Source organism: Nyctibius grandis, chromosome 10 (assembly GCF_013368605.1).
Source record: "Nyctibius grandis isolate bNycGra1 chromosome 10, bNycGra1.pri, whole genome shotgun sequence".
NCBI lineage: Eukaryota > Metazoa > Chordata > Aves > Nyctibiiformes > Nyctibiidae > Nyctibius > Nyctibius grandis.
This window is the reverse complement of record NC_090667.1, coordinates 13170120-13299454: the sequence shown is the minus strand read 5'-3', so window position 1 is coordinate 13299454 and position 129335 is coordinate 13170120. Positions and strand designations below refer to the sequence as shown.

The 129335-nt window shown below is 54.4% G+C and overlaps 1 protein-coding gene and 1 pseudogene across 1 annotated transcript; both read left to right on the top strand.

Annotated features, from left to right (window-relative positions):
• The first annotated feature begins 9422 nt into the window (after positions 1–9422).
• On the top strand, positions 9423–52605 carry LOC137668055 (rootletin-like). Its single transcript, XM_068409351.1, has 33 exons — positions 9423–9489; positions 20289–20485; positions 20627–20814; positions 20887–20980; positions 21664–21814; positions 21930–21944; positions 22381–22570; positions 22648–22804; positions 22979–23101; positions 23203–23315; positions 23486–23555; positions 30191–30206; positions 30408–30654; positions 30745–30933; positions 31005–31161; positions 31865–32023; positions 32593–32783; positions 32863–33019; positions 33191–33313; positions 33414–33521; positions 42399–42445; positions 42731–42919; positions 42991–43147; positions 43830–43968; positions 44535–44724; positions 44805–44961; positions 45132–45254; positions 45354–45466; positions 45637–45706; positions 51676–51691; positions 51892–52016; positions 52229–52419; positions 52491–52605. The coding sequence occupies exons 1-33, from the start codon at positions 9423–9425 to the stop codon at positions 52603–52605; spliced, it is 4344 nt and encodes a 1447-aa protein (XP_068265452.1).
• A 392-nt stretch (positions 52606–52997) lies between these two features.
• Positions 52998–84300, top strand: LOC137668053 (DNA-binding protein RFX7-like; annotated as a pseudogene).
• The last annotated feature ends 45035 nt before the right edge of the window (positions 84301–129335 follow it).

The window sequence follows — 129335 nt, the reverse complement described above, 5'->3', positions numbered from 1 at the left end:
AAATCCGTCCTCCCGTAGCAGCTCAAGGGCCTCGGGTGGGACCCCCCCACCCGGCCAATCAGCAGCAGTGTTATTGCTGTTGTGGGGGGCCTGGAGAGTGAGTGAACCACCCCCCATTAATTTTGGGGATCCCCCCCTTCAGCACCCCTCTGTTTTGTGGTCCCCCCCACATTTTTGGGGTCCCCCCAGGGTGATCATCCCCCCCCACTCCCTCAGGCTCTCCCCACAGCCCCCTCCCTCCCCCCCTTACTTTGGGGTTACACCCTCCCCCCTCTCACCCCTTATCTGGGCAATCTGGGGGGTCAGGAGGGCGGTTTGGAGAGTTTGGGGCGATTTGGGGGTCAATGAGGAGATTTGGGGGAATTTGGAGGCTCTCGGGGCATTTGGGGACTCAAAGGGGGGAGATTTGGGGGTTGATTAGTAAAACCAGCAAACCCAGAGACCCGGACTCTGCCAATTTTCTTTAACACCAGTAGCCACCAGCATGGTCCCAGTCACTCCCAGTATGTCCCAGTTGCACCCAGCATGGCCCCAGTCACTCTCAGTATGACCTCAGTTACTCCAAGTGTGGTCCCATTCGCTGCAACTATGATTCCAGTTGCCCCAAGTGTCATCCCAGTAACTCCCAGTATGATCCCAGTTGACCATAGCACAGTCCCAGTCACTCCCAGTATATCCCAGTTGCCCCCAGCTTGGCCCTAGTCACTCTCTTTATGATTCCTGTTACACCCAGCATGGTCCCAGTCCCTCTCAGTATGATCCCAGTAGGCCCAAGCATGGTACCAGTCACTCCCAGTATGATCCCAGTAGGCCCAAGCATGTTCCCAGTCACACCCAGAATATCCCAGTTGCACCCAGCATGGTCCCAGTCACTCCCAGTATACACCACTTACCACCATCATGGTCCCAGTCACTCCCAGTATGTTACCACTTGCTACAAGTGGGGTCCCAGCCACTGCAGTATATCCCAGTTACCTCAAGTGTGGTTCCAGTCACTGCCAGTATGATCCCATTTGACCCATGTGTGGTCCCAGTCCCTCCCAGTATATCCCAGTTGCACCCAGTGTGGTGCCAATCACTCCCAGTATATCCCAGTTTCCCCAAGTGTGGTCCCAGTCACTCCCAGTATGATCCCATTTGCATCATGTGTGGCACCAGTCACTCCCAGTATGATCCCAGTTAAACCCAGCATGGTCCCAGTCACTCCCAGAATGTTCCCACTCGCCACAAGTGTGGTCCCAGTGACTCCCAGTATTATCCCAGTTGCCCCCATCATGGTCCCAGTCACTCCCAGTATGATCCCTGTTGCCCCAAGTGTGGTCCCAGTCGCTCCCAGTATATCCCAGTTGCCTCCAGCTTGGTTCCAGTTGCTTCCAGTATGATCTCTGTTACCCCAAGTGTGGTCCCACTCACTCCCAATATGACACCAGTTAAACCAAGTGTGATCCCAGTCACTCTCACTATGATCCCAGTTGGCCCGAGTGTGGTTCCTGTCACTCCCAGTATGACACCAGTTACCCCCACTGTGGTCCCAGTCACTCCCAGTATTATCCCTGTTACCCCAAGTGTGGTCCCAATATGGACCCAGTCACTCCCAGTATATCCCAGTTGTCCCCAACATGGTCCCAGTCACTCCCAGTATATCCCAGTTGCCCCAAGTGTGGTCCCAGTCACTCCCAGTATACACCACTTACCACCAGCATGGTCCCAGTCACTCCCAGTATGACACCAGTTACCCCAAGTGTGATCCCAGTCACTCTCACTATGATCCCAGTTACCCCAACTGTGGTCCCAGTCACTCCCACCATGACACCAGTTGCACCAAGTGTGCTCCCAGTCACTCCGAGCATGATCCCAATTACCCCAAGTGTCTTTCCAGTCACTCCCAGTCACTCCTAGTATGATCCCACATGCTCCATGTGTGGTTCCAGTCACTCCCAGTATAATCCCAGTTGCCCCAATTGTGGTCCGAGTCCCTCCCAGTCATTCCCAGTATGATCCCAGATGCCCAAAGAGAGGTCCCAGTCACTCCCAGTATGACCCCAGTAGGCCCAAGCATGGTCCCATTCACTCCCAGTATATCCCAGTTGCAACCAGCGTGGTCCCAGTCACTCCCAGTATACACCACTTACCACCAGCATGGTCCCAGTCACTCCCGGTATGATCCCTGTTACCCCAAGTGTGGTTCCAGTCACTCCCAGTATGATCCCAGTTACCCCAAGTGTGGTCCCAGTCACTCCCAGTATACACTAGTTACCCCAAGTGTGTTCCCAGTCACTCCCAGTATATCCCTTTTACCACAAGCTTAGTCCCAGTCACTCCCAGTATGATCCCAGTTGCCCCAAGCGTGGTCCCCGTCACTCCCAGTATCTTCCCACTTGCCGCAAGTGTGGTTCCAGTCACTCCCAGTCACTCCCAGTACATCCCAGTTGCCCCGAGTGTGGTTTCAGTCACTACCAGTATTATCCCAGTTGACCCAATGTGGTTCTAGTCCCTCCCAGTATGATCCCAGTTGCCCCCAGCATGGTCCCAGTCACTCCCAGTATGTTCCCACTTACCGCAAGTGTCATCCCAGTCTCTCCCTTTATGATCCCAGTTGCCCCAAGTGTGGTCCCAGTCGCTTCCAGTATATCCCAGTTACCCCAAGTGTGGTCCCAGTCACTCCCAGTGCGATCCCAGTTGCCCCAGGTGTCGTCCCAGTCCCTCCCAGTATGATCCCAGTTGCCCCAAGTGTGTTCCCAGTCGCTTCCAGTATATCCCAGTTACCACATATGTGGTCCCAATCACTCCGAGTATGATCCCAGTTACCCCAAGAGTGGTCCCAATCTCTCCCATTATGATCTCTTTTGCCCCAAGTGTGGTTCCAATCACTCCCAGTATATCCCAGTCGCCCCCAGCATGGTTCCTGTTGCTCCCAGTATGATCACAGTTGCTAGAAGTTTGGTTCCAGTGACTCCCAGTATATCCCAGTTGTCCCCAGCATGGTCCCAGTCACTCCCAGTATGATCCCAATTGCACCCAGATGGTCTCAGTCCTTTCCAGTATGATCCCAGTAGTCCCAAGCATGGTCCCAGTCACTCCCAGTATATCCCAGTTACCACCAGCATGGTCCCAGTCACTCCCAGTATGTTCCCACTTACCCCAAGTGTCATCCCAGTCACTCCCAATATATCCCACAAGGGCACACTGCTGGCTCAGGGCCATCCTGCTGTCCACTAGGACCCCCAGGTCCCTTTCCCCTACGCTGCTCTCCAACAGCTCTGTCCCCAACTTATACTGGTACATGGGGTTGTTCTTGCCCAGATGCAGGACTCTACACTTGCCCTTCTTATAGTTCATTAAGTTTCTCCCCGCCCAACTCTCCAGCCTGCCCAGGTCTCTCTGAATGGCTGCGCAGCCTTCCGCTGTGTCAGCCACTCCTCCCAGTTTGGTGTCATCAGCCAACTTGCTGACAGTGCACTCTATTCCCTCATCCAAGTCATTCATGAATATATTGAACAGTGCTGGTCCCAGTACCGACCCTTGAGGGACTCCGCTAGACACAGACCTCCAACTGGACTCTGTCCCATTGACCACCACTCTCTGCCTTCTTTCCTTCAGCCACTTCACAATCCACCTCACTACCCCATCATCCAGATCACACTTCCTCAGTTTAGCTGCGAGGATGCTGTGGGAGACCGTGTCAAACGCTTTACTGAAATCGAGATAGACCACATCCACAGCTTTACCATCATCTATCCACGGGGTTACGTCCTCATAAAAGGCTATCAAGTTGGTTGAGCATGACTTCCCCTTGGTGAAGCCATGCTGAGTGCCCCTAATGATCCCCCTATCCTTGATGTGCCTAGAGACAGCAACAAGGACAAGTTACTCCATCACCTTTCCGGGGATGGAGGTGAGGCTGACCGGTCTATAGTTCCCCGGGTCTTCCTTCTTGCCCTTTTTGAAGACTGGAGTGACATTCGCTTTCCTCCAGTCCTCAGGCACCTCTCCCGTTGCCCACGACTTAGCAAAGATGATGGAGAGTGGCCTAGCAATGACTTCCGCCAGTTCCCTCAGCACCCGCGGGTGCATCCCATCAGGGCCCATGGATTTATGGACGTCCAGATTGCTTAACTGGTCCCTGACCCAGCCCTCATCTACCAAGACAGATTCCTCCTCTATCCTGACTTCTTCTGGGGTCCGGGGCTCCTCAGGACAGCCTCCAGCAGTATAGAGAGAGGCAAAGAAGGCATTCAGTAACTCCGCCTTCTTTTTATCCTCTGTCTCCAGGGCCCCCACCTCATTCATCAGTGGGCCTACATTGCCTCTAGTGTTGGCTTTACCTGCAATGTATTTGAAGAAGCCCTTTCTGTTGTCCTTGACCTCTCTTGCAAGGTTTAATTCCAAGGAGGCCTTAGCTTTCCTAGTTGCCTCCCTACATCCTCTGACAACAGACTTATATTCCTCCCAAGTGGCCAGCCCCTCCTTCCACGATCTGTACACCCTCTTCTTCCACTTGAGTTTGCCCAGCAGTTCCCTGTTTAACCATGCAGGTCTCCTGGTACCCTTCCTTGACTTCCTAGCTGCTGGGATGCTCTGATCTTGAGCTCGGAAGAAGCAGTCCCTGAATGCTAACCAACTCTCTTGGGCCCCCTTACCTTCTAGTACCCTGTCCCATGGGATTTCCCCGAGCAATTGCTTGAAAAGGCCAAAGTTGGCCCTCCTGAAGCCCAGGGTTGTGATTCTGCTAGCTATTCTGTTCCTGCCACATGAGATCCTGAACTCTACCATCTCATGGTCACTACAACCAAGGCTGCCCTCAACCTTCACCTCTTCAGCCAGACCCTCCTTGTTAGCGAGGATAAGATCCAGCAGCGCTCCTCTCCTAGTTGGCTCATCCACCATTTGCATCAGAAAGTTGTCATCAATGCACTGGAGGAAGCTCCTGGACTGAGGATGGCTGTCTGAGTAGGCCTCCCAGCAAATATCAGGGGAGTTGAAATCCCCCACGACAACCAGGCCCTGTAACTGCGAGACTGCTCTCAGCTGCCTGTAGAAGGCCTCATCACCCTCCTCGTCCTGATCCGGTGGCCTGTAATAGACACCCACAACAGTATCACCCCTGCCAGCCTGCCCCTTCATTCGCACCCACAAACTCTCAACTCGCTCCTGATCCGCCCCTGGACAGAACTCAATACATTCGAGCTGCTCACTCACATAAAGAGCAACTCCACCACCTCTCCTTGGCGGCCTGTCTTTCCTGAACAGGACATAGCCATCCATGACCACATTCCAGTCATGCGAGGCGTCCCACCAGGTCTCTGTAATTGCCACTAGATCATAGCCCCCCGACCGAACACGGATTTCTAACTCCTCCCGTTTATTCCCCATGTTGCATGCATTGGTGTAGAGGCATTTCAGGGAGCGAGCCGAGCACACCGATTTCACCCCAGGGGGACGGGAGGCCTCCTGGTCTACCTCAACACTAGAGCGTTGCCCCAGTGGTGCAAGCCCAGCTACTACCCCATCCCCCTTCGGATCTAGTTTAAAGCTCTCCGAATGAGCCCTGCTAATTCCGGTCCCAGAACCCTTTTACCCCGACGACATAAACCTTTCCCATGTATTACGGTCACGCCTGGTGTGTCATAAAACCAGCCATTATCAAAGAACCCAAGTTACCCCAAGTGTGGTCCCAGTAACTCCCAGTATGATCCCCGTTACCCCAAGTGTGCTCCCAGTAACTCCCAGTATGATCCAACTTACCCCAAGTGTGGTCCCAGTCCCTCCCAGTATGATCCCAGTAGTTCCAAGCATGGTCCCAGTCGCTTCCAGTATGATCCCAGTTGCACCCAGCATGGTCTCAGTCACTCTCAGTATGTTCCCACTTGCCACAAGTGTGGTCCCAGTGACTCCCAGTATATCCCAGTTGCCCCCAGCATGGTCCCAGTCACTCCCAGTATATTCCAGTTGCACCCAGCATGGTCCCAGTCACTCCCAGTATGATCCCAGTAGGCCCAAGCATGGTTCCATTCACTCCCAGTATATCGCAGTTGCACCCAGCGTGGTCCCAGTCACTCCCAGTATACACCACTTACCACCACCATGGTCCCAGTCACTCCCAGTATATTCCCACTTGCCATAAGTGTGTTCCCAGTCACTCCCAGTATGACACCAGTTACCCCAAGTGTGGTTCCAGTCACTCCCAGTATGTTCCCAGTTGCCCCAAATATGGTCCCAGTCACTCCCAGTATGATCCCATTTGCCCCAAGTGTGGTCCGAGTCACTCCCTGTATGATCCCAGTTGCACCAAGTGTGGTCCCAGTCCCTCCCAGTATGATCCCAGTTGCCTCCAGCATGGACCCAGTCACTCCCAGTATATCCCAGTTGCACCCAGCATGGTCCCAGTCACTCCCAGTATGATCCCAGTAGGCCCAAGCATGGTCCCAGTCACTCCCAGTATATCCCAGTTGCACCCAGCGTGGTCCCAGTCACTCCCAGTGTGTTCCCACTTGCCACAAGTGTGGTCCCAGTCCCTCCCAGTCGTTCCCAGTATGATCCCAGATGCCCCAAGAGTGGTCCCAATCACTCCCAGTATGATCCCTGTTGCCCCAAGTGTGGTCCCAGTCGCTCCCAGTATATCCCAGTTGCCTCCAGTAAGGTTCCAGCTGCTTCCAGTATGATCACAGTTACCCCAAATATGGTCCCAGTCACTCTCACTATGATCCCAGTTGCCCCGATTGTGGTCCATGTCACTCCCAGTATGACACCAGTTACCTCAACTGTGGTCCCATTCACTCCCAGTATTATCCCAGTTACCGCAAGTGTGGTCCCAACATGGTCTCAGTCACTCCCAGTATGTTCCCACTTGCCACAAGTGTCATCCCAGTCACTCCCAGTATGTTCCCACTTGCCACATGTGTGGTCCCAGTCACTCCCAGTATGATCCCATTTGCCCCAAGTGTGGTCCCAGTCGCTCATATTATAATCCCAGTTGCCCCAGTTGAGGTCCCAACATGGTCAAGTCACTCCCAGTATATCCCAGTTGTCCCCAACATGGTCCCAGTCGCTCCCAGTATGATCCCAGTTGCCCGAAGTGTGGTCACAGTAAGACCCAGTATGATCCCACTTATCCCAAATGTCATCCCAGTCACTCCCAGTATGACTCCATTTGCCCCAGGTGTGGTCCCAGTCACTCCCAGTATGATCCCAGTTGCACCCAGCATGGTCCCAGTCACTCCCAGTATATCCCAGTTATCCCCAACATGATCCAAGTCACTCCCAGTATGATCCCAGTTACCCCAGCGTGGTCCCGGTCACTCTCTGTATGTTCGCACTTGCCAGAAGTGTGGTCCCAGTAACTCCCAGTCACTCCCAGTATATCCCAGTTGCAACCATGTGGTCCTAGTCCCTCCCAGTATGATCCCAGTAGGCCCAAGCATGGTCCAAATCACTCCCAGTATACCCCAGTTGACCCAGCGTTGTCCCAGTCACTCCCAGTATGTTACCACTTGCCACAAGTGTGGTCCCAGTCACTCCCAGTATGATCCCAGTTACCCCAAGTGTGGTCCCAGTCACTCCCAGTATGATCCTGGATACCCCAAGTGTGGTCCCAGTCACTCCCAGTATGATGCCTGTTGCAACCAGCGTGGTCCCAGTCACTCCCAGTATGATCCCAGTTGCCCCAAGTGTGGTCCCAGTAACTCTTAATATGATCCCTGTTGCACCCAGGATGTTCCCAGTCCCTCCCAGTATGATCCCAGTAGGCCCAAGCATGGTCCCAGTCACTCCCAGTATATCCCAGTTGGGCCAGCTCCCAGTTCAGGCCCCGTACTGGTTTCGGGCCAGCTCCCAGTTCACGCCCCTCTTGTAGACCTAAGGTTGACGCCCCTCCAGATAAACCCTTGAACTTGCCGGGAATTCCTGTGTTCCCTCGGCACCCCGGGACACTTTGGGAGGCTGTAAAATCATCGGCAGCTCAGGAGGGGGAGCGGGAGGTGGTGGAGAAACTGGGAGGCGTGGGAGGGGATGCGGGTGGGTCTGCACCTGGTCCTTCTGTTTACCCTGTGAGTTTTAACGATCCTCACACGCACGCTCCTTTCTCGTGGAAAGTTGTACAGGATTTGCAAAATATGGTATAAATTCTCCTCCAAGTGTGCAAACGTGAAGGTTGTTGACAACGGAGACTTTGACTCCTTGGGATTTTAAGCAGCTGGGAAGGATAATTTTCCAGCCTGTGCAGTTTACGGTGTTTATGTCAAATTGGAGAAGCGCTTGTGAAGCTCAGGCGGTGGTAAATTTGCGATACAGTCAAGATGCTCCTCGGTGTGGTCATGGAGCAGATGTCTTAATGGGAGAGGGTCAGTTTGCTAATCCTAATCATCAGGCGCAATGGTCTCCTCTTGTTTTAGAGCAGATTAAGACGTTGGGTGTGCAGGTGATTGTAAACACTGCACCACTGGCACCTCCAGGGCGCAGATACACCACCGTGAGACAGGGACCCAAAGAGCCGTTTTTAACCTTTGTCGAGAGGTTACAAGAGGTGGTTGAGAAACAAGTTTTTGACGTGGATTTGCCAGAGACTTTGATAATGCAGCTCGTTAGGGATGATGCTAATGCTGATTGTCAAAAGATCATTGAAGCGTTACCAGGAGAACCAGATTTGAATGCTATGATAAAGGCTTGTGCAAAAGTGGGTGCTGGGGAACATAAGGCTCAGGTTCTGCCTGCGATGAGAACTCAGGTGCTACGGTGACATGTGCCACTTTAAAATGACCATGAGAGAGTGGTATGAGTTCTCAGAAATTAATTATGAGTTTTCAGAAATCAATGAAAGATGAGCAAACATACCGTGCTTGCTTTCCTCACCACCCAGCAGCTCTGCCTTTCTCCAGCAGGTGGTAGTGCAAACCCAGGTTCAATTTTAGTTTTACTGGTTTTCTTGTATGATTGTTTCTAACGTTTTTATGTGCTGTGAAGGTTTATTGCATTCAGGGCACCTCTTATCATCAAAGGACAGATGCGATGGCGGGAGCTTGTGGCCACAGATCCTGCATCACTGACCGTTCCTATTGCAGCTCAGTACTTTGAGTGGTGTATGGCCAATGGAGTCATGAAAGGCAGGTCCTGCTTGACCAACCTGGTCTCCTTCTCTGACAAAGTGACCCGCTCAGTAGATGAGGGCAGGGCTGTGGCTGGATCTATCTAGACTTCAGTGAGGGATTCGACACTGTCTCCCACAGCATCCTCCTAGACAAACTGGCTGCCCAGGGCTTGGATGGGGGCACTCTTCAATGGGTTAAAAACTGGCAGGATGGCGAGCCCAGAGAGTGGTGGTGAATGGGGCAAAGTCCAGCTGGTGGCGGGTCACTAGCGGTGTTCCCCAGGGCTCAGTGCTGGGGCCGGTGCTGTTCAATATCTTTATAGATGATCTAGACGTAGGGATGGAGTGCACCCTCAGTGAATGTGCAGATGACCCCAACCTGGGTGGGAGTGTGGATCTGCTGGAGGGTAGGAAGGGTCTGCAGAGGGATCTGGACAGGTTGGATCGATGGGCCGAGACCAACGGCGTGAGCTTCAACAAGAACAAGGGCCGGGTCTGACACTTCGGCCACAACAACCCCCTGCAGCGTTACAGGCTGGGGGAAGAGTGGCTAGAAAGCGTCCCGGCAGAAAGAGACCTGGGGGTGCTGATGGACAGCTGGCTAAACATGAGCCAGCAGTGTGCCCAGGTGGCCAAGGTGGCCAATGGCATCCTGGCCTCTCTCAGGACTAGTGTGGCCAGGGAAGGGATCGTCCCTCTGTGCTCGGCACTGGTGAGGCCGCACCCCAAATCCTGTGTCCAGTTGTGGGCCCCGCACTTCAAGGAAGGTGTTGAGGTGTTGGAGCGAGTGCAGAGGAGGGCGACCAAGGTGGGGAAGGGTCTGGAGGGTCTGACCTGCGAGGAACGGCTGAGGGAGCTGGGGGGGTTCAGCCTGGAGAAGAGGAGGCTCAGAGGTGACCTTAGTGCAGTCTACAACTACCTGAAGGGAGGGTGTAGTGAAGTGGGAGTCGGCCTCTTCTCCCAGGCAACCAGCGACAGGACAAGAGAACACAGCCTCAAGCTTCGCCAGGGGAGGTTCAGGTTGGCCATCAGGAAGCATTTCTTCTCAGCAAGGGTCATTAGCCATTGGAAGGGTCTGCCCAGGGAGGCGGTGGAGTCACCATCTCTGGAGGGGTTTAAGACAAGACTGGACATGGCACTTAGTGCCCTGGTCTAGTTGACAGGGCGGTGTCAGGGCAACGGTTGGACGCGATGATCCCTGAGGTCTCTTCCAACCTGGTTGATTCTGTGATTCTGTGAAAACAAAAATTGAACCTGGGTTTGCACTACCACCTGCTGGAGAAAGGCAGAGCTGCTGGATGGTGAGAAAAGAAAGCACGGTGTGTTTGCTCATCTTTCATTGATTTCTGAAAACTCATAATTAATTTCTGAGAACTCATACCACTCTCTCATGGTCATTTTAAAGTGGCACATGTCACCGTAGCACCTGAGTTCTCATCGCAGGCAGAACCTGAGCCTTATGTTCCCCAGCACCCACTTTTGCACAAGCCTTTATCATAGCATTCAAATCTGGTTCTCCTGGTAACGCTTCAATGATCTTTTGACAATCAGCATTAGCATCATCCCTAACGAGCTGCGTTATCAAAGTCTCTGGCAAATCCGCGTCAACTTGTTTCTCAACCACCTCTTGTAACCTCTCGACAAAGGTTAAAAACGGCTCTTTGGGTCCCTGTCTCACGGTGGTGTATCTGCGCCCTGGAGGTGCCAGTGGTGCAGTGTTTACAATCACCTGCACACCCAACGTCTTAATCTGCTCTAAAACAAGAGGAGACCATTGCGCCTGATGATTAGGATTAGCAAACTGACCCTCTCCCATTAAGACATCTGCTCCATCACCACACCGAGGAGCATCTTGACTGTATCGCAAATTTACCACCGCCTGAGCTTCACAAGCGCTTCTCCAATTTGAAATTGCACAGGCTGGAAAATTATCCTTCCCAGCTGCTTGAAATCCCAAGGAGTGAAATCTCCGTTGTCAACAACCTTCATGTTTGCACACTTGGAGGAGAATTTATACCATATTTTGCAAATCCTGTACAACTTTCCACGAGAAAGGAGCGTGCGTGTGAGGATCGTTAAAACTCACAGGGTAAACAGAAGGACCAGGCGCAGACCCACCCGCATCCCCTCCCACGCCTCCCAGTTTCTCCACCACCTCCCACTCCCCCTCCTGAGCTGCCGATGATTTTACAGCCTCCCAAAGTGTCCCGGGGTGCCGAGGGAACACAGGAATTCCCGGCAAGTTCAAGGGTTTATCTGGAGGGGCGTCAACCTTAGGTCTACAAGAGGGGCGTGAACTGGGAGCTGGCCCGAAACCAGTACGGGGCCTGAACTGGGAGCTGGCCCAACTGGGATATACTGGGAGTGACTGGGACCATGCTTGGGCCTACTGGGATCATACTGGGAGGGACTGGGAACATCCTGGGTGCAACAGGGATCATATTGAGAGTGACTGGGACCGTGCTATGGCCAACTGGGATCATACTGGGAGTGACTGGGACCACACTTGGGGCAACTGGGATCATACTGGGAGTGACTGGAACCATGCTGGGTGCAACTGGAATATACTGGGAGTGACTGGGACCACGCTGGGTGCAACTGGGATATACTGGGAGTGACTGGGACCATGCTTGGGCCTACTGGGATCATACTGGGAGTGACTGGGACCATGCTGGGGTAACTGGGATCCTACTGGGAGTGACAGGGACCACGCTGGGTGCAACTGGGTTCATACTGGGAGTGACTGAGACCACGCTGGTTGCAACAGGCATCATGCTGGGAGTGACTGGGACCATGTTGGGGACAAATGGGATGTACTGCGAGTCACTGGGACCACACATGTGGCAAGTGGGAACATACTGGGAGGGACTGGGAACATGTTGGGAACAACTGGGATATACTGGGAGTGACTGGGACCATGTTGGGACCTCAACTTGCGCAACTGGGATTATAATATGAGTGACTGGGACCACACTTGGGGCAACTGGGATCATACTGGGAGTGACTGGGACCATGCTGGAGGCAACTGGGATCATACTGGGTCTTACTGGGACCACACTTGGGGCAACTGGGATCATACTGGGAGTGACTGGGACCACACTTGGGGTAACTGGGATATAGTGGGAGTGACTGGGACCACACTTGTGGCAAGTGGGAACATACTGGGAGGGACTGGGACCATGCTGGGTGCAACTGGGATCATACTGGGAGTGACTGGGACCACACTTGGGGCAACTGGGATATACTGGAAGCAACTGGGACCACACTTGTGGCAAGTGGGAACACACTGTGAGTGACTCGGACCACGATGGGTGCAACTGCGATATACTGGGAGTGACTGGGACCGTGCTTGGGCCTACTGGGATCATACTGGGAGTGACTGGGACCACACGTGGGGCAACTGGGATCATACTGGGAGTGACTGGGACCACACTTGAGGTAACTGGGATCATACTGGGAGTGACTGGGACCATATTTGGGGTAACTGGGATCATACTGGGAGTGACTGGGACCATATTTGGGGCAACTGGGAACATACTGGGAGTGACTGGAACCATACTTGGGGTAACTTGGATATAGTGGGAGTGACTGGGACCACACTTGTGGCAAGTGGGAACATACTGGGAGTGACTGGGACCATGCTGGTTGTAAGTGGTGTATACTGGGAGTGACGGGGACCACGCTGGGAGCAACTGGGATCATACTGGGAGTCACTGGGACCACACTTGTGGCAAATGTGATCATACTGGGAGTGACTGGGACCACACTTGGGGCAACTGGGATCATACTGGGAGTGAGTGGAACTACACTTGAGGCAACAGGGAACATACTGGGAGTGAGCAGAACCACACTGGAGGTAAGTGGGATATACTGGGAGTGACTGGGACCATGCTTGTGGCAAGTGGGAACATACTGGGAGAGACTGGGACCACCCTGGAGGTAACTGGGATATACTGGGAGTGACAGGGACTATGCTTGGGCCTACTGGGATCATACTGGGAGTGACTGGGACAACACTTGAGGTAACTGGGATCATACTGGGAGTGACTGGGACCATGATGGGTGCAATTAGGATCATAGTGGGAGTGACTGGTACCACACTTGGGGTACTGGGATATACTGGGAGTGACGGGGACCACGTTGGGAGCAAGTGGGGTCATACTGGGAGTCACTGGGACCACACTTGTGGCAACTGTGATCATACTGGGAGCAACTGGAACTATGTGTGGAGCGACGGGGAGGTACTCGCAGTGACTAGGACCACACGAGGCAACTGGGATATACTGTGAGTGACTGGGACCACGCTGCGTGCAGCTGGGATATACTGGGAGTGACTGGGACCACAGATGTGGCAAGTGGGAAGATACAGAGAGTGACAGGGACCACCCTTGCGGCAACTGGAATCATACTGGGAGTGACTGGGACCACACTTGGGGTAACTGGGATCATACTGGGAGTGACTGGGACCACACTTGAGGTAACTGGGATCACACTGGGAGTGAGTGGAACCACACTTGAGGCAACAGGGAACATACTGTGATTGACTGGAACCACACTGGAGGTAACTGGGATATACTGGGAGAGACTGGGACCACGCTGGGTGTAACTGGGATATACTGGGAGTTACAGGGACTATGCTTGGGCCTACTGGGATCATACTGGGAGTGACTGGGACCACACTTGAGGTAACTGGGATCATACTGGGAGTGTCTGGGACCATACTTGGGGCAACTTGTGTCATACTGGGAGTGATTAGGACCACACTATGGGCAACTGGGATCATACTGGGAGTGACTGGGACCATATTTGGGGTAACTGGGATTATACTGGGAGTGACTGGGTCCACACTTGGGGTAACTGGTGTCATACTGGGAGTGACTGGGACCACACTTAGGGTAACAGGGATCATAATGGGAGTGACTAGGACCATGCTTTGACCTAGTGGGATCATACTCGGAGTGACTTGGAACATGCAGGGTGCAACTGGGATATAATGGGAGTGACTGGGACCACACTTGGGTCTACTGGGATCATACTGGGAGTGACTGAGACCACACTTGGGGTAACTGGGATCATAGTGGGAGTGACTGGGAACACACTTGGGGTAACTGGGATCATAGGGGGAGTGAATGGGACCACACTTGGGCCTACTGGTATCATACTGGGAGTGACTGAGACCACACTTGGGGTAACTGGGATCGTACTGGGAGTGAATGGGACCATGCTTGGGGCAACTGGGATCATGCTAGAAGTGACTGGGACCACCCTTGGGGCAATGGGGTCATACTGGGAGTGACTGGGACCACACTTGGAGCAACTGGGATCACACTGGGAGTGACTGAGACCACACTTGGGGTAACTGGTGTCATACTGGGATTGACTGGTACCACACTTGAGGTAACTGGGATCATACTGGGAATGACTGGGACCACACTTGTGGCAACTGGGATCATACTGGAAGTGACTGGGACCACACTTGGGGCAATGGGGTCATACTGGGAGTGACTGGGACCACACTTGGGGTAACTGGTGTCATACTGGGCGTGACTGGGACCACGCTTGGGCCTACTGGGATCATACTGGGAGTTACTGGGAGGACACTTGGGGAAAGTGGGAACATACTGGGTGTGACTGGGTCCATGCTGATGGTAAGTGGTGTATACTGGGAGTGACTTTGACCACGCTGGCAGCAACTGTAATCATACTGGGAGTGACTGGGACCACAATTGGGGCATTTGGAATCATACTGGGAGTGACTGGAACCACACATTGGGCAACGGAGATCATACTGGGAGTGACTGGGATCACACTTGAGGTATCTGGGATCATACTGGGAGTGATTGGGACCACACTTGGGGCAAGTGGGAACATACTGGGAGTGACTGGAAACACATTGATGTAACTGGGATACACTGGGAGTGACTGGGAACATGCTGGGTGCAACAGGGTTATAATGGGAGTGACTGGAACCATGCTTGGGGAAACTGGGATCATACTGGGAGTGACTGGGACCACACTTGGGGTAACTTGGAACCTACTGGGAGTGACTGGGACCATGCTGGGTGCAATTAGGATCATACTAGGAGTGACTGGGTCCACACTTGTGGCAACTGTGATCATACTGGGAGCAACTGGAACCATGCTGGGAGCGACGGGGAGGTACTCGCAGCGACTAGGACCACACGAGGCAACTGGGATACATTGGGAGTGACTGGGACAACACTTCGGGTAAATGGGATATACTGGGAGTGACTGGGACCACACATGTGGCAAGTGGGAACATACTGGGAGTGGCAGGGACCACACTTGCGGCAACTGGAATCATACTGGGAGTGACTGGGACCACACTTGGGGTAACTGTAATCATACTGGGAGTGACTGGGACCACACTTGGGGTAACTGGGATCATACTGGGAGTGAGTGGAACCACACTTGGGGCAACAGGGAACATACAGGGAGAGACTGGGTCCACACTGGAGGTAAGTGGGATATACTGGGAATGACTGGGACCATGCTTGTGGCAAGTGGGAACATACTGGGAGAGACTGGGACCACGCTGGGTGTAACTGGGATATACTGGGAGTGACTGGGACCCCACTTGCGGTAACTGGGGTCATACTGGGAGTGTCTGGGACCATACTTGGGGCAACTGGGATCATACTGGTAGTGACTGGGACCACACTCGGGGCAACTGTGATCATACTGGGAGTGACTGGGACCATACTTGGGGTACCTAGGATCATACTGGGAGTGACTTGGTCCACACTTGGGGTAACTGGGATCATAATGGGAGTGCTTGAAACCACACTCGGCGCAACTGGGTTATACTGGGAGTGAGTGTGACCACGCTGGGTGCAACTAGGATCACAGTGGTAGTGTCTGGGACCATGCTTGGTGCAACTGGGATCATACTGGGAGTGACTGGGACCACACTGGGTGCAACTGGGATCATAGTGGGAGTGACTGGGACCACGCATGGGGCAAATGGGATCATACTGGGAGTCACTGGGACCATGCTTGTGGCAAGTGGGAATATACTTGGAGAGACTGGGACCACGCTGTGTGAAACTGGGATATACTGGGAGTGACAGGGACTATGCTTGGGCCTACTGGGATCATACTGGGAGTGACTGGGACCACAATTAGTGCATCTGGGATCATACTGGGAGTGACTGGAACCACACTTTGGGCAACTGGGATCATACTGGGAGTGACTGGGACCACACTTGGTGTAACTGGGGTCATACTGGGAGTGACTGGGACCACACTTGGGGTAACGGGGTTCATACTGTGACTGAGTGGAACCACACTGGAGGTAACTGGGATCATACTGAAATTGACTGGGACCACACTTGGGGCAATGGGGTCATACTGGGAGTGACTGGGACCACACTTGGGGCAACTGGAATCATACTGGGAGTGACTGGGACCACACTTGGGGTAACGGGGATCATACTTCGAGTGAGTGGAACCACACTGGAGGTAACTGGGATATACTGGGAGTGACTGGGACCATGCTTGGGCCTACTGGGATCATACTGGAAGTCACTGGGACCACACTTGGGGTAACAGGTGTAATACAAGGAGTGACTGGGAGCACACTTGGCGTAACAGGGGTCATACTTGGAGTGACTGGAACCACGCTGGGTGCAACTGGGATCATACTGGGAGTGACTGGGACCATGGTTGGGGTAACAGGTGTCATACTTGGAGTGACTGGGAGAACACTTGGGGCAACTGGGAACATTATTGGAGTGACTGGGACCAAGCTGGGTGCAACTGGGATCATACTGGGAGTGACTGGAACCACATTGGGGCAACCTGGATCATACTGGGAGTGCTTGAAACTACATTCGGCGCAACTGGGTTATACTGGGAGTGACTGTGACCACGCAGGGTGCAAAAAGGATCATACTGATAGTGACTGGGACCATGCTGGGTGCAACTGGGATCATACTGGGAGTGACTGGGACCATGCATGGGGCAAATGGGATCATACTGGGAGCGAATGGGACCATGCTGATGGTAATTGGTGTATATTGGGAGTGACTGGGACCACACTTGGGGCAACTGGGATCATACTGGGAGTGACTGGGATCACAATTGGGGCATTTGGAATCATACTGGGAGTGACTGGAACCACACTTTGGGCAACTGAGATCATACTGGGAGTGACTGGAACCACATTGGGGAACTGGGATCATACTGGGAGTGACTTGAACCACACTCGGGGCAACTGGGATATATTGAGAGTGACTGGGACCACGCTGGGTGTAACAGGGATATACTGGGTGTGACTGGGAGCGACTGGGACAACACTTGTGGCAAGCGGGATAATACTGGGAGTGACTGGGAGCACACTAGGCGCAACTGGGTTATATAGGGAGTGAATGGGACCACGTATGGATCAAATGGGATCATACTGGGTGTTACTGGGACCACACTTGGGGCATCTGGGAACATACTGGGAGTGACTGGGACCACAATTGGGGTAACTGGGAACATATTGGTAGTGACTGGGAACATGCTGAGTGCAACTGGGATCATACTGAGAGTGTCTGGGACCACACTTGCGGCAACTGGGATATACTGGAAGTGACTGGGAGCACACTTGGGGCAACTGGGATTGTACTGGGAGTGACTGGGACCACACTTGGGGCAACTGGGATCATACTGGGAGTGACTGGGACCACACTTGGGATAAGTGGGATCATAGTGGGATTGACTGGGACCACACGTGGGTAACTGGTGTCATACTAGGAGTGACTGGGACCACGCTGGCTGTAACTGGTATATACTGGGAGTGACTGGGCGTGACTGGGACCACAGTTGTGGCAAGTGGCAACATACTTGGAGTGACTTGGACCATGCTGGGTGTAACTGAGAACATACTGGGAGTGATTGGGACCACGCTTGGGGCAACTGGGATATACTGGGAGTGACTGGAACCACATGTGAGGTAACTGGGATATACAGGGAGTGACTGGGACCACACTTCAGGCAAGTGGGAACATACTGGGAGTGACTTGGACCATGATGGTGGTAAGTGGTGCATAGTGGGAGTCATTGGGACCATGCAGGGTGCAACTGGGATATACTGGGAGTGACTGAGACCATGCTTGGAACTACTGGGATCATACTGGGAGGGACTGGGACCATCGGGGTAAACTGGGATCATACTGGGAGTGACTGGGACCACACTGGTGAAAACTGGTCTATACTGGGATTGACTGGGACCACACTCGAGGCAACTGGGATATACTGGGAGTGACTAGGACCACACATGGGGCAAATGGATCATACTGGGAGTGACTGCAACCACACTTGAAGTAACTGGGATATACTGTGAGTGACTGGGCGTGACTTGGACCAAAGTTGTGGCAACTGGGAACATACTGGGAGTGACAGGCACCACTCTGGGTGCAACTGGGATATACTGGGAGTGACTGGGACTATGCTGGGGGCAACTGGGAACACACTGGGCGTGACTGGGACCACACTTGGGTTAACTGGAATATACTGGGAGCGACTGGGACCACACTTGGGTTAACTGGGATATACTGGGAGTGACTGGGACCACGCAGGTAGTAACTGGGATCATACTGGTAGTGACTGGGACCACACTCGGGGCAACTGGGATATACTGGGAGTAACTGGGATGACACTTGGTGTAAGTGGGAACATACTGTGAGTGACTGGGACGACACATGAGGCAAATGGGATATACTGGGAGTGACTGGAACCACATTGGGGCAACTGGGATCATACTGGGAGTGCCTGCAACCACACTCGAGGCAACTGGGATATACTGGGAGTGACTGGGAGCACGCTGGGTGCAACTGGGATATAGTGGGAGTGACTGGGAGTGACTGGGACCACACTTGTGGCAAGTGGGAACATACTGGGAGTCACTGGGACCATACTGACTGCAACTGGGATCATACTGGGAGTTACTGGGACCACAATCGGGGCAACTGGGATATACTGGGAGTGACTGGGACCACACATGATGCAAATGGGATCATAGTGGCAGTGACTGGAACCACAATTGAGGTAACTGGGATATAGTGGGAGTGAATGGGACCACACTTGTGGCAAGTGGTAACATACTGGCAGTGACTGGGACCATGTCGGTTGTAAGTGGTGTATACTGGGAGTGATTGGGACCACGCTGGCTGCAACTGGGATATTCTGGGTGTGACTGGGACCATGCTTGGGCCTACTGGGATCATACTGGGAGTGACTGGGACCACACTTGGGGTAACTGGTGTCATACTTGGAGTGACTGGAATGACACTTGCGGTAACTGGGGTCATACTGGGAGTGTCTGGGACCATACTTGGGGCAACTGGGATCATACTGGGCGTGACTGGGACCATGCTGGGTGTAACAGTAATCTTACTGAGAGTGACTGGGGCCAAGCTGGGGGCAACTGGGATATATTGGGAGTGACTGGGACCGTGCTCTGGCCAACTGGGATCATACTGGGAGTTACTGGGACGACACTTGGGGCAACTGGAATCATAGTTGCAGTGACTGCGACCACACTTGGAGTAACTGGGATCATACTGGGATTGACTGGGACCATGCTGGGGGCAACTGGGATCATACTGGAAGCTACTGGGACCAAACTTGGGGCAACTGGTATCATACTGGGAGTGACTGGGACCATACTTGGGGTAACTGGTGTGTTACTGGGAGTGACTGAGTCCACACTTGGGGCAACTGGGATCATACTGGGAGTTACTGGGACCACACTTGAGGCAACTGGGATCATACTGGGAGTGACTGGGACCATGCTGGTGGCAACTGGTGTTAAAGAATATTGGCAGAGTCCGGGTCTCTGGGTTTGCTGGTTTTATTAATCAACCCCCAAATCTCCCACCTTTGAGTCCCCAAATGCCCCGAGAGCCTCCAAATCCCCCCAAATCTCCTCATTGACCCCCAAATCGCCCAGAAGTCTCCAAACCGCCCTCCTGACCCCCCAGATTGCCCAGATAAGGGGTGAGAGGGGGGAGGGTGTAACCCCAAACTAAGGGGGGGAGGGAGGGGGCTGTGGGGAGAGCCTGAGGGAATGGGGGGGGATGATCACCCTGGGGGGAACCCCAAAAATGTGGGGGGACCACAAAACAGAGGGGTGCTGAAGGGGGGGATCCCCAAAATTAATGGGGGGTGGTTCACTCACTCTCCAGGCCCCCCACAACAGCAATAACACTGCTGCTGATTGGCTGGGTGGCCCAGGCCCACCTGCAGGCGGAGGCCGTGGCGCAGGAGCGGGCGCAGGCGCAGGGGGAGCAGCGGCGCCTGCACAACCTGCTGCAGGAGATCAAGGTCTCCCCAGCCACCCCCCGAGTCCCCAACCACCCCCCCACGTCCCCCGGACTCTCCTTTCACGTCCCCTTTGTGAGAGCCCCCCCTTTCTGTGGGGGGGGGAAATAAATGGCCGTGCAAAAGGCGAGTGCCCTCATGTCCCCAACACCCCCCATGTTCCCCTGGGCCCCCCTCTCATGTCCCCAACACCCCTCTCCATGTCCCCCCCCACAGGTGCCCCCCCGCCTCCAAACACCCCTTGGGGACCTCAGGGGCCAAGCGGCCGACCCGCAGGTGCAGCTCGGGGGGCGCCAGGAGCGGGTGCGCATGCTTGAGGCTGAAAACCGCGACCTCCAGCACCAGGTGGAGACCCTGCGGGGGGAGCACGAAGCCCGCGAGAGCCACCTCGCCCTGCGCCTGCAGTGAGTGTGTGCCCCCCCCCCCAAATATCGGAGTGGCCCCGCAAAAGTGGGGTTTAACCCCCCCAAGCCCAGGAGCCTGGAGGCAGAGGCGGCGTGGCGGAAGCGGGCGCTGGGGGAGGCTGAGGGGCACGTGCGGGGGCTGGCTGCCCACCTGCAGGACACAGAGGTACGTTATGGGGGGGGCATTTGGGGGGGACTCCTCCACTTCCCCCCTGGTGACAAGAGGAGCCTCGTGCTGTCCCGGCCCGGGATTGGGGGGGGACCCCACTTAATATAGGGGGTTTTGTGGCGATTCCCCTTGATTTAGGGCATTTGGGGGGCAAAGTTGTTTTTTTGAAGGGCAAAGTTGGCTTCTTGAGGGCCAAAGTTGAGTTTTTGAGGGCCAAAGTTGGGTGTTTGGGGGCCAAAGTTGGGTTTTTGAGGGGCTAAGTTGGGTTTTCGAAGGGCAAAGTTGTTTTTTTGGGGGTCAAAGTTGCATTTTTGGGGGCCAAAGTGGGGTTTTTTGGCTCCTGCCCCCATGGGGGTGAGGTCGCGGCTGGGGCTCCCCCAACCTCCTGAGCCCCCCCCAAAGCTGGACACCCCCCACACACACTGCGATGGGGTGGGGAGGGCAGGATTTGGGAGGGGGGGTTGGGGGGGGCCTCCTCAAGGAATGCGGCTGGGGGGGCTGCCAGTTTTGGGGGGGCTCATGCAAGGAGGGGGGTGTCCCAGTTTGGGGGGTGCTGGACCGGGGGGTTCATGCAGGGTACGGGGGTGGGCAAGATGTGGGGGCAAAAGCGAGGGCTGCGATTGGTTGAGGCTCGGCCAATTCGCGTGCGGCGCTCGGCGGTTTAAAGGTGCCCGGGGCAGAGCGCGGTGGCGGCGCTTTGTCCGGTTGCTGCGGGCGCGGCTACGGGCGGCGACACGGAGACGGCCGGTGGCTCCAACCGGGACCCCGACTGGGACCCCGACTCCAGCCCCGCCGCCCCGGCCCGACCCGGCGTCTCAGCGGCCACAGCAGGTACGTTATAACCAGGGGCGTTATACCGGGGGGTGGGGGGACTGTTACCGGGTTGCGGGGTGGGGTTACCGGGGCGCCCGTTCCCCGGTAAATCACACTCCCCCTGTCCCCCCAGCAGCTCCCCGGGGGGGTGAGTGACAGGGGACACCCCCGCTGCGTCCCCTAGTGCCCCTCAACGAACCCCCCGTGTCCCCAGCCCCCCCCCATGTCGCCAGGGTCCCCCCTGCCATGTCTCCCGTGTCCCCGTGGTGTCCCCAGCTCCCCCCTCGGTGTCCCCCAGGCCCTCCCTTGCCGTGTCCCCATGTCCCAACTGCCCCCGTGGTGTCCCCAACAACCCCTCGTGTCCCCTGAGCCCCCCTCCTGTGTCCCAAACCAGCCCCCCATGTCCCCTGGGTTCCCGTCCCATGTCCCCAACACCCCCTGCAGTGTCCCCAACCACCCGCCCATGTCCCCAGCTGCCCCTGTCATTCCCCCAATACCCCCATAGTGTCCCAAACACCCTCCCCATGTCCCCCTGGGCCCCCCTCCCCATGTTCCCAACCCCCCTCTCCATGTCCCCCTCACAGGTGCCCCGCCTGCCTCCAAACGCCCCCCTGGGGACCTCAGGGGCCAAGTGGCCGACCCGCAGGTGCAGCTCGGGGGGCGCCAGGAGCTGGTGAGCATGCTTGAGGCTGAAAACCGTGACCTCCAGCACCAGTTGGAGACCCTGCGGGTGGAGCAAGAGGCCATCGAGAGCCACCTCGCCCGGCGCCTGCAGTGAGTGCGTGCCCCCACCCCCCCCCAAATATCGGGGTGCCCCCAAAAAGTGGGGTTTAAACCCCCCCCAACCCCAGGAACGTGGAAGAGGAGCGGGACCGCTGGCGGCGTGAGGCCGAGGTGCTGGAGACCGAGAACCAGCAGCTGAGGGCGGAGGCGGTGCAGGAGGAGCAGGCGCTGGTGGAGGCTGAGAGGCACGTGCGGGAGCTGACTGCCCGCCTGCAGAACATAGAGGTACGTTATGGGGGGGGGGGCATTTTGGGGGGACTCCCCCCTTCCCCCTGCAAAGAAAAGGGGGGGTTGGGCACCAATTTGGCAGCTTTTGCACCCAAAAAGTGAGGGGGGGTCTCAGGAGCCCACGGTGGGGGCTGGTTTCTGCCCCCCCTCCCCCACTCCTGCCCCCCCCAGGCACAGCTGGCGCAGGCCCTGGAGTGGGAGGCCACGGCCCAGGAGCGGACGCTGGCGCAGCGGGAGCAGCAGCTGCAAGCGCTGGGGATTGAACCGCTCCACCTGTTCAACGAGGAGCTCCAGGTGTGTGCAACGCCCCCCCCGGGGTGTCCCCAACAACCCCCATGTCCCCTGGGTCCCCCCTCCATGTCCCCATCCCCCCCCCCTTGCCGCCCCCTCCCCAGGGCACCATCTGGGTGTTCCGCCACACGCAGCCGGTGCTGCCGCAGGAGCGGGGCCGGCAGCGGTGTCCGGGGCCCCTCCACATCCCCCCCGGCGACGAGAGGAGCCTTGTGCTGTGCCTGCCCGGGATTGGGGGGGACCCCACTTAATATAGGGGGTTTTGGGGCAAATCCCCTTGATTTAGGGGATTTGGAGGGGCAAAGTTGAGTTTTTAGGCCCCCCCCAACCCTCCTGCCCGTCCCCCGTGGGCCGCGAGCGCCGTGGTGACGTCTGCTCTGATTTCAGCTTCAACCGCCTGTTCCCCCCGGACGCCTCCCAGCAGGACGTGCTCAAGGACATCGCGCTGCTCCTGCAGGTGGGGGGCCCCCAAATGCCCCCTGAACCCCCAAATCCCCCTTTGAACACCCTTCTGCACGTACAGAAGCAAAAATGTTATAAAAAGGGGCTTGTTTGCTAATAAACGGCTTCTGCTGGATTCACATGGGATCGTGTGCTGAGTCCTTTTCTCCGCAACCCTTCATCTCCTCCCAGCATCCCTCCTCTACTGCTCCCCGTATGCCCCCTGAACTGCTCCTGTTACCGGAAAATAGTACCCAAGGAAACTCTCTAACCCCAATGACAGTTTAGAAGCCGACACTGGTTTATTGCAGCGCTGGGTGCACGAGGGATCTCTCCTCCTCGCATGCACACCCAGGGACAAAAGCTTGCTCCTTATATACAGAATTCTAAGAAGAGCCCACCCCTTCCAAAAAAAACCACTTCTGCATAACACGGTCTGTGCTGCATTAGGTAATGTCTTTACACACGCGTACTAAATTGGGGAAGGGGTCTGGGGTGGGCTCTGTGGGTCACAATCCCCCTTTAATCGTGCTTGTGCACAAGCGTGGTCGAGGCCTTCTTGTTTTGGACTTTCTCTCTCCTCTGACACAAGAGTTTATGAATCAAGTTAATTTAGACATCACAAAGTTCTCTACACTTTTGTCTTTTGACCCTTTTATAATTAGCAGAGACCTTTGTTTTTCTAAGACTAAGTGTAAACAGCATGAATCATTGTCTACTAGAACCTTGTTATCAATCCTTTAAACAAACACTATCTACAAAACATGCAGTTTGCTTCAGAACCTATTGTTATTCTCTCTTATTCTAGCTAAAAGGAAAATTATTGAGGGGAAAGTTTGTTCTGTGTAAAGGTAACACGGAGCAGGCCTCAGAGGAGGCTCTAAAAGGCCTCCGAGGCCTGCTCCGAGGCCTGCTCTTGCTAACCCGTTGCTAAACCTGAGGCCTACTCGTGCTAAACCATTGCTGAACTGAACCGTCTGGTATCAATTCCCCCCTTTGGAAGCAGTTAGATTTATTATCTCACTACTTCCATATACTTTTCTCAATGATTCTCTTAACACAACCCACGCAGATCCCTAGAATAACTATCATCACAACTACATAAACTATTCCCTCTAACAACGCGGCTAACCATCCTTTTAGAGACAATCCACCTAATTCTTGCAGGATTTTGTGGAGCCAACTATTTTCTGCTGCATCCCTGATTGCCCTGCTGTCTTCTGCTGCTCTCTTCATTTTATCCAATTGCTCTTGCAGGTTATCAGTGATGTTTGGGATGTGGATGCAGCAGGGCTCTTTGTCTAACTTAAGGTATCCACACGCTCCTTGTTCTTTGACTAATAGCAAGTCTAAGGCCAGTCTATTTTGCAGAGTCATTTTAGTATTGGCTTGGATCTGTTTGTTAACAATTTGGAATCCCTTTTGAGGGGCTCTTGATAAGGATTCTACTTGCCACGTTAGATTTTCTATTAGCATCCGATTTTCTAAAGCCATCAGTCCTGGTAAAAGGAACCTTTGAAATCCCCATTCAACTTGTGACCCCAGGGGACAGGCTGAGTGGCTGAAGGAGGAACTGGGCTGTTACACCAGTAAGATTGTTCATTCTACCAAACCCTTGTATCAGAGTTAGAATTAAGTTCTCATCTATGTCTGCATTGGCCTCTCCACCTGTATCAATTTCTGCATTTCCGAACATGACTGCAAGGGAGAGAACCCGGAACCTTTTGATCCCCGGGTTAGTCTTAAACGTAAAAGTCCCTCTTGTTTTACAGTCCGTTCTGGTGATGAGGCTGGTTTGATCCTGCTGTGATGTACCCACGGAGTGACTCCCTTGAGCTTGACAGCTGTGTAGGTGGTGAGCAACATGTGGAAAGGTCCTTTCCACTTCTCTTTTAGCGGTTCATCTGCCCACGTCCTCAGGTACACCCAGTCTCCAGGTTGGTATTGATGCACAGGCACGTCCAGGGATAGTGGTGCGCTCACAGTGATGTACCTGTGGAGAGAGGGCAAAACCTTTCCTAGAGAGACAACATATTCTTTCGGATGTTTCCCCATGATCTCAGGATCAACTCCTGTTTCTGTCACCTGATAGGGTTTACCATAAATGATTTCAAAAGGACTAACCTTTCCTTTACTTTTAGGATTCGTAGCAAAGCTGAGGGTAAAGCACCCGACCATTTTATCTGGGCCTCTTGGCAAATTTTTCCTCATCTGTTTATTTAAGCTTTGTTTCTTTTTTTTTTTTTAACTTTTGCACTTGATTGAGGTTTCCGTGGGGTATGGAGGTCCCATTTTACCCCTAACACTTCAGCTAAATTTTGAACAGCCTCTGCTATAAAGTGTGGGCCCCTGTCTGAAGATAGTGCTAGAGGTGTCCCAAATCTCAGTATTATTTGCTTAGGTAATATTTTTGTTACTTCTCTTGCCTTGTTGGTGCGACAAGGGAAAGCTTCATGGCAGCCTGTGAAAGTGTCTGTCGTTACTAAAAGATACTGATACCCATTTTGCCGCAGTAATTCGGAAAAGTCTATTTGCCAAGAGTCTTCTGGATTGTTTCTTCTCTGTGTTGCTCCTGATAAAGGTCTCTGCTCGGAGGCGTGTTGGCCATCCCTTACTGACACTGTCTTGTTGCTTTGAAAAGTATCCCACAGGCCTTTTCCATGATCCCAGTCTCTGGGCCAACACTCCCAGAGCAATACGCAGTCTTGCATGTACAAATCAAATGGTTTTTCTAAGTTCGGGAGGCCCAGAGCTGGAGCACTCATTAAAGTCTGGTTTAGTTTTGCAAATGCACCTCTGGGTGCAAACAAGGAGGTTTTTTTGCAGAAAGAGCCCCGGGGGTGCTGATTGCCAGCGGCTGAACGTGAGCCAGCAGCGTGCCCAGGTGGCCAAGGTGGCCAATGGCATCCTGGCCTCTCTCAGGACTAGTGTGGCCAGGGAAGGGATCGTCCCTCTGTGCTCGGCACTGGTGAGGCCGCACCCCAAATCCTGTGTCCAGTTGTGGGCCCCGCACTTCAAGGAAGGTGTTGAGGTGTTGGAGCGAGTGCAGAGGAGGGCGACCAAGGTGGGGAAGGGTCTGGAGGGTCTGACCTGCGAGGAACGGCTGAGGGAGCTGGGGGGGTTCAGCCTGGAGAAGAGGAGGCTCAGAGGTGACCTTAGTGCAGTCTACAACTACCTGAAGGGAGGGTGTAGTGAAGTGGGAGTCGGCCTCTTCTCCCAGGCAACCAGCGACAGGACAAGAGGACACAGCCTCAGGCTTCGCCAGGGGAGGGTCAGGTTGGCCATCAGGAAGCATTTCTTCTCAGCAAGGGTCATTAGCCATTGGAAGGGGCTGCCCAGGGAGGCGGTGGAGTCACCATCTCTGGAGGGGTTTAAGACAAGACCGGACATGGCACTTAGTGCCCTGGTCTAGTTGACAGGGTGGTGTCAGGGCAACGGTTTTACTCGATGATCCCTGAGGTCTCTTCTAACCTGGTTGATTCTGTGATTCTGTGAAAACAAAAATTGAACCTGGGTTTGCACTACCACCTGCTGGAGAAAGGCAGAGCTGCTGGATGGTGAGAAAAGAAAGCACGGTGTGTTTGCTCATCTTTCATTAATTTCTGAAAACTCATAATTCATTTCTGAGAACTCATACCACGCTCTCATGGTCATTTTAAAGTGGCACATGTCACCGTAGCACCTGAGTTCTCATCGCAGGCAGAACCTGAGCCTTATGTTCCCCAGCACCCACTTTTGCACAAGCCTTTATCATAGCATTCAAATCTGGTTCTCCTGGTAACGCTTCGATGATCTTTTGACAATCAGCATTAGCATCATCCCTAACGAGCTGCGTTATCAAAGTCTCTGGCAAATCTGCGTCAAAAACTTGTTTCTCAACCACCTCTTGTAACCTCTTGACAAAGGGTAAAAACAGCTCTTTGGGTCCCTGTCTCACGGTGGTAGACACACTTCTCAGTGAGGAAGTGTGGTCTGGATGATGGGGTAGTGAGGTGGATTGTGAAGTGGCTGAAGGAAAGAAGGCAGAGAGTGGTGGGCAATGGGACAGAGTCCAGTTGGAGGTCTGTGTCTAGCGGAGTCCCTCAAGGGTCGGTACTGGGACCAGCACTGTTCAATCTATTCATGAATGACTTGGATGAGGGAATAGAGTGCACTGTCAGCAAGTTGGCTGATGACACCAAACTGGGAGGAGTGGCTGACACAGCGGAAGGCTGCGCAGCCATTCAGAGAGACCTGGGCAGGCTGGAGAGTTGGGCGGGGAGAAACTTAATGAACTATAAGAAGGGCAAGTGTAGAGTCCTGCATCTGGGCAAGAACAACCCCATGTACCAGTACAAGTTGGGGACAGAGCTGTTGGAGAGCAGCGTAGGGGAAAGGGACCTGGGGGTCCTAGTGGACAGCAGGATGGCCATGAACCAGCAGTGTGCCCTTGTGGCCAAGAAGGCCAATGGCATCCTGGGGTGGATTAGAAGGGGTGTGGTTAGCAGGTCGAGAGAGGTTCTCCTCCCCCTCTGCTCTGCCCTGCTGAGGCCGCATCTGGAATATTGTGTCCAGTTCTGGGCCCCTCAGTTCAAGGAGGACAGGGAACTGCTAGAGAGAGTCCAGCGTAGAGCCACGAAGATGATGAAGGGGGTGGAACATCTCCCTTCTGAGGAGAGGCTGAGGGAGCTGGGTCTCTTGAGCTTGGAGAAGAGGAGACTGAGGGGGGACCTCATTGATGTTTATAAATATGTAAAGGGCAAGTGTCATGAGGATGGAGCCAGGCTCTTCTCAGTGACACCCCTTGACAGGACAAGGGGCAACGGGTGCAAGCTGGAACACGGGAGGTTCCGCATAAATAGGAGGAAAAACTTCTTTCCGGTGAGGGTGCCCGAACCCTGGCACAGGCTGCCCAGAGAGGGGGTGGAGTCTCCTTCTCTGGAGACATTCAAAACGCGCCTGGACGCGTCCCTGTGTGACATGGTCTGGGTGACCCTGCTCCGGCAGGGGTTGGACTGGATGATCCTTCGAGGTCCCTTCCAATCCCTGACATTGTGTGATTCGGTGATTCTGTAACTGGGATCATAGTGGGAGTGACTGGGACCACACTCGGGGCAAATGGGATCATACTGGGAGTGACTGGGACCACACTCGGGGCAACTGGGATATACTGGGAGTAACTGGGATGACACTTGGGGTAAGTGGGAGCATACTGTGAGTGACTGGGACGACACATGGGGCAAATGGCATATACTGGGAGTGACTGGGACCCCACTTGTGGCAAATGGGAACATACTGGGAGTGACTGGGACCATGATGGTGGTAAGTGGTGTATACTGGGAGAGACTGGGACCACGCTGGGTGCAACTGGGATATACTGGGAGTGACTGGGTCCATGCTTGGGCCTACTGGGATCATACTGGGAGGGACTGAGACCATGCTGGGTCAACTGGGATCATACTGGGAGTGACTGGGACCACACTTGCGGCAACTGCAATCATACTGGGAGTGACTGGGACCACACATGGGGCAACAGGGATCATACTGGGAGTGACTGGGATGACACTTGGGGTAAGTGGGAACATACTGGGAGTGACTGGGACCACATTTGGGGCAACTGGGATCATACTGGGAGTGACTGGAACCACATTGGGGCAACTGGGATCATACTGGGAGTGCCTGCAACCACACTCGAGGCAACTGGGATATACTCGGAGTGACTGGGACCACGCTGGGTGCAACTGGAATATAGTGGGAGTGACTGGGACCACACTTGTGGCAAGTGGGAACATACTGGGAGTGACTGGGACCATGCTGGGTGCAAATGGGATCATACTGGGAGTGACTGGGACCACACTCGTGGCAACTGGGATATACTGGGAGTGACTGTGACCACACATGATGCAAATGGGATCATACTGGGAGTGACTGGGACCACATTTGGGGCAACTGGGATCATACTGGGAGTGACTGCGACCATGCTTGAGCCTATTGGGATCATACTGGGAGGGACTGGGACCATGCTGGGTGTAACAGGAATCATACTGAGAGTGACTGGGGCCAAGATGGGGGCAACTGGGATATACTGGGAGTGACTGGGATGACACTTGGGGCAACTGGAATCATAGTTGCAGTGACTGGGACCACACTTGGAATAACTGGGATCATACTGAGAGTGACTGGGACCACACTTGTGGCAAGTGGTAACATACTCGGAGTGACTGGGACCATGCCTGTTGCAAGTGGGATATACTGAGAGTGTCTTGGACCATGCTTGGGCCAACTGGGATCATACTGGGAGGGACTGGGACCATGCTGGGTGCAACAGGGATCATACAGAGAGTGACTGGGGCCATGCTGAGGGCAACTGGGATCATACTGGGAGTGACTGGGACCACACTTGTTGTAACTGGGATCATACTGGGAGTGACTGGGATGACACCTGGGGCAACTGGGATCACAGTGGGAGTGACTGGGACCATGCTGGTGGCAATTGGTGTTAAAGAAGATTGGCAGAGTCCGGGTCTCTGGGTTTGCTGGTTTTATTAATCAACCCCCGAATCTCCCCGCTTTGAGTCCCCAAATGCCCCGAGAGCCTCCAAATCCCCCCAAATCTCCTCATTGACCCCCAAATCGCCCCAAACTCTCCAAAGCGCCCTCCTGACCCCCCAGATTGCCCAGATAAGGGGTGAGAGGGGGGAGGGTGTAACCCCAAAATAAGGGGGGGAGGGAGGGAGCTGTGGGGAGAGCCTGAGGGATTGGGGGGGGATGATCACCCTGGGGGGACCCCAAAAATGTGGGGGGGACCACAAAACAGAGGGGTGCTGAAGGGGGTGATCCCCAAAATTAATGGGGGGGGTTCACTCACTCTCCAGGCCCCCCACAACAGCAATAACACTGCTGCTGATTGGCTGGGTGGCCCAGGCCCACCTGCAGGCGGAGGCCGCGGCGCAGGAGCGGGCGCAGGCGCAGGGGGAGCAGCGGCGCCTGCACAACCTGCTGCAGGAGATCAAGGTCTCCCCAGCCACCCCCCGAGTCCCCAACCACCCCCCCACGTCCCCCGGACTCCCCTTTCACGTCCCCTTTGTGAGAGCCCCCCCTTTCTGTGGGGGGGGAAATAAATGGCCGTGCAAAAGGCGAGTGCCCTCATCTCCCCAACACCCCCCATGTTCCCCTGGGCCCCCCTCTCATGTCCCCAACCCCCCTCTCCATGTCCCCCCCCACAGGTGTCCCCCCCGCCTCCAAACGCCCCCTTGGGTCCTCAGGGGCCAAGCGGCCGACCCGCAGGTGCAGCTCGGGGGGCGCCAGGAACGGGTGCGCGTGCTTGAGGCTGAAAACCGCGACCTCCAGCACCAGGTGGAGACCCTGCAGGGGGAGCACGAGGCCCGCGAGAGCCACCTCGCCCTGCGCCTGCAGTGAGTGTGTGCCCCCACACCAAATATCGGGGTGCCCCCCCAAAAGTGGGGTTTAACCCCCCCAAGCCCAGGAGCCTGGAGGCGGAGCGGGACTTCTTGCAGCGCGAGGCCGAGGGGCTGAAGAGCGAGATCCGGCAGCTGGAGGCAGAGGCGGCGTGGCGGAAGCGGGCGCTGGGGGAGGCTGAGGGGCGCGTGTGGGGGCTGGCTGCCCACCTGCAGGACACAGAGGTACGTTATGGGGGGGGCATTTGGGGGGCACTCCTCCACTTCCCCCCTGGTGACAAGAGGAGCCTCGTGCTGTCCCGGCCCGGGATTGGGGGGGACCCCACTTAATATAGGGGGTTTTGTGGCGATTCCCCTTGATTTAGGGCATTTGGGGGGCAAAGTTGTTTTTTTGAGGGGCAAAGTTGGCTTCTTGAGGGCCAAAGTTGAGTTTTTGAGGGCCAAAGTTGGGTGTTTGGGGGCCAAAGTTGGGTTTTTGAGGGGCTAATTTGGGTTTTCGAGGGGCAAAGTTGTTTTTTTGGGGGTCAAAGTTGCATTTTTGGGGGCCAAAGTGGGGTTTTTTGGCTCCCGCCCCCATGGGGGTGAGGTCGCGGCTGGGGCTCCCCCAACCTCCTGAGCCCCCCCCAAAGCTGGACACCCCCCCCACACACACTGCGATGGGGTGGGCAGGGCAGGATTTGGGAGGGGGGGTTGGGGGGGGCCGCCTCAAGGAATGGGGCTGTGGGGGGCTCCCAGTTTGGGGGGGGCTCATGCAAGGAGGGGGGTGTCCCAGTTTGGGGGGAGGGTCCCAGTTTGGGGGGTGCTGGACCGAGGGGTTCATGCAGGGTACGGGGGGGGCAAGATGTGGGGGCAAAAGAGAGGGCTGCGATTGGTTGAGGCTCGGCTAATCCGCGCGCGGCGCTCGGCGGTTTAAAGGTGCCCGGGGCAGAGCGCGGTGGCGGCGGTTTGTCCGGTTGCTGCGGGCGCGGCTACAGGCGGCGACACGGAGACGGCCGGTGGCTCCGACCGGGACCCCGACCGGGACCCCGACCCCGACCCCGACTCCGGCCCCGCCGCCCCGGCCCGACCCGGCGTCTCAGCGGCCACAGCAGGTACGTTATAACCAGGGGCGTTATACCGGGGGGTGGGGGGACTGTTACCGGGGTGCGGGGTGGGGTTACCGGGGCGCCCGTTCCCCAGTAAATCACACTCCCCCTGTCCCCCCAGCAGTGCCCCGGGGGGGTGAGTGACAGGGGACACCCCCCGCTGCGTCCCCTACTGCCCCTCAACGAACCCCCCGTGTCCCCAATGCCCCCATGTCGCCAGGGTCCCCCCTGCCATGTCTCCCGTGTCCCCGTGGTGTCCCCAGCTCCCCCCTCGGTGTTCCCCAGGCCCTCCCTTGCCGTGTCCCCATGTCCCAACTGCCCCCGTGGTGTCCCCAACAACACCTCGTGTCCCCTGAGCCCCCCTCCTGTGTCCCAAACCAGGCCCCCATGTCCCCTGGGTTCCCGTCCCATGTCCCCAACACCCCCTGCAGTGTCCCCAACCACCCGCCCATGTCCCCAGCTGCCCCTGTCATTCCCCCAATACCCCCATAGTGTCCCAAACACCCTCCCCATGTCCCCCTGGGCCCCCCTCCCCATGTCCCCAACCCCCCTCTCCATGTCCCCCTCACAGGTGCCACCCCCTGCCTCCAAACGCCCCCCTGGGGACCTCAGGGGCCAAGTGGCCGACCCGCAGGTGCAGCTCGGGGGGCGCCAGGAGCTGGTGAGCATGCTTGAGGCTGACAACCGCGACCTCCAGCACCAGTTGGAGACCCTGCGGGTGGAGCAAGAGGCCATCGAGAGCCTCCTCGCCCGGCGCCTGCAGTGAGTGCGTGCCCCCCCCCCCCCCCCCAAAAATCGGGGTGCCCCCAAAAAGTGGGGTTTAAACCCCCCCCAACCCCAGGAACGTGGAGGAGGAGCGGGACCGCTGGCGGTGCGAGGCCGAGGTGCTAGAGACCGAGAACCGGCAGCTGAGGGCGGAGGCGGTGCAGGAGGAGCAGGCGCTGGAGGAGGCTGAGAGGCACGTGCGGGAGCTGACTGCCCGCCTGCAGAACATAGAGGTATGTTATGGGGGGGGGGCATTTTGGGGGGACTCCCCCCTTCCCCCTGCAAAGAAAAGGGGGGGTTGGGCACCAATTTGGCCGCTTTTGCACCCAAAAAGTGAGGGGGGGTCTCAGGAGCCCACGGTGGGGGCTGGTTTCTGCCCCCCCCCCCCCTACTGCCCCCCCCAGGCACAGCTGGCGCAGGCCCTGGAGTGGGAGGCCACGGCCCAGGAGCGGACGCTGGCGCAGCGGGAGCAGCAGCTGCAAGCGCTGGGGATTGAACCGCTCCACCTGTTCAACGAGGAGCTCCAGGTGTGTGCAACGCCCCGCCCGGGGTGTCCCCAACAACCCCCATGTCCCCTGGGTCCCCCCTCTATGTCCCCATCCCCCCCCCTTGCCGCCCCCTCCCCAGGGCACCATCCGGGTGTTCTGCCACACGCAGCCGGTGCTGCCGCAGGAGCGGGGCCGGCAGCGGGGGCCGGGGCCCCTCCACATCCCCCCCGGCGATGAGAGGAGCCTCGTGCTGTGCCTGCCCGGGATTGGGGGGGACCGCACTTAATATAGGGGGTTTTGGGGCGAATCCCCTTGATTTAGGGGATTTGGAGGGGCAAAGTTGAGCTTTTAGGCCCCCCCAACCCTCCTGCCCGTCCCCCGTTGGCCGCGAGCGCCGTGGTGACGTCTGCTCTGATTTCAGCTTCAACCACCTGTTCCCCCCAGACGCCTCCCAGCAGGACGTGCTCGAGTAGATCGCGCTGCTCCTGCAGGTGGGGGGCCCCCAAATGCCCCCTGAACCCCCAAATCCCCCTTTGAACACCCTTCTGCACGTACAGAAGCAAAAATGTTATAAAAAGGGGCTTGTTTGCTAATAAACGGCTTCTGCTGGTTTCACATGGGATCGTGTGCTGAGTCCTTTTCTCCGCAACCCTTCATCTCCTCCCAGCATCCCTCCTCTACTGCTCCCCGTATGCCCCCTGAACTGCTCCTGTTACCGGAAAATAGTACCCAAGGAAACTCTCTAACCCCAATGAGAGTTGAGAAGCCGACACTGGTTTATTGCAGCGCTGGGTGCACGGGGAATCTCTCCTCCTCGCATGCACACCCAGGGACAAAAGCTTGCTCCTTATATACATAATTCTAAGAAGAGCCCACCCCTTCCAAAAAAACCCACTTCTGCATAACACGGTCTGTGCTGCATTAGGTAATGTCTTTACACAGGCGTACTAAATTGGGGAAGGGGTCTGGGGTGGGCTCTGGGGGTCACAATCCCCCTTTAATCGTGCTTGTGCACAAGCGTGGTCGAGGCCTTCTTGTTTTGGACTTTCTCTCTCCTCTGACACAAGAGTTTATGAATCAAGTTAATTTAGACATCACAAAGTTCTCTACACTTTTGTCTTTTGACCCTTTTATAATTAGCAGAGACCTTTGTTTTTCTAAGACTAAGTGTAAACAGCATGAATCATTGTCTACTAGAACCTTGTTATCAATCCCATAAACAAACACTATCTACAAAACATGCAGTTTGCTTCAGAACCTATTGTTATTCTCTCTTATTCTAGCTAACAGGAAAATTATTGAGGGGAAAGTTTGTTCTGTGTAAAGGTAACACAGAGCAGGCCTTTTAGAGCCTCCTCCGAGGCCTGCTCCGAGGCCTGCTCTTGCTAACCCGTTGCTAAACCTGAGGCCTACTCGTGCTAAACCATTGCTGAACTGAACCGTCTGGTATCAATTCCCCCCTTTGGAAGCAGTTAGATTTATTATCTCACTACTTCCATATACTTTTCTCAATGATTCTCTTAACACAACCCACGCAGATCCCTAGAATAACTATCATCACAACTACATAAACTATTCCCTCTAACAACGTGGCTAACCATCCTTTTAGAGACAATCCACCTAATTCTTGCAGGATTTTGTGGAGCCAACTATTTTCTGCTGCATCCCTGATTGCCCTGCTCTCTTCTGCTGCTCTCTTCATTTTATCCAATTGCTCTTGCAGGTTATCAGTGATGTTTGGGATGTGGATGCAGCAGGGCTCTTTGTCTAACTTAAGGTATCCACACGCTCCTTGTTCTTTGACTAATAGCAAGTCTAAGGCCAGTCTATTTTGCAGAGTCATTTTAGTATTGGCTTGGATCTGTTTGTTAACAATTTGGAATCCCTTTTGAGGGGCTCTTGATAAAGATTCTACTTGCCACGTTAGATTTTCTATTAGCATCCGACTTTCTAAAGCCGTCAGTCCTGGTAGAAGGAACCTTTGAAATCCCCATTCAAGTTGTGACCCCAGGGGACAGGCTGAGTGGCTGAAGGAGGAACTGGGCTGTTACACCAGTAAGATTGTTCATTCTACCAAACCCTTGTATCAGAGTTAGAATTAAGTTCTCATCTATGTCTGCATTGGCCTCTCCACCTGTATCAATTTCTGCATTTCCGAACATGACTGCAAGGGAGAGAACCCGGAACCTTGTGATCCGCGGGTTAGTCTTAAACATAAAGGTCCCTCTTGTTTTACAGTCCGTTCTGGTGATGAGGCTGGTTTGATCCTGCTGTGATGTACCCACGGAGTGACTCCCTTGAGCTTGACAGCTGTGTAGGTGGTGAGCAACATGTGGAAAGGTCCTTTCCACTTCTCTTTTAGCGGTTCATCTGCCCACGTCCTCAGGTACACCCAGTCTCCAGGTTGGTATTGATGCACAGGCACGTCCAGGGATAGTGGTGTGCTCACAGTGATGTACCTGTGGAGAGAGGACAAAACCTTTCCTAGAGAGACAACATATTCTTTCGGATGTTTCCCCATGATCTCAGGATCAACTCCTGTTTCTGTCACCTGATAGGGTTTACCATAAATGATTTCAAAAGGACTAACCTTTCCTTTACTTTTAGGATTCGTAGCAAAGCTGAGGGTAAAGCACCCGACCATTTTATCTGGGCCTCTTGGCAAATTTTTCCTCATCTGTTTATTTAAGCTTTGTTTCTTTTTTTTTTTTTAACTTTTGCACTTGATTGAGGTCTCCGTGGGATATGGAGGTCCCATTTTACCCCTAACACTTCAGCTAAATTTTGAACAGCCTCTGCTATAAAGTGTGGGCCCCTGTCTGAAGATAGTCCTAGAGGTGTCCCAAATCTCAGTATTATTTGCTTAGGTAATATTTTTGTTACTTCTCTTGCCTTGTTGGTGCGACAAGGGAAAGCTTCATGCCAGCCTGTGAAAGTGTCTGTCGTTACTAAAAGATACCGATACCCATTTTGCTGCAGTAATTCGGAAAAGTCTATTTGCCAAGAGTCTTCTGGATTGTTTCTTCTCTATGTTGCTCCTGATAAAGGTCTCTGCTCGGAGGCGTGTTGGCCATCCCTTACTGACACTGTCTTGTTGTTTTGAAAAGTATCCCACAGGCCTTTTCCATGATCCCAGTCTCTGGGCCAACACTCCCAGAGCAATACGCAGTCTTGCATGTACAAATCAAATGGTTTTTCTAAGTTCGGGAGGCCCAGAGCTGGAGCACTCATTAAAGTCTGGTTTAGTTTTGCAAATGCACCTCTGGGTGCAAACAAGGAGGTTTTTTTGCAGAAAGAGCCCCGGGGGTGCTGATCGCCAGCGGCTGAACGTGAGCCAGCAGCGTGCCCAGGTGGCCAAGGTGGCCAATGGCATCCTGGCCTCTCTCAGGACTAGTGTGGCCAGGGAAGGGATCGTCCCTCTGTGCTCGGCACTGGTGAGGCCGCACCCCAAATCCTGTGTCCAGTTGTGGGCCCCGCACTTCAAGGAAGGTGTTGAGGTGTTGGAGCGAGTGCAGAGGAGGGCGACCAAGGTGGGGAAGGGTCTGGAGGGTCTGACCTGCGAGGAACGGCTGAGGGAGCTGGGGGGGTTCAGCCTGGAGAAGAGGAGGCTCAGAGGTGACCTTAGTGCAGTCTACAACTACCTGAAGGGAGGGTGTAGTGAAGTGGGAGTAGGCCTCTTCTCCCAGGCAACCAGCGACAGGACAAGAGGACACAGCCTCAGGCTTCGCCAGGGGAGGGTCAGGTTGGCCATCAGGAAGCATTTCTTCTCAGCAAGGGTCATTAACCATTGGAAGGGGCTGCCCAGGGAGGCGGTGGAGTCACCATCTCTGGAGGGGTTTAAGACAAGACCGGACATAGCACTTAGTGTCCTGGTCTAGTTGACAGGGTGGTGTCAGGGCAACGGTTGGACGCGATGATCCCTGAGGTCTCTTCTAACCTGGTTGATTCTGTGATTCTGTGAAAACAAAAATTGAACCTGGGTTTGCACTACCACCTGCTGGAGAAAGGCAGAGCTGCTGGATGGTGAGAAAAGAAAGCATGGTGTGTTTACTCATCTTTCATTAATTTCTGAAAACTCATAATTAATTTCTGAGAACTCATACCACGCTCTCATGGTCATTTTAAAGTGGCACATGTCACCGTAGCACCTGAGTTCTCATCGCAGGCAGAACCTGAGCCTTATGTTCCCCAGCACCCACTTTTGCACAAGCCTTTATCATAGCATTCAAATCTGGTTCTTCTGGTAACGCTTCGATGATCTTTTGACAATCAGCATTAGCATCATCCCTAACGAGCTGCGTTATCAAAGTCTCTGGCAAATCTGCGTCAAAAGCTTGTTTCTCAACCACCTCTTGTAACCTCTTGACAAAGGGTAAAAACGGCTCTTTGGGTCCCTGTCTCACGGTGGTAGACACACTTCTCAGTGAGGAAGTGTGGTCTGGATGATGGGGTAGTGAGGTGGATTGTGAAGTGGCTGAAGGAAAGAAGGCAGAGAGTGGTGGGCAATGGGACAGAGTCCAGTTGGAGGTCTGTGTCTAGCGGAGTCCCTCAAGGGTCGGTACTGGGACCAGAACTGTTCAATATATTCATGAATGACTTGGATGAGGGAATAGAGTGCACTGTCAGCAAGTTGGCTGATGACACCAAACTGGGAGGAGTGGCTGACACAGCGGAAGGCTGCGCAGCCATTCAGAGAGACCTGGGCAGGCTGGAGAGTTGGGCGCGGAGAAACTTAATGAACTATAAGAAGGGCAAGTGTAGAGTCCTGCCTCTGGGCAAGAACAACCCCATGTACCAGTACAAGTTGGGGACAGAGCTGTTGGAGAGCAGCGTAGGGGAAAGGGATCTGGGGGTCCTAGTGGACAGCAGGATGGCCCTGAGCCAGCAGTGTGCCCTTGTGGCCAAGAAGGCCAATGGCATCCTGGGGAGTGACTGGGACCACACTCGGGGCAACTGGGATATACTGGGAGTGACTAGGATGACACTTGGGGTAAGAGGGAACATACTGGGAGTGACTGGGACCATGCTGGTGGTAACTGGGATATACTGGGAGTGACTGGGACCATGCTTGGGACTACTGGGATCATACTGGAAGGGACTGGGACCATCTGGGTGCAATTGGGATCATACTGGGAGTGACTGGGACAATGCTGGAGACAACTGGGATATACTGGGAGTCACTGGAACCAAACTTCTAGCAACTGTGATCATACTGGGAGCAACAGGAACCATGCTGGGGGCGACTGGGATATACTGGGAGTAACTGGAACCACACTTGGGGCAAAAGGGATCATAATGGGAGAGACTGGGATCACTCTTGGGGTAACTGGGATCATACTGGGAGTGACTGGGACCACACATGGGGTAACTGGGATATACTGGAAGCGACTGGGACCACACTTGGGGCAACTGGGATCATACTGGGAGGGACTGGGACGACACCTGGGGCAACTGTGATCGTACTGGGAGTGACTGGGACCACACTTGGGGTAACTGGGATATACTGGAAGCGACTGGGACCACACATGGGGCAACTGGGATCATAATGGGAGTGACTGGGATGACACTTGCGGTAAGTGGGAACATACAGGGAGTGACTGGGACCATGCTGGTGGTAAGTGGTGTATACTGGGACTGACTGGGACCATGCTGGGTGCAACTGGGATATACTGGGAGTGACTGGGACCACACTTGGGGCAACTGGGATCATACTGGGAGGGACTGGGACCATGTTGGGGACAACTGGGATATACTGGGAGTGACTGGGTCCATGTTGGGACCACACTTGGGGTAACAGGGATAATACTGGGAGTGACTGGGACCACACTTGGGGTAACTGGTGTCATACTGGGAGTGACAGGAACCACAATCGGGGCAACTGGGATCATAGTGAGAGTGACTGGGATCACACTTGGGGTAACTGGTGTCATACTGGGAGTGACTGGGACCATGCTGGTGGTAAGTGGTGTATACTGGGAGTGACTGGGACCACGCTGGGTGCAACTGGGATATACTGGGAGTGACTGGGACCATGCTTGGGCCTACTGGGATCATACTGGGAGGGACTGGGACCATGTTGGGGACAACTGGATATACTGGGAGTGACTGGGTCCATGTTGGGACCACACTTGGGGTAACAGGGATAATACTGGGAGTGAATGGGACCACAGTTGGGGTAACTGGTGTCATACTGGGAGTGACAGGAACCACACTCGGGGCAACTGGGATCATACTGGAAGCAACTAGAACCATGCTGGAGGCAACTGGGTTATACTGGGAGCAATTGGAACCACACTTGGGGCAACAGGGATCATACTGGGAGTGACTGGGACCTCTCTTGGGGCATCTGGGATCATACTGGGAATGACTGAGAGGGACTGGGACCACAATTGGGGTAAGTGGGATTATACTGGCAGTGACTGGAACCACACATAGAGCATGTGGGATCATACTGGGAGTGACTGGGAGTGAGTGGGACCACACCAGGGCAACTGGGATATACTGGGAGTGACTTGGACCACACTTGAGGTAACTGGCATCATACTGTGAGTGACTGGGACTACACTTGGGGTAACTGGGATCATACTGGGAGTGACAGGGACCATGCTGGGTGCAACTGGGATATACTGGGAGCGACTGGGACCATTCTGGGGGCAACTGGGATCATACTGGGAGTTACTGGGACCACACTTGGGGCAACTGGCATCATACTGGGAGTGAATGGGACCACACTTGGGATAACTGGGTTGATACTGGTTGTGAGTGGGACCACACTAGGGGTAAATGTTGTCATAATGGGAGTGACTTGGACCACACTTGGGGTAACTGGCATCATAGTGTGAGTGACTGGGCTGACACTTGGGGTATGTGGGATCATACTGGGAGTGACTGGGACCACACGTGGGGTAACTGGGATCATACTGGGAGTGACTGGGACCACAGTTGTGGTAACTGGTGTTATACTGGGAGTGACTGCGACCACACTTATGGTAACTGGGAACATACTGGGAGTGACTGGGACCATGCTGGGGGCAACTGGAATTATACTGGGAGTGACTGGGACCACACTTGGGGCAACTGGGAACATACTGGGAGTGAATGGGACCACACTTATGGTAACTGGTGTCTTACTGGGTGTGACTGGGACCATGCTGGGACCACACTTGGGGAAACTGGGATCATACTGGGAGTGACTGGGACCACAGTTGGGGTAACAGGTGTCCTACTGGAAGTGACAGGGACTACACTTGAGGTAAGTGGGATCATACTGGGAGTGACAGGTACCAAGATGGGGACAATGTGATCATACTGGGAGTGACTGGAACCACACTCGGGGCAACTGGGATATACTGGTAGCTACTGGGAGTGACTGGGACCATGCTGGTGGTAATTGGGATATACTGGGAGAGACTGGGACCGTCTGGGTAAACTGGGATCATACTGGGTTTGACTGGGACCACGTTTGTTGCAACAGGTATCATAATGGGATTGACTGGCACCATACTGGTGACAACTGGGATATACTGGGATTGACTGGGACCACACTCGGTGCAACTGGGATATACTGGGAGTGACTGGGACCACACATGGGACATATGGGATCATAATGGTCGTGACTGGAACCACAGTTGTGGCAAATGGGAACATCTTGGGAGTGACAGGCACCACGCTGGGTGCAACAGGGATATAATGGGAGTGACTGGGACCATGCTTGGGCCTACTGGGATCATACTGGGAGGGAATGGGACCATGCTGGGTGCTACTGGGGTCATACTGGGAATTACTGGGACCACACTTAGGGCAACTGGGATCATAATGGGAGTGACTGGGACCACACTTGGGGCAACTGTGTTCATACTTGGAGTGACTGGGACCACACTTGGCGTAACTGGTATATACTAGGAGAGATTGGACCACACTTGTGGCAAGTGGGAACATACTGGGAGTGACTGGGACCACGCTGGGTGTAACTGGGATATACTGGGAGTGAATGGGACCATGCTTGGGCCTACTGGGAGTGACTGGGACCATGCTGGGTGCAACTGGGATATACTGGGAGTGATTGGGACCACACATGGGGCAACTGGGATCATACTGGCAGTGACTGCGACCATGCTTGGGCCTACTGGGATCATACTGGGAGGGACTGGGACCATGCTGGGTGTAACAGGAATCATACTGAGAGTGACTGGGGCCAAGCTGGGGGCAACTGGGATATACTGGGAGTGACAAGGACCGTGCTATGTTCAACTGGGATCATACTGGGAGTTACTGGGATGACACTTGGGGCAACTGGAATCATAGTTGCAGCGAATGAGACCACACTTGGATTAACTGAGATCATACTGAGAGTGACTGGGGCCATGCTGGGTGCAACTGGGACATACTGGGAGTGACTGGGACCATGCTGGGGGCAACTGGGATCATACTCGGAGCTACTGGGACCAAACTTGGGGCAACTGGGATCATAGTGGGAGTGACTGAGACCACACTTGGGGCAACTGGGATCATACTGGGAGTGACTGCGACCATGCTGGTGGCAACTGGTGTTAAAGAAAATTGGCAGAGTCCTGGTCTCTGGGTTTGCTGGTTTTATTAATCAATCCCCAAATCTCCCCCCTTTGAGTCCCCAAATGCCCCGAGAGCCTCCAAATTCCCCCAAAATCTCCTCATTGACCCCCAAATCGCCCCAAACTCTCCAAAGCGCCCTCCTGACCCCCCAGATTGCCCAGATAAGGGGTGAGAGGGGGGAGGGTGTAACCCCAATCTAAGGGGGGGAGGGAGGGGACTGTGGGGAGAGCCTGAGGGAGTGGGGGGAGATGATCACCCTGGGGGGACCCCAAAAATTTGGGGGGGACCATAAAATAGAGGGATGCTGAATGGGGGGATCCCCAAAATTAATGGGGGGGGGGTTCACTCACTGTCCAGGCCCCCCACAACAGCAATAACACTGCTGCTGATTGGCCGGGTGGGGGGGTCCCACTCGAGGCCCTTGAGCTGCTACGGGAGGACAGATTTCACGCAGAGCATCGCTCTGGCGTGGGGGCCCTTCTTGAGAGCCCCCCCTTTGTGGGGGGTGTAATGGGGGTCCCTGTCCCCCCCCCAAATCACTCTCCCCCTGCAGGTGCAGCAGGTGCAGCCCCAGGCCCACCTGCAGGCGGAGGCCGCAGCGTAGGAGCGGGCGCGGGCGCAGGCGCAGGGGGAGCAGCGGCGCCTGCACAACCTGCTGCAGGAGATCAAGGTCTCCCCAGCCACCCCCCGAGTCCCCAACCACCCCCCCACGTCGCCCGGACTCCCCTTTCACATCCCCTTTGTAAGAGCCCCCCCTTTCTGTGGGGGGGGGAAATAAATGGCCGTGCAAAAGGCGAGTGCCCTCGTGTCCCCAACACCCTCCCCATGTCCCCCTGGGCCCCCCCTCTCATGTCCCCAACCCCCCTCTCCATGTCCCCCCCACAGGTGCCCCCCCCGCCTCCAAACGCCCCCTTGGGACCTCAGGGGCCAAGCGGCCAACACGCAGGCGGAGCTCGGGGGGCGCCAGGAGCGGGTGCGCATGCTTGAGGCTGAAAACCGCGACCTCCAGCACCAGGTGGAGACCCTGCGGGGGGAGCACGAGGCCTGCGAGAGCCACCTCGCCCTGCGCCTGCAGTGAGTGTGTGCCCCCACACCAAATATCGGGGTGCCCCCCCAAAAGTGGGGTTTAACCCCCCCAAGCCCAGGAGCCTGGAGGCGGAGCGGGACTTCTTGCAGCGTGAGGCCGAGGGGCTGAAGAGCGAGATCCGGCAGCTGGAGGCAGAGGCGGCGTGGCGGAAGCGGGCGCTGGGGGAGGCTGAGGGGCGCGTGCGGGGGCTGGCTGCCCACCTGCAGGACACAGAGGTACGTTATGGGGGGGGCATTTGGGGGGCACTCCTCCACTTCCCCCCCGGTGACAAGAGGAGCTTCGTGCTGTCCCGGCCCGGGATTGGGGGGGACCCCACTTAATATAGGGGGTTTTGTGGCGATTCCCCTTGATTTAGGGCATTTGGGGGGCAAAGTTGTTTTTTTGAGGGGCAAAGTTGGCTTCTTGAGGGCCAAAGTTGGGTGTTTGGGGGCCAAAGTTGGGTTTTTGAGGGGCTAATTTGGGTTTTCGAGGGGCAAAGTTGTTTTTTTGGGGGTCAAAGTTGCATTTTTGGGGGCCAAAGTGGGGTTTTTTGGCTCCCGCCCCCATGGGGGTGAGGTCGCGGCTGGGGCTCCCCCAACCTCCTGAGCCCCCCCCAAAGCTGGACACCCCCCCCACACACACTGCGATGGGGTGGGCAGGGCAGGATTTGGGAGGGGGGGTTGGGGGGGGCCGCCTCAAGGAATGGGGCTGTGGGGGGCTCCCAGTTTGGGGGGGGCTCATGCAAGGAGGGGGGTGTCCCAGTTTGGGGGGAGGGTCCCAGTTTGGGGGGTGCTGGACCGAGGGGTTCATGCAGGGTACGGGGTGGGCAAGATGTGGGGGCAAAAGAGAGGGCTGCGATTGGTTGAGGCTCGGCCAATCTGTGCGCGGCGCTCGGCGGTTTAAAGGTGCCCGGGGCAGAGCGCGGTGGCGGCGCTTTGTCCGGTTGCTGCGGGCGCGGCTACGGGCGGCGACACGGAGACGGCCGGTGGCTCCGACCGGGACCCCGACTCCAGCCCCGCCGCCCCGGCCCGACCCGGCGTCTCAGCGGCCACAGCAGGTACGTTATAACCAGGGGCGTTATACCGGGGGGTGGGGGGACTGTTACCGGCGTGCGGGGTGGGGTTACTGGGGCGCCTGGTACCTGGTAAATCACACCCCCCCTGTCCCCCCAGCAGCTCCCCGGGGGGGTGAGTGACAGGGGACACCCCCCGCTGCGTCCCCTACTGCCCCTCAACGAACCCCCCGTGTCCCCAACCCCCCCCATGTCGCCAGGGTCCCCCCTGCCATGTCTCCCGTGTCCCCGTGGTGTCCCCAGCTCCCCCCTCGGTGTCCCCCAGGCCCTCCCTTGCCGTGTCCCCATGTCCCAACTGCCCCCGTGGTGTCCCCAACAACCCCTCGTGTCCCCTGAGCCCCCCTCCTGTGTCCCAAACCAGCCCCCCATGTCCCCTGGGTTCCCGTCCCATGTCCCCAACACCCCCTGCAGTGTCCCCAACCACCCGCCCATGTCCCCAGCTGCCCCTGTCATTCCCCCAATACCCCCATAGTGTCCCAAACACCCTCCCCATGTCCCCCTGGGCCCCCCTCCCCATGTCCCCAACCCCCCTCTCCATGTCCCCCTCACAGGTGCCCCCCCTGCCTCCAAACGCCCCCCTGGGGACCTCAGGGGCCAAGTGGCCGACCCGCAGGTGCAGCTCGGGGGGCGCCAGGAGTTGGTGAGCATGCTTGAGGCTGACAACCGTGACCTCCAGCACCAGTTGGAGACCCTGCGGGTGGAGCAAGAGGCCATCGAGAGCCTCCTCGCCCGGCGCCTGCAGTGAGTGCGTGCCCCCCCCCCCCCCCCCCAAATATCGGGGTGCCCCCAAAAAGTGGGGTTTAAACCGCCCCCAACCCCAGGAACGTGGAGGAGGAGCGGGACCGCTGGCGGCGCGAGGCCGAGGTGCTGGAGACCGAGAACTGGCGGCTGAGGGTGGAGGCGGTGCAGGAGGAGCAGGCGCTGGAGGAGGCTGAGAGGCACGTGCGGGAGCTGACTGCCCGCCTGCAGAACATAGAGGTACGTTATGGGGGGGAGGCATTTTGGGGGGACTCCCCCCTTCCCCCTGCAAAGAAAAGGGGGGGTTGGGCACCAATTTGGCAGCTTTTGCACCCAAAAAGTGAGAGGGGTCTCAGGAGCCCACGGTGGGGGCTGGTTTCTGCCCTGCCCCCCATTACTGACCCCCCCAGGCACAGCTGGCGCAGGCCCTGGAGTGGGAGGCCACGGCCCAGGAGCGGACGCTGGCACAGCGGGAGCAGCAGCTGCAAGTGCTGGGGATTGAACCGCTCCACCTGCTCAACGAGGAGCTCCAGGTGTGTGCAACGCCCCCCCGGGGCGTCCCCAACAACCCCCATGTCGCCTGGGTCCCCCCTCCGTGTCCCCATCCCCCCGCCTTGCCGCACCCTCCCCAGGACACCATCCGGGTGTTCTGCCACACGCAGCCGGTGCTGCCGCAGGAGCGGGGCCGGCAGCGGGGGCCGGGCCCCCTCCACATCCCCCCCGGCGATGAGAGGAGCCTCGTGCTGTGCCTGCCCGGGATTGGGGGGGACCCCACTTAATAGAGGGGGTTTTGGGGTGAATCCCCTTGATTTAGGGGATTTGGAGGGGCAAAGTTGAGTTTTTAGGCCCCCCCCAACCCTCCTGCCCGTCCCCCGTTGGCCACGAGCGCCGTGGTGACGTCTGCTCTGATTTCAGCTTCAACCGCCTGTTCCCCCCGGACGCCTCCCAGCAGGACGTGCTCAAGGACATCGCGCTGCTCCTGCAGGTGGGGGGCCCCCAAATCCCCCCTGAACCCCCAAATCCCCCTTTGAACCCCCTTCTGCACGTACAGAAGCAAAAATGTTATAAAAAGGGGCTTGTTTGCTAATAAACAGCTTCTGCTGGTTTCACATGGTATCATGTGCTGAGTCCTTTTCTCCGCAACCCTTCATCTCCTCCCAGCATCCCTCCTCTACTGCTCCCCGTATGCCCCCTGAACTGCTCCTGTTACCGGCAAATAGTACCCAATGAAACTCTCTAACCCCAATGACAGTTTAGAAGCCGACACTGGTTTATTGCAGCGCTGGGTGCACGGGGGATCTCTCCTCCTCGCATGCACACCCAGGGACAAAAGCTTGCTCCTTATATACAGAATTCCAAGAAGAGCCCACCCCTTCCAAAAAAAACCACTTCTGCATAACACGGTCTGTGCTGCATTAGGTAATGTCTTTACACACGCGTACTAAATTGGGGAAGGGGTCTGGGGTGGGCTCTGGGGGTCACAATCCCCCTTTAATCGTGCTTGTGCACAAGCGTGGTCGAGGCCTTCTTGTTTTGGACTTTCTCTCTCCTCTGACACAAGAGTTTATGAATCAAGTTAATTTAGACATCACAAAGTTCTCTACACTTTTGTCTTTTGACCCTTTTATAATTAGCAGAGACCTTTGTTTTTCTAAGACTAAGCGTAAACAGCATGAATCATTGTCTACTAGAACCTTGTTATCAATCCCATAAACAAACACTATCTACAAAACATGCAGTTTGCTTCAGAACCTATTGTTATTCTCTCTTATTCTAGCTAACAGGAAAATTATTGAGGGGAAAGTTTGTTCTGTGTAAAGGTAACACAGAGCAGGCCTTTTAGAGCCTCCTCCGAGGCCTGCTCCGAGGCCTGCTCCGAGGCCTGCTCTTGCTAACCCGTTGCTAAACCTGAGGCCTACTCGTGCTAAACCATTGCTGAACTGAACCGTCTGGTATCAATTCCCCCCTTTGGAAGCAGTTAGATTTATTATCTCACTACTTCCATATACTTTTCTCAATGATTCTCTTAACACAACCCACGCAGATCCCTAGAATAACTATCATCACAACTACATAAACTATTCCCTCTAACAACGCGGCTAACCATCCTTTTAGAGACAATCCACCTAATTCTTGCAGGATTTTGTGGAGCCAACTATTTTCTGCTGCATCCCTGATTGCCCTGCTGTCTTCTGCTGCTCTCTTCATTTTATCCAATTGCTCTTGCAGGTTATCAGTGATGTTTGGGATGTGGATGCAGCAGGGCTCTTTGTCTAACTTAAGGTATCCACACGCTCCTTGTTCTTTGACTAATAGCAAGTCTAAGGCCAGTCTATTTTGCAGAGTCATTTTAGTATTGGCTTGGATCTGTTTGTTAACAATTTGGAATCCCTTTTGAGGGGCTCTTGATAAAGATTCTACTTGCCACGTTAGATTTTCTATTAGCATCCGACTTTCTAAAGCCGTCAGTCCTGGTAGAAGGAACCTTTGAAATCCCCATTCAACTTGTGATCCCAGGGGACAGGCTGAGTGGCTGAAGGAGGAACTGGGCTGTTACACCAGTAAGATTGTTCATTCTACCAAACCCTTGTATCAGAGTTAGAATTAAGTTCTCATCTATGTCTGCATTGGCTTCTCCACCTGTATCAATTTCTGCATTTCCGAACATGACTGCAAGGGAGAGAACCCAGAACCTTGTGATCCCCGGGTTAGTCTTAAACGTAAAGGTCCCTCTTGTTTTACAGTCCGTTCTGGTGATGCGGCTGGTTTGATCCTGCTGTGATGTACCCATGGAGTGACTCCCTCGAGCTTGACAGCTGTGTAGGTGGTGAGCAACATGTGGAAAGGTCCTTTCCACTTCTCTTTTAGCGGTTCATCTGCCCACGTCCTCAGGTACACCCAGTCTCCAGGTTGGTATTGATGCACAGGCACATCCAGGGATAGTGGTGCGCTCACAGTGATGTACCTGTGGAGAGAGGACAAAACCTTTCCTAGAGAGACAACATATTCTTTCGGATGTTTCCCCATGATCTCAGGAGTAACTCCTGTTTCTGTCACCTGATAGGGTTTACCATAAATGATTTCAAAAGGACTAACCTTTCCTTTACTTTTAGGATTCGTAGCAAAGCTGAGGGTAAAGCACCCGACCATTTTATCTGGGCCTCTTGGCAAATTTTTACTCATCTGTTTATTTAAGCTTTGTTTCTTTTTTTTTTTTTTTAACTTTTGCACTTGATTGAGGTCTCCGTGTGGTATGGAGGTCCCATTTTACCCCTAACACTTCAGCTAAATTTTGAACAGCCTCTGCTATAAAGTGTGGGCCCCTGTCTGAAGATAGTCCTAGAGGTGTCCCAAATCTCAGTATTATTTGCTTAGGTAATATTTTTGTTACTTCTCTTGCCTTGTTGGTGCGACAAGGGAAAGCTTCATGCCAGCCTGTGAAAGTATCTGTCGTTACTAAAAGATACCGATACCCATTTTGCCGCAGTAATTCGGAAAAGTCTATTTGCCAAGAGTCTTCTGGATTGTTTCTTCTCTGTGTTGCTCCTGATAAAGGTCTCTGCTCGGAGGCGTGTTGGTCATCCCTTACTGACACTGTCTTGTTGCTTTGAAAAGTATCCCACAGGCCTTTTCCATGATCCCAGTCTCTGGGCCAACACTCCCAGAGCAATACGCAGTCTTGCATGTACAAATCAAATGGTTTTTCTAAGTTCGGGAGGCCCAGAGCTGGAGCACTCATTAAAGTCTGGTTTAGTTTTGCAAATGCACCTCTGGGTGCAAACAAGGAGGTTTTTTTGCAGAAAGAGCCCCGGGGGTGCTGATCGCCAGCGGCTGAACGTGAGCCAGCAGCGTGCCCAGGTGGCCAAGGTGGCCAATGGCATCCTGGCCTCTCTCAGGACTAGTGTGGCCAGGGAAGGGATCGTCCCTCTGTGCTCGGCACTGGTGAGGCCGCACCCCAAATCCTGTGTCCAGTTGTGGGCCCCGCACTTCAAGGAAGGTGTTGAGGTGTTGGAGCGAGTGCAGAGGAGGGCGACCAAGGTGGGGAAGGGTCTGGAGGGTCTGACCTGCGAGGAACGGCTGAGGGAGCTGGGGGGGTTCAGCCTGGAGAAGAGGAGGCTCAGAGGTGACCTTAGTGCAGTCTACAACTACCTGAAGGGAGGGTGTAGTGCAGTGGGAGTCGGCCTCTTCTCCCAGGCAACCAGCGCTAGGACAAGAGGACACAGCCTCAAGCTTCGCCAGGGGAGGTTCAGGTTGGCCATCAGGAAGCATTTCTTCTCAGCAAGGGTCATTAGCCATTGGAAGGGGCTGCCCAGGGAGGCGGTGGAGTCACCATCTCTGGAGGGGTTTAAGACAAGACCGGACATGGCACTTAGTGCCCTGGTCTAGTTGACAGGGTGGTGTCAGGGCAACGGCTGGACTCGATGATCCCTGAGGTCTCTTCTAACCTGGTTGATTCTGTGATTCTGTGAAAACAAAAACTGAACCTGGGTTTGCACTACCACCTGCTGGAGAAAGGCAGAGCTGCTGGATGGTGAGAAAAGAAAGCACGGTGTGTTTGCTCATCTTTCATTAATTTCTGAAAACTCATAATTCATTTCTGAGAACTCATACCACTCTCTCATGGTCATTTTAAAGTGGCACATGTCACCGTAGCACCTGAGTTCTCATCGCAGCCAGAACCTGAGCCTTATGTTCCCCAGCACCCACTTTTGCACAAGCCTTTATCATAGCATTCAAATCTGGTTCTCCTGGTCACGCTTCGATGATCTTTTGACAATCAGCATTAGCATCATCCCTAACGAGCTGCGTTATCAAAGTCTCTGGCAAATCCGCGTGAAAAACTTGTTTCTCAACCACCTCTTGTAACCTCTCGACAAAGGGTAAAAACGGCTCTTTGGGTCCCTGTCTCACGGTGGTAGACACACTTCTCAGTGAGGAAGTGTGGTCTGAATGATGGGGTAGTGAGGTGGATTGTGAAGTGGCTGAAGGAAAGAAGGCAGAGAGTGGTGGGCAATGGGACAGAGTCCAGTTGGAGGCCTGTGTCTAGCGGAGTCCCTCAAGGGTCGGTACTGGGACCAGCACTGTTCAATATATTCATGAATGACTTGGATGAGGGAATAGAGTGCACTGTCAGCAAGTTGGCTGATGACACCAAACTGGGAGGAGTGGCTGACACAGCGGAAGGCTGCGCAGCCATTCAGAGAGACCTGGGCAGGCTGGAGAGTTGGGTGCGGAGAAACTTAATGAACTATAAGAAGGGCAAGTGTAGAGTCCTGCATCTGGGCAAGAACAACCCCATGTACCAGTACGAGTTGGGGACAGAGCTGTTGGAGAGCAGCGTAGGGGAAAGGGACCTGGGGGTCCTAGTGGACAGCAGGATGGCCATGAACCAGCAGTGTGCCCTTGTGGCCAAGAAGGCCAATGGCATCCTGGGGTGGATTAGAAGGGGTGCGGTTAGCAGGTCGAGAGAGGTTCTCCTCCCCTCTGCTCTGCCCTGGTGAGGCCGCATCTGGAATATTGTGTCCAGTTCTGGGCCCCTCAGTTCAAGGAGGACAGGGAAGTGCTAGAGAGAGTCCAGCGCAGAGCCACGAAGATGATGAAGGGGGTGGAACATCTCCCTTCTGAGGAGAGGCTGAGGGAGCTGGGTCTCTTGAGCTTGGAGAAGAGGAGACTGAGGGGGGACCTCATTGATGTTTATAAATATGTAAAGGGCAAGTGTCATGAGGATGGAGCCAGGCTCTTCTCAGTGACATCCCTGACAGGACAAGGGGCAACGGGTGCAAGCTGGAACACGGGAGGTTCCGCATAAATAGGAGGAAAAACTTCTTTCCGGTGAGGGTGCCCGAACCCTGGCACAGGCTGCCCAGAGAGGGGGTGGAGTCTCCTTCTCTGGAGACATTCAAAACGCGCCTGGACGCGTCCCTGTGTGACATGGTCTGGGTGATCGTGCTCCGGCAGGGGTTGGACTGGATGATCCTTCGAGGTCCCTTCCAATCCCTGACATTGTGTGATTCGGTGATTCTGTAACTGGGATCCTACTGGGAGTGACTGGGACCACACTCGGGGCAACAGGTATATAGTGGGAGTGACTGGGATGACACTTGGGGTAAGTGGGAACATACTGGGAGTGACTGGGACCATGCTGGTGGTAAATGGGAAATACTGGGAGTGACTGGGACCATGCTTGGGACTACTGGGATCATACTGGAAGGGACTGGGACCATCTGGGTGCAACTGGGATCATACTGGGAGTGACTGGGACCATGCTGGGGACAACTGGGATATACTGGGAGTGACTGGAACCACACTTGGGGTAACTGGTGTCATACTTGGAGTGACTGGGATGACACTTGGGGTAAGTGGGAACATACTGGGAGTGACTGTGACCATGCTATGGCCTACTGGGATCATACTGGGAGTTACTGGGACCATGCTGGTTGTAAGTGGTGTATACTGGGAGTGATTGGGACCACACTGGGTGCAACTGGGATATTCTGGGTGTGACTGGGACCATGCTTGGGCCTACTGGGATCATACTGGGAGTGATTGGGAACACACTTGGGGCAACTGGAATCATAGTTGCAGTGACTGGGACCACACTTGGAGTAACTGGGATCATACTGGGATTGACTGGGACCTTGCTGGGGGCAACTGGGATCATACAGAGAGTGACTGGGGCCATGCTGGGGGCAACTGGGATCATACTGGGAGTGACTGGGATGACACTTGGGGCAACTGGTATCATAGTGGGAGTGACTGGGACCATGCTGGTGGCAATTGGTGTTAAAGAAGATTGGCAGAGTCTGGGTCTCTGGGTTTGCTGGTTTTATTAATCAACCCCCAAATCTCCCCCCTTGGAGTCCCCAAATGCCCCGAGAGCCTCCAAATTCCCCCAAATCTCCTCATTGACCCCCAAATCGCCCCAAACTCTCCAAAGCGCCCTCCTGACCCCAGATTGCCCAGATAAGGGGTGAGAGGGGGGAGGGTGTAACCCCAAAATAAGGGGGGAGGGAGGGAGCTGTGGGGAGAGCCTGAGGGAGTGGGGGGGGATGATCACCCTGGGGGGACCCCAAAAATGTGGGGGGGACCACAAAACAGAGGGGTGCTGAAGGGGGGGATCCCCAAAATTAATGGGGGGGGTTCACTCACTCTCCAGGCCCCCCACAACAGCAATAACACTGCTGCTGATTGGCTGGGTGGCCCAGGCCCACCTGCAGGCGGAGGCCGCGGCGCAGGAGCGGGCGCAGGCGCAGGGGGAGCAGCGGCGCCTGCACAACCTGCTGCAGGAGATCAAGGTCTCCCCAGCCACCCCCCGAGTCCCCAACCACCCCCCCACGTCCCCCGGACTCCCCTTTCACGTCCCCTTTGTGAGAGCCCCCCCTTTCTGTGGGGGGGGAAATAAATGGCCGTGCAAAAGGCGAGTGCCCTCATGTCCCCAACACCCCCCATGTTCCCCTGGGCCCCCCTCTCATGTCCCCAACACCCCTCTCCATGTCCCCCCCCACAGGTGCCCCCCCCCGTCTCCAAACGCCCCCCTGGGGACCTCAGGGGCCAAGCGGCCGACCCGCAGGCGCAGCTCGGGGGGCGCCAGGAGCGGGTGCGCGTGCTTGAGGCTGAAAACCGCGACCTCCAGCACCAGGTGGAGACCCTGCAGGGGGAGCACGAGGCCCACGAGAGCCACCTCGCCCTGCGCCTGCAGTGAGTGTGTGCCCCCACACCAAATATCGGGGTGCCCCCCCAAAAGTGGGGTTTAACCCCCCCAAGCCCAGGAGCCTGGAGGCGGAGCGGGACTTCTTGCAGCGCGAGGCCGAGGGTCTGAAGAGCGAGATCCGGCAGCTGGAGGCAGAGGCGGCGTGGCGGAAGCGGGCGCTGGGAGAGGCTTAGGGGTGCGTGCGGGGGCTGGCTGCCCACCTGCAGGACACAGAGGTACGTTATGGGGGGGGCATTTGGGGGGCACTCCTCCACTTCCCCCCCGGTGACAAGAGGAGCCTCGTGCTGTCCCGGCACAGGATTGGGGGGGACCCCACTTAATATAGGGGGTTTTGTGGCGATTCCCCTTGATTTAGGGCATTTGGGGGGCAAAGTTCTTTTTTTGAGGGGCAAAGTTGGCTTCTTGAGGGCCAAAGTTGAGTTTTTGAGGGCCAAAGTTGGGTGTTTGGGGGCCAAAGTTGGGTTTTTGAGGGGCTAATTTGGGTTTTCGAGGGGCAAAGTTGTTTTTTTGGGGGTCAAAGTTGCATTTTTGGGGGCCAAAGTGGGGTTTTTTGGCTCCCGCCCCCATGGGGGTGAGGTCGCGGCTGGGGCTCCCCCAACCTCCTGAGCCCCCCCCAAAGCTGGACACCCCCCCCACACACACTGCGATGGGGTGGGCAGGGCAGGATTTGGGAGGGGGGGTTGGGGGGGGCCTCCTCAAGGAATGGGGCTGTGGGGGGCTCCCAGTTTGGGGGGGGCTCATGCAAGGAGGGGGGTGTCCCAGTTTGGGGGGAGGGTCCCAGTTTGGGGGGTGCTGGACCGAGGGGTTCATGCAGGGTACGGGGTGGGCAAGATGTGGGGGCAAAAGCGAGGGCTGCGATTGGTTGAGGCTCGGCCAATCAGCGCGCGGCGCTCGGCGGTTTAAAGGTGCCCGGGGCAGAGCGCGGTGGCAGCGGTTTGTCCGGTTGCTGTGGGCGCGGCTACGGGCGGCGACACGGAGACGGCCGGTGGCTCCGACCGGGACCCCGACCGGGACCCCGACTCCGGCCCCGCCGCCCCGGCCCGACCCGGCGTCTCAGCGGCCACAGCAGGTACGTTATAACCAGGGGCGTTATACCGGGGGGTGGGGGGACTGTTACCGGGGTGCGGGGTGGAGTTACCGGGGCCCCGTTCCCCAGTAAATCACACCCCCCCGTCCCCCCAGCAGCTCCCCGGGGGGGTGAGTGACAGGGGACACCCCCCACTGCGTCCCCTAGTGCCCCTCAACGAACCCCCCGTGTCCCCAACCCCCCCCATGTCGCCAGGGTCCCCCCTGCCATGTCTCCCGTGTCCCCGTGGTGTCCCCAGCTCCCCCCTCGGTGTCCCCCAGGCCCTCCCTTGCCGTGTCCCCATGTCCCAACTGCCCCCGTGGTGTCCCCAACAACCCCTCGTGTCCCCTGAGCCCCCCTCCTGTGTCCCAAACCAGCCCCCCATGTCCCCTGGGTTCCCGTCCCATGTCCCCAACACCCCCTGCAGTGTCCCCAACCACCCGCCCATGTCCCCAGCTGCCCCTGTCATTCCCCCAATACCCCCATAGTGTCCCAAACACCCTCCCCATGTCCCCCTGGGCCCCCCTCCCCATGTCCCCAACCCCCCTCTCCATGTCCCCCTCACAGGTGCCCCCCCTGCCTCCAAACGCCCCCTTGGGGACCTCAGGGGCCAAGTGGCCGACCCGCAGGTGCAGCTCGGAGGGTGCCAGAAGCTGGTGAGCATGCTTGAGGCTGAAAACCGTGACCTCCAGCACCAGTTGGAGACCCTGCGGGTGGAGCAAGAGGCCATCGAGAGCCTCCTCGCCCGGCGCCTGCAGTGAGTGCGTGCCCCCCCCCCACCCCCAAATATCGGGGTGCCCCCAAAAAGTGGGGTTTAAACCCCCCCCAACCCCAGGAACGTGGAGGAGGAGCGGGACCGCTGGCGGCGCGAGGCCGAGGTGCTGGAGACCGAGAACCGGCGGCTGAGGGTGGAGGCGGTGCAGGAGGAGCAGGCGCTGGAGGAGGCTGAGAGGCACGTGTGGGAGCTGACTGCCCGCCTGCAGAACATAGAGGTACGTTATGGGGGGGAGGCATTTTGGGGGGACTCCCCCCTTCCCCCTGCAAAGGAAAGAGGGGGTTGGGCACCAATTTGGCAGCTTTTGCACCCAAAAAGTGAGGGGGGGTCTCAGGAGCCCACGGTGGGGGCTGGTTTCTGCCCCGCCCCCACTACTGCCCCCCACAGGCACAGCTGGCGCAGGCCCTGGAGTGGGAGGCCACGGCCCAGGAGCGGACGCTGGCACAGCGGGAGCAGCAGCTGCAAGCGCTGGGGATTGAACCGCTCCACCTGCTCAACGAGGAGCTCCAGGTGTGTGCAACGCCCCCCCCGGGGTGTCCCCAACAACCCCCATGTCCCCTGGGTCCCCCCTCCATGTCCCCATCCCCCCCCCTTGCCACCCCCTCCTCAGGGCACCATCCGGGTGTTCTGCCACACGCAGCCGGTGCTGCCGCAGGAGCGGGGCCGGCAGTGGGGGCCGGGCCCCCTCCACATCCCCCCCGGCGACGAGAGGAGCCTCGTGCTGTGCCTGCCCGGGATTGGGGGGGACCCCACTTAATAGAGGGGGTTTTGGGGCGAATCCCCTTGATTTAGGGGATTTGGAGGGGCAAAGTTGAGTTTTTAGGCCCCCCCCAACCCTCCTGCCCGTCCCCCGTGAGCCGCGAGCGCCGTGGTGACGTCTGCTCTGATTTCAGCTTCAACCGCCTGTTCCCCCCGGACGCCTCCCAGCAGGACGTGCTCAAGGACATCGCGCTGCTCCTGCAGGTGGGGGGCCCCCAAATGCCCCCTGAACCCCCAAATCCCCCTTTGAACCCCCTTCTGCACGTACAGAAGCAAAAATGTTATAAAAAGGGGCTTGTTTGCTGATAAACGGCTTCTGCTGGATTCACATGGGATCGTGTGCTGAGTCCTTTTCTCCGCAACCCTTCATCTCCTCCCAGCATCCCTCCTCTACTGCTCCCCGTATGCCCCCTGAACTGCTCCTGTTACCGGCAAATAGTACCCAAGGAAACTCTCTAACCCCAATGACAGTTTAGAAGCCGACACTGGTTTATTGCAGCGCTGGGTGCACGGGGGATCTCTCCTCCTCGCATGCACACCCAGGGACAAAATCTTGCTCCTTATATACAGAATTCCAAGAAGAGCCCACCCCTTCCAAAAAAAACCACTTCTGCATAACACGGTCTGTGCTGCATTAGGTAATGTCTTTACACACGCGTACTAAATTGGGGAAGGGTCTGGGGTGGGCTCTGTGGGTCACAATCCCCCTTTAATCATGCTTGTGCACAAGCGTGGTCGAGGCCTTCTTGTTTTGGACTTTCTCTCTCCTCTGACACAAGAGTTTATGAATCAAGTTAATTTAGACATCACAAAGTTCTCTACACTTTTGTCTTTTGACCCTTTTATAATTAGCAGAGACCTTTGTTTTTCTAAGACTAAGTGTAAACAGCATGAATCATTGTCTACTAGAACCTTGTTATCAATCCCATAAACAAACACTATCTACAAAACATGCAGTTTGCTTCAGAACCTATTGTTATTCTCTCTTATTCTAGCTAAAAGGAAAATTATTGAGGGGAAAGTTTGTTCTGTGTAAAGGTAACACAGAGCAGGCCTTTTAGAGCCTCCTCTGAGGCCTGCTCCGAGGCCTGCTCTTGCTAACCCGTTGCTAAACCCGAGGCCTACTCGTGCTAAACCATTGCTGAACTGAACCGTCTGGTATCAATTCCCCCCTTTGGAAGCAGTTAGATTTATTATCTCACTACTTCCATATACTTTTCTCAATGATTCTCTTAACACAACCCACACAGATCCCTAGAATAACTATCATCACAACTACATAAACTATTCCCTCTAACAACGCGGCTAACCATCCTTTTAGAGACAATCCACCTAATTCTTGCAGGATTTTGCTGAGCCAACTATTTTCTGCTGCATCCCTGATTGCCCTGCTGTCTTCTGCTGCTCTCTTCATTTTATCCAATTGCTCTTGCAGGTTATCAGTGATGTTTGGGATGTGGATGCAGCAGGGCTCTTTGTCTAACTTAAGGTATTCACACGCTCCTTGTTCTTTGACTAATAGCAAGTCTAAGGCCAGTCTATTTTGCAGAGTCATTTTAGTATTGGCTTGGATCTGTTTGTTAACAATTTGGAATCCCTTTTGAGGGGCTCTTGATAAAGATTCTACTTGCCACGTTAGATTTTCTATTAGCATCCGATTTTCTAAAGCCGTCAGTCCTGGTAGAAGGAACCTTTGAAATCCCCATTCAACTTGTGATCCCAGGGGACAGGCTGAGTGGCTGAAGGAGGAACTGGGCTGTTACACCAGTAAGATTGTTCATTCTACCAAACCCTTGTATCAGAGTTAGAATTAAGTTCTCATCTATGTCTGCATTGGCCTCTCCACCTGTATCAATTTCTGCATTTCCGAACATGACTGCAAGGGAGAGAACCCGGAACCTTGTGATCCCCGGGTTAGTCTTAAACGTAAAGGTCCCTCTTGTTTTACAGTCCGTTCTGGTGATGCGGCTGGTTTGATCCTGCTGTGATGTATCCACGGAGTGACTCCCTCGAGCTTGACAGCTGTGTAGGTGGTGAGCAACATCTGGAAAGGTCCTTTCCACTTCTCTTTTAGCGGTTCATCTGCCCACGTCCTCAGGTACACCCAGTCTCCAGGTTGGTATTGATGCACAGGCACGTCCAGGGATAGTGGTGCGCTCACAGTGATGTACCTGTGGAGAGAGGACAAAACCTTTCCTAGAGAGACAACATATTCTTTCGGATGTTTCCCCATGATCTCAGGATCAACTCCTGTTTCTGTCACCTGATAGGGTTTACCATAAATGATTTCAAAAGGACGAAACTTTCCTTTACTTTTAGGATTCGTAGCAAAGCTGAGGGTAAAGCACCCGACCATTTTATCTGGGCCTCTTGGCAAATTTTTCCTCATCTGTTTATTTAAGCTTTGTTTCTTTTTTTTTTTTTAACTTTTGCACTTGATTGAGGTCTCCGTGGGATATGGAGGTCCCATTTTACCCCTAACACTTCAGCTAAATTTTGAACAGCCTCTGCTATAAAGTGTGGGCCCCTGTCTGAAGATAGTCCTAGAGGTGTCCCAAATCTCAGTATTATTTGCTTAGGTAATATTTTTGTTACTTCTCTTGCCTTGTTGGTGCGACAAGGGAAAGCTTCATGCCAGCCTGCGAAAGTGTCTGTCGTTACTAAAAGATACCGATACCCATTTTGCCGCAGTAATTCGGAAAAGTCTATTTGCCAAGAGTCTTCTGGATTGTTTCTTCTCTGTGTTGCTCCTGATAAAGGTCTCTGCTCGGAGGCGTGTTGGCCATCCCTTACTGACACTGTCTTTGTTGCTTTGAAAAGTATCCCACAGGCCTTTTCCATGATCCCAGTCTCTGGGCCAACACTCCCAGAGCAATACGCAGTCTTGCATGTACAAATCAAATGGTTTTCCTAAGTTCGGGAGGCCCAGAGCTGGAGCACTCATTAAAGTCTGGTTTAGTTTTGCAAATGCACCTCTGGGTGCAAACAAGGAGGTTTTTTTGCAGAAAGAGCCCCGGGGGTGCTGATCGCCAGCGGCTGAACGTGAGCCAGCAGCGTGCCCAGGTGGCCAAGGTGGCCAATGGCATCCTGGCCTCTCTCAGGACTAGTGTGGCCAGGGAAGGGATCGTCCCTCTGTGCTCGGCACTGGTGAGGCCGCACCCCAAATCCTGTGTCCAGTTGTGGGCCCCGAACTTCAAGGAAGGTGTTGAGGTGTTGGAGCGAGTGCAGAGGAGGGCGACCAAGGTGGGGAAGGGTCTGGAGGGTCTGACCTGCGAGGAACGGCTGAGGGAGCTGGGGGGGTTCAGCCTGGAGAAGAGGAGGCTCAGAGGTGACCTTAGTGTAGTCTACAACTACCTGAAGGGAGGGTGTAGTGAAGTGGGAGTCGGCCTCTTCTCCCAGGCAACCAGCGACAGGACAAGAGGACACAGCCTCAAGCTTTGCCAGGGGAGGTTCAGGTTGGCCATCACGAAGCATTTCTTCTCAGCAAGGGTCATTAGCCATTGGAAGAGGCTGCCCAGGGAGGCGGTGGAGTCACCATCTCTGGAGGGGTTTAAGACAAGACCGGACATGGCACTTAGTGCCCTGGTCTAGTTGACAGGGTGGTGTCAGGGCAACGGTTGGACTCGATGATCCCTGAGGTCTCTTCTAACCTGGTTGATTCTGTGATTCTGTGAAAACAAAAATTGAACCTGGGTTTGCACTACCACCTGCTGGAGAAAGGCAGAGCTGCTGGATGGTGAGAAAAGAAAGCACGGTGTGTTTGCTCATCTTTCATTAAGTTCTGAAAACTCATAATTAATTTCTGAGAACTCATACCACGCTCTCATGGTCATTTTAAAGTGGCACATGTCACCGTAGCACCTGAGTTCTCATCGCAGGCAGAACCTGAGCCTTATGTTCCCCAGCACCCACTTTTGCCTTTATCATAGCATTCAAATCTGGTTCTCCTGGTAACGCTTCGATGATCTTTTGACAATCAGCATTAGCATCATCCCTAACGAGCTGCGTTATCAATGTCTCTGACAAATCCGCGTGAAAAACTTGTTTCTCAACCACCTCTTGTAACCTCTCGACAAAGGGTAAAAACGGCTCTTTGGGTCCCTGTCTCACGGTGGTAGACACACTTCTCAGTGAGGAAGTGTGGTCTGGATGATGGGGTAGTGAGGTGGATTGTGAAGTGGCTGAAGGAAAGAAGGCAGAGAGTGGTGGGCAATGGGACAGAGTCCAGTTGGAGGCCTGTGTCTAGCGGAGTCCCTCAAGGGTCGGTACTGGGACCAGCACTGTTCAATATATTCATGAATGACTTGGATGAGGGAATAGAGTGCACTGTCAGCAAGTTGGCTGATGACACCAAACTGGGAGGAGTGGCTGACACAGCGGAAGGCTGCGCAGCCATTCAGAGTGACCTGGGCAGGCTGGAGAGTTGGGCGGGGAGAAACTTAATGAACTATAAGAAGGGCAAGTGTAGAGTCCTGCATCTGGGCAGCAGGATGGCCCTGAGCCAGCAGTGTGCCCTTGTGGCCAAGAAGGCCAATGGCATCCTGGGGTGGATTAGAAGGGGTGTGGTTAGCAGGTCGAGAGAGGTTCTCCTCCCCCTCTGCTCTGCCCTGCTGAGGCCGCATCTGGAATATTGTGTCCAGTTCTGGGCCCCTCAGTTCAAGGAGGACAGGGAACTGCTAGAGAGAGTCCAGCGCAGAGCCACGAAGATGATGAAGGGGGTGGAACATCTCCCTTCTGAGGAGAGGCTGAGGGAGCTGGGTCTCTTGAGCTTGGAGAAGAGGAGACTGAGGGGGGACCTCATTGATGTTTATAAATATGTAAAGGGCAAGTGTCATGAGGATGGAGCCAGGCTCTTCTCAGTGACATCCCTGACAGGACAAGGGGCAATGGGTGCAAGCTGGAACACGGGAGGTTCCGCATAAATAGGAGGAAAGACTTCTTTCCGGTGAGGGTGCCCGAACCCTGGCAAAGGCTGCCCAGAGAGGGGGTGGAGTCTCCTTCTCTGGAGACATTCAAAACCCGCTTGGACCCATCCCCGTGTGACATGGTCTGGGTGACCCTGCTCCGGCAGGGGTTGGACTGGATGATCCTTCGAGGTCCCTTCCAATCCCTGACATTGTGTGATTCGGTGATTCTGTAACTGGGATCATAGTGGGAGTGACTGGGACCACACTCGGGGCAACTGGGATATACTGGGAGTGACTGGGACCACACTCGGGGCAACTGGGATCATACTGGGAGTGACTGGGACCACACATGGGGCAAATGGGATCATACTGGGAGTGACTGGGACCACACTTAAGGCAACTGGGATCATATTAGGAGTGACTGGGACCACGCTGATTGCATCTACGTTCATATTGGGAGTTACTGGAACCAAACATGGGGAAACTGGGATCATACTGGGAGTAACTGGGACCACAATTGGGGCAACTGGGATCATACTGGGAGTGACTGGAACCACATTGGGGAACTGGGATCATACTGGGAGTGACTTGAACCACACTCGGGGCAACTGGGATATACCGAGAGTGACTGGGACCACGCTGGGTGTAACAGGGATATGCTGGGTGTGACTGGGAGCGACTGGGACAACACTTGTGGCAAGCGGGAACATACTGGGAGTGACTGGGAACATGCTGGGTGCAATTGGGTTATACTGGGAGTGACTGGGACCACGCATGGATCAAATGGGATCATACTGGGTGTTACTTGGACCACACTTGTGGCAAGTGGGAACATACTGGGAGTCACTGGGACCACTCTGTTTGCAACAGGCATCATACTGGGAGTGACTGGGACCATTTTGGGGACAACTGGGATATACTGGGAGTCACTGGGACCACACTTGTTGCAAGTGGAAACATACTGGGAGTGACTGGGAACATGCTGGATGCAACTGGGATCATACTGGAAGTGACTGGGACCACACTTGGGGCAACTGGGATATACTGGAAGCGACTGGGAGCACACTTGGGGCAACTGGGATCGTACTGGGAGTGACTGGGACCACACTTGGGGCAACTGGGATCATACTGGGAGTGACTGGGACCACACTTGGGATAAGTGGGATCATAGTGGATTGACTGGGACCACACATGGGTAACTGGTGTCATACTTGGAGTGACTGGGACCACGCTGGCTGTAACTGGGATATACTGGGAGTGACTGGGCGTGACTGGAACCACAGTTGTGGCAACTGGGAATATACTGGGAGTGACTGGCACCACGCTGGGTGCAACTGGGATATACTGGGAGTAACTGGGACCATGCTGGGGGCAACTGGGAACACACTGGGAGTGGCTGGGACCACACTTGGGGCAACTGGGATCATACTGGGTGTGACTGGGACCACACCTGGGGTAACTGGGATATACTGGGAGCGACTGGGACCACACTTGGGGCAACTGGGATATACTGGGAGTGACTGGGACCACACGTGGGGTAACTGGGATATACTGGGAGTGACTGGAACCACACGTGAGTTAACTGGGATATACTGGGAGTGACTGGAACCACACTTCTGGCAAGTGGGAACATACTGGGAGTGACTGGGACCATGCTGGTGGTAAGTGGTGCATAGTGGGAGTCATTGGGACCACGCAGGGTGCAACTGGGATATACTGGGAGTGACTGAGACCATGTTTGGAACTACTGGGATCATACCTGGAGGGACTGGGACCATCTGGGTAAACTGGGATCATACTGGGAGTAACCGGGACCACACTGGTGACAACTGGTCTATACTGGGATTGACTGGGACCACACTCGAGGCAACTGGGATATACTGGCAGTGACTGGGACCACACGTGGGGTAACTGGGATATACTGGGAGTGACTGCAACCACACTTGAAGTAACTGGGATATACTGGGAGTGACTGGGCGTGACTGGGACCACAGTTGTGGCAACTGGGAACATACTGGGAGTGACTGGCACCACGCTGGGTGCAACTGGGATATACTGGGAGTAACTGGGACCATGCTGGGGGCAACTGGGAACACACTGGGAGTGACTGGGACCACACTTGGGGCAACTGGGATCATACTGGCAGTGACTGGGACCACACCTGGGGTAACTGGGATCATATTGGGAGTGACTGGGACCACACGTGGGGTAACTGGGATATACTGGGAGTGACTGCGATGACATTTGGGGTAAGTGGGATAATACTGGGAGTGACTGGAACCACACTTGGGGTAACTGGGAACATACTGGGAGTGACTGGAACCACATTGGGGAAACTGGGGTCATACTGGGAGTGACTGGGACCACACTTAAGGCAACTGGGATCATATTGGGAGTGACTGGTACCACGCTGATTGCATCTAGGATCATACTGGGAGTTACTGGAACCAAACATGGGGAAACTGGGATCATACTGGGAGTAACTGGGACCACAATTGGGGCAACTGGGATCATAGTTGGAGTGACTGGGACCACACTTGGGGCAACTGGGAACATACTGGTAGTGACTGGGACCATGCTGGGTGCAGTTGGGATCATACTGGGAGTGACTGGGACCACACTTGGGGCAAATGGGATCTAACTGGGTGTGACTGGAACCACACTTGCGGTAACTGGGATATACTGGGAGTGACTGGGACCGCGCTGGGTGCAACTGGGATATACTGGGAGGGACTGAGACCATGCTTGGGCCTACTGGGATTATACTGGCAGTCACTGGGACCATGCTGTTTGCAACAGGCATCATACTGGGAGTGACTGGGACCATGTTGGGTACAACTAGGATGTACTGCGAGTCACTGGGACCACTCTTGTGGCAAGTGGGAACATACTGGGAGGGACTGGGACCATGCTGGGTGCAACTGTGATCATACTGGGAGTGACTGGGACCACACTTGGGGCAACTGGGATATACTGGAAGTGACTGGGACCACACTTGGGGCAACTGGGATCATACTGGGAGTGACTGGGACCACACTCGTGGAAACTGGGATCATACTGGGAGTGACTGGAACCACATTGGGGAAACTGGTGTCATACTGGGGGTGACTGGGACCACGCTGCCTGTAACGGGGATATACTGGGAGTGACTGGGCGTGACTGGGACCACAGTTGTGGCAAGTGGGAATATACTGGGAGTAACTGGGACCATGCTGGTGGTAAGTGGTGCATTGTGGGAGTCACTGGGACCACGCAGGGTGCAACTGGGATATACTGGGAGTGACTGGGACCATGCTCGGAACTACTGGGATCATACTGGGAGGGACTGGGACCATCTGGGTGCAACTGGGATCATACTGGGAGTGAGTGGGACCATGCTGGGGCAACCTGTTCCAGTGTCTCACCACCCTCACAGCAAAGATTTTCTTCATAATATCTCATCTAAATCTACCCTCTTTCAGTTTAAAACCATTACCCTTCATCCTGTCACTAGGACGAGGGGGACCGGTTTTAAACTGAAAGAGGGGAGATTTAGAGTTTAGAGATGAGCTATGTGTGCATTTCTTCACAGGACAGAAGTTTTGAGTCTGTTCCCAGAATGAAAAAGAGCACAGGAATTCCAAGGAGTTTCCCGATGGAGGTGAAAAATCCCAGTACAAAGGGGGCTGTGCTGACAAAGTGTCACGATCTAAAGCTGGGCCGGCTATTAAACCTGTGGCAGATGCTCTCTGTTAGCCCTTCCCACTCCCCCCCCCCCCACCAAAGGGAAAGGGAAAAGGGAGAGAAACTTATGGGTTAGAAAGTTAAAACAGTTTTAATGAACTATAATAAGTATAATGATAGTACTGGAATAATCCAATATATATATAAATATATACAAATATATACACAAAACCAAGATTGAGCTCCCCCGATGTCGGCCACGTCCCCACCGGCACTGCAGGGCAGGCTCCGGGAAGGCCCAGGCTGGGCCCAGCGACGGTCGAGAGCTGGATTCAGGGATGCTCGGATCGGGATCGGGGGCAGCAGGAAAACAGACAGAGTCCTCCTTGGACACCAGCCATAGCAGAAAGAGAGCGAGACCCTCGTGATCCCCCCGCTCTATACTGAGAATGACGTGTATGGGGTGGAATACCCTCGTTGGTCAATTTTGAGTCACCTGCCCTGTCCGCTCCTCCCTGCAGGTGCGACCCCCCTGCGGGTCTTCACTCGTAAGCAGGGAGGAATTCAGCAGTGACCTTGGTTTCTCTAAGACTAAGTACAGCCAGAGCCTTTCTGCATAACATCCCTAACGGTGCCTCAGTGATAACTACAAACTTCGAGCGTTATCAGCCCTGGAAGCAGACGCTGTCTGCAGAACGTGCAGTTAGTGTCAGAAAGTGCAGTTACTTTGGGGAGACCGAGCTGAAAGGAAAAATCACTGAAAGGAGAATTGGCCTGGTTTAGACCAAAGCAGGACACTTCTGTACCTGGGTTTGTTCTGTTTTGCTTTGTAAAGCCTTTCACACTGAACTAACAAACACTGACCATGACTGTTGTGGATATTGGGTTGCATATGTTGAAAAGTGGTTTGGTGGTTGTTTGTTTGGTTTGTTGGTTTTTTTTGTTCGTTTCTTTTTGTGTTTTTTTGTTGTTGTTGTGGTTTTTTTTTAAAGTAAAATTCTGTTGACAAACAGGTAACTATGGTAGTGGTCTGTCATCTCGTTGAATCTTTTCCTTAATTTGCAATCAAATGGAGGTGTTAAATACAATCTGTAGCAACACCCAGTGTTTCTTGAAGGACAAGGCTTCCTTATTTCTGAATACAAAATGCTCCTATGGTACAATAAACATTGAAGTTCTTCGAAAGAGTTAGTAAGAGCAGACTGTAACTGGCAGGTGGAATTTAATGACTTTCATTAAGTTTACAAGATTAATTAATGTAGTTCTCTAATAGGAGTCTTTCTGAATTTAAAACTTGCTTTTCTTGCTTTGAGAGAATTTCTTGAAAGAAAAATGGTTGTGCTGTGTTGGTCGCCATAGAGGGGGAGGAGAGTGCTCTCTGGGTTGTGAAGGAATGGTCAAGATGGCAAAGGCTCCTCCCCACTTCCCACCTTCTGGTGAAATGAACTGGTGAGATGATGCTAACAAAACTTCTTATCATTTAGAGGTCATCTAACACATATGTCTGCCTCCCTTGCAAGGTCTGAATACTCCAGGAGCTGCTTTCCTTCAGCTAAGGCTCGCCGTTCTGTGGGAGATGCTTTCTTTTAGATGAGGTGGTTGGTTTTAACAATACCTCCATTGGGCCTGTTTCTCATGCTGTCAGCTTTGTATCTGTCTCCTGCTGGGATTGCTCAAGCTGAGCATAGCATATATGAGTGCTCTTAGCTAGCCTGGTCTTCTAATTATGTGTTGGAGTTTTTTGCTTAAGAGCTAAAGAATTGTATTTAGAATTCTTAGTACCTCTTTCTCTATATGAGGAAGGTCTGTTCTTAAATGTTGTTTTTAAGGTTAGAGAGGTGAAGAATGTCAATATCTTCTGGACTGCTTAATGGAAAACATTCTGTGCTAACCTCGGTGTAGGTAACAGAAGAGCCAAATCCTTAATTATTCACATTCTGAAAGGTTTATCTGAGATGAAGAGACTGCTTATCGCTCCAGTAAATGCCACGAAGGAATTGGTTTTTGCTGTGAAACACTCAAACATAATTTTTATGGTCATTAATAATCTCAAGGTAAAAACCAAAACAACCCGCAAACTTTTAATGCAACTTGAAATCGGTGAAGTGCTCTTGGATGGGACATACAGGCTAGGAAACTTGCTAAGATAACGAGTTTTATAATTATAGAAACAGCAGTTTCAACTACTGCAATCGGCAGATGCGAGAATCAACTGAAATACGTAGTCGCTTTAGCTGTAAGTACCTTTCGGCGTTGTTTCCGAGCTGTTCCTGGGCTGCAGGGTCTGCTGTGTGACGGCGTCGGTCTTTAGTCGATAATTTGTGCTTGACATACAAGCTACTAGTAGGGGGAAGCTGGGTACCTTGAGTAAGATGTCTCACGGATGGGAGTAGCACGCTATAAAAGAAACTACATCCGTGGTGTGTCTCTCTTCTGCTCGTGCTTACTCTTTAAAAGGGGCTTGGCTTTAATGCGCTTGTACCCATGCAAGTATCCTAAACTTCTCTTGCTGTTTGTAGCTGTTGCTGAAGGAGGTCAGTCTGTTTAGATGTGCACTGCACAACACCCCATAATAGTTGATAATACTTTTTTTTTTTTTTTCCTTCCCCTCTACTGACCTTCTGGACCTCAGTCCATGGGATGGAAGGGATTGCTCTGCATGGGACACAGAACGCGATCAACCCGTTTAACATCCCTTCCCCTTCATGTACTTTCGCTGGGCCAGGCTATTTACTGGTTTCAGTTTTGAACTTCCAAACTACTGGTATGTTTATTCCAGCTTGCCTTATCTGCACATACCCGGAGCTGAATTGTCGGTTCTCTTTTTATCGGTGTACTATGTGCGGTGACGGTATGAAACTTAAGCAAGCCTTAGTGTATAATTCCTGATATCACCAGAGTCTCAGAAGGTGATGCTGCTGTGGCTGTACTGTTTTATCGTTGCAATATCCTTTGATGCTCTTTTCTTAGCTTGATTTAGTGGTAGTTGATTCTTCACCTGTCTAGCTGGAACAAAAGAATAACAGGATGTTATTGCCTAGAGCAATTGTTTATGTCAAAGCGTGCTCTCTGTTAGACCGCTCAAGCATTTTCACATTGGCATCCTCAAAAAAAAGCTGTCTAGTCGCCCAGCAGATACTGCCATTTTATGTTTTACATTAAATTAGCCATGCTGGTTTGGGTGTTTCCTTACATCCTGTGTGAATCTTTTCTGTCGAAGTATAGTGGAAGAGCAAAACCAAAAGTTGAACCAAAGATTAAAATAGGAAAGCCAATAAAATTAATGTTTCAATACTAATCAAATATGTACTCCGAAGAACCCTACTCCTAATTAAAAACCTTTCTCTTTTATTGCTAAACAATTATTTGAATTGATCTGAATTTTATGTTGTTAGATTATCTGAGTGTGACTCCAATCAGTCACCTGCTGGAGGTTTGGGATGTGTCAGGAATCCTTTTTCAACCTGAGAAAGGAATTGCAGCTTGCTGAAAACTCCTGTAAAATTGTTTGGACTTGAAGAATTCACATTAACCTCAGAGAGAGCCTTTATAGCCACCGAATTAGATAATCGCATGTTCTGTGTTGTTGTTCTTCCTGCTTCAATGAGGAGCAGTTGATAGTTGAATTACTGGATGTTGCAGACATTAATGACTGGCAAAGGTAAATGCCCCTTGCTGGGGTAACATTACAGTGTTTCGATGCACAAAATGAAAAATGTTGATCTCTTTTCTCCCCCTCCCCTGACTCAGGTATAGGCAGCAGCTAAAACTGGTGAGGTGACAAGTTACAACTCTTTGTTATAATCTTGTTGTGAATCTTCCCGCATTTAGTTTGTGTAGGAAATATCTTTATCCTTTGCAGTCCGTGGAACTGGCAGCGCACTCTGCACGCACACAGACGCGTATGTAGACACGCGTGTGCGCACTCGGGCTGCGGTCTGCCTGCAGGGGCTCGGGCTCGGGCCACACTTACCGTTCTCTGGTCTGGTCCGTGTTTTGTGCTATAGTCATCGCCATGTCACCGTTTCTTAGTTTATGCCTTCTTTCTCGCCCTTTCCTTCTGCATGTGCCTTTTCTTCTGTCTTCTGCTCTTAGACTTCCATCAGTGAAGTAGGAGTCTCTCTCCCAGTTGTTACTGGCATCATTTTCCTACCGTGTGAATTTGGGAAGGGTGGGGGCGAGAATGGACAGTGTTAATACCTGTTCTTTATAGTCCTTGATTGTAAACAGCTGTAACCCAGCCAAGACCATTGTATTCTGATAAAGTTGTGAGCAAGTTTTAAACTCCTTAAAAGCTTGAAATTTCTTTCCAAATGCTGTTTTCTTGCCCAAAATGGGCATTTCAAGAACTTCTCACCTTAATACATGTTCATTGAATCTAGGTAGATTCGTAGTGACTTTTGTGGAAATAAAACACCAGCTTCTGGAAGTGCCGCTTTATTAGTTTGACTCTTGCTTTGCTGCGTAGAGAGCACATTTTAAAGCTATTTTAATAGGCATACATAAAAAGGATTTCTGTGTTACGATCAGTTCAAAGTGTCACAGGCTGGCAGGCATTGCCTTTAGAGCTTGAGGTTATTAATTGTCTCCATATCAGCTCAGAAGCCTTCTGTTTCATCATCTTGTTTCATACTCTCTGTTAGTAAATGGATTCATGGTTAGAGCTTGTGAAAATGGCACATGTTAGTAGACTCAGCTGTTTTGACCAGTTAATCTTGAACATGTACTTTAGAGTATACTAATATGATTAACAATAGAATAATGAGAAGACCTGGGAGTTCATAATAAGGTAACGAACTGGCTGATTGAGCTCTGTAAAGGATGCTTTGTCTGACTTAATCAGACCAAGTTCAGTCTCTGTAATATGTGGTAGCCTTATCCTTCCCACATACACCATCCCTCAGCTTTAAAAATATTGTATAACCCCTAAAAATAATTTATCCTTGAATTTGTCAGGAGCAGACTAACAGATATAAAGACTGGGTGTCATTTGCACTTCATTTGTACGGAATCAACTCCCTGGCAGATTCAGTGCTTTAACAAATGCTGCTCCTTTTCGCACACTGTTTTTACCTGATTCATGTTGGGGTACTTGTATTCTCCGAGGGCACACCTTAACAGTTCGCAGTTCTGGTGGTGAGATAAATGATGTGCTTCTGGTTTGTACAGGATGCTGTGTTGTGGGCCATTATTGTGTTCCCTTCCCTTCTCTTCCCTGCCACCCCCCGCCCCGCCTCCAGCCTCCAAAGCGGCTGGCAGTCAGACGTTGTCAAAAGAAGCTGGACATCCTTGCTCCATCTGTATAAACAACCCCTGTACGACTCTGTGCCCAGAGCTGCTGCCTTTGGTGGGCTGTCGTATTGCGTGTCCCTTGGAAGTGCACGTCTGGGTTAAAGAGCAGCTGGGTGCTAGGGCATTAAACCTGTAAGGCTCCTGGTGTGTTCAAAGCAGCAGTGAATGCTCTTGTCTCTTCAGCTGTACAGATGGAATAAATCAGAGTGACCCCTTCAAGTGACCGTCAGGACTGCAAAAGCATGAGTAGACATTTATGGCCAGGAAGAGACCCTTGGGAAGATAAATTGGTGTGAGAGAGCAGCTCCATAGACAAGCTGCAGCGCTGCTGTACCTAGCTGGCGTGTTTCTGGCTATTGACTAGGTGCCTGTCCCTTCCTACGCAACCAAAACCTATGCCACTGGAAGAACCACGGTGGTGGAAAAGTAGCAACGTGAGCTTGAGGGTGTCTCCAGTCCCTGTAGAAAGTGTAGAAGAGGTACAAGCTGCAGCCTGTGTGTGTCTCGGACCACGAAAACACTCTCAGGCTGAAGCTGCCCGTGGATCTCCAGGAGCAGTTACTGGTCCACCATTTCTTGTAGGAGTGGCTACAAAGGGGGCAAATAAGGATCTCCTGAGCAAGGTGAATGAAGAAGAAAAGGTTCAAAATTGCCTTTGAAACCACAAAATTTTGGTTTTGAACCTATTCCCTGTAGATACCATAATCAAACACGTGATGCTTTGTCTCTGTGCAGAGCTTGCATCGCCTGATCTTTGGCTGCGTGAAATTAGCTTCAGCCAGTCCTGGAACTCTTTGGTTGTTGATGGCTTTGAGATCAGTGTGTTTGGGGCAGCTTTTGTGAGCTGTAGCAGCAGTTCCTTAGTGATTCCGCCCGTCATCAGTGTAGGGAGAAGGGGTCGTATGGTCCCAGTGCAGACTGGTGTCCTGTCAGCAGGCCCGTCTGCCTGTTCAGGATGTGCGCGGTCACAGCATAACGGGTCCTTCCAGTGTGAGGCCCTTGTGACTCTATTTGGATCTCGCTGTCTGAATTTCTCCTGATCCGCCTCACGCACTACCGTGACCAGAGAATGGGAACCTCCTGTCTTGTGTTGCCCTTGCATGTTAGTGTGGTTTTTTTTCCTGAAGTTTCTAGTCATTATAGCTTGGAAAAGGAAGACGTGGACCCTTCAGTATCATCTGTCAGTTTTAAAAATACACAAAAATGTGTGTGGTGCGTTTTTGGGGGGTGAGAGTGGTCAGTGGAAAAAGTGAAAGTGGAAAAGGAGATGTGTGGGGAAGATTGTTGTGAACAATGCAGAATTTTTGTGGAACTGTTTTTATTGATGTAGAAGGATATTCCTACCTGGCAGTTCATAAGCAGATGTCAGCTTGCTTAGTTGTTCTGCTGGACTAGCTAAAGTCCTGTAGCTGTCCTAGTTCGGCCCCGACCCCACACAAATAATACTCTCTCTTTCAGCCAGGCGTATTTGAATCAGCCTTCAGCATGCCAGCCTCAGGCTTGCGGCCTCTCGTTTCCTGAGGTCATGTACAAAGCACCTGGTCTTTTTGTAAAACAGCATTCAGATAAATGGAGATGTGTATTATGATACAAGTAAACTAGGTGATTAAGGCAACTTTAAAATCTGAGGAGTGTGGATCCTACTTCTGGGATCTTCCCCGTGTAGACTACGTTGATGCCGTGTTAAGCCTGACTCTGATGCCTACGCCCAAGAGGAGCTAATGGTCTTTATTTTTCTCCTGCTTGAATAACTGAGAAAAGCTGGTGGTCTAAGCAACGAAATGCAGCTGCAAGAGAAGGCATTTATCTTGTAGGGCAGTGTATCCTACACCAAAGTCTACTCTTGGTCTTTTTCTGAGGAGGAGACAGTGAGACTGTTTCTTGAGCTAGATTCTGCCAGTTGGGTCCCATGGGCCAACTGAGGACCCTCCTCTTGTTGGGAGAGGGTAGTGGTGCGCTGAGTGAAGGGCAGTAGTGCTCAGTGAGAGTGAAAATGCACACGTGGTGCTCTTGAGCTTGAGTAGTCTCTGAAACTCGCTGATGTTGAAGGTCACTGAAGCCAAGTAATGGATGGAAGGTAAATTTGACACTGTTTTGGCATGTTAAGACAAGGGTACCTATTTTAGGATATTTGTGATATATAAAAATACTAACAAATGGCTCTTCTGAATTTGATGCTGACACAGTTTTATACTTATTTTTTTCTTAAATCTGGTCAGTTCTGTTGCTGTCATAAAACATCCTGGTAACATTATGTGCCTTAAAGCCTGATCATGGCTAAGAATTTGGAAAGCTTAGGACACGTCCTAGTGGTCAGTGCTGGATGAGGTTGGTTGTTAGGTCTTTCTTTTCTGAACTGTTAGATTTCCTAGTAGGACATAATTTTTCTTGAGGTGAAGGTGGAAGATGGACTCGTGATTTGGCTGGAATGGTCTTGGCCATTGCTGTCCGTAAGCGGGTATTGTCGATGTCCATCTCAGTCCCCTGGCAATCACCTCTGACTACAGAGGGTGGGAGAAACTTGCTTACCATTTTTTTTTTTTTTTTTAAATTTTATTTTTATGTAGTGGTTTGTTTTCGGCTTTACCTTGTTAGTCAGTAGTCTCTGCCTCAGGATTAGCAAGCAATTCTATCCGTTAGCTTTACGAACCCCTCCAGTTGGTATTAGTTAGGGAGTCCAGCCCTGTGGTTATATAGGAGAGCAATGATAAAGCAAACTTTCTGAGTACTTCTTGCGGGTCTCCTTTTCAAAGCCCTTTCAATGACATGTGGAATTCAGGAAGGCCCCAGGGAGGACATCTGCTGCTTCCCCCATTGCTCTTGGTATCTGTTTAACTCCTTAAGAACCGAGACTGGGTCAGCTTTCCTCACTAGTGTCTCTGGCTAGCCATTGCCTACAGACAGTCCTTCATCTGCAAAGCTTTCTGCTTTCCAGAGAAACAGTGCTCCTCTGTCTCCTTCCTCTGACATGGTCACAGCTGTTGGGATTTTTTTCCCCTCTTGAATTCAGTAGCTCATCAGATAAGCCATGTAAGACTCTGCACAGCTATATGAATTAACAGGAGGAGTGCAATCACTTATGTCACTCCTGTGAAGCTGTAATTTGAATCAAGTGTAACTGAAATAGTTTTCTGGTTTTTAAAAATTTCATACCCTGCTGCCCTGTCATTTCAGAAATCCCAGTATTTTGAGCGTGGCCTCTGTGTACTGAAAAATAAAAATAGATGCAGGGATTCTTTATTGTTGCCTTTTTCCAGAGTTCTCTACTGCTTTATTAATCTGTTGTGATAAATTTGACACACTTTTCATTCCCCTCAGGAAACAAATTTATGGTCGGAGTCTATTTCCCACTCTCTGATGAATGCCGAGATACCGTTAGGTGAAAACTTGCTTGGTCCGTACGCATTTGTCCGGGTGTTTAACGCAGGTCCCTCGAAGGGCTAGTGAGATGTAAATGGCAACCCATTTTGTGTCCTAACAGATCATGCCCCCGGGCACCAAAAATTGTCGTGCTGTTCGGAGCATGTTGTCACAAAGGTTCTTCCCTACTCTGGAGAAAACATGGCTAAGAATTGCCTGCTGAGAACCACGGGAGCTGCTTGGGGAAACTGCTCCCAGATGCTCTCCTTCCTGGGAGCAGCAGCAGTCACTGGGCTGTATGAACTGTGGCAGCAGCAGCTTGCTCTTACCGTTGCCCCGTGCAATGCGTGCTGCATCCAGTGTGATACAGGCGTATTGCAGGGCTCGCTGGGGAGAATGGTGCCTGCCACTGCCAGAGCAGCGTGGCACTTGGGAAAGAAGGCTGGCAGGAACAGCAGTGTGCTGGGTTAGCAACCCTGTCCTGTGGGGTTAAGCACCCTGACTCAAATAAAAATACCACTCCTTTGCAATGCCGAGAAACAAAATAAAATGAATTCTAAAAAAAGCCAAACCCTGTTGTGTTGACTTATCCAGTTTCTTGGATTCTGTGTCTGCCATCATATGTAGATACACGGGTGATAAGACTTCAAAAGGGGTAAAAGTAGAATAAGTTTGCTGCTGAAACTTAGAGCTGTTTCTATCAAACAAAATAACTTTGTTGCTTAGTCTATAGTTTTCAGTGTAAATTCAGAATTATGCCAATAATTGCTTTAGCTTTATAAATTAAAAATAGATCTGAAAAATAAATCTGAATGCATGTTGAATATGTTCGTTTGTATTTTAGGAGAACCCGCAAATTGTCAGGGTGAAGGTTACAGCTGTCATTGGCCTGGCCAAGGATAGCTTAGGAGCCAGGTAAGAATATATGTTGTCATCTTCGTTTAGCCCGTGCCCAGGGCTCAACAATAACAGTTTTTCTCTCACCCACTGTCCCTTTCCCAGCTGAGGAAGGAAATTGGGAAAAAGAGGGAGACTCGTGGGTTAACACAAAGCACACACAAGTGTACTTAGCTACAGGTTGCAGCAGGTTGTCCAGGAATAGTAATTGTCAGCAATGAGGGGAAAAAAGAGAGGCCAGAAGAGAGGAGAGCAAAAGCAGCCCCACCTCTCCCCCCAGCCCTCCCTTTTGTAGTGACCTTGCTTGTCAATGCTGTAGAACACAGCTGTGGGCCAGCCTGGGTCAGCTGCCCTGCGTTTAACTGCTGATGGCCCTGATCACCGTGGCTGGCCACACACTGAGACAAAATCCCAGTGAAACCAGGACAGAACTGGAGACAGAGAACAGTGCCCTTTTTACTAGAATAAGTAAACTTAGCAAAATAATTACCTTTTGTTGCTTTATTCCCTGTTATCGTTAGGTTGTACGCTCAGTTGCACGAAGATGTAGGTTTGCAGAGGCAGATGAAGTCTCTGTTAATTTAGGGCTGTTAATGACTATAAGGATGTCTATAATTAAGCAGCTCTCATAGTTCAGTAGGGATACAGTGGTAAGAGGACTAGGTCCTCAGTACGTGTTTATGTTAGACCTGTAAAGGTGAATCTGGTTCCTGGGGAAGGTATGTTTTATTAAATTGGGTCCTCTTAAGCTCTCTTCCATTGAGGTTGTGTAGGCAGAATCTTTCTCTGGACACTGACAGGTCTCTTACCTGCTGCTTTTCAAATATTCCTGAGGACTTCAGGCCTTACCACACTCAAGCTGTACTTCTCTGCTTTTATGATGTCCTAAAATAAGTGAACCGAAACAGATACTTCAGACTGAGTTGTGGAGTAAATCTTAACTGTGCTCTCTATAATGCCACTCTTTGTTATGTCTCCACATGACTTTGCCTTGCTCTCTACCGAGCTCAAAGCCAAGACTATGGTATTCATAGCTCTGTTTGTACACGTTTAACGCATTCAGTTCGTTGCGGATCGCTTCATTCATGTTAAATGTGATTCTAAATATGGATGGGTCTAAGTGTTTTCTTTTGAAAACCCTTGATGGAGTCTAGCATGCAGGCTGGCCTCTTGTATTGACTTTGATTCCGCTCACACTTCCTTTCTCTTTGTTGCAGGAGCTCTTGTGACAATCTTGGCTCCCAGCCATTAAGTGCTGCTGACTTTGGAAGGATCATGAAAAGTGTCTTTCCAAATATGAAGGCCCGTCGTCCAGGCACAAGAGGCAAATCAAAATATCCTTTGGTGGAATGCTTCTCAGTAGCTACTTCTGCACTTGCCTGAAGAACATCTGTCGCTATGGCTTAACTACCAGCTAAACGTAGAAGTGTTGTTAAATAAAAAATGCGGGCACTTTCCCAACATTCTTTAAACATTATTAATTGTGGTAGTGTTAGGTTGCAAGATACAACTTCAGAAAGAACTTTAAATTTAGGTTCTGTCGCTTAGTTGTCAGAGGAGCGAGGAATCAAAGCAGCTTTATCATGTAGTGCAAAGGTAGATGTTGGAATAAAGGAACTTGCCTTATATATATGCAGTAACTAATATTTCATTGGTAGTACAGCTCAGAATTATCAGAACATTTCTTGCTCTTAGATTATACTTGTGCACACCAGTAATTTGGAAGTTAGTTGTAAAGCCAAAGATCCTTCTTAAGCTGTGCTACAGATATTGCATAAAACTGCCTCTCCTCAACTGTTAGTATTGCTTGAAAGAGAAGAGGGAACTGGGAAGTCATCCCAAAAGCTGACTTGAGACTTGGAAGGCACGGTGCGAGGCTTGCCCTGCTGTAGGGGGGAGATGGCTTCCTTCACAGCGTTGTGCAGACTTCCTGAGAGAAGAAGGACATTTCGGAGCAAGAGCTTCTAGGATGGGGAGCACTGTCTCTCTCCCTTGACTGCAGAGTCTTGTTCTCTGTGTCCAAAGTTGGAATCTGCTTCCTTCCCTCCTTCCCTTTGTAGAGAAATAGTCCATGCCAGAGGTTGTGCAAAACCACGACCCCGTTTAATTGTAACTTAATACAAACCTTAAAGTACTTAAAAAACGTGATGTTGTCATAATGCAATTAGGCATAATTGTTACAGGCAGAACTATACGCAGTGAGGTCTTGGGACAGATGAGGTTATCAATTAAGAGGCAACCACTGTGAAGAATTTGGGGCAAGTGCTGTGCAAAAGAGTCTGCTTATACCATGGGTGGTTCTGCAGCTTCAGTGTAGGGGCAAGAAGCTCTGCTAGGAAAGAAATGCAACAACCAAGTCTAAAGGCTACAAGGATGTGAATTTTTCTCAAGCTTTTCTGAGACTGAGCTGCAGTTTGTCTAGTCTTTAGCACGCTGAGGTGTTCATTTAAAAAACAAAAACTGTTAGTGATTTCCAAAGAAAGTAGTTTTTTCATCAGCAAGAATTTTGTCTTTTCCAAGTTGAGAATTACACCTTCCCGTGAGAATCCCTCGAAGCCATCGTGCAGTACCGTAATACCTGCTGCCTGCTGCCTCCGCCAGGGTCGGCTCTGGCTGCGTTCTGACGTGCTGGGTGGGCTCAGCCACTGCAGTGAGCAAGGGAGGGAGAGCAGTAAAAGGCCAGAAGGCATCAAGGTGCTTGTAGGCTCTAATTAAAAACCACTCAAGAGAAGTACCAGTAATGATCTGGACTCAGTGTATGCTGGCCTTGCCAAGGTCTCACTTGAAGCGTGCGCTTACAGAGAGAGTTAAACGCTAGCAAGCAGCCCAGAATTACTTGTCTTCCATAGAGGAAAAAAACCCTTCCACGTAGTAGTAAATGGAAAAGTTGTGTTTCAGTTGAATTGTTTCATGAAATACAATGTTGGGTTGTCTAGCAATGGAGTCCAAGACTTAGTAGTGATGTTTTGGATAAAGCTGTAGAAGTTTTAAGGAAGAAATGCTATGTAATTGTAGCTTGACCCAGGGGATCTCTTTTCAGTTCTGTTTCCTAAGTTTCTAATCCAGGATGTTAAAATGTGACCTTATCGCACTCTTACCTTAATAGTTAGCCTCCTTACATTTATTTTACTGTAATTATGCTGCAGTGCAAGCAGCTGCAAACTCTGTGGTCTAGGAGAAAGAAATACAGACATATTTACAGAACGCGAAAAGTCGGTGATCCTGAAAAGGGTTTGTGTGTCGCAGAGAAGAGACACTGTATGTGAACTGCCAGAGTGATGCTGTGGAGAGGAAAAAGGCTGATTTGATTTTTATAGCTATAAAGAAGTGAGTAAGAGTAATGGAGAGAGCATTGTTTTGTGTGCTGATTTGATGAGATCAATGGAAGAACAAATCTGGGTATTTGTGTCCGTATTTTTACAGAAGAAGAATTATCATGGGTGGGGAGAGAGCCCCAAAAATTGTGTGGAATCTTAGGAAGAAGTGTCCTCATCAGTCACTTTGTCTTGTCATGGGGAACTTCCTCAGCTTGTGGGAGTCCCTTAGGAGAAGGAAATGTCAGGAAATAGAGCAAAAAGAAGGGGATGGGGGGAGAACCCGTGATAAAGTAAAACCTGAATTTGGGAACACATTTTTTAATTGTGATTAACTTCTGGAAATGTGTTCTCCATGCCATTTTAGGGCTGGTTTGGGAAGGAAGTTTATTCCAAATTTATGTTAATGATTTAAATATTGAGTAGCAAATTGAAACTACTTGGCGTGGTTTAGTGGTCCTTCTAAGACCCTGTGAAATGAAGTTCATCGTGCCCAGCATCGCTTGCTCTGCTGCGTAGGTGGGTAAGCCCAACAACCTGCCCAAGAACACGGCCCTTTATAGGCTCTTGATTCTGGCTGGCTGTGAGACTATGTTAATGACAGTAATTCTTTGATGTGTTGTTGAGTTTGCTTGTAGAGCTTATGAGGGGTATCAGAGGAATTGCTGCCCTTCCCTCCTATCCCCAACTAACGAGCAGAGAAGATTTAGGCCGTAATTCTTGTTCACATGTTGCTCCAGTGGACTGAGGAAGAAGGCGGCTTTTGTGCGTATGCCAACACTGCCCAACCTTGACTTTCATAAAACTGGAGATGGGGTGTGATATAGGCTTGCTTATTTCTATGTATTTGTGCAAATTAACATTTATTATGTTGTTTTTCTGTCAGAAGTTTTCAAAACAAATTTAAGAGCTGTGTACTTTTTAAGATTTTTCTTTGCAATACTTATATTCTGAGTCAGTTTGATGTTTTTCTGTAAAGTTCAGAATGAATTGCAGTGGTGTTTTAAAAAAAACCCAACTAATTTAGGAGGTGAAGCAGACTTTCACAGTGTTGCGACACACAAGCTGTATCTTTAACTCTGAATCTGTTTTGGTTTTACTGTGTGTATATATATATATATATTTTTTTTTTTTTTTTTTAAAAAAAAAAGTCAGTGCTAGGGAGGAGGAACCCCGGTGAAAGAAGCAGTTCCTGGGTAACAGTGGCTGCTGAGTTGACAAGACTGTGGATGCAGGGAGCATCAATTGTTGGTGGTCCAGATACTAGGATTCTCTCTGCGATTTTCTTCCAGAAATGTCCGTTCCATGTGATGCCTTTGGAAACAACCAGTAGATGAACGTTAAGGCATTTCGTTTTGAATGGTGCTGATGTTGTGATCTCATTCTCACAGTTCCATGAAAAACCCTGAACATACTTCTTCAACTTTTTGTATGTTTCTGATCATCATTTGCTCTCTAGTCTTGTTTTCATGCCTTAGTGACACTTAATAGTTAAAGTAACCTTGCCTTGTTTGTTTGTTTGTTTTAGCTGGATGGGGCAGAGCCATCTGGGCAGCTGCCAAGTGCTGATGAGGAAGTTGTCTCTGGGGCCTGCTGGCTTGTTTGTGACTGGGCCCAGAGCGTGCTGAGCCAGCCTTTTGATCTGGTCTTGGACTGGGCTCGTTTCCTTGTAAAAAGTCACTGTATTGGTACCAAGTCAATGGCAGCTTTAACAGTAATGGCAGGGGCACCAGCAGGTAATGAGAAAACTTAATGTTGAATCAATGGAAAGGGGGATCTTTTTCTAAAGAGTAATAACATCTTGGTTTGAGGGAGCGCTTCTCTGCAGGGCAAATTCTAAACACTGACTCTGAGCGTTGAGCGTGCGTTTATGTGATTTTAGTCCACATTGCTGCAAATTACTTTTCTTGCAGGTACCTGTCTAAAGAGATGTGAATATAAGCAGTGGTCTGGGGTTTAGTTTGTGATTCTCCCATTCCTCCGATGAGGACCCTGGTCTTTTAAAGCACTTTAGGGCATGGTTAACTTTAAGCATGTGAGTAATTGTGCTGGATTGATGTGCTTTGCTAGATCAGGAGTTTGGTGCCAGTCCAGCGGTGGTTTGCAGACAGACGGCTGCTGTAGCTGTGTTTCTGTCTGATAACTTGTCCTGATTTGGAAACAATTGTCTGTCTTCATTTTCTCTCAAGAACAGATTTTCTTCCAGGTATTTCTGATATGTCAGATGCAAATTTTCCTGAGATGTTTGATGAGTGTCAGGTCGTACAATCACGTCAGCTGCTGTTGTGATTGATGCCATTAGAAATAAGGGCTGGAGGGGGGCATTGAGAGGGACAGGAGACCCTTCTCCGGGGGCAGTTGTGTGACTGAGATTCCAACACTCGATTTCAAATCTTCGTTAAGGATCAAGGTAAAAAGAAGAATTATTTTGTATTTTGCTACATCAGATGAATTCCAATTCTGTTGAGTCTCTGGGAAAGCTTACACGCAATGTGATTGTTTGTACATCTACTTTTGTGTTCTTTGCTTCCCTGTTCGTTCTCAAAATGAGTCACTTAATCATTTAAAGTGTGTTTTTTTTGTAGCAGTGGGTGAAGTAAATTACGAAAATGAAGGATGAGGAGGGAAGTGCAGGTGCACAACATGCCCCCTAGACTTCCCTCTGGGAAGTTTTGCCCACAGCTGTCAAGGAAAATTTGTTTGGACTAAGGCAACTCTCTTGACTTAAGACAGGTGATTTCAAATGGAAACGGGTGGTCAGGGCTGTGAAGTGGGGTGATCCCCTTCTGGATCATGTTCTTTCTGCTCCCAGCTCTCTTTTCTTTATTGCAGCTTGGAACTGATGGGTGGCAAGGGCAGGGTTTGCTGCCTGTGTACGCTCCTTTTTTTACCTGTTGTTGCTTGGCTTCGTTGGTTCTGCTTGCCGTGAGCTAGAAGGAATGCTGGGTGTATGTACAGCTCTTCCACTCCTGTAGCTTCTCCCCGTAATTCCTTCAAGAGAACATGGTTTCCTTCAAGGAAAAGGGCAGTTATTTCCAATGCATGCCTTAGGGGCTTGGACAGTCATTTCAGGAGATGTTCTTTGTAGAATGGCAAATAAACTATTTGCATTGGCCTTCATCGCAAGGAGCTACAGTGTCTGTGCATTAACTGAGGAAAAAGCAAACTTTTACCCTCAAAGAAAAATGTGTTGAATTTTTTTCTCACAAACGTTACTTGCCTTTGGTGTTTGGCCCACATAGCTGACTTGTTTTCCAGGAATTGCAATATATTTGGGCATTTCACTGCTCTGTGAAGATGGAATTGTGAAAGGGGAAACATTGCAGTGTTGAAGCTCTCATGGTGCATGCAGACTGTTGCTGAGAGGGTGGGCTCCCAGAGCACAGTTGCCAAGCATGTACTGGGTATCTAAAACCAAATACTTGCCCTAAAATGGTGTTGATTTAATTTATAAGAGTTTATTTTAAAATAAACTGTAAAATCTACAAAATGCGAATGATGTTAAAGCATTTTTAGGGGGGCAGTTCAACAGGGTTGGTTGGTCACTGCGAGAGCACGCGAATCCTCTTGATTGTTAATAAACAAAAGATGATGAATGTGATGTGATTTTGTAAGTGAAATCAGCACCAGCTGCACTGATGAGACTGACTCCCTGTTCTTCTCCCTGGAAGCACCACTTGCTTGCTTGTGATCAGCAAAGGCATTGTCTCCAGGAAAAATGTTCTCTCATTCTAATTCCCATAGTTTTTTCACCTTTTCCTTCTTTTTTTTTAATTTTTTTTTTTTTCCCTGGACATTTCTCTTCTTGCCCTTCTTTCACCACATCCCTCGTCACACCCAGGTTGTGATCCATTCTGATATCATATGTGTTGTGTTTAATGCCTTGGCCATTAGATAATACCATCTTCTCAGAGCTGCTCCTCTGTGACACAGACCCACAGCTTTCTGGAAAGATTTTTCATTTTCAAAGCTGCCTTAGACATGGATAACAAAACAGAACCCCAGCAGATGATTTAAGTTTAAAGGTTTGTCTGAAACTTACCCGCTGCCCTCTCCTGTCAGTTCCATGAAATGCATTGTTTTTGGATTTTGCCGACACAAAAGCTGCAATTTGGGATTCTAGAAACAAGGTACCAGTCCATGGTGTTTTAGCAGCTAATGCCCAACCTGTCTATCAGATAGAGGTTTTGCCACAAACGTGGAAATAAACTGAAACACTGAATAATTTGAGCATGAAGTGGATGGGAGCACCTTGTGGAGGAGGTGTTCCCAGAATGGTTGCGGAGGTGCCTGCCACGTGTTCTGGGTGGTTAGATACAGAAGTGGCACTACAGCAGACAGGCTGTGCATGGTTATAATTCATTCTTCTTCTTTTGTATTCAGGAATAAAAGGGATCCCCCAGCCCTCAGCTTCTATAGCTACTGCTGAAAGCAATTCCTTTCAACGGCAAGTGAAAAGTCTGCCATCTCCTGTTGATGCCCAGCAGCAGCTGCAGCGTAAGATCCAGAAGCAGCAGCAAGAACAGAAACTGCCGTCTCCTTTGCCAGGAGAGTCTCCAGCAAAGAAACCAGAAGGCACCGCAACCAAGGGTGTGACCAGTATGTCTAACGGAAGTCCTGCAGTTCTGTCTCCTCCTGCTGTTGGCATTGTTGTGGCAGCTGTCCCCAGCCCAATACCCGTAATGTTCTCCAGCCGTTCTCTAGAGAAACCGCCTTATGCGAGGGTGGTAAATTGCCAGTGACTGAGCAGTGGTGTCAGTGGGACGGAAAAACCGTTTATGTTCCAAGGCTTGGGTCCCTTGACACTTTTCTGTCCCAATGACTCTGTTATGCCATGAGTTACGGGATCGATACAGAGGCAGCAGAATTCTGACCCCATAACATAGGCCGAGTTAGTCTTTGAAGTCGTTGACAGTGGAATGTCAGCTAGGGATAATTAAGGTTATATGTGGGAATAATTGCCCTTGAGATGAAGTTTAACCAGGTGACAGAGCTGACACCAGTTGTGTGGGTCGCTGAGTCCCTAATAGGGAATGTGAATTGGCTTTCATTGGTCCAGCACATTTAGTGACAGCAGTGATTTTATTTTTGCATGAGTGTCTGTAGCATGGAACATCTTTGTCTTTCAGCCTTGCAAAACTGGGCGAGGGGGGAAGGTTATTTGTTTTTAAGATGTTAGCTGAGTTGTGGATTTCAATAGGTAAGCCATTTTTTCTGCCTGATAGGGGGTTTGTCTGGCTTTTGAAACCTTAACAATGAGCAGTGCTTTGAACGCATCCTCTCCTCTTTAACCTTTGCGTGTCTGCCTTTGTTCCATGTGCTGAAGGGTTGTATGGGAATGACCCTTTCATTAGCAGGAAAGCAGAGTAGTGTGTAGACCAGTGCCTCATGCCTTAAAAATTGAGGCCACATATTGAGGTCTACCAATCGTTAGGCAAGACAAATAGAAATTGTCTTGTATGTAGTTAAATAGCTTGTTTTGTTCCAAACTGACCTTCAGTAGCTTTGGTGTCTTGAGCTGTGTTGTCCTTCACCTTTTAGACGCTTGGGGATGAGGTGATCTGTGGGCTTTGAGAACTTCCTTGCTTTTTGTCACCACCCCTTTTCTTTCTCTCTTTCTCCAGGTGCCAAGGACCAGGCAGTTGGTGACGTCTCCAAGTCCTGTGGGATGGTCCGATAGCAAGGTCCTGACACTCGATGTTCAGGTGGTCACTCAGCACATGCAATCGGTCAAGCAGTCAGCAAAGACTCCCCAGAAGGTTCCCGCCAGCCCAGCTGGTGACCGCTCTGCCCGGCATCGCTACGTGCAGCTCTTAGTGAAGCCAGCAGATACCAGTGCTCTCACCGTCCGCTCTCCCACGCCGGTGCTCTTTACCAGTAGCCCAGTCACGACTGTTGTGCCGCCTCCGCATGTGAATTCCTTAACCGTGGTAGAAATGACAGCAGTGTGTCTTGCCCCAAGCAGCAGTAGTGTGCCCGTCAACCAGGCGCCTTCCATTGGCAGTAGTGCAGGAGCAGCAGCAGAAGGGAGGACTGGTCCACAGATGAAGAATGTATCTGTTGTTTCACTGCAGTCTCCAGGATCCAGGCCTAGCACTGTTGTAGCTGCGCCTGCGGTCCAGATCAAAATGGAAGCAGAAGCATTGCTGGATGAGAACTCAGTAGAGGGTCAAGAGAGCTCCGACATGTCTAAATCCATAAAGGTGACCCCTGCCCTGCCTCCTGCTCAACTAATTAATTTTGTTGCAGCCTTGAAGGATTCGGCTGATGAGGTCATGGAGGCAAAACCAGTTAAGGGCTGTGATCAGGGAGCTGAAGAAGCAGGGACCAAATAGAAAACACAGTCTAATGAGATGACACTAGTTTCTTCAGCAGGCAATAATCAAAGCACTCTGAAGCCCTCAGTTGCCAGTCAAAACTTGTCCAGCACCACCATCGGTTCCCCTCCTCCTGGTGAGTCTACGATTAAAGTTAAAACGTGCACTAAAAGTCCAAGAAAGCGACAACCTTCTACACGTCGGGATTCCCAGGTAGCACCTGTAAAGAAACTACTGGTGGAGCAGCTTCCAGCTGGTAGTGCTGGGGAGGGTCAAAAAGCAAACGGTGTTAAGAAGTCTCCAAAGGTTGGATCGTTGGCTAACGGTGACAATACAGCAACACGTGCTCAAGTTGCCAGCACGGTACCTGTGAAGGTACCTGTACCTTCTGCAGCTGCAGCAAACTTAGCAACAGAGCTTTCTTTGAGCACCAATTTAAATACCAGTGATTCTACTTGAGGGCAGCAGCTTGCATCAGCATCATCTCCAGATACAAAAGAACTGGAAGGAAACACGTTTGTCATAGAAAATGATTCCAAATCTGATGGCAGCTTTAACCCAAATACATGGCACCATGTCACCAACACCTCCGACTTTGTGAGTTGTGAACAGCAGCCAGATATCGGTGTTAGGACTGTTGCAGGGCACTCTGGCTCTGGTGACTCACGGGAATCGGCACGGGAGCCAGTGCCCTGCGAAGGCACGCAGCAGGATGTGTACAGCCAGCAGATACAGAGCAGCCCCAGGACTCCTCCTGGGGTCAGATGCAAGCACAGTCTTCAGGTCGGTTACCTCTGCAGCCTGAGCTGAAGGAGTTTGAACATACAGTCCCTCAGGCAAACGAAAACTTCTTTTGATTTGATGATGACCTTACCCAGGACAGCATTGTGGAGGAGCTGGTGCTCATGGAGGAGCAAATGTCCATGAATAATTCTCACCCTTAGGGTGGCTGTCTAGGAATGGCACTTTGGAGTCAGACTGCAGCTCAAGGAGCTCCCGTGTCATCTCATCCAAGCAGCGCACACTTCTACCGTTCGATCCATAACAGCAGCGCTCCAATTCACACTCCCACCCCACCCCGACTCCAACACCCACCTCTGAAATGATCGCTGGCTCTCAGAACGTGTCCCCAGAGAGCCCTTGTTCGAGGCTGGCTCAGACAGCTCCCGTAGGCGGCGCTCTAGGAAGCAGCCGGCATGCGCCCTTCGGCCACCGCATTCGGACTGCAGCAGCAGTGTCCCTCCAAGCCCCGGGGAATGCCGAAACCCGTTTGCATTTACTCCCGTCAGCTCCAGTGTGGCTTACCGTGATGCCAGCGTGATATGGAGTAGCCCCGTGAAGACAGTGCAGCGGCCTATGGCTACCCATCCTGACAAAGCCAAGCTGGAGTGGGGGAATAACGGCTGCAGTGGGGGCAGCAATTCATCGGTTGCAAACCACGGCATCCCTAGGAGCTGTCAGGAGCTGGTGGAAGACGGCGTCAGGAAGCGTGAGCCCCGCTGTCCGTCGCCAGCGTGATCTCGGTGGAAGCACTGTTCACCCTGTCTCAAATGTACCGCACTCTACCCTGACACCTTTTGGAGGTCCAGTGGCTCCTGAAGTTCACGATGTACTTGCCAATGTCTCTGCAGACACCAGTGCCAATAACAGTGCAAAGAAGCCAGTCGGTCCCGTTGACTGTGATGATGCAGGCGGCCTTCCTGTCTCTTCAGAAACAAACACACACTAAAAAAATAGCCAACGTGTTGTTAAACAACCTTGATTGTGATGGTGATGATGCAGTGAGAGGTTTGGGAATGAACAAGAGTGTCAGGTTCCGAATTAAGCTCGTCAGCAGTTGCCTGGCCCTTGGCCCTGGACAGCAACCCCAAGTAAATCAAATGCAGTCAGTCCCACACGGGACCCCCCTCTAAATCACACAGTATGTGGATGGAATCACAGGACGTTGAACTGGGGGAGAGGAGGAAAAGGGGGGGTGACAAGGAGGGGGGGTGACAACAGGAGGTCCCGATGCGCCCCTCCCCCTCCAGCCTGCCCTCTGCTCCATTGTCTTCCTCCTTTTCAGGGGGCTCCTCATGCTCTTCGCCCTCTTCACCTTCCTGTGCCTCCCTGAAACCAGGGGGGGCCCTTTCCCTGAGGGCTGCCCCTCCCCCACCACCCCTTATTCCCCCTCCCCCGCCCCAGAAAATACAGCACTGAACTCCAGCTCCTGGCAGGGTGGTGGGGGTTCAAGAGAGGGGAGGGGTTGGGGTGCCCCTCCCCTGATTTAGGGCCCCCTCTCCCCACCTTGAAAGGCTCAGGGTGGGGAGGAGGGGCCAGGGACCCTCTTAGACACCTAATTTTGGGGTCCCCCCCTTAATTTTGGGGTTCCCCCCTTAATTTTGGGGTCCCCCCTTAAACACCCCAGGGGGCATGTCTGACTTTTGTGGACCCCTCCCCCCCCAATGTAGGCCCCTCCCCCCAGCCTGAAAGGTGGGGGAGGGACCACCCCTAATTTTGAGGTGGCCGGGGGGGGGGAGGTACAGTTTTGGGGGGGCCCACCCCAATTTGGGGTCACACACACACCGCCTCCCCGGGTTGGGGGGGGGTCTTAAGGGTGTTGGGGCCCTTCCTAAGGGGTGGGGGAGGGGGTTTTGGGGTCCGTCCCCCTCCCAAGTGCATGTATATAAATGCTGAGTCCCCACAACAACCCAGGGCCCCCCCCCTCGTAAAATAGAGGCAACTGTTAATGCTCAAACACCATTTAATTAGGGGGGGGCGGGACGGGCCACAAATTTGGGTGGACCCCAACACCAAGGGGGGGCACCCAGATATCAAGGGGGAGTCCCCTGTATCAGGCGGGGGGGGGCAAGGGACCCCAATATCAAAGGAGGGGGTCCCTAAAACAGCAGCTGAGTGTCATGGCACCGGTGGCTCCGTCACCTGGGGGGGGAGGTTAGGGGGGACCGCCATAATCTTGGGGGGGAGGGGGACAAAATATTGGAAACATGAACCCCCCCCCACTCTGTACCTGCAATATCGCAGCCAGTAGCAGGGGGGGCGGGGCCCTCGGGGGGAACCTGTTGAGGGGGGACAACTGTTCAACTACTCATTTTTTCAATTGTTCAGCAGTTTAATTGTTCAGTTGTTCAACTGCTCATTCGTTCAAATGTTGAATTGTTGAATTGTTGACCTGTTCAATTTGCAATTGCTTAACTGTTCAATTGCTCAGTCGTTCAATTGTTCAGTCGTTCAATATTTTAATTGTTCATTTGTTCAGCTTTCCAATTGTTCAATTGCTCAACTGTTTAATTGTCTAATTATTCAAACATTCACTTCCTGAACGGTTCAATTGTTAAACTCTTTTATTGTTCAATTGTTCAGTTATTCAATTTTTTCTTATTCAATTGTTCGTTTTTAATTGTTCAACTGTTTAAGTGTTCACTTGTTCAATTTTTCAATTGTTCAACAGTTTGTTCAATTGTTCAACTTATAATCGTTTAATAGTTCCACTGTTTAATTGTTCCGCTGTTGTTCCACTGTTTAATTGTTCCACTGTTTAAATATTTAGTTGATTATTTGGTCAATTTTTCAACTGTTCAATTGTTCAAATGTTTAATTTTTAAATTGTGCAACTTTTTAACTGTTCAATTTTTCAATTGTCCAACAGACTAATTGTTCCACTGTTCAATTGTTTAATTGTTCAGCTGTTCACCAATGCGCCCTGTAACACCAGCACTCCCAGTAACGCCAGTGCACTCAGTAATTTTTCAACAGTTCACCTGTTCACCTGTTTAGCTGTTCATTTGATCAGTTGTTCAACTGTTTATTTTTTTAATTGTTTAAATGTTCAATTGTTCAGCTGTTCAATTGTTCAGTTTTTCAATTATTTGTGTTTATTTTTGAGTTGTTCAACTGTCCAACTGTTCAATTGCTTTAATGTTCATTTGTTCAATTTTTCAACTGTTTAATTGTTTTAAATTTGCAATTGTTCAACTGTCCAATTGCTCTATTGTTCAACTGACTAACTGTTCACCTGTTCAACTGTTCACCTGTTCAATTGATCAGTTGTTCAACTGTGTATTTTTAGTTGTTCAACTGTTCAATTGTTTATTGTTCAATTGTTCAACTGTTCAATTGTTCAATTGATCAGTTGTTGCATTGTTGAAATGTTAAATTGCTTTAACGTTCATTTGTCCTATCTTTCAACTGTTTAATTGTTCAAACTTTCAGTTGTTCAGTTGCTTAATTGTTCGACTGTTCAAGTGTTCAGTTGCTTTATTGTTCAGTTGTTTAATTGTTCAACTGATCAATTGTTCAACTGTTCATTTGTTCAATGGTTCAACTGTTTCCTTGCTCTACTCTTTATTTCATCACCTGTTCACCTGTTCAGCTGTGGGACGTGGTTGATGTTGGGCTGGGCAGTGCTGGGTTAAGGGCTGGACTCGATGATCTTACAGGTCCTTTCCAAGCGAAACGCTTGCTTGATTTTGTGATTCTAAGAGCAGCCCGTGAGGGACCTCCCAGCGCCGCCTGGAGAGAGGGCTGGGCCCCCCGCGGTCCACGGCGACTCCCGGGAGCACCCCTGTGTGCCACACGGCCTCTGGGCACGATGCTGCCCACAAGGCCCACAGCGGTGGCACCCAGAGCTGCTGAACGCGCAGAGGGGCTGAGCTCTGGAGAGGCCGCTGGCACCGGGCTAGGTGGGAGGTGCTGGCTGGCAAATGCTGGGGCTGTGGGAGGGGGGAGCAGGGGCTTCCACGTGCCGGTCCCAGCCGGTCATGGGTGTGGGCATGTCCATAGCAAGAGGCAGGGCTTTGTGACGGGAGGGGGCCGCATCATGCCAGAGGCCATTGTGCCACGGCATCCTTCACGGTGACCTGGGGGTGTCTACGGAGCGACAGCCCTGGGGTGCCAACTCCCAGGAGAGCCCCTCGCGCAGAGGGCAGCAGCTCCCCTGGGTGCCCACGGCAGGTCTGCGGCCGAGGACGCTGACGATGCCCATGGATGAGGAGGCGAGTGCCCACCTAGTAATACCAGGGCTCAGAATCACAGAATCAACCAGGTTGGAAGAGACCTCTGGGATCATCGAGTCCAACCATGGCCCTGACACCACCCTGTCAACTAGACCAGGGCACTAAGTGCCATGTCCAGTCTTTTTTTAAACATAGCCAGAGGTGATGACTCCACCCCCTCCCTGGGCAGCCCGTTCCAGTGTCTAATGATCCTTTCTGAGAAGAAATTCTTCCTAATGTCCAACCTAAACCTCCCCTGGCGAAGCCTGAGGCTGTGTCCTCTTGTCCTATCACTAGTTGCCCTGGGAGAAGAGGCCGACTCCCACTCCACTACAACCTCCCTTCAGGTAGTTGTGGACTGCAATAAGGTCACCTCTGAGCCTCCTCTTCTCCAGGCTAAACCCCGCCAGCTCCCTCAGCCGTTCCTCGCAGGTCAGACCCTCCAGACCCTTCCCCACCTTGGTCGCCCTCCTCTGCACTCGCTCCAACACCTCAACACCTTCCTTGAAGTGTGGGGCCCACAACTGGACACAGGATTCGAGGTGCGGCCTCAGCAGGGCCGAGTACAGAGGGACGATCACTTCCCTAGACTGGCTGGCTACTCTGTTCCTAATAGAGGCCAGGATGCCATTGGCCTTCTTGGCCACCTGGGCACGCTGCTGGCTCATGTTTAGCCGGCTGTCGATCAGCACCCCCAGGTCTCTTTCCGCCAGGCCGCTTTCTCACCACTCTTCCCCCAGCCTGTAGCGCTGCAGGGGGTTGTTGTGGCCGAAGTGTCAGACCCGGTCCTTGTTCTTGTTGAACTTCACGCCGTTGGTCTCGGCCCATCGATCCAACCTGTCCAGATCCCTCTGTAGGGCCTTCCTACAAGAGAGCAAGTAGGCTCTCTTTTTTTCCTTAAGTTCTAGCCTAAGTTCCCTGTTTAACCAGGCCGGTCTTTTTCCCCAACGGCTTGTCTTCCTACACACCGGGACAGCCTGCTCCTGAATATTTAGCAATTCCTTTTTAAAACTCGTAGTAACCCCGGCGCTCCCAGTAACACCAGCGCGCCCTGTAACACCAGCACTCCCAGTAACACCAGTGCGCTCAGTAATTTTTCAAGAGTTCCACAGTTCAACAGTTCAGTTTTCAATTGTTCGTTTATTTTTTAGTTGTTCAATTCTTCAACTGTCCAACTGTTCAATTGCTTTAATGTTCATTTGTTCAATTTTTCACTGTTTAATTGTTTTAAATTTTCAATTGTTCAATTGTTCAATACGTTAATTATTCAACTGTTCAATTGCTTTATTGTTCAGTTGTTTAATTGTTCAACTGATCAATTGTTCAACTGTTTCCTTGCTCTACTCTTTATTTCATCACCTGTTCGCCTGTTCAGCTGTGGGACATGGTTGATGTTGGCCTGGGCAGTGCTGGGTTAAGGGCTGGGCTCAATGCTCTTACAGGTCCTTTCCAAGCGAAACGCTTGCATGAGGGCTGGTCCCCCCATGGTCCATGGCAACTCCTGGGAGTACCCCCCCAGGGATGGTGACTCAACCGCTGCCCTGGGCAGCGTGTTCCAAGGCTTGATAACCCTTTCCATGAAGACATTGATCCTGATCTCCAGTCTAACCCTCCCCTGGCACAGCTTGAGGCCATTTCCTCTCGTCCTATCGCTTGTTACCTGGGAAAAGACACTAACACCTGCCTCCCTACACCCTCCTTTCGGGCAGTTGTAGGGAGCAAGAAGGTCTCCCCTCGGGCTCCTTTTCTCCACACTAAACACCCGCAGGTCCCTCAGCCGCTCCTCATCAGACTTGCGCTCTACACCCTTTGGAGGGGGGGAAGAAACAAGGAGTAAATTGGGGTCTGAAACCCCCCGCGCCGCAGGACCCCACCCCGTGATGTGTCCCCCCTCCCCATATTCCCCTCGCCACCTTGCGTCCCCTCCTCCGCCGGGCTCCCCATCGCCTCCTCGTGTTTCTCTGAAGTTTTTTGCTCCACGTTCAACTTCGGTTCTTCCCCTCGGGGGGGATCCGCGGGGCTGTGCACCCCCCGGGGGGGGCACAGCGAACTACACGGGGCTCAGCCCTGGAAGGGGGAAGAGACAGTCAAGCCCCCGCTCAGTCCCTTCCCTTATCCTGCTGCTCTGGCTAAGTGTCCCCCCCAAATCCCAGGGGTTCAGCCCAGGTTTGGTGTCCCCCCAGAGCTAATTTGGGTAGAGCCCCCCCCAACTCCGCCCCCAAAACTTACCTGGACTCTCTCCAGAAGCCCCTTGTGCCTTGGGGACAGTGGGACCTGAAAGGGGACCGTCCCCCAGGCTGCTGCAGGGAGAGGCCAGGTCCATCTCTTGGCCCCAGTCCGAGACGGGCTGGTGCCTTCCCACCGGGGAGAAGGGGCTGAGGGGGGTACCAGCCCCCCCCTCATCTGGGGTGGGTGTCAGGGCAGTGGGGGACACATGTAGTCTGGCAACCGCAGCCTGCCCGGCTCTGGGGAGATGCTGGGCTTTGGGAGGATGGCGCTTGGTTTCCTCCCAGCCGATCGCTTCCGAGCCGGGCACCACCATGTAGCCCTCCTTGAACCTAAAAAAAAAAGGGAAGGGGTGATACTGGGGACACTGAAACCCCCCTCAAATCACCCCCTTTGTTACGTACATGCTGTCCGATTTCCCGGCGTCCCGCTCCCGCCGCCACTGCCCGGTGGGTTTGCGCTGCCGCGCCAGTCGTTCCTTCCAGCGGGTGTACTCGGCTTCTCCCTGACCCGTCATGGACAGCGTCATGTCCAGGGGCCCCTCGCTTTTTGGGCCAGAACGGTGGCCCTGCGGCGAGACACGGCTCCAGCTCTGCCCCACCTACTCAAATCCCACCTGATGTCCATCCTGGCACCCCAAAAAACACAAGAAAAGGGATCAGGGAACCCACCAAGGTATGACCGGGACCCTGACAGGTCTTCTCATGCTCCATCCTGGCCTCGACCTTGTCAAAATCGGCTCCCCCTTTGCTTGTCCTGAACCCCACGGATGATCCCCTGAACCCCAACTCCCCCCCTCTCACGCCAGGGGAGAGCATGACCTGGACAGTCCTTCTCTCGGGTTCGGTGGCACTGGGGGGCCGTGCCCGGCGCAGACACGTCACCGCCCTTCCTTCTCTCTCCGCTTCCTTTCGATCTTCCACCTCGTGCCGCTGGAATACGGGCGTGAGAGGGGACAACCCCCCCCCATCGTGTGCCCCCACAAAGTCAGGGGAGGTGAAGGCCAGGACACCCCCCTCACACCCTCCTGTGACCCCAAATGACATTAAACCCTCCCCAGCCCAGCGTTAACCCGCTGTAGACGGGGCCTTATGGGCTGTAAGCGCCTGCCCAGCCTCCACGCAGGCAGAGGGGGGGAGAAGGGGGGAGCACAGGGCCCCCCGCACACCTGAAAATGCTTGAGAAGGGCCTCGTTCTTCTTGCACAGCGCCTGGATGTGCTTGACCAGCTCCACCTCCTTGTCCTCCTTCGGGAGAAGAAGGGGAGAGAGGGGTGAGCGGGAGGACGGGCCCCTCCCATTTAGCGGAGGCATCATTGAACCAGACGTTTTGCACAAACCAGCTGGGGACGGGGAGTGCACTAGGAGTCAGGGGTTTGGATATTGCTCCTTGGCTCGCCCGCTCCCCGGGCCCAGTTCATATCCCAGCCCAGTTCAGGCTCTGGTCCCAGATGAAGGCTCTGGTTCCCAGTTCAGGACCCAGACCAGTTCAGGCTCTACGCCCAGTTCGTGGTTTGAGGCCAACTCCCAGTTCAGGTCCTTTACTGGTTTGGGGCCAGCTCCCAGTTCAGGCCCTGTACTGGTTTGGGGCCTGCGGAGAAAAGGACTCAGCACACGATCCCACGTAAATCCAGCAGAAGCTGTTTATTACCAAACAAGCCCCTTTTTATACCATTTTTGCTCCCGTCCGGGCAGCCGGGCATTGTCCGTGCCAAACCCGACCGGTCGCCCCGCTTCTGCCCCCCGCTGTCCACGCGCCCCCCCGCAACCCCCCCTTGGTCAGTCCTTCCCCCATCCCCGTGTGCTGCGACAACCTCCCTCCTGGGGAGTCGAGGTGGGCAAGGAGGGCACTCGCCTTTTGCACGGCCATTTATTTCCCCCCCCACAGAAAGGGGGGGCTCTCACAAAGGGGACGTGAAAGGGGAGTCCGGGGGACGTGGGGGGGTGATTGGGGACTCGGGGGGGTGGCTGAGGAGACCTTGATCTCCTGCAGCAGGTTGTGCAGGCGCCGCTGCTCCCCCTGTGCCTGCGCCTGCTCCTGCGCCGCGGCCTCCACCTGCAGGTGGGCCTGGGGTTGCACCCGCTGCACCTGCGGGGGGAGAGTGGTTATGGGGGGGACAGGGACCCCCATTTCCCCCCCCCACAAAGGGGGGGCTCTCAAGAAGGGCCCCCACGTCAGAGCGATGCTGCGCGTGAAATCCGTCCTCCCGTAGCAGCTCAAGGGCCTCGGGTGGGACCCCCCCACCCGGCCAATCAGCAGCAGTGTTATTGCTGTTGTGGGGGGCCTGGACAGTGAGTAACCCCCCCCATTAATTTTGGGGATCCCCCCCCTTCAGCACCCCTATTTCTTGGGGTCTCCCCCATAGTTTTGGGGTCCCCCCAGGGTGATCATCCCCCCCCATTCCCTCAGGCTCTCCCCACAGCCCCCTCCCTCCCCCCCTTAGTTTGGGGTTACACCCTCCCCCTTCTCACGGCAATCTGGGGGGTCAGGAGGGCGATTTGCAGAGTTTGGGGGGTTCAAAGGGGGATTTGGGGGTGCAGGGGAGGTTTGGGGGCCCCCCACCTGCAGGAGCAGCGCAACCTCCTCGAGCACGTCCTGGTGGGAGGCGTCCGGGGGGAACAGGCGGTTGGGGGCAGCCCTCGCTTTTGCCCCCACATCTTGCCCCCCCCATACCCTGCATGAACCACCCGGTCCAGCACCCCCCAAATGGGACCGTCCCCCCAAACTGGGACACCGCCCTCCTTGCATGAGCCCCCCCCAAACTGGGAGCCCCCCCAGCCCCATTCCTTGAGGAGGCCCCCCCCAAACCCCGCCTCCCAAATCCTGCCCTCCCCACCCCATTGCAGTGTGTGTGTGGGGGGTGTCCAGCTTTGGGTGGGGGCTCAGGAGGTTGGGGGAGCCCCAGCCGCGACCTCACCCCCATGGAGGCGGGAGCCCAAAAACCCCACTTTGACCCCCAAAAACCCAACTTTGCCTCTCGAAAACCCAACTCTGGCCCCAAAATCCAACTTTGCCCCCCAAAACCCAACTTTGGCCCCCAAAAATGCAACTTTGCCCCCCAAAAAAACAACTTTGCCCCTCGAAAACCTGTTGCCTTTACTGGCGTGGCGACCCGGTTCGGGAACGGCACGGCGACCAACCCCAGGCCGCTCGGGCCATTAACTCACAGACACCAATGTGGTGGACGGTAAATGGCGTTTATTAGTGTGTAAAACGGTATTATATATCCTGAGTTCACAACGTCACTTACGTCTAGTTGTGCCCTAACCCACACTCTATTGGCTATCAGGGTATTTGGGGAGGGGTCATATCTTTCCGTACAGCCCGATATCTTCCGGCCGCCAGATCCTAACTACCTACATTTCCCCCCTCTCCATGCACGAGTAAATCTACTAAAGTATAACAATCCCAAAGAACACATGTGAATAACGAGAATAAAGAATACGTGTGTCATAGACGTGTATAAAATATGCTAAATACAAAGTGCTCTTACTCTATATCTTAAAACATACATTACAAACTTGAAATAAGGCACGCTATATAAAAGTAAATGGGGGATAGCTGGGGATAGCTAACGGAAATTTTGAGACAGAACATTCTTAAGGCAATTAGAGCATTCTTAAAGCATTTGTCGGCGTTCCATCAGCATAACGTTAACTTTTTCTATCCGACTTCTGACAAACGACATGATCCTATTCAATATACAGGGTCCAAGGATCAATGCCACTACGATCATTATGATCGGTCCCGTCAAGGTTGATATCAGGGTGGTTAGCCATGGTGAATGATTAAACCATGATGCAAACCAGCTCTGCTGTGCTTCTCGTTCCTTTTTCCTTTTTTCCAGTCCCTCTCGCAATTTGGTCATGGTGTCTCTCACCACTCCGGTGTGGTCCGCATATACACAACATTCTTCCTTTAGAGCGGCGCACACTCCCCCTGCTTGTAAGAATACCAGATCTAATCCTCTTCGATTTTGCAATACTACTTCAGATAATGATCTAACTGATTGTTCTAATGCACTTATTGATTGTTCAATTCTAGCTAAGTCCTCATCCACTGCCATCCTCAAGGTGTTAAATTCTTTATTCTTTTGCACCAAAGATGCTACTCCTGTACCTACTCCTGCACCTCCCATGATCAGTAAAGCAGCTATTGTCAGTGCTGAAATGGGTTCTCGTTTTGACAAGTGATGTTCTGGCATAGTATGTAAGTCATAGGCAAAGTCCTCAGGGTGGTAAGAGATTTTAGGGACTATAGCTACCTGAATACAATAGTCGGCAGATTCGTTAAACATGCTTAATGACAAGCAAGGTGTAACTCCCGTAGCAGAACAAATCCATTTGGTATAGCTAGCCGGTATCAGCCATTTTGCTCTTGGATTTTTACTCAGTGTTCTAATACACAGTGATTCTACGTTTTTTGGGATTTTACCCACACAAATACCCCTTCCTACCACTTGTGTTAGTGTGATCCCTAATCTTTTTGGGTCCCATATACATTGGGGTGGGTTTGGATGGTTTGCCCATGTGGGTGCATCACTCACTCCCACCGCCTCATAAAAGGGTGGTTTTATTCCATAGCACAGCCAACAATGTTCTGTAAGATTCGGGTTAGTTTTGTTCAGTACCCGATAACTAGCCTGCATCATTTTCCAGAGAGAGTTCCCATCAGGATCTTTGGTGGTGTGTATTGCATCACCTAAGGTAGCACGCCGTGATGGTGTAGGTAGAAGTGCTGGCGTTTGTGGCTTAATGGTGGGGCTAAGCGTGGGTGCTTGTGGGTTAAGAGCGGGGTTAGGCCCGATGGCTTGGGGTGCCTGAGGTAGAAGCTTAATAATGTGTACCACTACTCCCAAATCTGTACCAGCTTTGTAAATGAATACCGACCACATTTTTCCCACCATCCAGCCTGTATTAGTTGGCTGCAGGATTTCTAAACTCATATGGGTACAGGTACCTCTGAGGGATATCATTCCGTCAATCGCAAATTTTGGGTGGGTGCACCCATTTGGTCCCCATTTTACCCGCAGAAATTTGTCTTCTCTCTTTGGTTTCCATGCATCAGCTGTTACAATGGTTTCACATCCCCAATGTCCACAATACAAATAACCTGGATAATTGCAATAACTCATTCCTGGGTTTGAGCTGGGACACCAATATGTTCCCCATAATGATTTGGATTTGGGCCCTCCCACCACGGGGAATAAGTCACCAACTGTTATCGTAAAGGTCGGAGCACCTGCTGTTATACTTTCCTTTATCACCCTGCCATCGCTTGTGATGACCCACTTGAATGGTTGATAGGGATGATGCACTGATTCTGCCTGTCCTGTCGTGACGAGTCCTAGGATTAGGATGATGCAAAGGTGTCTTAGCTCTCTTCTGTGGGGGTCATATCGCTGGTGTTTGGATTCCGCGGATGCCAGGCTCTCAGGCGTGGGTAGGAAGCTTGTCGACTCGTCGTCCTGTCTTGCCACTAGGTCATACGGGTCACGAGGGCGTCCGATGAACTGTTCCTGTGAACAAAAACTCACAGTTCTCATTAGTTTCACTCTGGAGGTCTGGTTTAATGGACTTAAGTGGACACCACTTAACTTTCCCATCCTTTTTGACCGCGGCATACCCTCGCCCTGTAAGAACTAGCCTCCACCCCTGTTCCCATTCTCCCAGCTCATTTTTGATTATGATCAACGGACCTTCCTCTAACGCTCTGGTGGCCCAATGTTTTTGGGTGGGGCTATTCTTCTCTTCCCCCCTAGGAAATTGATTTAGTGCTAGAAGAGTGGTTGCTAACAGGCGTGCTTGGTCCCCCGAGGGAATGGTGTTGGTGAATCCTTCTGCTCTCGCCAACACCTCTAATTTTGATTTCAAAGTCTGATTTGCTCGTTCAACTATGGCTTGTCCAGTACTGTTATACGGGATGCCATGTGTTAGGGTGATACCCCATTTCAAAACAAATGCCTGGACTGATTTAGAGACAAAGTTCGGACCATTGTCTGTTTTGATCTGATTAGGGATGCCAAGCCACGCCATGACTGTTAACCAATGTTGGATGGTTGCTTTGGAGTCGGTTTTGCGGTGTTGTGTGGCCACGATCATTCCACTGTATGTATCTACTGTTACCGCTAACCACGCTCGAGGTTTCAACAACTGACAGAGCGTGAAGTCTGTCTGCCACACCTCGGAGGCCTTGAGACCTCTGGGGTTGACTCCACTGGACCACAGTGGTGCTTTCTGACAGTGAGGACATGTTGCTACTACATGTTTCGCGTCCGCGACTGAGATTCCGCATTTCTTTGATAGTGCTTTCGCTCCGATGTGGAGAGACTCATGCAGCTGGCGGGCATCTCGTAATGTCCATAATCCTTTTGCTGCGGCGTCTGCTTTGTCATTACCGTGTTGGAAAAACCCTTTAATTGGGTTGTGGCTGTTTACGTGGATGACCGATACGGTGTCCTTTCGAGAGGAAAGTGCTTCTTCCAGCATTAGGGCTGCTGTGGATGTTGACACGCCGGGCCCCGACATGGCTAAACAGAGCTTGGCTACAAACATCGAATCAGTCACTATGTTGAGATGTTCCATTGGGAACAGTCCACACGCCAGTACCACGGCCTTCACTTCTAGCTGTTGGACTGAGAGCGCACGATCGGTCATTTTAATACACTGCCATTCATCTCCTGACTGCCACACCACCGCCGCGGCTGAGGTCGTAGAGGATGCATCTGTAAAGACTGTTGGTCCCTGTTGGGGTCGGTCCATGATCTTCTGTGGGAGATCGATGTCGACAATGGCCAGCATTTGAGTCCAGGGGGGTTTTGTAGCATACTGGACTTCGCCGCCGAATCCGGTAAGAGCTATGGCTAGATACTCTGACATCGCCACTGATTGCGTCGGGAGTTGTTTGCGAAAAGGTAGGTATATCCTGGCAGGTTCAGTGCCTAGGTGTCTTAGGGCGAGTTTTCTGCCTTTCATGATAAGATTACCAAGGCATTCGACTCCTGGAGAGAATGCACGTGACGGTTTTCCCAAAACTATCCACAGTATTGGTTGAGCTTTTTCAGGGGGCCCCTGGGCTAGTGCCCCTACTCCTCCCCCCTCTGTGAAATGCACATACAGATCGAGTGGTGCATCCGGGTTCCACCTGGCGAGTGTGCTTGACGATACTTGACGCTCAATAAAGTCAAGGGAGTTCATTGCTTCCGCCGTCAGAGTTTTCTGTTCCCATGGGTTCTTTCCTTTCAGAAGATCGTACAGGAGGGCCATGATTTCGGGAGGGATCAGGACAATGTGGCGAAGCCATTGCAAGGATCCCACCAACTGTTGCATATCGTGGAGTGTTCTGATGTCTCGGCGGATTTTTATTTGCGGGGGGGTTATGTAGGAGCTCGTGACCCCTACTCCCAGGAAGGTTATACACGGTCCCTTTTTAACCTTCGCACTCGCGATTTCGAATCCGTTTGACTTTAGAGTTTCTGAAACTGTTGATATCAGCTGGTCCACCTGGTTTCCTGATGGTGCGGTGATTAAGATGTCATCCATGTATTGAATGATAGTCGCGGTTGGATTGTCACACCGAACCGGTGCCAGCGCCCGATCCACTGTAATCTGGCAGATAGTGGGTGAGTTGATCATTCCTTGAGGTAACACTTTCCACTGGAAGCGCAAGTTGGGGCGTTGGTTGTTTGGGAATATGACAGAAAAAGCAAACCACTCCCTGTCCTCCTCATGCAGTGGTATTGAAAAGAAACAGTCCTTAATATCAAGGACGGCACACGGTTGTCCTTTTGGTAGCATGGAGCTCATGGGCAGTAGTGTTTGAACGGGACCCATTGGTTGGATCCTTTTGTTTACTTCACGCAAGTCATGGAGAAGGCGGAATCCCTCGCCGGTTCGTTTGGGTGTTACAAAAACGGGGGTGTTCCATGGGCTGGTGGAAGGCTCTATATGACCTCGTTGTAGTTCGCGGTCGACTAGCTTAAGGAGAGCGTCCGTTCGAGGCTGTGACAGGGGCCACTGCTCGACCCATACTGGGTCAGATGATTTCCAAGTCAGTCTAATAGGTGGAAGTGGGTGTACGGCAGTGGCCCTTACTGTAAATTTGTCACCCTGGCTTTCAAAAGAGCTAGGGCATCCCTCCCCAACAGGGGTGGGACCCCTGGTATGACATATGGGAAGAGGGTAATGGTTTTCTCCGGTCCCTTTTCAGTGTAGAGTGTGATTGCTATCCGGTAGGTACTCTTCTGAGCTCGGGCCACTCCCCCAACTCCACCCACCGTGGGGGCGTCCTCCAATTTCCAATGTGAGGGCCTTTTTGCCTTAGGGATAACCGTAACATCTGCTCCGGTATCAATCAAAAAGGGGATACTAATGGTGGTGCCGTTTGTGGTGTCACAGAGAGAGCAGGTTCCCCACACCACTGGCGGGTTATCACATTTTACTGCCAGGGCCACCCTGGGATCTCGCCCCCAGGAAATAGTCCTTGTTGCCCCTGAGGTAGGGATAGGTTCGGCTGGGTCGCCGGTTGAGCCATAAAGTTGGTCGTATCTCGAGGGGGTAATAGGTTCGATGGCACCTCGCTCCATCCAGGGTTGGTATAGCTGGGCCGCTTCGTGCTCCAAATGGGAGAGGGCTGCGCGCGGCCAGGTTGCCCCCTCCCCCTCCCGTTTCCCTGGTTTTTTGATCTGCATTCCTTGGCGAGGTGTCCCTTTTTCCCACATGCCCAACACGGTCCTCTGGGTCGATTTTGGCGCGGAGGGGGTGCTGTTGATTGGTCCCCCAGCTGGGGGCAGTTTGCCACCACGTGGCTTACCTGACCACATTTAAAGCATACCATCACATTGGCTATTGCGGTACGAACAGCCACTTGAATCGGAGCTAAATGTTCTTCCTTTGCGACATGCTTAATCATGTCTGCAATACTTGACCCCACTGGCAGCGATCGCAGGATTTCTTTAGTAGCCGAATTACACTGTTGGCGTAAGCAATCTGCCACAACCGGGCCTTTCGCCTCCGCGGGTAAGGTCGAGGAGTCGACCGCTGCCTGGAGGCGGTCCACAAACTGCGTAAAGCTCTCACTTTCTGTTTGTTTAATCGTGGACCATGGCGATGGTTTGACAATGACCCTAGAGGTTGTGCGAATGGCCTCCCTGGCCGCACGAGTAGTTGTCATAACCTCATGGGCCCGCAGGCCTTGGGCCTGTGCATGGGGAGTAATCATTGTTGGATCTGTACCCATCAGCCGCTGCAGGCTGGAGCCATGTAGCGGGTGGTCCGCTCCGGTTACTTGAGCTAGTTGCCTTGCACAGTTATCCTCCCATTCTTGTTTAAAAACAATCATCCCTGCCCCATCAAAAATCAATCTGCAAGTTTGTTTTATATCAAATGGGAGCATATCATCTCCCCCGAAAACACCATCTATGAGGGTAGAAACCATGGCAGAATTAAGCCCTTTATCCGCAATTGCCTTAATGACCGCTTGTATGTCCTTAGGGTTTACTGGTGAGTGGACCCTCTGTCCTCCGTCCGTTACCCGGACCGGGAATGCTAGCACGGTTGCCGATGGGGCCCAATCGGCACACGCAGTCTTTATTTTTCTCCAGTCTGTGAGAGGGATTTTTTCCCTTTGCGGTCCCTTTCTATTTTTGTTTTTAACTGTATATGTTTCCTCTTTCTCCTCTTCTGAGCTTGAGACAGTTACGAGCCACTCGTCCCAGCTCATATCCGACCCGGAATCGGAACTTGGCCAGTCAGTTATTTCCGGGTTCCGGTACCCTTTTGTCGGGTTCCGGCCCCGCCCGCTCCCCTCACGCGGGTTCCGGCCCCGCCCGCTCCCCTCACGGGCGGGCCGTTCCCTCCCCCTTGGCTCGCCCCACCCTCTGGTTAGGGGGGGGGTTGCCCTAAAAAGGTATTTTCCCGGGCAGCAGCTCCGATTGGCGTTTTGCCCCGCGCTCGCGCTCCCCCCTCTATGCTGGTTGTTCCTCCCACTTGTTTCCTTTTTATTCTCCTCCCCCTCCTGCTCGCGCGCGTTCGTTAACAATGGCGCTTCCGCCCTGTTCCCGCCACGGGCATCTTCGCCCCGCCCCCTCCCTTCCTGCTCGGCGCCATTTTGGGGCGCATAAGGCAGCGGTCTGGTCCAGACTTCCTCAGACTCCGCTTTCTCTGAGGCGCCCCTGGCCTCCTCGGCTAACCCACTCCAGAAGGATTTAGCTCGTTTCTGCCCCTCCGTAAGTGGGTCGGGGTTCGGGGATTGAGGGGATGTGCCGCCCTCGCACAGCTCGTTAGGCACTGCATAATCGCTATCCTCCGGGGGGTGCAAAGTCTGTGTGGCTGCCCCGACTCCCAATTTAGGGATGGTTTGCAAACAGTCCTTTGCCGCCCTCCAGGTCTCCTGTTCTTGTATTGCTTTCTGCAGGGCCTGTACGACTTTTCCCCACGCTTTAAGGTTTTTCCCACAACCCGAAGACATCGTCTCCTCAGCCAACGCTTTAGTGCATTTGTCCCACACCTCAGGGTGGAGAATATCCACCGGCTGGTCGATAACACCAGTTTGCAAAAGCCTCGCAACAGCGAGAGTAAAATCTTTGGGTTTACAATCGATACCCCACTGCTTATGTAATTCTGATACGACCTTCACAAGGGCTTCCATCCTCCTTGTTGGTCCGGGAGCGTCCTCCCCGCAGGGCTGGTCCTGCCGCTCCGGCCGCCGTTCACCCGATTCCAGGTGAGATTCCCGGGTTTCGGCACCACTTGTTGCCTTTACTGGCGTGGCGACCCGGTTCGGGAACGGCACGGCGACCAACCCCAGGCCGCTCGGGCCATTAACTCACAGACACCAATGTGGTGGACGGTAAATGGCGTTTATTAGTGTGTAAAACGGTATTATATATCCTGAGTTCACAACGTCACTTACGTCTAGTTGTGCCCTAACCCACACTCTATTGGCTATCAGGGTATTTGGGGAGGGGTCATATCTTTCCGTACAGCCCGATATCTTCCGGCCGCCAGACCCTAACTACCTACATAAACCCAACTTAGCCCCTCAAAAACCCAACTTTGGCCCCCAAACACCCAACTTTGGCCCTCAAAAACTCAACTTTGGCCCTCAAGAAGCCAACTTTGCCCCTCAAAAAAACAACTTTGCCCCCCAAATGCCCTAAATCAAGGGGAATCCCCACAAAACACCCTATATTAAGTGGGGTCCCCCCCAATCCCGGGCAGGGACAGCACGAGGCTCCTCTTGTCACCGGGGGGGGAAGTGGAGGAGTCTTCCCCAAATGCCCCCCCCATAACGTACCTCTGTGTCCTGCAGGTGGGCAGCCAGCCCCCGCACGCGTCCCTCAGCCTCCCCCAGTGCCCGCTTGCGCCGCGCCACCTCTGCCTCCAGCTGCCGGATCTCGCTCTTCAGCCCCTCGGCCTCGCGCTGCAAGAAGTCCTGCTCCTGCTGCAGGCTCCTGGGGTTGGGGGGGGTTAAACCCCACTTTTGGGGGGGCACCCCGATATTTGGTGTGGGGGCACACACTCACTGCAGGCGCAGGGCGAGGTGGCTCTCGCGGGCCTCGTGCTCCCCCCGCAGGGTCTCCACTTGGAGCTGGAGGTCGCGATTTTGGGCCTCGAGCACCCGCACCCGCTCCCGGCACCTCCTGAGCTCCGCCCGCAGTTCGGCCGCTGAGGTCCCCAGGGGGGCGTTTGGAGGCGGGCGGGACACCTGTGGGGGGGACATGGAGAGGAGGGCCCAGGGGGACATGGGGAGGGTGTTGAGGACACAACGGGGGCAGTTGGGACATGGGGACACGGCAAGGGAGGGCCTGGGGGACACCGAGGGGGGAGCTGGGGACACCACGGGGACACGGGAGACATGGCAGGGGGGACCCTGGTGACATGGCGGGGGGGCTGGGGAGCACTAGGGGACTCGGCGGGGGGTGTCCCCTGTCACTCACCCCCCCGGGGCGCTGCTGGGGGGACGGGCGGGGTGTGATTTATCGGGGAACGGGCGCCTCGGTAACCCCACCCCACACCCCGATAACACTCCCCCCACCCCCGGTATCACGCCCCTGATTATAACGTACCTGCTGTGGCTGCTGAGACGGCGGGTCGGGCCGGGGCAGCGGGGCCGTGCCGGGCCCGTTCCTGTGGGGGGAGAACGGGGCTGAGGCCGCGCCGGGGCTTCGGGGACCCGCTGGGGGCTCCGGGGCCTCCCCCTGCCTCACCTGCTCCTGCTCCAGCAACGCCGCCGTCTCCGGATTAACCACTTAATTATTAACAACTATTAATCAATATTAGTCCCTATTAGTCAATATTGGTCACTATTAGTTCCCTCCTATACTACCAATTCAAACTAATTCTCCAATTTCTGACTTCAGGGCTATAAATACCCCAGACCAAGACGTATTTATTAATTATTTATTATTTATTCTTTAAGATTTAGGATTTAAAGCTTATGGTTTATTCATTATTTATTATTTATTACTTATTATTTCTTGTGTATTGTTTAAGATTTAGGGTTTATTATTTATTATTCATTATTTGTTATTTATTATTAGTGGAAGGTGTCCCTGTCCGTGGCAGGGGGGGTGGAACGAGATGATCTTCAAGGTCCTGCCCAACCCAGCCTGGTCCCACGCTCCCTATAGGGCCCTGCCCCTATATGACCCCGGCCCCACTCTCCCTATAGGGCCCTGCCCCTATATGAACCCGGCCCCACGCTCCCTATAGGGCCCTGCCCCTATATGAACCCGGCCCCATGCTCCCTATAGGGCCCTGCCCCTATATGACCCCGGCCCCACGCTCCCTATAGGGCCCTGCCCCTATATGAACCCGGCCCCACGCTCCCTATAGGGCCCTGCCCCTATATGACCCCGGCCCCATGCTTCCCCCTATAGCCCACCTGTGATGGTGAAATGGACAGTGAAAGCCCACCCGTGTTTATCAGCTTGACTTATATTAATTATTCTATTCTTAATTCATGAGAACTTCTATAACAATTTATGTGCCAATTTCTACAACACCCAGGCCCCCCTACAGGCCCTGGAGGGGGAGGCCTTGGCCCAGGAGCGGGCGCTGGAGCAGGGGGAGCAGCGGCTGCACGTGCTGGAGATGGAGCTGCAGGAGCTCCAGGTGTCCCCAACACCCTCCCGTGAGCTGGGCTCGGCCCCTTTATCGTAGAAGCAGCAAAAACTATTCCCAATGCAGCGTTCCCCAGCGACCCCGCTGCCCCCCAGGTAAAGTACAGCTGTGTGCAGGCCGAGGGGCTGCCACCCCCCAAGTCCCACGTGGGCCGCGAGCGCCGCGGCGATGGCCGCTACGAGTCCAGCTTCGACCGTCTGTTCCCCCCGGACGCCTCCCAGCAGGACGTGCTCGAGGAGGTCGCGCTGCTCCTGCAGGTGGTGGGCCCCCAACCCCCCCGTGAACCCCCAAACCCCCCCTGAACCCCCAAATCTCCACCTTGTACCCCAAAACCCGCCTTGAACCCCCAAATCTCCCCCCTTTGAGTCCCCAAATCCCCCCTGAGAGCCTCCAAATCCCCCCAAATCTCCTCATTGACCCCCAAATCGCCCCAAACTCTCCAAATCGCCCTCCTGACCCCCAGATTGCCCAGATAAGGGGTGAGAGGGGGGAGGGTGTAACCGCAAACTAAGGGGGGGAGGGAGGGGGCTGTGGGGAGAGCCTGAGGGAATGGGGGGGGAAGTTCATCCTGGGGGGACCCCAAAAATGTGGGGGAGACCACAAAAAATAGCGGTGCTGAATGGGGGATCCCCAAAATTAATGGGGGGGTTCACTCACTGTCCAGGCCCCCCACAACAGCAATAACACTGCTGCTGATTGGCCGGGTGGGGGGGTCCCACTCGAGGCCCTTGAGCTGCTACGGGAGGACGGATTTCACGCGGAGCATCGCTCTGGCGTCGGGGCCCTTCTTGAGAGCCCCCCTTTTGTGGGGGGGGGGAAATGGGGGTCCCTGTCCCCCCCCCAACCACTCTCCCCCTGCAGGTGCAGCGGGTGCAGCCCCAGGCCCACCTGCAGGCGGAGGCCGCGGCGCAGGAGCAGGCACAGGCACAGGGGGAGCAGCGGCGCCTGCACAACCTGCTGCAGGAGATCAAGGTCTCCCCAGCCACCCCCCGAGTCCCCAATCACCCCCCCATGTCGCCTGGACTACCCTTTCATGTCCCCTTTGTGAGAGCCCCCCCTTTCTGTGGGGGGGGGAAATAAATGGCCGTGCAAAAGGCGAGTGCCCTCATGTCCCCAACAACTCCCATGTTCCCCTGGGCCCCCCTCTCATGTCCCCAACCCCCCTCTCCATTTTCCCCCCCACAGGTGCCCCCCCTGCCTCCAAACGCCCCCTTGGGACCTCAGGGGCCAAGGAACCAAACTGCGGGCGGAGCTCAGGGGGTGCCGGGAGCAGAATCGGGTGCTTGAAGCCCAAAACCACGACCTCCAGCACCTGGTGGAGACCCTGCGGGGGGAGCACGAGGCCCGCGAGAGCCACCTCGCCCTGCGCCTGCAGTGAGTGTGTGCCCGCCCCCCCAAATATCGGGGTGCCCCCAAAAAGTGGGGTTTAAACCCCCCCAACCCCAGGAGCCTGCAGTAGGAGCAGGACCTCTGGCAGCACGAGGCCGAGGGGCTGGAGGCCGAGAACCGGCGGCTGAAGGCAGAGGTGGCGCGGGGGGAGCGAGTGCTGGAGGAGGTTGAGGGACGCGGGCGGAGGCTGACTGCCCGCCTGCAGAATGCAGAGGTACATGATGGGGGGGGGGGGGGCATTTGAGGGGGACTCCCCCCTTCCCCCTGCAAAGAAAAGGGGGGGTTGGGCACCAATTTGGCTGCTTTTGCACCCAAAAAGTGAGGGGAGCGCTCAGGAGCCCACGGTGGGGGCTGGTTTCTGCCCCCCCCAGGCACAGCTGGCGCAGGCCCTGGAGTGGGAGGCCATGGCCCAGGAGCGGGCGCTGGCACAGGGGGAGCAACGGCTGCACGCGCTGAAGATGCAGGGGCGCCGCCTGCTCAACGAGCTGCAGGAGCTGCAGGTGTGTCCAACGCCCCCCCGGGGTGTTCCCAACAACCCCCATGTCCCCTGGGTCCCCCCTCCATGTCCCCACCCCCCCCCCTTGCCGCCCGCTCCCCAGGGCACCATCCGGGTGTTCTACCACACGCAGCCGGTGCTGCCGCAGGAGCGGGGCCGGCAGCGGGGGCCGGGGCCCCTCCACTTCCCCCCCGGCGATGAGAGGAGCCTCGTGCTGTGCCTGCCCGGGATTGGGGGGGACCCCACTTATTAGAGGGGGTTTTGGGATGAATCCCCTTGATTTAGGGGATTTGGAGGGGCAAAGTTGAGTTTTTAGGCCCCCCCCAACCCTCCTGCCCGTCCCCCGTGGGCCGCGAGCGCCGTGGTGACGTCTGCTCTGATTTCAGCTTCAACCGCCTGTTCCCCCCGGACGCCTCCCAGCAGGACGTGCTCAAGGACATCGCGCTGCTCCTGCAGGTGGGGGGCCACCAAATGCCCCCTGAACCCCCAAATCCCCCTTTGAACCCCCTTCTGCACGTACAGAAGCAAAAATGTTATAAAAAGGGGCTTGTTTGCTAATAAACGGCTTCTGCTGGATTCACATGGGATCGTGTGCTGAGTCCTTTTCTCCGCAACCCTTCATCTCCTCCCAGCATCCCTCCTCTGCTGGTCCCCGTATGCCCCCTGAACTGCTCCTGTTACCAGCAAATAGTACCCAAGAAAACTCTCTAACCCCAATGAGAGTTGAGAAGCCGACACTGGTTTATTGCAGCACTGGGTGCACGGGGGATCTCTCCTCCTCGCATGCACACCCAGGGACAAAAGCTTGCTCCTTATATACAGAATTCCAAGAAAAGCCCACCCCTTCCAAAAAAAAACCACTTCTGCATAACACGGTCTGTGCTGCATTAGGTAATGTCTTTACACACGCGTACTAAATTGGGGAAGGGTCTGGGGTGGGCTCTGGGAGTCACAATCCCCCTTTAATAGTGCTTGTGCACAAGCGTGGTCGAGGCCTTCTTGTTTTGGACTTTCTCTCTCCTCTGACACAAGAGTTTATGAATCAAGTTAATTTAGACATCACAAAGTTCTCTACACTTTTGTCTTTTGACCCTTTTATAATTAGCAGAGACCTTTGTTTTTCTAAGACTAAGCGTAAACAGCATGAATCATTGTCTACTAGAACCTTGTTATCAATCCCATAAACAAACACTATCTACAAAACATGCAATTTACTTCAGAACCTATTGTTATTCTCTATTATTCTAGCTAACAGGAAAATTATTGAGGGGAAAGTTTGTTCTGTGTAAAGGTAGCACAGAGCAGGCCTTTTAGAGCCTCCTCTGAGGCCTGCTCTGAGGCCTGCTCTGAGGCCTGCTCTTGCTAACCTGTTGCTAAACCTGAGGCCTACTCGTGCTAAACCGTTGCTGAACTGAACCGTCTGGTATCAATTCCCCCCTTTGGAAGCAGTTAGATTTATTATCTCACTACTTCCATATACTTTTCTCAATGATTCTCTTAACACAACCCACGCAGATCCCTAGAATAACTATCATCACAACTACATAAACTATTCCCTCTAACAACGCGGCTAACCATCCTTTTAGAGACAATCCACCTAATTCTTGCAGGATTTTGCTGAGCCAACTATTTTCTGCTGCATCCCTGATTGCCCTGCTCTCTTCTGCTACTCTCTTCGCTTTATCCAATTACTCTTGCAGGTTATCAGTGATGTTTGGGATGTGGATGCAGCAGGGCTCTTTGTCTAACTTAAGGTATCCACACACTCCTTGTTCTTTGACTAATAGCAAGTCTAAGGCCAGTCTATTTTGCAGAGTCATTTTAGTATTGGCTTGGATCTGTTTGTTAACAATTTGGAATCCCTTTTGAGTGGCTCTTGATAAAGATTCTACTTGCCACGTTAGATTTTCTATTAGCATCCGATTTTCTAAAGCCGTCAGTCCTGGTAGAAGGAACCTTTGAAATCCCCATTCAACTTGTGACCCCAGGGGACAGGCTGAGTGGCTGAAGGAGGAATTGGGCTGTTACACCAGTAAGATTGTTCATTCTACCAAACCCTTGTATCAGAGTTAGAATTAAGTTCTCATCTATGTCTGTCTTGGCCTCTCCACCTGTATCAATTTCTGCATTTCCAAACATCACTGCAAGGGAGAGAACCCAGAACCTTGTGATCCCCGGGTTAGTCTTAAACATAAAGGTCCCTCTTGTTTTACAGTCCGTTCTGGTGATTGATCCTGCTGTGATGTACCCACGGAGTGACTCCCTCGAGCTTGACAGCTGTGTAGGTGGTAAGCAGAATCTGGAAAGGTCCTTTCCACTTCTCTTTTAGCGGTTCATCTGCCCATGTCCTCAGGTACACCCTGTCTCCAGGTTGGTATTGATGCACAGGCACGTCCAGGGATAGTGGTGCGCTCACAGTGATGTACCTGTGGAGAGAGGACAAAACCTTTCCTAGAGAGACAACATATTCTTTCGGCTGTTTCCCCATGATCTCAGGATTAACTCCTGTTTCTGTCACCTGATAGGGTTTACCATAAATGATTTCAAAAGGACTAACCTTTCCTTTAGTTTTAGGATTCGTAGCAAAGCTGAGGGTAAAGCACCCGACCATTTTATCTGAGCCTCTTGGCAAATTTTTCCTCATCTGTTTATTTAAGCTTTGTTTCTTTTTTTTTTTTTAACTTTTGCACTTGATTGAGGTCTCCGTGTGGTATGGAGGTCCCATTTTACCCCTAACACTTCAGCTAAATTTTGAACAGCCTCTGCTATAAAGTGTGGGCCCCTGTCTGAAGATAGTGCTAGAGGTGTCCCAAATCTCAGTGTTATTTGCTTAGGTAAAATTTTTGTTACTTCTCTTGCCTTGTTGGTGCGACAAGGGAAAGCTTCATGGCAGCCTGTGAAAGTGTCTGTCATTACTAAAAGATACTGATACCCATTTTGCCGCAGTAATTCGGAAAAGTCGATTTGCCAAGAGTCTTCTGGATTGTTTCTTCTCTGTGTTGCTCCTGATAAAGGTCTCTGCTCGGAGGCGTGTTGGCCATCCCTTACTGACCCTGTCTTGTTGTTTTGAGAAGTATCCCACAGGCCTTTTCCATGATCCCAGTCTCTGGGCCAACACTCCCAGAGCAATATGCAGTCTTTCATGTACAAATCAAATGGTTTTTCTAAGTTCGGGAGGCCCAGAGCTGGAGCACTCATTAAAGTCTGGTTTAGTTTTGCAAATGCACGTCTGGGTGCAAACAAGGAGGTTTTTTTGCAGAAAGAGCCCCGGGGGTGCTGATCGCCAGCCAGCTAAACATGAGCCAGCAGCGTGCCCAGGTGGCCAAGGTGGCCAATGGCATCCTGGCCTCTCTCAGGACTAGTGTGGCCAGGGAAGGGATCGTCCCTCTGTGCTTGGCACTGGTGAGGCCGCACCTCGAATCCTGTGTCCAGTTGTGGGTCCCGCACTTCAAGGAAGGTGTTGAGGTGTTGGAGCGAGTGCAGAGGAGGGCGACCAAGCTGGTGAAGGGTTTGGAGGGTCTGACCTGCGAGGAACGGCTGAGGGAGCTGGGGGGGTTCAGCCTGGAGAAGAGGAGGCTCAGAGGTGACCTTAGTGCAGTCTACAACTACCTGAAGGGAGGGTGTAGTGAAGTGGGAGTCGGCCTCTTCTCCCAGGCAACCAGCGACAGGACAAGAGGACACAGCCTCAAGCTTCGCCAGGGGAGGTTCAGGTTGGCCATCAGGAAGTATTTCTTCTCAGCAAGGGTCATTAGCCATTGGAAGGGGCTGCCCAGGGAGGCGGTGGAGTCACCATCTCTGGAGGGGTTTAAGACAAGAGTGGACATGGCACTTAGTGCCCTGGTCTAGTTGACAGGGTGGTGTCAGGGCAACGGTTGGACTCGATGATCCCTGAGGTCTCTTCTAACCTGGTTGATTCTGTGATTCTGTGAAAACAAAAATTGAACCTGGGTTTGCACTACCACATGCTGGAGAAAGGCAGAGCTGCTGGATGGTGAGAAAAGAAAGCACGGTATGTTTGCTCATCTTTCATTAAGTTCTGAAAACTCATAATTAATTTCTGAGAACTCATACCACTCTCTCATGGTCATTTTAAAGTGGCACATGTCACCGTAGCACCTGAGTTCTCATCGCAGGCAGAACCTGAGCCTTATGTTCCCCAGCACCCACTTTTGCACAAGCCTTTATCATAGCATTCAAATCTGGTTCTCCTGGTAACGCTTCAATGATCTTTTGACAATCAGCATTAGCATTATGTCGGGTTCCGGATTTAAGTTCCGCCTCCAAAGCAAATTTAGAAATAAAATGCAGACAGTCCCCCCCCGAGAGAGAGAGACCTGCCTAATTAGTCAAAAAGGAGTAAATCTAGAAATAAAATGCAGATGGCCTCCCCCCGAGAGAGAGACCCGCCTAATTAGTAACTCCAGTGCAGCCCACGTGCGGCGTGCCTGGTTCAATGCAGACACCCCCCACGCGGGGCCCACCAAATTATCACCCGGTATGCTTAACCTGCCTGCAGTTAAAGCACCCCCAAAAATCCTGACCCGAAATATTAAAGATTTGTGATCCTTGAGTTCGGACAAAGCACAACCGAGGCACGGTATCAACAAACTTGACTCTGACTTTATTAAGACCAACAATGAGGCAACTCAATGAGCAAGGAAGAGAGAGAGAGAGAGAGAGAAGTAAAAGAAAGAGAGAAACAGAGAAAACAGTTGAGAAAGAAAGAATATTCACCACCCTGAGATCCAGCGGCGTCCCGCGGGAATCCTATGTTCCTAGTTGGAAGATGGCGGTGAGGGTCCCGCGTGGTCGAGCGATCCAGCCTCTTTTATAGAGTTTTTCGGCAGAGTCATGTGACTTGGAGCCGTCAGTCAACAGTTCGCACCAATCACAGGTCCGAAGGCGGGACATGTCCGGTTCCTGCGCCATAGGATTGGCCCCTTGCCAGGCAGTCGCCGGAGTCACACATCCGGAGGCGGGTGGAGTGGGGGGGCGCCTAGCTTATTGCGTCATCGAGGGTTGCCAAGATCAGGCATTACAGGCAGTCCCCACAAGATGTCGCCCGAGCCCGTGGCATAGATTTCTGAGACAATGCCCAAAAGGAAGGGGACAGATCCCCACACAGATATAAAATGGAAACTGCAGAAAATAGAGAGGGCAGATGCTTGCTCGTTGGACAAAATGTTAGAGCATGCCTGGAAAGTGTGTAACAACAGAGAAAAGGTAGAGGAAGAGAGAAATCAAAAAAAAAAAGTGTTTAAAAACAACCAGCAACTGGCAGCAGCTACAGCCCAGGAAAATAATAGGGTGAGAGAACGGAGTTATCGGGGGAGGCCAAAGGGAAGAAAAATCTTCCGATAAAGTACCAGGGGCTGGAAAGCAGTTAGAAAAAAATCAGTGTCCTCGAAAAAGGAGTGTCTGCAATCAGGCCGGCGAGGCCTTGGGGAGATGCCGAGAAAAGCTGCCAATGTTATGGGTTTAGATTCAGAGTGGGGAGGAGCGGGGGAAGGATCGAAACCCTCCCCAACAGAACCCCTGCTTATAGTAAGGTGGAAAATGAGAAAGTAAAATTTTTAGTAGATGTGGGAACTATCTATTCAGTATTAAATACATGCAAGGGTAATTTGAGTGATCAAAGCGTGCCAATTATTGGTGCCACGGGGCAGAAAGAAGATCGGTCGTTTTTCCAGCCTTTAAAATTTGGAATTGGGAAAAAAAGGGTGTTAACCCATCAATTTCTCTCCATACCAGATTGCCCCATGCCGCTGTTAGGGTGAGAAATGCTGAGTAAATTGAATGCACAAATTACCTTTACAAAAGGAAAAATCCCAAACCATAGCCCTGAAAATAAAGCTTTGGATGCCCAAGTTTTTATATTACAGAAGGCAGCCGAGTTACAGGAGATACCAGAAGAAGCTGTGACACCTCTCGTATGGGCTCCAGGAACACCGGGACGATCCCGAGCGGCACAACCAGTAATCATCCAGTCAAAACCAGACGCTGGACTGGTAAGATGAAAGCAAATGAAACAAGAGCTTACAGCATTTCTCGGGATGGCCGGATGGTGCTGCCTGTGGATAATGAATTTTGGACTCATTGCCAAATCCTTATAGGAAGCTGTACAAGGGCAAGGAAACCTCCTTGTTTGCACCCAGAGGTGCATTTGCAAAACTAAACCAGACTTTAATGAGTGCTCCAGCTCTGGGCCTCCCGAACTTAGGAAAACCATTTGATTTGTACATGCAAGACTGCGTATTGCTCTGGGAGTGTTGGCCCAGAGACTGGGATCATGGAAAAGGCCTGTGGGATACTTTTCAAAACAACAAGACCGTGTCAGTAAGGGATGGCCAACACGCCTGCGAGCAGAGACCTTTATCAGGAGCAACACAGAGAAGAAACAATCCAGAAGACTCTTGGCAAATAGACTTTTCCGAATTACTGCGGCAAAATGGGTATCAGTATCCTTTAGTAGTGACAGACACTTTCACAGGCTGGCATGAAGCTTTCCCTTGTCGCACCAACAAGGCAAGAGAAGTAACAAAATTATTACCTAAGCAAATAATACTGAGATTTGGGACACCTCTAGCACTATCTTCAGACAGGGGCCCACACTTTATAGCAGAGGCTGTTCAAAATTTAGCTGAAGTGTTAGGGGTAAAATGGGACCTCCATACCACACGGAGACCTCAATCAAGTGCAAAAGTAAAAAAAAAAAAAAAAAGAAACAAAGCTTAAATAAGCAGATGAGTAAAAATTTGCCAAGAGGCTCAGATAAAATGGTCGGGTGCTTTACCCTCAGCTTTGCTACGAATCCTAAAACTAAAGGAAAGGTTAGTCCTTTTGAAATCATTTATGGTAAACCCTATCAGGTGACAGAAACAGGAGTTAATCCTGCGATCATGGGGAAACAGCCGAAAGAATATGTTGTCTCTCTAGGAAAGGTTTTGTCCTCTCTCCACAGGTACATCACTGTGAGCGCACCACTATCCCTGGACGTGCCTGTGCATCAATACCAACCTGGAGACTGGGTGTACCTGAGGACATGGGCAGATGAACCGCTAAAAGAGAAGTGGAAAGGACCTTTCCAGATTCTGCTTACCACCTACACAGCTGTCAAGCTCGAGGGAGTCACTCCGTGGGTACATCACAGCAGGATCAAACCAGCCTCATCACCAGAACGGACTGTAAAACAAGAGGGACCTTTACGTTTAAGACTAACCCGGGGATCACAAGGTTCTGGGTTCTCTCCCTTGCAGTGATGTTTGGAAATGCAGAAATTGATACAGGTGGAGAGGCCAAGACAGACATAGATGAGAACTTAATTCTAACTCTGATACAAGGGTTTGGTAGAATGAACAATCTTACTGGTGTAACAGCCCAATTCCTCCTTCAGCCACTCAGCCTGTCCCCTGGGGTCACAACTTGAATGGGGATTTCAAAGGTTCCTTTTACCAGGACTGACGGCTTTAGAAAATCGGATGCTAATAGAAAATCTAACGTGGCAAGTAGAATCTATCAAGAGCCACTCAAAAGGGATTCCAAATTGTTAACAAACAGATCCAAGCCAATACTAAAATGACTCTGCAAAATAGACTGGCCTTAGACTTCCTGTTAGTCAAAGAACAAGGAGCGTGTGGATACCTTAAGTTAGACAAAGAGCACTGCTGCATCCACATCCCAAACATCACTGATAACCTGCAAGAGCAATTGGATAAAGCGAAGAGAGTAGCAGAAGACAGCAGGGTAATCAGGGATGCAGCAGAAAATAGTTGGCTCCACAAAATCCTGCAAGAATTAGGTGGATTGTCTCTAAAAGGATGGTTAGCCGCGTTGTTAGAGGGAATAGTTTATGTAGTTGTGATGATAGTTATTCTAGGGATCTGCGTGGGTTGTGTTAAGAGAATCATTGAGAAAAGTATATGGAAGTAGTGAGATAATAAATCTAACTGCTTCCAAAGGGGGGAATTGATACCAGACGGTTCAGTTCAGCAATGGTTTAGCACGAGTAGGCCTCAGGTTTAGCAACGGGTTAGCAAGAGCAGGCCTCAGAGCAGGCCCTAAAAAGCTGACTCTGTGTTACCTTTACACAGAACAAACTTTCCCGTCAATAATTTTCCTGTTAGCTAGAATAAGAGAGAATACAATAGGTTCTGAAACAAACTGCATGTTTTGTAGATAGTGTTTGTTTATGGGATTGATAACAAGGTTCTGGTAGACAATGATTCATGCTGTTTACGCTTAGTCTTAGAAAAACAAAGGTCTCTGCTAATTATAAAAGGGTCAAAAGACAAAAGTGTAGAGAACTTTGTGATGTCTAAATTAACTTGATTCATAAACTCTTGTGTCAGAGGAGAGAGAAGTCCAAAACAAGAAGGCCTCGACCACACTTGTGCACAAGTACAAGCACGATTGTCACATAAAGGGGGATTGTGACCCCCAGAGCCCACCCCAGACCCCTTCCCCAATTTAGTACGCGTGTCTAAAGACGTTACCTAATGCAGCACAGACCGTATTATGCATAAGTTTTTTTTTGGAAGGGGTGGGCTCTTCTTGGAATTATGTATATAAGGAGCAAGCTTTTGTCCCTGGGTGTGCATGCGAGGAGGAGAGATCCCCCGTGCACCCAGTGCTGCAATAAACCAGTGTCGGCTTCTCAACTCTCATTGGGGTTAGAGAGTTTCCTTGGGTACTATTTTCTGGTAACAGGAGCAGTTCAGGGGGCATACGGGGACCAGCAGAGGAGGGATGCTGGGAGGAGATGAAGGGTTGCGGAGAAAAGGACTCAGCACACGATCCCACGTGAATCCAGCAGAAGCCGTTTATTAGCAAACAAGCCCCTTTTTATAACATTTTTGCTTCTGTACGTGCAGAAGGGGGTTCAAAGGGGGATTTTGGGGGTTCAGGGGGCATTTGGTGGCCCCCCACCTGCAGGAGCAGCGCGATGTCCTTGAGCACGTCCTGCTGGGACGCGTCCGGGGGGAGCAAGCGGTTGAAGCTGAAATCAGAGCAGACGTCACCGCGGCGCTCGCGGCCCACGGGGGACGGGCAGGAGGGTTGGGGGGGCCCCAAAACCCCAACTTTGCCCCTCCAAATCCCCTAAATCAAGGGGATTCGCCCCTAACCCCCTATATTAAGTGGGGTCCTCCCCAATCCCGGGCTGGGACAGCACGAGGCTCCTCTCATCGCCGGGGGGGATGTGGAGGGGCCCCGGCCCCCACTGCCGGCCCTGCTCCTGCGGCAGCACCGGCTGCGTGTGGCAGAACACCCGGATGGTGCCCTGGGGAGGGGGTGTCAAGGAGGGGGGGTGGGGACATGGAGGGGGGGACCCAGGGGACATGGGGGTTGTTGGGGACACCCCGGGGGGGGCGTTGGCCACACCTGGAGCTCCTGCATCACGTTCCGCAGGAGGCGCCCCTGCATCTCCAGTGCGTGCAGCTGCTGCTCCAACTGCGCCCGCGTCCACTCCAGGGCCTGCGCCAGCTGTGCCTGGGGAGGGCAGTAATGGGGGGGGGGGCAGAAACCAGCCCCCACCGTGGGCTCCTGAGCGCTCCCCTCACTTTTTGGGTGCAAAAGCAGCCAAATTGGTGCCCCGCCCCCCCTTTTCTTTGCAGGGGGAATGGGGGAGTCCCCCCAAATGCCCCCCCCCCCCCCAATAACGTACCTCTGTGTCCTGCAGGCGGGCAGTCAGCTCCCGCACACGCCCCTCAGCCACCCCCAGCGCCCGCTCCCCCCGTGCTGCCTCCGCCTCCAGCCGCCGGTTTGCCACCTCCAGCCGCCAGTTCTCAGCCGCCAACCCCTCAGCCTCGCGCCACCAGTGGTCCCGTGCCGCCTGCAGGCTCCTGTGGTTGGGGGGGGGTTAAACCCCACTTTTTGGGGGCACCCCGATATTGGGGGGGGGGCCACACACTCACTGCAGGCGCAGGGTGAGGTGGCTCTCGCGGGCCTCGTGCTCCTCCCGCTGCGTCTCCCACAGGTGCCGGAGGTCGCGGTTTTGGGCCTCAAGCGCCCGATTCTGCTCCCGGCGCCTCCTTAGCTCCGCCTGCAGGTCGGTCACTTGGCCCCCGGTGTCCCCAGGGGGGCGTTTGGAGGCGGGGGAGGCACCTGTGGGGGACGGACATGGAGAGGGGGGTTGGGGACATGGGGAGGGGGGCCCAGGGGGACATGGGGAGGGTGTTTGGGACATCACAGGGGTGTTGGGGGCACCACAGGGGCAGTTGGAGACACTGCAGGGGGTGTTGGGGACATGGGACGGGAACCCAGGGGACAGCGGGGGCTGGTTTGGGACACAGGAGGGGGGCCCAGGGGACACGAGGGGTTGTTGGGGACACCACGGGGGCAGTTGGGACATGGGGACACGGCAAGGGAGGGCCTGGGGGACACCGAGGGGGGAGCTGGGGACTCCACGGGGACACAGGAGACATGGCAGGGGGGACCCTGGCGACATGGGGGGGGCTGGGGACAAGGGGGGTCGTTGAGGGGCACTAGGGGACACGGCGGGGGGTGTCCCCTGTCACTCATTCCCCCGGGGCGCTGCTGGGGGGATGGGGGGGAGGGTGATTTTCCGGGGACCGGGCACCCCGGTAACTCCACCTCACACCCCGGTAACACTCCCCCCACCCCCCGGTATAGCGCCCCTGGTTGTAAAGTACCTGCTGTGGCCGCTGAGGCGGCGGGTCGGGCCGGGGTGGCGGGGCGGTGCCGGGTCCGTTCCTGTGGGGGGAGAACGGGGCTGAGGCCGTGCCGGGGCTCCGGGGACCTACTGGGGGCTCCTGAGCCTCCCCCCGCCTCACCTGCTCCTGCTCCTGCTCCGGCACCGCCGTCGCCTCCGGGCCGGGGCCGCCGGAGCCGGGGGGATCGGGGCCGGGGCCGGGGTCCCGGTTGGGGTCCCGGTCGGAGCCACCAGCCGTATCCATGTAGCCGCTCGGGGCCGCACCCGCAGCAACCGGACAAACCGCCGCCACCGCTCTCTGCCCTGGGCACCTTTAAACAGCCGAGTGCCGCGCGCTGATTGGCCGAGCCTCAACCAATCGCATCCCTCGCTTTTGCCCCCACATCTTGCCCCTCCCATACCCTGCATGAACCCCCTGGTCCAGCACCCCCCAAACTGGGACCCTCCCCCCAAACTGGGACACCGCCCTCCTTGCATGAGCGCCCCCCAAACTGGGAGCCCCCCCCAGCCCCATTCCTTGAGGAGGCCCCTCCCAAATCCCCCCCTCCCAAATCCTGCCCTCCCCACCCCATCGCAGTGTGTGTGTGGGGGGTGTCCAGCTTTGGGTGGGGTCTCAGGAGGTTGGGGGAGCCCCAGCCGCGACCTCACCCCCATGGGGTTGGGAGCCCAAAAACCTCACTTTGGCCCCCAAAAATGCAACTTTGCCCCCCAAAAAAACAAATTTGCACCTTGAAAACGAAAATTTGCTCCCCAAATGCCCTAAATCAAGGGGAATTGCCCCAAAACTGCCTATATTAATGGGGACCCATAGGGGTTGGTGGTGCTCGGGGTGGGTCAGGGTGCCCTGGGGGGGGTCAGAGTGCTCTGGGGATCTTGGGGGGTCCCCATTGGGGTTGGGGTGTCCTGGGTGGGGGGACTGGGTTTGGGGGGGTCTCATTGGGTTTGAGGGGTCTTGGGGGGGTCTTGGGGGGGTCAGGGTGCCCTGGGGCTCTTAGGGGGTCCCCATTGGGGTTAGTGGATTCCTGGTGCCCCCAGGACCGTGGGGTGCTCCTGGGGGGGGGTAGGTGACACATGGCCCCCCTGGTGACCCCCCCGTGTCCCCACAGCCCCGGCGGGTGGTGATCTCGTGCGGGGCGGACGCGGGGCGCTGGGCCCCGGAGCTGGGCGCCCGCCTGCCCGTGGCCTCCCCCGAGCTGCTGCTCACGGGGCTCCTGCGGCAGTGCCTCCAGCTGCGGCCCTGCCTGCTGCGCCCCCCCGGGACCCCCCCCCGGGGACCCTCGTCACCTCCAGGGGACACCTGGGGCTGCCCAAAGGCTTCAGGAAGGAGCGAGACGGGGGCGCAAGCGATGACACCCCCCAACCTCCCCCCCCCCCCCCTCTTGGGTACACCCTTGGGGACACCCGGTGAAGGTTTTGGTAGTAAAAATGGGGGTGATTGTGGGGACAGGGGACACACGGGGTGTCACCTCCCTGGTGGGGGACCCCAAACCCCCCTGAACTGAGGGGACATGGGGATGTCACCTGCCTGGTGGGGTGGGGGACTCCAAACCCCCCCTTTTGGGGAGACATAGGGACACATGGGGACAAGGAGGGGACATGGGAGGAGACACAGCAGGGACCATGGGGACACGGGGGAGGTGATGGGGACATGGAGGGGACATGGGGGAGGAGATCCATCTGCATGGCCGTGGTGGCCCTTGGGACACCAGGACACTCTTAGGCCACTGCGGTAGCTTTGGGGACATTGGACGTACGCTTGGGGACACCAGGACCTTCTTGCATGGTCGTGGTGGCTTTGAGGACACCAGGAATCCCCATGGGGACATTGAAAGGGGACAGGGAAGGGCCACAGAGGTGGTGACATCTCGGGACATGTAGGGGACACGAGAGGTGGCACATAGGCACATGAAGAGGACATGGGGGAGGTGACAGAGGAGGGGACGTGGGGACAAAGGAGACATGGGGCAGGGTGACACGCACGTTGGGGACAAAGTGACACAGAAGCAGGACTGCAGCAGTGACGTCTTGATGCCACCGGTCCCCAACGAAGCCATCGGTCCCCAGCGAAGCCATTGGTCCCCAACGAAGCCATCAGTCCCCAACGAAGCCACTGGTCCCCTACTGCAGTCCCTGTGGCAGCAGCCCCGGGAGGGCAGCGGTGGCATCTCGGCAGCGCTGAGCCACGGTGGTGGTCACGGTGGCACTGGGGACACTGAGGGTGGCCACCAACCCCCGAGCCACCCGCAGCATCCCCAGGAGGTGGCCCTTGGCCAGGCGGGCGCTAGCATCCCACAGCGCCTCGGCCACTGCCACCGCAGCCAGCAGGTCCTTGGGGACACCAGGACCCTCCTGGGCCACCCCAAGAGCCTCAGGGCCACCGTGTCCAGCAGCCATAGTAGCCACGGTGACCTCGATGTCCTCGAGGTGGCGCCACAGGTGACAGTAGAAGCGGGTGGCCCCGTGGCAGGCAGCCACCAAGCATCCCAGGGGCTCGTCGGCCACCACCGCCCGCCGTCCCCGCTCCGCGGCCACCGCCGCCTCCACCGTTGCCACCGCCATCTTCTCGGTGGCCTCAGTGGCCGCCTGCAGCCTCACGCTGACCTCGGCCACCCGTGTCCCGTGGGCTACCACCTCCAAAGCCACCGGCAGTGCCCGGGTGGTCGCCAGCAGCCCCTGGCGTGCCTCGTCCTCCTGTTTCACCGCCTCTGCCAGGTGGCCCAGGGTGACGCCGGCGGTGGCCCCCGCGGTGGCTGCGGTCCTGCAGGCATCCCTCAGGTGCTCGGTGTCCCCTGCCAGCGTGGCCCAAGTGGCCTCCACCGAGGCCACCACCTCCCGCCACTCGCGGGTGACGGCTGCCACGGTAGCCCAGGCATCCCCCGTGGTGGCCCTGGGGACAATGGAATCCCCCAGTGGGACCGCGGTGGCCCTAGTAGTGGCCTCTGTGGTGGCCCTGGTGGCCCCAGCAGTGGCCAGGGCACATCGGAGGCGGGTGGCATCACAATGACAGTGCTCCATGGCCCAGCGGATGCTGGCAACGAGGGCCACCAGCCCGGTCCGCAGCGAGCCCGCTGGCCTGGCCAGGTGGAGGTCCCCTGGGGTGGCCCCCAGCTCACCCAGGATGGCCACCACGGTCACCAGTGGCTCCAGCAGCTCTGGGGACACCTGGGGACAAGGACATGGTCAGTGGCAGGGTCCCCCATGTCTCTCATCCCCTCCTGGGTGTCCCCCATGTCCCTTGTCCCCTCTGGGGTCCCCTGGTGTCCCCTGTCCCCTCTGCTGTCCTCTGATGCCACCCTGGGGTTCCTCCATATCCCTTGTCCCCTCCTCGATGTCCCCCATATCCCTTGTCCCATCTGGGGTCCCCCAGTGTCCCCTGTCCCCTCTGCTGTCCCCTGATGCCACCCTGGGGTCCCCACCCGTCCCCTTGTCCCTGCTGTTGATGTCCCCTGTCACCCCTGTCCCTCATCACCGCCTTCCCCTGTCCCCTGCCAAGTCCTGTCCCCTCGTCCCCTTTGCCACCCCCCTCACCCTCCTGTCCCCGCCACCCCCCCGCCACCCCCTTCTCTGTCCCCACCACCCCGTGTCCCCTCTGTCACCCTCGTCCCCTCTGCCACTGCCCTGTCCCCCTGTCACTGTCCCCTCCGTCACTCTGTCACCCCCCTGCCACTCCATCCCCTGTCCCCCTGCCGCCCCTGTCCCCTCTGCCACCCCCCTGCCACCCCATCCCGTCCCCCTGCCACCCCTGTCCCCTCTGCCACACCCCTCTGCCACCCTATCCCCCCGGCCACCCCATCCCCTGTCCCCTCTGCCACCCTCCTGCCACCCCCGTCCCCCCCCACCTCATTCCCTGTCCCCACCGTCTCCGCGTCCCTCTGCCAGCCCCGTCCCCTCTGCCACCACTCCCCTGCCCCTCATGTCCCCACCCCTGCCTCCCTGTCACCCCCTGCCATCCCCTGTGCCCTCTGTCACCCCCCTGTCACCCCCCCCCCGCCATCTTGCCGAGATTTGTCCCACCTCGGAGGGGACGATGGCCCCGGTGTCCTCAGGGGTCTCCATAGGTGGGGACACAGCGGTGGGGACACGGTGGGGACACGGTGGGGACACGGGCGGGGCCGGGATGTGGCGGGATCTGATCCTGGGCCTGGTCCGGGCGGGGGCTGGATGAGGGGACGCTGCCAGCGGGGCCACCGCCAGCGGGGATGTCACCCGCCCCGTGACCCCACTACGGCCGCCCACCCCCTCCTCCGTGTCCTCCCCCTTGTCCCTAACAGGACCCCACGGCCACCAGTGTCCCCAACAGGACCCCACAGCCCACAATGTCCCGTCCCCCCCCCGATGTCCCCACCACGGCCACTCACAGCCTTCGGTGTCCCCCGATGTCCCCAACTGGGCCCTGTGGTCCCCGATGTCCCCAATGCAGCCCCGTGCTGCCTGATGCCCCCCACAATGTCCCCAACAGGGCCCCAGCACGGTCCCAACTGTCCTCGGTGTCCCCTGATGTCCCCAACAGTGCCCCATGGTCCCCGATTTCCCCAATGCAGCCCCGTGCTGCCTGATGTCCCCCCCCGATGTCCCCCCCCGATGTCCCCCCCCGATGATGTCCCAGCATGGTCCCCACTGTCCTCAGTGTCCCCCCAATGTCCCCCTGTGATGTCACAAAGTCCCCACAGCCCCTGATGTCCGCCCCTGTCCCCAACACAGCCCCGTGTCCCCCCTCAATGTCCCCAGTGGGGCCCCAACACGGCCACCCGCAAGTTTCAGCATCCCCCCCCCATGTCCCCTGATGTCCCCAACATGTCCCCAAGTGCTGGCTCTGGCACATCCCCAACATGTCCCCCAATGCTGGCCTCAGTGTCCCCAATGTGTCCCCAGCGCTGGCCCTGATGATGTCCCCAGTGTGTCCCCAGTGCTGGGGCCAAGGTGGCCTCAGAGATGTCCCCAACACAGCCCCAGTGATGTCCCCAGTGTGGCAGCAGCTTGTCCCCAGTGTGTTCCCAGTGCTGGCCCCCAGCATGTCCCCAACATGGCCCCAGTGATGTCCCCAGTGCTGTCCCCTGCTGATGGCCCTGCTGTGTCCTCACCATGTCCCCCACGGCTTGGGGACATCCAGCCAGGTGCCCTTGGGGACACTGGGGTCAGTCCTGAGCCCTCTGACAGGGACGGCTTGGGGACATCCCCCCTCCCGGTGTCCTCGGAATAGGGTGGTGGTGTCCCCTTCCCCCGGTGTCCCCATGTCCCTGCCATGTCCCTAACCCCCAGTGACAGGTCAGGGGCTCGGCGTGTCCCTGAGGTTTATTGAGGGGACAGGGGACAGTGTCACCAACCTGACCCTGGTGTCCTTGGGCCATGAAGGGGACATCTCCGAAGTCCCCAGTTGGGACAAGAGACATCCTGGTGGCCCTGATGTCCCCAGGAGGAGGGACATCCCGGTGTCCTCAGGTAGGACAGGGGACATCCCAGTGTCCCCAGGATGGAGAAGGGACATCGGGGTGTCCCCAAGATGAAGAGGACCCTCCTGGTGTCCCCAGATAGGACAGGGGACATCGGGGTGTCCCCAGGATGAGGAGAACCCTCCTGGTGTCCCCAGATGGGACAGGGGACATCGGGGTGTCCCCAGGACAGAGAAGGGACATCAGGGTGTCCCCAAGATGAAGAGGACCCTCCTGGTGTCCCCAGATGGCACAGGGGACATCGGCGTGTCCCCAGGATGGGACAGGGGACATTGTGATATCCCCAGGACAGAGAAGGGACATTGGGGTGTCCCCAGGATGAGGAGGACCCTCCTGGTGTCCCCAGATGGGACAGGGGACATCGGGGTGTCCCCAGGACGAGGAGAACCCTCCTGGTGTCCCCGTCCCTACTCGTCCCCTGGCAGAGCCCCCAGCACCCGGGCCAACCTCTGCGTCCCCTCCTCATCCCCCATCGTTGTCCCCAAGGCCACCACGGCATCGCCAAGGGCCCGGGCGGTGGCAGGGAAACCCCGGGCCACCTCCAGGTCCTGGGTGACAGCGTCCAGCAGGGACTTCAGGTGACCGATGACCTCCTCCAGCGTCCCCAGGGTGACGCTGGCGACGGCCTCGGTGGCCTTGGTGGCCCCGGCGGTGGCAGCGGCGGTTCGGGCCAGGCGGCGGTAGTGGTGACCGTGGTGACACTGGTGGCTGGCGGGGGTGGCCAAGTGGTGCCTGGATGTCCCCGCGCCCCACAGGGCCACCTGGCACACGAGGGCGACGGTGGCCAGGCAGGGGATGAGGTGACTCTCCTGGGTCATGCCCAGCGCCTCCCGCACCGCGTCCAGGGACACTGAGGGGACACCGGGGGCACGGGGACGTCACTGGGGGGCCTCGGGCCCTCCCAGTGTCCCCAGTCCCCTCCCGGTGTCCCCGTCCCCTCCCAGTGTCCCCAGTCTTGTCCCAGTGTCCCTGTCCCCTCCTAGTGTCCCAGTCCCCTCCCAGTGTCCCCGTCCCCTCCCGGTGTCCCCCATCCCAGTGTCCCAGTCCCCTCCCAGTGTCCCAGTCCCCTCCCGGTGTCCCCCATCCCAGTATCCCCAGTCCCCTCCCAGTGTCCTCATCCCCTCCCAGTGTCCCCCATCCCAGTATCTCCAGTTCTGGCCCAGTGTCCCCATCCCCTCCTGGTGTCCCCCATTCCAGTGTGCCCAGTCCCATCCCAGTATCCCCAGTCTTATCCCAGTGTCCCTGTCTCCTCCTAGTGTCCCTACTGAGGGGGGGCAGTAAACTAGGAGCCACTGGGGTTACTGGGACTGTTGAGGGGGATGGGACTGGGAGTCACTGGGACACAGCAGGTTGAACTGGGAGTCACTGGTGGTTACTGGGAGTCACTGGTGGTTACTGGGACTGTGAGTAGTGGGGAGCAGGCCCTCACTGGGGGTTACTGGGAGGTACTGGGACTGGAAATAGGGGAGTGCTGGGAGTTACTGGGGCAGTGGGATGGTTACTGGGAGGTACTGGGACTGGGGTACTGGGAGTTATTGGGCCCACGGGGGGTTACTGGGTCTTACTGGGACTGGGAATAGGGGGTTACTGGGAGTTACTGGGACTTACTGGGAGTCGTGTCCCCCCCTCAAGGTGCCACCAATGGCCCAGAGTCCCCCAGTCACCCTCGTCCCCCCGTCGCACTTCCTGCTCCGCCCCCCCAGTGCCAGGTAAGGGCTCCCAGTAACCTCCCAGTAACCTCCCAGTTACCCCCTGGTGCTCCTTGTAATCCTCCCAGTTCTCCCAGTAACCCCCCAGTGCACCCAGTTGCCCCCCCATGTATTCCCTAATTGTTCTTACTGTACTTTCGTATTCCCAGTAGCTGCCCAGTAACCTCCCTGTGCTCCCAGTAACCTCACAGTTCCTGGTAGCCCTCCCAGTAATCCCCAGTGTTCCCTATAATTTCCCAGTAACCCCTAAATGTTCCCAGTAACCTCCCAGTACCCCTCAGTGCTTCCCAGTAGCCATCCCAGTAACCCCCAGTCTTCCCAGTAATCACCCACTAACCCTCCCAGTTCACCCAGTAACCCCCAGTGCTCCCTGGAATCTCCTAGTTTCCCACTCTAGTGCTCCCAGTAACCCCCCCAGTGTTCCCAGTAGCCACCCAGTACCACTCAGTGCTGCCCAGTAGCCTTCCCAGTAACCCCCAGTGCACCCAGTAACCTTCAGTGCTCCCTATAATCCCCCAGTCTCCCCCTCCAGTGCTCCCAGTAACCCCCGCAATGTTCCCAGTACCCCTCCAGTGTTCCCAGTAATCCCCCCCAATAACCCTCCCAGTGCTCCCAGTAACCCCCAGAACCTGGACACCCAAGTCCCCATTGGCAGGCCCCTGGAGGCGGAGCTTGATGCTGTGAGGGGGCGGGGCCAAGCGCGGGGGGCGGGGCCTGATGAGCAGCCCCTGGAGCAGGTGAGTCCGGTCCCCTGGGGACAATGTCCCCTCCCCTTGGGGACACGGTGGGCCTGGCCCCAGGGTGGCCCCAGGGTGGCCCTGTCCCCCCTTGTCCCCAGGGTGTCCCCATGTCCCTCTGGTGTCCCCACAGTGGGGGGGACATGGTGGCCCTGTGCCCTGTCCCCACCATGTCCCCACATCCCCCGTCCCTCTGGTGTCCCCGCGATGTCCCCACACTGTCCCTGTCCCCCCCCAGTGCCAGGCCCAGGTGCTGCTCCAGGCCCGGCTCAGCGCCCTCGGCCACGTCCTGACCCTGCAGGAGCGGGAGCTGGGCCGCGAGGTGGGGGGGTCAGGGTGCCCCTGGGGGGTTCTATGGGATTCTGGGGGGGCATAGGGTCCCCGTGGGGGGGGCTTTTGGGGTGCTGGGGGGGCACAGGGTGCCCCTGCGGGGGTCTTTTGGGGTGCTGGGGGGGCACAGGGTGTCCCTGCGGGGGGTTATGGGGTGCTGGGGGGGCACAGGGTGCCCCTGGGGGGGTTATGGGGTGCTGGGGGAGCCCTGAGGTATAAGGGGGGGGTCTGGGGTGACAGGGGGGGTCTTGGGTGCCTTTGGGGTGGCCATGGGTGTGTTGAGGGGGGGTTGAGTGGCTTTGGGGTGTCTCTGGGTGCTTGGGGTGGGTGTCCCAGAGCACCCCCATCTCCCCCTCTCCTCCCCCCCCCAGTTGCCCCCCAGCGGGGTCCCCGTGGCGGTGGCCCCCCCCCATCTGCTGTCACTCCTGGGGTGCTGGCAGCAGAAGGTCTTCGCCCTCTTGGTGCAGCTGCGGGCGCAGGAGGAGACGCAACGGGGGCTGTGGGCGCAGGTGGGGGGATCAGGGTGCTGGGGACCCTCCCTGGGGGGGGCTGGGTCCTATCTGGGGGGGTTGGGGGGCACCTGGGCACCCAAGTCCCTCCTGGGGTGGCACCTGGGTCCCATCTGGGGGGGTTGGGAGGCACCTGGACACCTGGGTCCCTCCTGAGGTGGCATCTGGGTGCCATCCGGAGGGGGTTGGGGGGCACCTGGGCACCTGGGTCCCTCCTAGGGTGGCACCTGGGTCCCATCTGGGGGATTGGGGGGCACCTGGACACCTGGGTCCCTCCTGAGGTGGCATCTGGGTGCCATCCGGGGGGGGTTGGGGGGCACCTGGGCACCTGGGTCCCTCCTAGGGTGGTACCTGGGACCCATCTGGGGGGAGTTTGGGGGGCACCTGGGTGCCATCTGGGGGTCCCTGTTCCCTTTTGGGGGGCTCCTGGGTGTTCTGGGTCCCCCCTGGGTGACTCCTGGCACCCCGGGTTCCTCAGGTGGGGTTGCTGGGGACAGCGGTGGCAGCGGGGACACGGCGGGTGACGCGCCTGGAGCTGAGCCTGTGGGTGAGGGCGGCCAGCGCCGAGCTGTAGTGTCGGGACGCTGAGGTCAGGGGGGACACGCGGGGGACACGTGGGGACACGGGGGACATGGGGGGACACAGGGGATATGTGGGGACCTGCTGGGGACATGGGGGGACACGGGGGATGTGTGGGGACCTGCTGGGGACACGGGGACCTGCTGGGGACATGGGGGGACACAGGGGACATGTGGGGACACGGCGGACATGGGGGAATCTGCTGGGAACATGGGGGGACCTGCTGGGGACATGGGGGGACATGTGGGGACACAAGGACCTGCTGGGGACATGGGGGGACATGGGGGACATGTGGGGACCTGCTGGGAACATGGGGGGACACATGGGACATGTGGGGACCTGCTGGGGACGTGGGGGACATGGGGGATGTGTGGGGACCTGCTGGGAACACGGGGACCTGCTGGGGACATGGAGGGACATGTGAGACATGTGGGGACCTGCTGGGGACATGGGGGTCATGTGGGACATGTGGGGACCTGCTGGGGATATGAGGGGACACAGGAGACATGTGGGGACCTGCTGGGGACATCGGTGACCAACGGGCGTGTCCCAGTACGTGGCCGGGGACATCCTGGGGCCACGGGAGGGTCTGGGGACAGGTTGGGGACGTGGTGGCACTTGTCCCCAGCGCTTGGCGCAGGAGGCGACGCGGCAGCGGGGACGGGCAGAGGCGGCTGAGGAGGCACTGGGGGGACTGGCCCGGGCGGCTGCCAGGTACTGGGAGTGACTGGGATGAACTGGAGTGACTGGGGACACTGGGAGGCACTGGGGGACAACTGGGAGGGACTGAGGGACAACTAGGAGGGACTGGGAGGGAACGGGAAAGAAACTGGGGGGGACTGGGAGGGACTGGGATGACACTGGGGAAGGACTGGTGACACTGGGAGGGACTGGGGGGCAACTGGGAGGGATTGGGAGGGAACGGGAAAGAAACTGGGGGGGACTGGGGTGACACTGGGGAGGGACTGGTGACACTGGGAGGGACTGGGGGACAACTGGGAGGGACTGGGAGGGAACAGGAAAGAAACTGGGGGGGACTGGGAGGGACTGGGGTGACACTGGGGAGGGACTGGTGACACTGGGAGGGACTGGGAGGGAGTGGGAAAGAAACGGGGGGGGACCGGGAGGGACTGGGGTGACACTGGGGAGGAACTGGGGGACAACTGGAAGGGACTGGGAGGGAGCGGGAAAGAAACTGGGGGGGACTGGGAGGGAGTGGGGTGACACTGGGAGAGACTATTGACACTGGGAGGGACTGGGGGACAACTGGGAGAGATTGGGAGGGGATGGGAAAGAAACTGGGGGGGACTGGGAGGGACTGGGGTGACATTGTGGGGGACTGGGGGACAACTGGGAGGGACTGAGGGTTGACTGGGAGGGACTGGGGTGACATTGTGAGGGACTGGGGGACAACTGGGAGGGACTGGGGGTCAACTAGGAGGGACTGGGGTGACACTGGGGAGGGACTGGTGACACTGGGAGGGACTGGGGAGGGACTGGTGACACTGGGAGGGACTGGGGGACAACTGGGAGGGACTGAGGGACAACTAGGAGGGACTGGGAGGGAGTGGGAAGGAAATGGGGGGGAACTGGGAGGGACTGGGGTGACACTGGGGAGGGACTGGTGACACTGGGAGGGACTGGGGTGACACTGGGGAGGGACTGGTGACACTGGGAGGGAGTGGGAAAGAAATGGGGAGGGACTGGGGCGACACTGGGGAAGGACTGGTGACACTGGGAGGGATTGGGAGGGACTGGTGACACTGGGAGGGAATGGGGTGACACTGGGGAGGGACTGGTGACACTGGGAGGGACTGGGGTGACACTGGGAGGCACTGGGAATACAGGGAGGAGACTGGGATGGGGACAGGGATGGGGACACTGGGAGGTCATCAGTGTCCCTGTCCCCACGCGTCACTGGTGGTCCCATCCCCGTGTGTCCCCTGCCCCATGTGTCCCTGTCCCTGTGTCGTGTCCCCCCCCCATCCCTGTGTCCCCACTGTCCCCCTTGTCCCCAGGCTGGCCGGGGTGGTGACAGCGCGCGAGGCTGAGGTGACAGAAGCCACCGGGACCATGGTGACCCTCAGCGAGCGTCTGCGACGGGCAGGACAGCGGCTCCGTGTCCTCCAGGGTATGGGGACACGGGGACGGGGAGGGGACACGGGGACAGGAAGGGGGACACGGGGACAGGGAGGGGACACGGGGACGGGGAGGGGGACATGGGGACGGGGAGGGTGACACGGGGATGGGGAGGGGGACATGGGGACAGGGAGGGGGACATGAGGATGGGGACACGGGGACAGGAAGTGGGACACGGGGACAGGAAAGGGGACAGGGGGACACGAAGACAAGAAGGGGGGACACAAGGAGGGCGACATGGGGACAGGGCATAGGCAGGGAGGGGACATGGGGACGGGGAGGGGGACACGGGGACGGGGACATGGGGACAGGGAGAGGGACACGGGGACAGGGACATGGGGACAGGGAGGGGGACACGGGGACAGGGAGGGTGACATGAAGATGGGGACACAGGGAGGAAGACGTGGGGACAGGGGACACAAGTGAGGAGGGGACAAGGATGTGGGGACAGGGAAGGGTTGGGGACACGGGGACAGGTTTGGAGAGATGGGGACAGGGACGGGACAGGCGTGAGGACAGGAACAGGGTGGCCCCTGATGCCACCGTCACCCCTCCTCCTGCGTGGGTGGCCCTGGCTTCACCCTGTCCGCAGGGCTGATGACACCAGTGTCACCCTGTCCCCAGGGCTGGTGGCCCCGGCGGTGGCCTTGGACCGGCCACGGTGGCAGCGGGACCTGGCGGGGGACGAGTGAGTGACAAGAGGAGGGGCCACCTTGTGGGGTGACGGTTGGGGGACACCAGGGGACCCTGGGGGTGGCAGGGGACCCCATGGGTGACATGGGGACCCTGGGGGTGGCATGGGGACCTTAGGGGTGACATGGGGATCCTGGGGGTGACATGGGGACTCTGGGGGTGGCAGCAGACCCCATGGGTGACATCGAGACCCTAGGGGTGGCAGGGGACCTTGGAGGTGACAGGGGACCCTGGAGGTGACATGGGGACCTTGGGGGTGGCAGGGGACCTTAGGGGTGACATGGGGACCCTGAGGGTGGCAAGGGACCCTGTCCCCACCCTTGGGTACCCCGGGGGTGACATGGTGGCACTGTCCCCACCCTGCTGGCCCTGACCCACGTGTGGCGCCGGGGGGGTGACACGGTGACACTGTTCCCAGCCCGGTGGCCAAGGTGACAGGCAGCGCCCACCTGCTCTTGGGGACGGTGGCCAAGGTCCAGCACAGCGGTGAGTGGGGACACACTGGGGACACCAATGTCCCACCCATCGCTGGTGGGACACGAGGGGACATGGGGCAGGTGCCAAGGGATGCACTTGGGGACACCACGGGGCCCCAGTGCCACCCTGGGGGTGAGCGGTGGCTACCATGTCCCCCCCGCGACGTGTCCCTGTCCCCGCAGCGGTGGCCTTGGGTGTGGCTGAGGAGGTGACACACGGCCAGGTGACAAAGGACACGGTGACACGGGACAGGGTGAGGTGGTTTGGGGACACGGGTGGGGATGGGGGGGACACAGGGACATGGGGCGGTGGTGGCACGGGGAAGGGGTGACAACTGGGGACACTGAGTGGGGCACTCGGGGACAGGGGTGGCTGCTGTCCCTGTGTCACCCCTGATGTCACCCCCAGGCCACCCCCCGCGAGGACAGCATGGGGTGCCTCCCCGGCAGAGGTAGGGGTGGCCCATGTGGCACCTGCAAGTGTCCCCATTGGTGTCCCCATGTCCCCTCAGTGTCCCCCTCCGTGTCCCGTGACACCCCTGGGTGCCCCCCAATGTCACCCTCCATGTCCCAAATGTCACCGCCATGTCCCAAATGTGTCCCCAACGTTCCCCCAGCCCTAAATGTCACCCCATGTCCCCAGTGTGCCCCCATGTCCCGTGTCCCCCCATGTCCCCAGTGTCACCCATGTCCCCAATGTCCCCCCCATGTCCCCAACGTGTCCCCAATGTCCCCCAGCGGCGCCGCCATCCTCGAGGACGATGGGGACAACGGGGACAACGGTGACGCCCCCTGACCCCCCTGAACACCCCAGTGAGTCATCTCCCACCACCCCAACCAGGGAGGGCACCAGTATGGCCCAGTCTGGCACTGGTGGGACCCCCTCATCACCCCGTGTCACCTCCCGGGTGGCAGCACCATCCCAGTATGGCCCAGTCTGTCACTGGTCCGACCCCCTCATCACCCCGTGTCTCCTCCAGGGTGGCAGCACCATCCCAGTATGGCCCAGTCTGGCACTGGTGGGACCCCCTCTT

What these genes read in the sequence shown, in the direction of transcription:
- LOC137668055 (XM_068409351.1), top strand. Translation starts at nt 9,423, where the DNA reads ATGGAGTGCACCCTCAGTGAATGTGCAGATGACCCCAACCTGGGTGGG. An exon ending in CACCTCGCCCGGCGCCTGCA is followed by an intron (nt 22,571 to 22,647) that starts GTGAGTGCGTGC and finishes CCCCAACCCCAG; the next exon opens with GAACGTGGAAGAGGAGCGGG. An exon ending in CCGGCGATGAGAGGAGCCTC is followed by an intron (nt 33,522 to 42,398) that starts GTGCTGTGCCTG and finishes CTCCCCCTGCAG; the next exon opens with GTGCAGCAGGTGCAGCCCCA.